Source organism: Somniosus microcephalus, chromosome 22, assembly GCF_052327205.1.
Source record: "Somniosus microcephalus isolate GS21.2 chromosome 22, FLI_Smic_1.0, whole genome shotgun sequence".
Lineage (NCBI taxonomy): Eukaryota > Metazoa > Chordata > Chondrichthyes > Squaliformes > Somniosidae > Somniosus > Somniosus microcephalus.
This window is the reverse complement of record NC_141008.1, coordinates 41,282,085-41,409,068: the sequence shown is the minus strand read 5'-3', so window position 1 is coordinate 41,409,068 and position 126,984 is coordinate 41,282,085. Positions and strand designations below refer to the sequence as shown.

General features: G+C 48.4%; 2 protein-coding genes across 2 annotated transcripts; one reads left to right on the top strand and one right to left on the bottom strand.

The window, feature by feature from the left end:
• The first annotated feature begins 5,331 nt into the window (after positions 1 to 5,331).
• Positions 5,332 to 63,177, top strand: ca4a (carbonic anhydrase 4a). Its single transcript, XM_085964497.1, has 8 exons — positions 5,332 to 5,564; positions 30,085 to 30,120; positions 33,732 to 33,905; positions 48,614 to 48,759; positions 52,539 to 52,631; positions 53,840 to 53,906; positions 55,525 to 55,688; positions 58,463 to 63,177. The coding sequence occupies exons 1-8, from the start codon at positions 5,504 to 5,506 to the stop codon at positions 58,640 to 58,642; spliced, it is 921 nt and encodes a 306-aa protein (XP_085820623.1). The 5' UTR covers positions 5,332 to 5,503; the 3' UTR covers positions 58,643 to 63,177.
• LOC147102203 (protein FMC1 homolog) lies at positions 6,792 to 8,185 on the bottom strand. The gene is made up of 3 exons (XM_085965083.1): positions 8,168 to 8,185; positions 7,061 to 7,120; positions 6,792 to 6,949 (listed from the first exon to the last, which is right to left on the bottom strand). The coding sequence occupies exons 1-3, from the start codon at positions 8,183 to 8,185 to the stop codon at positions 6,806 to 6,808; spliced, it is 222 nt and encodes a 73-aa protein (XP_085821209.1). The 3' UTR covers positions 6,792 to 6,805.
• Positions 63,178 to 126,984: the final 63,807 nt, after the last annotated feature.

The following is a 126,984-nucleotide window of genomic DNA, read 5'->3' as shown; positions in this document are numbered from 1 at the left end:
ACCAGAGAAGTTGGGATTGTTCTCTTTACAGCAAAGAAGGTCAAGGGGAGATTTGATAGAGGTGTTCAAAATCATGAAGGGTTCATGAAGGGTTTTGATAGAATAAATAAGGAGAAACTGCTTCCACTGGCAGAAGGGTCGGTAACCAAAGGGCACAGATTTAAGGTAATAGGCAAAAGAACCAGAGGCGACATGAGGAAGCATCATTTTATGCAGCAAGTTATGATCCGAAATGCACTGCCTGAAAAGGTGGTGGGAACAGATTCAATAGTAACTTTTAAAAGGGCATTGGATAAATACTCGAAGGAGGAATATTTGCAGGGTTATGGGGAAAGAGCAGGGAGCATGAAGCTTTGGCAACATAAGATGTAACTTGTCATGCCAATAAAGCGATTTGAATTGAATTGAATTGAATTGAGTGGGACTAATTGGAGAGCTCTTTCAAAGAGCTGGCACAGGCACGATGGGCCGAATGGCTTCCTTCTATGCTGTACCATTTTATGATTCTATGAATAGTGATGGATGGGATGGCTTTAATTTTAATGGAATGTTTTTAACTTTTGAGTGTTTCGCTCAATTAAGAAAAGACCAGTTAAGATATTTTGACCCCCTCCTTTTATTGTACATTACTGTTATTGACTGTTTTCCACCCATGGAAGCAAAAGTAACAACATTGTTCTTGGAACAGTTCTTTTGTATTCCTTGTTGCAGGTCACAAACCTTTCATGTTTTTGTAATAGGATTCTGACGTTGCCCAAGTTCAAAACTAGGCAGGAGTGGTATAGGATCGTGCCTGTGCTTTAATTGAAAACTTTATAACTCCTAACTTGGCTTAGTCAATGTATCCAATGAGTAGCTGAGCCATACACACCAGGAAGGCATCGTCTGAATTCGCTGATCTGAGGTGGTACAATATTAGTGGACACCCAGTGAGCACAAGATCAGGCTCGACTTAGATTTCCTCCCCCACACCCCAACAACTTTCAAGTAGCCTGTCAACACTCACCATCAAGGCTTACACATGAATAACAGTCACTTAGGTGAGATACCAGAGAGCAATTGGTGCCCCAGCAAGGAGTCAACACCTTCAAGAGGGACGAGAGAAAGAGGTGAGCGGTGATATATTTAAAAGGAAGTTAGATGAATAGCTATTAGTCTTATAATCTTCAATCACAACCTAAGTGTAGACATAGATGATCAATTACTCCAGGAGTCCTGTGTAGCTGGGGCCATTGATATACCATTTGAGTAATGCAACTACTCAGAGTTGACTAATGTTGACTGTAATATTAATTCATATCCTGGCATTTTAACTCAATTACATTCCAGGTTCATGTACTGGGAGAAATCTCCCAGAGCTTTTCCTTCTTGGAAATTCTACCTGGAAATTCCATTCTTCAGGAGATAAAGTAAATTATTTGATTGATGACAATGTGAATTCTGTAAGATCTATTAGCAGAAGTGAGGTTGATGAGCTGAATGGCTTTCTCTCATTTCATACTTCTGTATTTTTTTGTGGTTTGGTTTCAGTGAAACAGTAGAAAAATTCAAGGCCCGTTGCCCCATTGCTGTAGGATATAGGTTTAGAATATTTATGTTTTCAACATCGGAACATTTTCTAGTTCCAAAGGTAAAAATAGTTCAAGTAATTATAGCAGAAAAATATTAAAACATTTCATAGAAATTACTTCCATAAATATGATGTTACCATATAATCTTTCTGAAATTTGCACAGGAGTAACGTTATCATTCAGAACAGATTGTGCTGTGGTTAAAAAAACTGTCAGTGAAAAACACCATTACAATTCACAAATCAATTTAGTTTTCAACTAAAATTAAAATTCACATTTAACTTTTATTGATTTACATTTAATCATTGATCTGGTGTTTGTTACATACATGATAAGTCATGAGATACAATTATATATCCCACTCGTGGCCAAGATGATGGACTGGAAATGTTGCTGTGTGATATTATCATATGAACACTTAACGCACTCATCAAATTCATCCCACTACGATTCTAATAGAGATGTTAACCCATGAATTAAGTCACATCTGTTAATATAAGCAACAGAGGAATTTAACATGAGCACTTTAAGTGTTCATTTGATAATGTCACAAAACGTAATTTCCAGGTTCATAACTCACTGTCACCCGTGCGTTATTAGTTCAGACATTTGTGGGTAAACATTTAACTGTTCTTCTCCTTGGAATCCTGTATCACAAAACTGCGCTCGCAACTGGCAATATTCCACACTTTAAAGCCAAGATAGGAAATCCCGGGCTGGGAGTGCACAATTTTGCACTATGTACTCTGGGCACGATTCAAAAAAAATGATGCAGCGGATTTTCTACCCTTTTGTGGGATATTAATAATTTCACACAGCTCTCCACAGCTATCTCACTTTCCCCATCTATAGATAGAAACTCGCGTGTTGATGGTGCTATTCACACCTGGTGGAACGTAGTTTAGCTGTTCAAACACTAGTAACAAGAAATATTTATGAGTTTTGCATTTTATTTAAAATGTTCTAATTATAACGTATTCAGTGGGTCTGTACGTCCAATATGTGCTGAGTAACAAGTGTTAGAAATTAGGAATACCTAAAAAAGATATGGTTACGCGAATGAAAGTGGGACGTGAATAATACTGTGTTTAAATGATTGTATTAGAGCTCGAGACAAGTAAGGGGTTAATGTATAAGTTGCGTTTAAGTTTCATTTTCCTGGAAAATGAGTATGAGATAGACTTCAGGTTGGGGAGGACAAGACAGGATGAAATAAGAGACTATAGCTTCGGAAGGAAAGGGCCAGATGAGACAAGGGGAAAACAGTCCTCAACATGCTGTAAGGCAATGATTGGCTAGGTATGTGTAATGGCTAAAAAGGACCCCTGACAGGTGGGAGATAACATGAGGGTTGACCCCTTTTCCACTTAAACAAAGAACTCGACATGCTATTCGACACCTTGTTTTAAGGAGAACCTCTTCAGGTTAAATGGTCTTGTCAAGATTCTATCCCAGGTCCACCCATAAAAAAGGGTAAAAAAGAGAGACCTAAAAATCCCCTAGCAGACAGTAAACAGCAAACGACAGAACTCAAGCTATGAATAAACGTCCCACCTTTCCCCCCTCTCCCTCCGCACTTGGCGATAAGTGACAGCTCTATCCAGGTGAAATGTTTGTAACATCAAACCGAGATTATTTTGTATTTGCCAAAGCATATTCAGAGATCATTACCTACAAATCACTTTTAACTTTCTGTCGTTATTTTATTCAAAGGTTTATTTAAAAAAAAAAGTAACAGTGTAATAGGAGGGGGGAGGAGCTCAATTTCGAAACCAACATTGACAGGATCCAACCCGTCAGCATCTCTGACATTGACCTGTAATTGACAGAGGCTTTGAAAGGCGATCCCTGCAACCCTCCACTCGAGCTTCCGAGTGCTGTGTGGGAACACAGTAAGGAAATACTTGGAATGGGAAATTGCAAGGAAAAAAAAGGGTTGCAATTCCCTCCGAAACTAATATCAACAGGGCGGGGGGGGACCCCTCCCGCACTGCGTCCTGCCCCCTGGTTACCACGGCCTGGCCGCAGTGTCTCTCCGCCCCCACCCCCGCCCAGGCCACCTAGCGCATGCGCACTCTCTCCACGGACGGCGCTCTTTTCAAAATAACAACAGAAAATGCTGGAAAAACTCAGCAGGCCAGGCAACATCCGTGGAGAGAAATTAGAGTTGATGTTTCGGGTCGAAACCTTTTTTCAAAACTGGAAAGGAAATAAAATAGATCGAAGGCAGGGCTGCCATAGAACAAAAGAAGTAAAAGAGACATTAAGAGGTATTCAAAACCAGACGAGATGTTAATAGGACAGTGGAGACAAAAGAGATTAGGTGTGAAGTGTACTGGCAGGATGAGAAACAGCTGCCATGTGGGAGAGAGAAAAAAAAAGGAAAGGGGGGGGGAGGAAGGGAAGACCCAAAACAAAGGGGTGGAAAAAAATAAGTAAAAATGTAACCACAGCACGGTGGCATAGTGGTTAGCACTGTTGCCTCACAGCGCCAGGGACCCGGGTTCGAATCCGGTCCTCGGGCGACTGTCTGTGTGGAGTTTGCACATTCTCCCCGTGTTTGCGTGGGTTTCCTCCGGGTGCTCCGGTTTCCTCCCACAGTCCAAAGATGTGCGAGTTAGGTTGATTGGCTATGATAAATTGACCCTTAGTGCTAGGGGGATTAAATACGTGGGGTTACGGGGATAGGGTGGGATATGTGTTGGTGTAGGGATTACGGGGATCGGGTGGGATATGTGTCGGTGCAGGCTCGATGGGCCGAAATGGCCTCTATCTGCACTGTGGGGTTTCTGTGATTCTGTGTAATAGGGGCCGAGGTTATGATCTGAAAATGTTGAACTCGATATTGAGTCCGGAAGGCTGCAAAGTGCCTAATCAGAAGATGAGGTGCTGTTCCTCGAGTTTACGTTGAGCTTCCGTGGAACAATGCAAGAGGCCAAGGATGGTGAGGTCCGAGTGGGAATGGAGCGGTGAATTAAAATGACAGGCGACCGGAAGCTCGGGGTGACCCTTACGGACTGAACGGAGGTGTTCCGCAAAGCGGTCACCCAATCTGCGTTTAGTCTCCCCAATGTAGAGGAGACCGCATCGTGAGCAGCGAATACAGTATACTAGATTGCAAGAAGTACAAGTAAATCACTGTTTCACCTGGAAGGGGTGTTTGGGGCCCTGGACAGCGGGAAGGGGGGGGTATAGGGGCAGGTGTTACATCTCCTGCGCTTGCACGGGAAGGTGCCAGGCGAAGGGGAAGGGCTGTTGGGGGTGATAGAGGAGTGGACTAGGGTGTCTCGGAGGGAGCAGTCCCTATGGAATGCTCTTTTCAAACGCGCGAGCGGCTCCGCACCAGGGGAAAGGAAAAGGCTCGCGCTCCCTCAGCCCACGCCACGCCGGGCTAACTCGCACCATCATTGAATAGTTAAAAGTGGAAGCGAATAGGGCTGGATTATTTTTTTATATTTAAAAAAAAAGTCTTAAATCACTGCTGTGGAAGCGACTCCTCAGAACAGCGCCCAACCTGAGACTGACTGCGCACGCGCGGTCTTTTAAGAGCTGAGACTATTCCAACTCCTCCCCCGGCACACAAAAGGGGAGACCAGTGACGTGTGGGCCCGGAATCCGCAGTCTCCCCTGTGTACTGATGGGAGAAACCAACTGGCGGACCCCCCCTGCCCTGAAACCTTCCCGGGGGCCGCGGACCCCGGGCTGAGCAGCTCCCCCCACGGGGCAGTGCCGCAATCTCCAGGAATGTGGTGAGAGGAGGATCCGGGAGGAGGAGCTCGCCTTGCTGCGGCAGGTCCGACTGTCCCGGGGAGGAATAAAAAGCCCAGCGCCGGAGCCATCGGTCAGTTCAGTGCAAAAAAAATATTTGCTGCCGTGAATTTTGGCCCAAGGAGAACAGAAAGGGGAAGAGATTGAGAGAGATAGAGGGAGAGATGCACTCACTTATTCTCTTGCTCATCAGCCTGTGTTTGCCCTTCCTGTGCTTGGGAAAAGGTAAGTCTCCAATTTATGGTGTTTAATTTTTTTTTTACAATTTCTTTTGTACCGTCCGGCTTGAAGTAAATCTGCACAGTGTCGTTAGATAAAGCCGCCTTGAAGTGTTGCTAATGATCTGTGGCGGGGATCAATAGCACAGAGACCCCCTTTTCTCATTGAGCTGGAAGTACTGCAGCGACCGGGACATCATGAGCGGGGGGGATGAGCGGGGGGACTGAGACCGAATTTACTAAAGCAGCCAAATCTGCTCAGTTAACCGGTAAACGGGGCTGAGATACCAGGGCGTCATCTTCTGCTCTGCTCCATTCTCTCTGTCGGCTTGAACTCCCATTTAATTGCGGGGAGACTAATGGATAACCGGGAGCTGAATGCAAGTGTTCAGATAGCGTCAAAAGGTGCCAGAAACCCCCCAAATCAAAAGGCTTTTTTAAAATCACTGTAATCGGCGCTGGAGATCGGATTGCTGTCCTTTGATATGAGCCCCCAGTTAGAGACATTCTGTGATCGGCACCGTGGCCGTTTCATTCAGTTTGGGTTTTCTTTTTTTTTGTACCATTCCTGGCCACCCTGTAACTGCTGACTTGTCAGTGCGTTCACTCCGTCTCACCTAAATGTGTTTATTGGGGCCAGCTGACTAGTTTTCTCCGATCTGCTCACCAAACTGTTATCTTCAGTGTAAAATCAGGGCTAGCGGGCAGCATCGGTCAAGGCAAGTGTAGAAATTCACAGCACTTGTCATCGAGTGTCTCTCACCCCAGCAAGTCACTTGCCCCAATAATCATAGCAGGTACCATAACATTATATTATACATCATATAATAAACAGGCATAGTAAATGTATTAACAATTTTGAGTAGTTTAGCTAATTATCAGGGAAATTCAGATCCATTTATAAGCATTTAAAAAGTGCGTATCTTTGTGTTTGACACCTCTAACTGTAAAGTACCACAGGTCAATTAGAAAGCCGTTAGTGGGGCTCCTTTGATGGTTTAGCGGTATTGTTAAACGAAAAAGGTTTTTTTTTAATTTGAGTTTTTTATTATTACTTCATGAACCATTGAGAAACTGAGAGCTCCACTGTGCACAAGAAACCACTATTGTCCACTGTTACATATCTATTCTGACAGTGCAGAAAGACAATAACTTGCTCATGTACAGGGTGCATTCCAGCAACTGGGACTACACAGAGCTATGTGTCGATGGACTTCAGCGAGGCTGCTGGAAGTTCACTTCCCCTCCTCACTTTTCCCATCCTTTGCCGCCAGGTTGCTGTGGCAGTTTGAATCCAACTAGCTGCGCCACTTCATGGGGTGAGCGCTCTCCCTTGCCGTGGTGCTCCTGGTGCAGCACTAGGTGCTGCCGGAGAGTCTGCAACAGGCACATGTAGATGGAGTAAAAACAGAAAATGCTGGAAATACTCAGCAGGTCAGGCAGCATCTGCAGGGAGAGGAAACAGAGTTAACGTTTCAGGTCGATGACCCTTAGTCAGAACATGTAGGTGAAGGCCTGGCGATACAGTTCCTGCTGGGCACCGCACAGCTTCTCACTGGTAATCTAGTAATACGTGGTGTAATGCTCCTTACACCTGGAAACATTCTTCTTACACCTCTGTGAAGCACGTTGGGACCTGTATAAATGAAAGTTGCTGTAGTCCTTATAACACTGCGCACCGAGTTTGTTCTGTGTTGACCTCAGTAGGGCGGCAGTTGAGATATTGGCCTCATCATAGAATCATAGAATGGTTACAGCACAGAAGGAAGCCAGTCGGCCTGTCAAGCCCATGCCGGCTCTCTGCAAGAGCACTTCAGCTAGTCCCACTCCCCGCCCTTTCCCCGTAGCCCTGCAATTTTTTCCCCTCAGGTACTTATCCAACTCCCTTTTGAAAGCCATGATTGAATCTGCCTCCACCACCCTTTCAGGCAGTGCATTCCAGATCCTAACCACTCGCTGCATAAAAAAGTTTTCCCTCATGTCGCCTTTGGTTCTTTTACCATTCACCTTAAATCTGTGTCCTCTGGTTCTCGACCCTTCCGCCAATGGGAACAGTTTCTCTCTATCTACTCTATCTAGACTCCTCATGATTTTGAACACCTCTATCAAATCTCCTCTCAATCTTCACTGCTTTAAGGAGAACAATCCCAGCTTCTCTAGTCTATTCATGTAACTAAAGTCCCTCATCCCTGGAATCATTCTCGTAAATCTTTTCTGCACCCTCTCTAAGGCCTTCTTAAAGTGCGGTGCCCAGAATTTGACACTATTCCAGTTGAGGCCGAACCAGTGTTTTATAAAGGTTCATCATAACTTCCTTGCTTTTGTACTCTATGCCTTGATTTATGAAGCCCACGATCCCGTATGCTTTTTTAACTGCTTTCTCAACCTGCCCTGCCACCTTCAATGATTTTGTGCACATATACCCCCAGGTCTCTCTGTTCATGCATCCGCTTTAGGATTGTACCCCTTAGTTTATACAGTAAACTCTCGTTTAAATGGCACCTAATTATCCAGAATTCTCTAATAACTGGCAAAATTCAGGAGTAGGTTCAGGAACCCAAAGGTAAGTTTTACTGTATATTTGTGGCTGTGTAATCGGGGTTCTCGTACCATTTGCCGTGTAACCATGGCTCCTGCATCTCTGGTTGTGTAACCGGGTCCCATGTACCTGTGGCAATGTAACCGGGGCTCCAGCACTTGCGGTCGTGTAACCAAGGCTCCTGCACAAGTGGCCGTGTAACCGCGGCTCCTGTACCTGTGGCCGTGTAACAGGGACTCCTAGATCTGTGTCCGTGTAACCGCGGCTCCTGTACCTGTGGCCGTGTAACAGGGACTCCTAGATCTGTGTCCGTGTAACCGGGGCTCCTGTGGCTGTGTAACCGGGGCTCCAGCACTTGTGGCCGTGTAACCGGGACTCCTGCACTTGTGGCCGTGTAACAGGGACTCCTGTACCTGTGGCCGTGTAACAGGGACTCCTGTACCTGTGGCCGTGTAACAGGGACTCCTGGATCTGTGGCCGTGTAACAGGGCCTCCTGGATCTGTGGCCGTGTAACTGGGGTTCCTGCACCTGTGGCTGTGTAACGGGGCTCTCGTACCTTGGGCCATTATCACTCCATGTCCCTCCTTCTGGTCTGAGGTCGGCCGATATATAAATTGCCTCGGTAGATAACCCTCTCCGTTATCTGGAATTTTTAATCAACCGGCACCATCCCGGTCCCGTCGGTGCCGGATACGAAAGAGTTTACTGTATTGCCTCTCCTCATTCTTCCTACCAAAATGTATCACTTCAAACTTTTCTGCGTTAAATTTCATCTGCCAAATGTCCGTCCATTTCACCAGCCTGTCTATGTCTTCTTGAAGTCTATCACTCTCCTCCTCACTGTTCACTTTACTTCCAAGTTTTGTGCCATCTGCAAATTTTGAAATTGTGCCCTGTACTCCCAAGTCCAAGTTATTAGCATATATTAAGAAAAGCAGTGGTCCTAGCACCGACCCCTGGGGAACACCACTGTATACCTTCCTCCACTCCGAAAAACAACCGTTCACCACTACTCTCTGTTTCCTGTCACTTAGCCAATTCCGTATCCATGCAGCCACTGTCCCTTTCTTATTCCATGAGCTTCAACTTTGCTGGCAAGCCTATTATGTGGCACTTTATCAAACACCTTTTGGAAATCCATGTACACCACATCAGCCGCATTGCCCTCAACAACCCTGTCTTTTACCTCATCAAAAAACTCGATCAAGTTAGTTAAACACAATTTGCCTTTAAGAAGTCTGTGCTGCTTTCCTTAAATAATCCACACTTGTCCAAGTGACTGTTAACTTTGTCCCTGATTATCATTTCTAAAAGCTTCCCCACTACCAAGGTTAAACTGACCGGCCTGTAGTTGCTGGGTTTATCCTTGCAACCTTTTTTGAGCAAGGGTGTAACATTTGCAATTCTCCAGTGCTCTGGCACCACCCCCGATTCTAAGGAGGATTGGAAGATTATGGCTAGTACCTCCATGATTTCCTCCTTAACTTCCCTCAGCATCCTAGGATGCATCCCATCTGGTCCTGGTGACAGGGAAACAATCAGCCATCCAGTGAGTGAATCCTACTATAAAGAGTGTGGATGTCAGGTGGGGTAGCATCAGCATCTGCTGTGATTTTCTCCATACGATAGCAAAATACTGCGGATGCTGGAAATCTGAAATAACAACAGAAAATGCTGGAAATGCTCAGCAGGCCAGGCAGCATCCGTGGAGAGAGAAACAGAGTTAATGTTTCAGGTCTGGGACTGTTCATCAGAACTGGAAAAAGCTGGAGATGTAACAGATATTAAGCAGGTGCAGAGACAGGGGGGGTGGGGGGGGGGGGAGGAATTGAAAGAACATCCTGAGGTGCTGTTCCTTGAGCTTACGTTGAGCTTCATTGGAACAATGTAATAGGCCGAGGACAGAGAAATCAGAGTGGGAGTGAAGCGGTGAATTAAAGTGACAGGCGACCGGAAGCTCAGGGTCACCCTTACGGACTGAACGGAGGTGTTCCGCAAAGCGGTCACCCAATCTACGTTTGGTCTCCCCAATGTAGAGGAGACCACATCGTGAGCAGCGAATACAGTATACTAAATTGCAAGAAGTACAAGTAAATCGCTGTTTCACCTGGAAGGGGTGTTTGGGGCCCTGGACAGTGGGAAGGGAGGAGGTAAAAGGGCATGTGTTGCATCTCTTGCACTTGCACGGGAAGGTGCCAGGTGAAGGAGAAGGGCTGTTAGGGGTGATTGAGGAGTGGACCAGGGTGTCGTGGAGGGAGCGGTCCCTTCAGAATTCTGAAAGGGGAGGTGAGGGGAAGATGTGTTTGGTGGTGGGATCACGTTGGAGGTGACGGAAATGGCGGAGGATGATACGTTGAATGTGGAGGCTGGTGGGGTGAAAGGTGAGGACAAGGGGAACTCTATCGTGGTTCTGGGAAGGAGGGGAAGTGGTGAGAGCAGAAGTGCGGGAAATGGAATGGACACGGTCGAGGGCCGTGTCAACTACAGTAAAGGGGAACCCTCGGTTGAGTAAAAAGGAAGACACGTCGGAAGCACTGGTATGGAAGGTGGCATCGTCAGATTTTCTCCATGGTTGATTAGTCTGCTGGCATTTACATTTCAGGTTCACACATTAAAAATGGCCACTTGAGCAAGGAACCGGAGAGCTGCTGGCTCCTAGGAGCTATATGTGCCTAGAGTCGGTGCCTGCGGGGGAGGTGGGGGTGGAAATTGGAACAAAAAAACCTTCTCAACACCGCAATCACATGGTTCTTCATTACCTAGTACACCATTTCTGAAACCATATTAACATATTACCAGCTCACCATGATAGAATCACATTCAAAACATTTTTTGTACTCTTGTTTTCTCCTCCATCCTCTTCAACCTCCTTAAGATTTATACAAATTTGTGTCTTGAGTGTGAGTCAGTTACCTCCAGTCCTTCAGCAGTGTGTTGCTGAGCCAATCTCTAGGAGGTGTGTACTAACAACCCAAAATGGCTCTCCCTTATTCACCCTTCTTTCCATGGAAAGCATGGTCTCCACTCAATGCCACCCACCTTGAAGATGCTGTTGGCATCAAACCGCTAAATGGAATATGCTAAAGGTGTCAAGTACACAGATGTTTCCCTATGTGACAACAATCATTGCATGTCAAAAGTAATTCATTGTGTGAAGTATTTTGAGATGTTTCAACAGAATAAGGTGCTATACAAATGCAAGTTGAGTACTGTGCATAATTCTGGTCTCCATATTATAAAAACTGTACTATAGAAGCACTGGAGAAAGTCCAAAAAAGATTTACAAGGATGATATCAGAACTGAGAGGGTACAACTATCAAGACAGACTGTACAGTCTTGAGCTCTTTTTCTCTAGAAAAGGGAAGACTGAGAGGTGACCTGATAGAGATCTTTAACATTATGAAGGGGTTTGATAGGGTAGACATAGAGATGTTTCAACTTGTGAGGGAGTCCAAAACTAGGGGCCATAAATATCAAATAAAAACAGAAAATGCTGGAAATACTCAGCAGGTCAGGCAGTATCTGTGGAGAAAGAGAAACAAAGTTAACATTTCAGGTCGATGACTTTTCATTATCGACCTGAAAAGTTAACTCTGTTTCCCTCTCCACAGATGCTGCCTGACCTGCTGAGTATTTCCAGCATTTTCTGTTTCTATTTCAGATTTCCAGCATCCATGGAATTTTGCTTTTCTATTCGGCCATAAATATAAGATAGTCACTAATAAATCCAATAAGTAATTCGGGAAAAACTTCTTTACTCAGTGTGGTGAGAATCTGAAACTTGATACCACATGGAGTGGTTGAGGCGAATAGCAGAGATGCATTTAGGGAGAACTAGATAAATACACGAGAGATGAAGGAATAGAAGGGTATATTGATAGGGTGAGATGAAGTAAATAGAGTGGGAGGAAGCTCATGTGGACCATAAACACTGGCAGAGACCTGTTGAGCTGAATAGCCTGTGTCTGTGCTGTAAATTCTATGTAAGATTTATTATGTTTAAGAGAACACAATTCTTACTATAAATTTCTCTGGAAGCCTTTCTTATTGAGTATGTATTAATAGGGATCATTTTCAGGTAGTGTTTTTAAATTGCTTTCCAGTTTTACATTGGTTTACAGATGGACTTTGAGTTCTTCATTTTAATAAATGTTTGTGCAGTATTTGCAGGGACAGTTTTCCCATCCATTTACGAAGTAGAATACTGGCTCCGCTTTCTCACTTGTCTAAATGTTAATTTTTACTTTTACAGGTCACTTTGACACTTTACAGTTGGTACTTAATACTGGAACCTGGCCAGTGCAAATAAATTCTTTATACCAGTCCCTTAAATTCTTACACTATCTTTGCAAGTTCTTGAAGGTTTTGATATTTATTACCCTATTTATATTGCAGCACTGCAATAATATAAATGAGACAGCCTTACATGCCTCCATAGGCTCCAAGACACACTTCAGGAGGGGGGGGGGGGGTTGTCTGTAGTTAAAAAAGATAAAAGAAAGACTTGCATTTATATAGCGGCTTTCATGACCTTGGGACCTCCCAAAGCACTTTACAACTAATGGTGTACTTTTGAAGTGTACTCACTGTTGTAATGTAGGAAACATGACAGCCAATTTGTGCACAGCAAGGTCTTACAGACAGCAATGAGATAATGACCAGATACAGGAAACTCTCATTTAAACCACACCTAAATATCCAGAATTCTCTATTAACCGGCAAAATTCTCACTCCGAAAACAACACCTCAATAACCAGCAATGTTGCCGAGTCCGAGTTTCCCGCATTGGCTGAGTTAGTCAGTGGGGGTAGCTCTCCAAACAGCCACGACTCGGCTTCTTGGCGCTGTCGGAAGTCGGAACACTTCAATAACAGGAGTCTGACTCTCCGGCGCTGCCGGTAGTCTCTTCTGATCCGCCATTTTACAGGGGTACTGTGTCTCCCACGCTGCTGGTAGTCATTGCATTGCACGACCCTCGACTGGCAGTACTGTACTTAATCAAGCATCTTCCACCATCCATTTAACACAACATTCTGTAGGTGAGTACCCAATCACTGTATACTGCACATTTCTTGATTTTTAAAAATTTTTCTTGGTTAAAAATAGCCTCAGTAGATAACCCTCTCCGTCATCCGGAATTTTTGATCAACCGGCAACACGCCGGCCCCGTCGGTGCCGGATACCAAAGAGTTTCCTGTAATCCATTTTAGTGATGTTGGTTGAGGGATAAATATCGGCCAGGACACTGGGACAAACTCCCCAGTTCTTCAAATAGCATCATGGTATCTTTTACATCCACCTGAGAGGGCAGACAGGGCCTCGGTTTAATGTCTCATCTGAAATACAGCATCTCCTTCAGTACTGGACTGAAGTGTCAGCCTAGTTTATGTGTTCAAGTCGCTGGAGTGCGACTTGAACCCACAACCTTTTGACTCAGATCCGAGAGTGCTGCCAGTGAGCCAAGGCTGACACCGCAAGCTAGAATGAATGCAACTTTTGTGCTGCTCTGTATGCACAGTTATTCTAGGATTGTCAAACCTTTCCTGCAGCATGAGCAGAATAAACAGCATAAGCCACAAAACAGCTCTGTAATATAATAAATGGGCTATATCGGGGACCTTTCACAGTGCATTGGGCACAGGACTAAAGGTCTCTGTGAAATAATCTTTATGCTAAAGCAGGTAACTCATGATCAGGATACATATACAAAGGTCAGTTCTTCAATGCCCATCCCCTGCTCAGACAGTGTAGGTGTAGGGTGTCTGCTCTGTGGAAAGCCAAAGATCAATATCCCATTTATAATGCAAATCTGTCATCAACACAACTGCTTAAGTTGGCAGCAGATTTATGCTGGTGGAAGTCAAAGGCAGCGACTGAGGCAATGGCTTCTTGCAGGGTAGCACAACAATTCAAATGCTTCCATCCTTATTATTTAGGCTATGTTTAGTTTTGACAACACTTCACTGCTTTCTTGGTGGAATATGACAATATACATGGCACTCTGGGAACTGCTCATATACTTTACAAATGCACAGGCACGCACATATTACAGCAGGGCACTCTGCATTACTGTCTTAACAATATGTTTTCCTGTGACCCATTAAATGTGGCAAATGACAAACACCAAGGCCCCGATTTTCTGGAAGCCGTCGGGCGGCTTTTCATGTGGCCGGGGGCCGAAAATCACCGAAAAAGCGGGACACGACCCCCCACCCCCCCCGCCTGATTCCCCGCCCCGTCCGACTTTCGGATCGCCGTTTCTCCACAACCCGATTCAGTCCCGCCCGCCGCTGGCAGGACTGGCCGTTGGAACACTAATTACCACTTATTTCCATGTTTAAGCCGATTTTTCAGGGGCCGTTGCGATTTTGTGGGGTTCCCCACGCTAAACACGCCTGCGGGGAACCCCGCTGATGAAACCTGGCATGAAGCTTGCCGGCTTGCTTGCTGTCAGCTGCAGGTCATTCGGGAAAGCTGCGATTTAAAGGGACAGCATTTGTTTGGTGAAGGACCTTGTTGCTGCAGGCTTGGGGCTACTTCTTCAAGGCTTAGGCACAGCTGTGGAAGGTTGGAGCCTCACACACTTCTCAAATGCGATCTCCTGGGAAGCCCCTCTCGCCACCCTCACTCAGCGCTTCCTCAGCGGAGGCATCTACGAGAAGCATGGGACGCCTTTTTTTCCTTCCCTTCTTGCCATTAGAGGATCTCCAGCAGCAGAGGCGGCAGCAGCAGAACCAGGAACAGCTGGATGAGCACCAGGAGCACCAGGCTGCTGCTCACTCACCTGAAGCTGCACAGGCCAGAAGGGGCCAGCGCTTGGAAGTGGCTTGAGAGCACCTTGCTGCACTTTAGGGGGCCATGGGGGACCCGTTTCTGCACTGGCAGTCCTACTCAGAAGGACTTCCATGAAGTTCTGGTTTCTCTGTTCAATAGATGGCCAACGCTGCTCAAGAGATGTCATTCTCTTATGAGCACTCACCTAGTTTTCCGTACCCTGGCGAGTTATCTCCTCCATGGAGGTTGCCAACCTTTCCATGGTGATGCATTCATGCGCCAATGACTCCACAAAGGCTCCGCTCATGGTCGCTATGGCGCTATGGACTCCTCCATTCGCTCCACACTCACAGCGACCCTCGAGACAAAACCTGCCAGAGACTCCTGCATCTGTGCATGGAGATCCATCACCTCTTCTCTTGCAGATAGACCCAGAGGCAGAGGGTCGACATGCAGCGCAGCTGAGCTGAGCTGGCAGAGTCCTGCGCCCTCCGACGAGGACTCTCCACTGCTGTCCCTGTCTCCAGAATCTACTGAGGCTCACTTGTGAGCTGTGAAGCACCAGGTGACAACACTACTCTATGTCCCGAAGGTCCCCCCGAGGTGTGAGTGTCTGCGCTGGTGCTGGGTGCTCTTACTTCTGCTGACGCTGCGCCCTCAGAGGTTGGAGCTTCCTCTGAGGTGTCTGGCTGCACAGCCTCTTCCTCCTCCACAGTGGGGATGGGGGCTCTGGATAGTCCTGTGGGGGAGTAGAGGAAGGAGTTAAAGATGTGATGCCAAGGTTACATGCACATTCGCGTTGACATCTGCTGACACCTGCATCCATGCAGCATTGGTCTCAGTGGGAGGCCTCTTCCTCCCTGACCTAGGGAAGAGGACCTCCCTGTGGGCCCTAACCCCATCCAATAGTGCCTGCAGTGAAGCTTCGTCGAATTTGGAGGCAGCTCGGGGTCTGGCACTGGCCACAGCTGCTGCAGGCTCCTCTGCCATCCTGTATGGTTCGTTTGGAAGCCTTCAGAGGATGCAGTGCTTGCTATGGACCTTGAAAGCACCACGAATGATGACATCATACTGTGGGGCTTTCTGACTAGAAATGGACAATTAGCAAGGCTGCCCACATGCTGGGAATTAATTGGCCACTTGAGGGAAAATTGCGTGGAGCTGGCTGACATTTTTTTGTGTGTCGGAACCCCACATTTGGGGGAATCCGACCATTTCCCACACAAGCCACAAAATCGGGCCCCAAGATTCTTGCCAGCACAAGTACCTTCATGCTGCATGTTCAGTTAACCTAAGGTGGCTACTGATCTGCCTGGGCAGTTGGGTGAAATGTATCAGATTAAACTGTGGACCAATTATCAGGAAGAAGCCTTACGACTGCAGCAAGGAGGACAGGTAATACATTTAAGATGTATTTACATGAACGCCAGAAGCATAAGAAATACAGTGGCTGAGTAATGGTAAATTGGGAGCTACTTGATATCATAGTAGTAACTGAAACCTGGCTAAGAGTGGGGAATAAGTCTTCAGGACTTTGTTTGCTTCAGGAAGGATAGAAAAGGAAGGGAAGAATACCTTGGGGGCGATTTTGTTAATGGGGGCATGTTGGAGGCGGGACTGCTGCTTTGCGGGTCGATGTCCCACCTCCATCGATTTGTGGCCAACCCACGCTTGTTTTTCCTTGATTTACCTTGTTATACCTGTCCAGTGGGCTTAGCAGGCCAATAGAGGTTAATAATTATGATCTAATTGGGATTACGGAAACATGGTTGCAGGGTGAGCAGGGCTGGGAGCTTAACATACAGGGGTATTCAGTATTTAGGAAGGATCGACAAAAAAGAAAGGGAGGAGGGGTAGCATTGCTAGTAAAAGAGGGGATAAATGCAATTGAAAGGAAGGATATTAACTCAGTTAATACAGAATCTATATGGGTGGAGCTAAGAAATAGCGAGGGGCGAAAAACATTAATAGGAGTGGTATATAGGCCTCCAAATAGTAAAATAGAGGTTAGGGAGGGCATCACAAGGGAAATTAGAGAAGCGTGCAATAAGAGCACAGCTGTCATCATAGGTGACTTTAACTTACATATAGATTGGACTAGCCTAATCAGTAAAAATAATGAGGAGGAGGAATTCCTTGAGTGTTTAAGGGATGGTTATCTGGATCAATATGTCGAGGAACCAACTCGGGAACAGGCTATATTGGACTGGGTACTGTGCAATGAGAAGGGACTAATCAGTAATCTTGTTGTACGGGGACCCTTGGGTCAGAGCGATCATAACATGATCGATTTCTCACTCGAAATGGAGAGCGAAGAAATTGACTCAGAGACTAAGGTCCTGAATTTAAACAAGGGGAATTATGATGCCATGAGACGGGAACTGAGTAGGTCTGATTGGACAACGTTCCTGAGAGGACTGGAGGTAGATAAACAATGGCAAACATTTAAAGATAGAATGACAAAATTGCAAAAATTGTTTATACCAATCTGGCATAAAAGGAAATCTAAAAAGGTGACTCAACCGTGGATAACAGGGGAAATTAGAGACAGCATAAAATCCAAAGATAGGGCGTATAAAATAGCCAAAAAAAGCGCCAGAGCGGAAGATTGGGAACAGTTTAAGATAGAGCAAAGGAGGGCAAAGGGCATGATCAAGAGGGGCAAAATAGCTTACGAAAACAAGCTGGCGGAAAATATAAAAACTAACTCCAAAAGCTTTTATAAATATATCAAAAGGAAAAGACTGGTGAAAACCAAAGTTGGTCCATTGCAGTCAGATACGGGGGAATATATAATGGGAAATAAGGAAATGGCAGATCAACTAAATGCATACTTTGGGTCAGTCTTTACGAAGGAAGACACAAAAAACCTCCCTGGGATATCGGGAAAAATAGGGACATTGGCAAAGGAGGAACTGACGCAAATCAATATCTCTAAGGATATGGTGTTAAGGAAGCTAAAGGGATTGAAGGTGGACAAATCCCCAGGGCCTGATAACATGCATCCTAGGGTACTGAAGGAGGTGGCCCTAGAGATAGCGGATGCACTAAGGATGATTTTTCAGAATTCATTAGACTCGGGAACAGTGCCGATGGATTGGAGGGTAGCTAACGTTACCCCACTATTCAAAAAGGGGGGTAGGGAAAAAGCAGGTAATTACAGACCTGTAAGCCTTACATCAGTTGTGGGCAAAATGCTGGAGTCCATCATTAAGGATGAAATAGCGGAGCACTTAGCAAATGGGGACAGGATAGGACAGAGTCAACATGGATTTACAAAGGGTAAATCGTGCTTGACTAATCTATTGGAATTTTTTGAGGGAGTAACTGGTAGAATAGATGGGGGAGAGCCAGTAGATGTGGTGTACCTGGACTTCCAAAAGGCCTTCGATAAGGTCCCACATAAAAGATTAGCATGGAAAATTGAGGCTCATGGGATAAAGGGGAAAGTTTTGGCGTGGATAGGGAACTGGCTGTCAGATAGAAGACAGAGAGTTGGAATAAACGGCTCATTTTCTGAATGGCAGGCAGTAACAAGTGGGGTACCACAGGGATCTGTCCTGGGCCCCCAGCTGTTCACAATTTACATTAATGACCTGGATCAGGGAGTCGGATGCAGCATTTCCAAATTTGCAGACGACACTAAACTAGGAGGTGGGGTGGGCTCAGAGGAAGAGACCAGGAAGCTCCAGAGCGATTTGGACAGACTGGGCGATTGGGCGGATAAATGGCAGATGCACTATAATGTGGACAAGTGCGAAGTTATCCACCTTGGGTGCAGGAACGGGAGGGCAAATTATTATTTAAATGGCAATAGATTGGGAGAGGGGGAAGTACAGAGAGACCTGGGTGTTCTTGTATACCAGTCACTGAAGGCGAGCATGCAGGTGCAACAGGCGGTCAAGAAGGCAAACGGTATGCTGGCCTTCATAGCAAAAGGGTTAGAATACAGGAACAGGGATACCTTGCTGCAGCTGTACAGGGCACTGGTGAGACCACACCTCGAGTACTGTGTACAGTTTTGGTCGCCTCATCTGAGGAAGGATGTTCTTGCCATGGAGGGGGTGCAGCGGCGATTCACCAGGCTGATACCAGGAATGGCGGGAATGACCTATGAGGAGAGACTATGTAGTTTAGGGATGTACACACTGGAGTTTAGAAGATTGAGAGGGGACCTCATAGAAGTGTATAAAATTCTGACAGGTCTAGACAGACTGGATGCAGAAGGAATGTTTCCCTTGGCGGGTGAAAACAGAACTAGAGGACATAATTTAAGGATAAGGGCTAAACCATTTAGGACAGAGATGAGGGGGAATTTCTTCACTCAGAGAGTGGTGAACCTGTGGAACTCATTGCCACAGAGGGCAGTGTACGCCAGCTCATTAAATATATTTAAGAGGGAATTAGATATATTTCTACGGGCAAAAGGGGTTAAGGGTTACGGAGAGAAGGCGGGGACGGGATACTGAATTAAAGGATCAGCCATGATCTCATTAAATGGCGGAGCAGGCACGAAGGGCCGAATGGCCTACTCCTGCTCCTATCTTCTATGTATCTATGTAATTAAGGGAAAGCCGGTTGCAGAGAATGTCAACGTATGACGTTTCATCCGTCAAATTTTTGACAGATGAATTGTCATCGTTTGACAGCTCTGTGAAGCTGTCAAACACTGACATTCTCTGTAGTTTAATGAGGTCTTGAATTCAAGACTTCATCAAACTTCTTTCTTTTACAGAAATGAGATGGTTGTTGCATCTGAGAATGCAACAGCCATCTGTCACCTGCAACACGGAGGTCCGAGACTCTCCGCATAGTCACCAACTGAAGCCTGCAGGAAGAAACAAAGGTAAGTACACTTTTACTTACACTTCACACTTACCTGAGATACCTCTCCACTCTTGCACCCATCACTTACCTTCACAGCACACCTTTGCACCCCCCCCCGACCCCCGCAGACCCAGTACTCGCCTCGCTGACCTAGCGGGTTTTGGAGCCTTCGTGAAGCCCGCACTTGTGAGGGCAAAAAGGGGATAATCCTATTTTTTGCCCGTTAACTACCTGTTAACAGGCAGTTAATAGGCTTTAATCCCTTCCTGCCACCAAGGACAAATACCAGTAAATCTCTCAATAACACAACTTGGCAATTCTGCTGGTTGTAACTAGTCATCGATATAAATGGTACATAAAATCCAGTGCAGTAACATAGGAACAGGAGTAGGCCATTCAACCTCCTCAGGCCTTGTTTTTTTTTCCTGGCAAGCAACAAAGGAGCTATCTGAAATTTGACAAACCACATGTTTCAGTGTGCTGCAGACAGCAAAGATGAGCTCATATAGATCTATCCCATTACTTCATAGGGAGGGAAGGAAATTCAGGGGAAGAATCGTCCATCGGCCACTTTTATGCATTTCCTACTAGCAAATTCCAGAGGCAAGGAGCAGGACAGCCACCTATCCTTTCAGACAGGAATGGTGTAGGGTCAGGGGAATCCTACGGAAACAATAAAACATTTTTTTTTAGCAGATTTCTTGTGGCATTGCTCCCAGGCAGTCTCGGGACTGGAGCATGGTTGTGGTGTTCAGTTGGTAACCTGACTCGTGGCTTTAAGGCCACTTCTCTAAATAGGTCAAATAGGTAATTATAGCTACTCAGTAACTGCTGAGGTCAATCAGAGGGCACTTATAACTGCTTTTCATAATAAAAAAAAATCATACAAAGCACTGGGTTCATTTCTAGAGGAATAGAATTGAAAAGCAGGGGAGTTATGTTCAACTTTTATAGAACCTTGTTTAGACCACACTTAGAGTACTATAATAGCAAAATACTGTGGATGCTGGAAATCTGAAATAACAACAGAAAATGCTTGAAATATTCAGCAGGCCAGGCAGCATCCGTGGAGAGAGAAACAGAGTTAACGTTTCAGGTCTGAGACCCTTCATCAGAACTGGAAAAAGCTGGAAATGTAACATATTAAGCAGGTGCAAAGACCGGGGGGGGGGGGGGGGTTTAAGGAGGGGAGGAAGGAATTGAAAGAATATACAGGAAACTTTCGATTAACCGGCCCCTAAATAACCGGAACGCTCTAACCACCGGCAAAATTCAGGAGTCGGTTCAGGTAACTTTTTTTACTTTTAGTTACTTTTTTTACTCCATTTGCTGTGCAAGGGTGTAGCTGAAGCTGTTGCTAAGCTACAGAGACGCTTGCAACTTGTGCCGATTGTTTTGAAGCTGTTAGGATTTGTTGCTTTATACGGAGCTCTGAGCTCCGTATCTTTTACTATAGCGTTCGGTTATCCGGAATTGTTGATGAACCGGCACCACGTCGGTCCCGTCCGTGCTGGATACCAGAAAGTTTCCTGTACTGTGAAAATGTTGCAAATGGTAATGGCAAAATCATACTGCATGAAAAATGGGGGCAGGGATTATTATCTGAAATTGTTTAACTCGATATTGAGTCCGGAAGGCTGTAAAGTGCCTAATCGAAAGATGAGGTGCTGTTCCTCGAGCTTACGTTGAGCTTCATTGGAACAATGTAATAGGTCGAGGACAGAGAGATCAGAGTGGGAGTGAAGCGGAGAATTAAAGTGACAGGCGACCGTGTTGAGTCTGTGTGTCCCAGTTATGCTTATGATCAATCACTGGACACAGACAACAAGAATAACTTTTAACAGGTCTTTACTATTCGGAGGTCAGGGCTGAACTGCCCAGCAAATCCCTACACAACACTTATATACCGGTGTGGTCACCACCGGTATTACAGTATACAGCAGCCAAGAGAAAGTAGTACATCTCTTAAGGTAGTTCTCTTAAGGTGGAACAGGTTACATACACCACAATCCTCCCTTTTTAGCTTAACAGTTATATCCCCATTTAACATAACATAATAACATATATATATATACAACTTCATGCAAAACAGTTCAAAGATTGAGGGCTAGATTTTCAGTTGCTTGCGCCAGCAGTTAGCGCCTTAAGAGAAGTGATTTTCGGGCGCTATGCATGTAGCGGCCGGGCGCAGCGCAGTTTGCGCCCCGCCCCAAATTAAGTTGCCCGTTAGCGCCGGCGCAAAGTTTAGCGGCCGCCCGGATGCGCGCGCAGAAAATGACGTCACATCCTCGTGCAACGCCCTTTGGCCGCCCCGAATCCAAACTTCAGTTGGATCGCCCCATTGTGCGGCTGGCGTCCAGAGCGTTTGTAAAATGGAACGCAACACACCCTGGGGAGCGCAAATTAAAGGGCCCTCCTCCTGCTCTATAGAAGGCAGTCTGCATGTGTTGTGTGGAAGGATCCAGTGTGTTGTTGTGAACGGTGTATTAATGTTTCCGGCCACCTCCTCCTCCTCCTCCTCCTCCTCCTCCTCCTCCTCCTCCTCCTCCTTTGAAAAAAACACATGCACCCTTCCCCTTTAAGAGCTCACTGGCACCAGAGTGTCTGCCGTGCGCTGCGCCCGAGCTCGGGTGTTGCGCTCTGCACCGCCGGCTTAGCGCCTAAAGACTGTAGTGGAACGCCTCTTTTAGCGCTCCACCAACCTCTTAGGGCGAAGCCACTGAATTTCCGGCAACGGGGCGCTACTTTGGGGCGGGCGCTAACTTCGGGCGGGCGCTAAGGGTAGCGCCCCAAAACTGTCTATACTGAAAATCTAGGCCTGAGTCTCTGAGGAGGCCTCCTGATTCGAGTTGGATAACGCCTTTCAGGGGTCTCTGATTCTCGTTGCTGGGGTGACTCATCTAGTTGGTCTCTTATGGATTGGACATCATCATCAGGTACATTCACTTCTGAGGCAGATGCTTCAGGTTCACTAACTTCTTCCACGGTTGTCTCTGCCGTAACCATGGGTTCGACCCTTGTTCTCGATTCTACCAGTTGGTCAGCATGACGCCGTATTACATTTTCACCAATATCTACCGTGTACATCAGGGGTCCTTGTCTGGCCCGAATTGTTCCAGATTGCCATTTCTCGTTTTTATAGTCCCTGGCTAACACTGGTTGTCCTATTTCGAAACTCCGAGTGGTCTTGTTATTTATATGCTGGAACTGTTTGTTTTCAACTTCCCTCCGCACATTTGGTTTTAACAAGTCCAACCTGGACCGCAACCTCCTGTTATAGAACATCATGGCAGGACTTTGGTTTGTCACTGCATGAGTGGCGTTTCGATATGCCAGTAGGAATTTGTCCACCTTGTGTTGTAGTGGAATCTGATCTTCGCTCATGGCCTTTACTGCTTTTTTGAACGTTTGTACAAATCTCTCGGCCAACCCGTTTGTAGCCGGATGATATGGGGCAGAGGTATAATGTTTCACCCCATTCTTCTTCATGAATTTCTGGAATTCTTCTGACACGAACTGCGGTCCGTTGTCTGAACATATTTGTTCTGGCAATCCATTTCTTGCAAATATCGTTCTTAGCACCGCGATCGTCTTTTCCGAGGTAGTGGTAGTCATCTTAATCACTTCTGGCCATTTAGAATGTGCGTCCACCGCAATTAAAAACATGGAGTCCATGAATGGACCAGCAAAGTCAATATGTACACGTTGCCATGGGGTTGAAGGCCATTCCCATGGATGCAGCGGTGCAATCGGAGGTGCATTTTGCACTTTTTGGCACCCTGAGCAGCTTTTCGTCAGATCCTCTATCTGTTGGTCGATACCCGGCCACCACACATAAGCCCTAGCAAGGCTTTTCATCTTGACTCCCCCCAGATGACCTTCATGCAGTTCCTTTAGAACTCTCTCTCTTAACTTAGGAGGAATAATCACCCTTGTTCCAGACATCAATGTTCCTTGACAGACGGACAGCTGTTCTCGTCTTGCTGAGAATGCCGGTAACAGTGGATCACCATGTGCTGGCCATCCCTTCACTGTCACTTCGTAGACCCGGGACAGTGTCGGGTCGTTCCTGATTTCTCTTTCAATACTTGCATTGGTGACTGGTAAACATTCGATGATGGTCGAGTGAAATAACTCAACAGGGTCAACCGTCGGTGCCTCCTCCTCTGTAGGTAGTGGCAGGCGCGATAGCCCATCAGCATTACCATGCTGCTTTGTACCTTTGAATTCAATCTGATATTGATGTGCCCCTAGGAAAAGGGACCATCTCTGGAGTCTCTGTGCTGTCATCACCGAAACACCCTTCTTAGGGTTAAAAATGGATACCAACGGCTGGTGGTCTGTCAGAAGCGTAAACTTTTGGCCCTGCAGGTAATGATTAAACTTCTTTACTCCCCACACAAGGCTGAGAGCCTCCCTATCTATCTGAGCATAGTTGCGCTCCGCGGAGGTCAATGATCTGGATGCGAACACGACTGGCCTCTCCAGGCCATTTGGCAACTTGTGTGAGAGTACTGCCCCAATACCATATGGAGAAGCATCACAAGCCAAACGAATAGGCAGCGTTGGGTTGAAGTGAGCCAACACTTCCTCTGAGGTGATCAATGCCTTGCTTTTGCGAAAGGCCCTCTTACAGTCCTCGCTCCACTTCCATGGTACTCCCTTCTGCAAAAGAGCATTCAGCGGGTGCAGCACCATGGATAAATTTGGCAGAAACTTATGGTAATAGTTAATCAACCCTAGGAACGACCTCAACTGGGATACATTATCCGGAGCGGGAGCCTTCACAACAGCTTCGATCTTGTCAGGAGACTTATGAAGCCCCTCCTGGTCAATGACATGACCACAGTACGAGATCCGCTTCTGAAAGAACTCACATTTCTGGCGATTAACTCGAAGTCCATACTCTTTCAATCTGGTGAGCACCAGTTCCAAATTTGCAAGGTGTTCCTCGTCATCATCTCCTGTAATCAGAATATCGTCCAGGTAACATTGTGTGCCTGGAATTCCCTGTAATACCTGCTCCATGGCCCTCTGCCAAATTGCTGGAGCCGATGCCACTCCAAAAACCAGTCTATTATACCGGTACAAGCCTCTATGCGTGTTGATCGTGAGATACTGGCGTGACTCTTCCTCAACTTCCATCTGTAAGTACGCCTGCGCCAGGTCTATCTTGGTGAAGTGTTTCCCGCCAGACAACGAAGCGAAGATATCCTCAATCCGCGGAAGCGGATACTGCACCGTGTGAAGCACCGGATTAACAGTGATCTTGAAATCTCCACAGATGCGAGCCTTCCCCAGTTCCCCTGGCTTGTTGCTCGATGAACGCTTCATGACGGGACCAATGGGCATAGCCCACTCACTCTAGCCTACCTTAGACAGTACTCCTGAACGTTCTAGCCCTTCCAGCTCAGCTTCCACAGCAGGTCGTATTGCATAAGGTACCGGTCTGGCTTTGAAAAATTTCGGGTTTGCATGTTCTTCAACCTTGATGTTTGCCGTAATTCCTCTCAGTGTTCCCAGTCCCTGTTGGAACACCTCTTTAGCATCGTCCAATATTCTGGACAATCGTTTAGGTTTGACATCTTTTTTACCGGAATCTACCGTTAGTGCTTTTAAGGAATGCCAGTCCATATTTATTTTCCTAATCCACTCCCGTCCCAGTAGTGGTGGACCTCCCTCAGGTAGCACATATAAGTCCATTCCTCGGCTTTCTTTGCCCTTGTGGACCACCTTTACCTCTATCTTCCCGATGGGGTATACTCTTTGCCCCATGTATGTTTTCAATACAATCTCCGTATCCCGTAGGGGAATATGTGGGAATAACCTTTTGTAATCTTGCTTATTCATGACCGTCAATGCCGATCCAGTGTCCAATTCCATCTTCACTTGGACTCCTGCTATCTGAAGTGTGACCCAAATTGTTTGGAGGTCTGCTTCCTTACCAACATTGTGTACTCTTAGACTACCCAGTTCATTACTGCTGGAGTCTGAATCTGACTTCTGTTCGTTCGAACTGTTCTCTGTCACCTTGTGTACCTTTCTGTACTTTTCCTGCGGTGACTTTTTGTTGCTGGTCTTCTTTCCTGACCGGCATACTTTAGCCATGTGACCAAGCCTGCCACATTTTCTGCATTCCTGATTTTTGAACCAGCACTGGTTCTGATCGTGCGTTGTCTTTCCACAACGATAACATTTTACTGTACCCAAGGCCATTTGATTGGTGCTGAGTTCCGGTGACCGTAGCTGCATTTCCGCCGTGCCTCTCGCTGCGGCTTCTTGCGATGCTGCAATAGTGACAGCTTTATCAAGCGTAAGATCATTCTCCTCAAGCAGTCGCTTTTGTGTTCCTTTTAACAATCCACACACAAATTTATCTCTCAGCGCATCTGCTAGTCCTGTTCCAAACTGGCAGTACTTCGATAGCTTACGCAGTTCAATTAAAAATTCAGCGTTACTTTCGTCTTTCAGCTGCGTTCTTCTGTAAAATTTAAATCGTTCCGCTATCATCAGCGGCGTGGGGTTTAAATGATTTTTCAGGACAGTAACAATATTCGCGAAAGTCTGATCCGCCGGTTTATTTGGTGATAGAAGGTGCTTCAATAGCCCGTATGTCTTCGCACCCATTGAGCTTAATAAGGTTCGTGCTTTCTCATCATCTGGTACCTTATTTGCTTTACAATAAACCTCCATGCGTTCTACATACGTGGTCCAATCTTTGATATCGCTATCAAAGGTATTAATGTTCCCATGTTTAGGCATCCTTGCAAGTTTTAAAATTTTTCTTTTTCTCAAAATGGCAGCTCCCCGCGCTTGTCTTCTTCCCCCGCCTACTAAAATGGCAGCTTTCCGCACTTGGCGGTCTTTCCCGCGCTCGTCTTCTTCCCCCACCGACTACAATGGCGGATTCCCGCGTTTGCCTTCTACCCCCGCTGGCTGCAATGGCGATTGCCGTGCTGCTGCCGTTCTCGCCTCCCCAGCGGTTCTCAATTCCCCGACGCTGCTTTGCCTCGCAGCCCCGCTTGCAGCCCGGTCCTTTACACCGGTTGCGTTTGAGTTCTCCGCGGCTCTCGTGCCTTAAGCTGCCCCAGTCGCTGCGCCTCTCGGCCTCGATTGCAGCCCGGCCCTTTTTACCGGCCGTGGTCGAGTTCTCCGCCCTTATTCCTCCGTTTTCCCTCCCCTACTCCACAGCCAATGCGGCCGACTTTCTGCTCGTGTCGCTGATCGGCTTACCCACCACCGTGGTAGAAGGGATGATCACTGCCTGTCGCTGATGGAGGGCTTCGTGGTCAGAATTTTTCTTTTTAACCCGGGTTCTCGATGCCTCCCGTGCGATGGTGCTCAGCAGGATGATGAGGGCGGATGCCTCTTCTCGACGCCCGTTCTGAGGACGAAGCTGCCTTGGATGTAAAACTGCCGCAGGGTAAGATCGGACATCGGACTCATCGCCACTGTTGAGTCTGTGTGTCCCAGTTATGCTTATGATCAATCACTGGACACAGACAACAAGAATAACTTTTAACAGGTCTTTACTATTCAGAGGTCAGGGCTGAACTGCCCAGCAAATCCCTACACAACACTTATATACCGGTGTGGTCACCACCGGTATTACAGTATACAGCAGCCAAGAGAAAGTAGTACATCTCTTAAGGTAGTTCTCTTAAGGTGGAACAGGTTACATACACCACAGACCGGAAGCTCAGGGTCACCCTTACGGAACCGGAAGCTCAGGGTACACTTAGAGTACTGTCTGGTCTCCATATTGCAAAGAGGATATAGAACATCTGGAAAAGGTGCAGAAAAGATTTACAAGGTTGATACCAGAACGGTGAGGTTATAACTATCATTAAACAGATTGAATATGCTGGGGCTATTTTCTCTAGAAAAGAGAAGGCTGAGGTGTGACCTAATAGAGGTCTTTAAAATTATGGAAGGGTTTAATAGAGTTGATGTAGAAAATATGTTTCCTTTTGTGGGGGAGTCCAAAATTAGGGGCCACAAATATAAGATAGTCACTAATAAATCCAATAATGAATTCAGGAGAAACCTCTTTACCCAGAGAGTGGTTAGCATGTGGAACTTGCTACCATATGGAGTAGTTGAGGCGAATAACATTGATGCCTTTAAGAGGAGGCTAGATTAGTACATGAAGGAGAAAGGAATAGACGGTTATGCTGATAGGATTAGATGAAGTAGGGTGGGAGAAGGCTCATGTGGAGCAATAAATACCGGCTCAGACCAGTTGGGCCGAATGACCTGTTTATGTGCTGTAAATTCTATGTAATTCTCTGTAAACTGTAGGTCAGTGATCGGCTTTGTTCTTGCCATGGAGGGAGTGCAGCGAAGATTCACCAGACTGATACCTGGGATGGCAGGAATGACGTATGAGGAGAGATTGGGTCGATTGGGCTTATATTTGTTGGAGTTTAGAAGAATAAGAGGGGATCTCATTGAAACTTATAAAATTCTAACAGGACTAGACAGACTAGATGCAGGAAGGATGTTCCCGATGGCGGGGGAGTCCAGAACCAGGGGTCACAGTCTAAGGATAAGGGGTAAGCCATTTAGGACTGAAATGAGGAGGAATTTCTTCACCCAGAGAGTGGTGAACCTGTGGAATTCTCTACCACAAAAGGCAGTTGAGGCCAATTCATTAAATATATTCAAGAAGGAGTTAGATATATTTCTTAAGGCTAAAGGGATCAAGGGATATGGGGAGAAAGCAGGGACAGGGTACTGAATTTGGATGATCAGCCATGATCTCATTAAATGGCGGAGCAGGCTCGATCTTCTATGTTTCTATCTTCTATGTTTGCTTCTCCCCATCTAAAAGAGGTGTCAGCTTAACAAGGCTCTGAAAATATCGCAGGTGGCAGGGTTCCAAGAGGGCCGCACATTAAAGGTGGCACCTATGTGGCTATCCAGTACCTTTCATACCAGCTCCATGGCCTAAAGAACCATAATGGCTTCCATTCTATCAATGTTCAGGTGATGCCAGACCATAGGAACCTCCAGGCATTCAATGCCTTATATCCTGGGAGCACTAAGGCACTTTGATCTTGAGACAGTCCACCATGCCCAGATTACTTGAAGGAACAAGGAGACTGCATAGATGGCTTCTAAGAGACAGAACAATCTTCTAGACACCTTGCTGATGAGCCCCCCACTCCCTCGAGAAACCCCACAACATCAGCTGACTGCAGATACAGTGGAGAACATACCTTGATTAGTTTAATTGTTCTTTGGTCAGGGAACATTGCAGCTTGGAATGTGCTTCTCTGTTTTAACCTGCAGGTCAGAAGTATGCAGCATTTAAAGATTGTTTTGTACCTGTAATAAAGTGACATTCGTGCACAATGATATACGGTTTTAATATATTACTAATGGATCTCCCGTGATGTTGCTCGTGGTAGGTCAGATAGTATTGCCTTTTATAAGAACAGCATAATGCACAATGTATTATTCTGCTGGTAATATGCAGCAATGTCTCTTTTTAAGCAACAAAATCTAAATATCTATGTAACTATGGCCTCAGGTTGTTCAGAGTTTAATTGTTGCTTGGTCAGGGTACTTTAAATTAGCATTGCAGCTCACAAGCTCACAATTTTTAAAAACATTTTTTGCATTGATAACAAAGTGGGAAACCTGCAATATGATGTCTGGGTACATAGCTGTACCATTTTTAATGTATTTTTTGTATTTAGTTAATTCTTTGGGTGCACTCACACTATAATGTTGGTGGGAAGTGGTTTTGCTTTACAAAAATGCTGGAGCCTGAACTGACTCTTGATTGAAGTGAAGTGAAATATTGAAGTGAGTCTCACTCTGCATCACTCCAGGGTTAAGCTAACCTGGACTCTCACATTCTTAGCAGCAGTGCAAAATGAAACTGTTTCGCATCAATACTAGTTACAGTGTAAATGCAGCATTTAGCTCTGTTTTGTATGTATTTTTATACAGAGACAATACTTACAAAGACAAGAGGGTAAAACCGCTGTGGTTTCTTGATCTTTTGGTGGATTATTAGATGATATAAAATATCAGTTAACAAAATGGATCAATATCCTGTTCTTAAAGTATGGCAGAAGAATAAGTCAACAAGAATAATTCTCTATGTACAAGCTTCTGTTGACTACTAGAGCTCAATGTAATGAGCCCAGTAAATTGTACTTAACTTAATTTTCCTGTATAATTATATATTCAAGCCCCACTGCAATTCTGAAGATTTGGTGAGATTTCCAATATACACCCGGGGCGAGGTAGGGTCAGGATAGTTATAAATTAAATGCAAAAAAAATCAAACCAACAAGCTAATAACTGTAGAATCTTTCAGAAATATCAAGGCAATTTAATAACTAAACTAACGGTGTTTTCTTTTTGTCCAGGTAAATGGTGCTACGACATCCAGGACGCCAGCTGTGGTAAGGAGTTAAAGTCACTGTATTTAGTTGTAGTCTGCGTGAAAGGGTAGTGCATCATGTTGACCTAGAACGGTGTATTTTCCATTACAAACATGTTAAGTGTTTGTTCTCTGACACGTCTCACAGTAATTTCCAGATTATTGTTATTCACATTAAAAAAAGGAAAAATATTGTAAAGAAAATGTGGGACAACAACTTCAAGAAAAGTCAGAGAGAGAGAGACAGTCAGGGTTTGAACTGAGTTGTACATGATGCTGCTTTACATTACAGTAATCACTCATCGTGCTGCTATTGTTTATTTCGTGATCTAATTATTTTCAGTATAATAAGCCTATTAAAATTTCATGAATGAGAAAAATAAATAAATCTTTATTCCATTCATAGAATGTCAAGAGGCTTATGTGATAGATTATAATGTGTGTATAGATGAATGTCTTTAAAAATACTGTCTTATTTGACTAGCTCACAAGACTTTATTGCTCACAAGACTTTATTGCTCACAAGACTTTATTACTCACTTATTCTCTTCCCAGATTCTCTTCCCAGATTACTCTATCTAGCTCGGCCTTGCATGTATTTTGCCTTCGCCAGCTCATTTTGTTTTGCTCTGTCACAAGACTCTTATCAACAATAGAGCAAATCAAGTTAACCCAGCACTATGTTTCAGCTCCAGGCTGTGCATTGTTTGTCTTGTTGTTGCTTTTATGGCAATAACAGCTTGCATTTATATAGTGCTTTTAATGTAGGAAAACATCCCTAGATGCTTCACAGGAGCATAATCCGAGAACAACTGACACCGATCCAAAGCAGGGGATATTAGAAAGGGCGACTAAAAGTATTGTCAGAGGTAGGTTTTTAGAAGGGAGAATATGAAGAAATTTAGGGAAAGAATTCCAGAACTTGGTGCCTATACCGCTGAAGGCATGACAACCAATGGTGGGGTGAAGGGAGTGGGGGGTGTTTTTTTTTATTCATGGGCTCTGGGTGTCGCTGGCAAGGCCAGCATTTATTGCCCATCCCTAATTGTCCTCAAGAAGGTGATGGTGAGCCACCTTCTTGAACCGCTGCAGTCCGTGCGGTGAAGGTACTCCCACAGTGCTGTTAGGGAAGGAGTTCCAGGATTTTGACCCAGCGACGATGAAGGATCAGCGATATACTCCCAAGTCAGGATGGTGTGTGACTTGGAGGGGAACTTGGAGGTGGTGGTGTTCCCAATGCGCCTGCTGCCCTTGTCCTTCTAGGTGGTAGAGGTCGCGGGTTTGAGAGGTGCTGCCGAAGGATCCTTGGCGAGTTGCTGCAGTGCATCTTGTAGATGGTACACACTGCAGCCACGGTATGCCGGTGGTGGAGGGAGTGAATGTTTAAGGTGGTGGATGGGGTGCCAATCAAGCAGGCTGCTTTGTCCTGGATGGTGTCGAGCTTCTTGAGTGTTGTTGGAGCTGCACTCATCCAGGCAAGTGGAGGGTATTTCATCACACTACTGACTGTGCCTTGTAGATGGTGGAAAGGCTTTGGGGAGTCAGGAGTTAAGACACTCGCTGTAGAATAGCTAACCTGCACTTGTTGCCACAGTATTTATGTGGCTGGCCCAGTTAAGTTTCTGGTCAATGGTGACCCCCCAGGATGTTGATGGTGGGGGATTCGGCGATGGTAATGCCGTTGAATATCAAGGGGCGGTGGTTAGACTGTCGCTTGTTGGAGATAGTCATTGCCTGGCACTTCTGTGGCGCGAATGTTACCTGCCACTTATCAGCGCAAGCCTGAACGTCGTCCAGGTCTTGTTGCATGCGGGCATCGACTGCTTCATTATCTGGAGTTGCGAATGGCACTGAACACTGTGCAGTCATCAGCGGACATCACCATTTCTGGGTACTGGAGCAGCATCTCATTGGGCTGCAGAGTTAAAGAAGGGGGTTCAGCCTGCGATGTGGCGACCAGGCATCTCAACACAACAAAGGAGGAAAACAGTAGGGGGCAATCTGCAGACTGCTCTAATGCATCTTTCAGTGCCCAGTTTCAAAGTGGAAGTGAGAGATGTAGGAGCAGGCGACTCATTTGACCATGAATGGAGCACATGGGGCAACAAAAAGAGATTGAGAAGAAAATATAAAGATACCGTTTCAATTTTAAAACATTTTTATCAAGTACAGTAATACTGAAAACAATTGGGTCACTGGGTAAACAATATAAGCTGCTATCATTGTGATGTAAAATGTGCATCATATACAATAAGAGCGTTCAGTACAAACTCTTAACTGCCCCCTCAGTTTGGCTTATCTTGCAGTCATTGCCCTTTTTCCCCCCAAATTTTCCCTGTTTTGATGTGTATAATAATAGCCTGGAAATTACTGTGAGCAACCCTAGTGTACAAACATTTTACATGTCAGTATTAAATTCCTCTCTCTGCTGGTTAAATGGAGGCATTTATCCATTTAAAATCAACATGTTAACGCCTCCATTAATCTAGTTGAAAGAGGAATTTGATGCAAAGATGTTAAAAGGTTGTACATCACAGTCATTTCCAGGTTCAAGATCTTGTGAGCTGATGGCAGTAGACTCCACCTCCAGCAAGCTGTCATGTTAAAGCTCCTGATATACAATTGTCATCCATTATAATGTACTTTTGCACATTTTCGCCTATTTTTGTAAAGTCAAAACTATTTCTCCTAATTGGAAATTAAATCCTCCAGCACTGTAACTACTGGGATGGTCAGTCTTTTGTTTTTGAACAATAGAAATGTAAATAAGAAGGAGTCCATTTTGTCCCATCACATCTGTAACAATTGCCAGTTCCATTGCTAGCTCCTCACCAGTGCTACCTACTCGAATCCCATTTTCCTGTTCTTTTCTCGTACCCTTTAATATTTTTCTTCAAATATTTACCTAACTTCTTCTTAAATGTTGTGATTGACTTGGCTTCAATAACCAGTGGTGGTAATGCGTGTTACATTCTAATAATACGACTTAACACTTTATTTGCAAACATTGCTTCTAATCATCCCCTTTATGCGCTTGGTATTAATCCTAAATTTGTTACCGATTCACTGACCAGTATAAATCATTTTTCTCTCTTTACCCAACCCTCTCAAACCCGTAATAAACTTTGTTTTATTAAATTCAATATGTTTTTTGGACTATGGAAAAGTAACCATTAAATGTCCCAAAACACTTCACAGAAATTAATTATTTTTTTCGAAGTGCAATCACTGTTGTTTTGTAGGCGAATGCAACAGCCAACTTGTGCACAGCAAAGTCTCACAAACAGCAATGAGATAAATGACCAACTAATCAGTTTTGCTTGAGGGATAAATGTTGACCCGGACTCCATGCTCTTTTTCAAATATTGCTATTTGATCTTTTACATCCACCTGAACAGGCATATGGGCCTTGGTTTAATATCTCATCAAAAGACAACACCTCTGACTTTGCAGCAGTCCCTCTGTGCTGAGGTGTCAGCCTAGGTTAGGAGGTCAAATCTTGTAGTAGGGCTTGAACCTACAACCTCTTGATGTAGAGGTGATCGTGCCACCTCTGAGCCATGCTAATATTTAACACTGTTACATAGAAATACACTTTGTGCACTGCTAACTGACTTGTATCATCCTTTCTAGGACCCAGCCACTGGGAAAATGATTATCAAAGTTGTGGGTTGAAGAAGCAGTCGCCCATCAACATTGTAACCAAGAAAGCTCAGAGTGATGTTAATTTGACTCCCATTACATTTGAGGGCTATGATGATCCTGACACAGATGATGAATGGACTATAACAAACAATGGCCACTCTGGTAAGTTCTGGAAATTCAGTCCATCAACAGAAAGCATTTACTCTGTCACAGTAAAGGTGGAGGTAGTAGAGAAATTGGTTAGGATAAAAATAGATAAAGAGGAGGTACTTAAACGTTTGGCATCAATAAAGTAGAAAGGCACCCAGTCCGGATGGGATGCATCCTAGGTTGCTGAAGGAAGTAAGGGTGGAAATTGCAGAGGCTCTAGCCACAATCTTCCAATCCTCCTTAGATATGGAAGTAGTGCCAGAGAACTGGAAGATTGCAAATGTTACACCCTTGTTTAAAAAAAGGAGCGATGGGGAAACCCAGCAATTGCAGCCCAATCAGCCTAACATCGGTGGTGGGGAAACTTTTAGAGACATTCATAGAATGGTTATAGCACGGAAGAAGGACATTCGGCCCGTCGAGCCCGTGCCGACTCTCAGCTAGTTCCACTCCCCCGCCCTCTCCCCATAGCCCTACAAATTTTTTTCTTTCAAATACTTATCCAACTCCCTTTTGAAAGCCGTGATTGAGTCCGCCTCCACCATCCTTTCAGGCAGTGCATTCCAGATCTTAACCACTCGCTGTGTAAAAAGTGTTTTCTCACGTTGCCTTTGGTTCTTTTGCCAATCACCTTTAAATCTCTGTCTTCTGGTTCTTGACCCTTCTGCCAATGGAAACAGTTTCCCTCTATCTACTCTGCCCAGACCCCTCATGATTTTGAATACCTCTATCAAATCTCCTCTTAATCTTCTCTGCTCCAAGGAGAACAACCCCAGCTTCTCCAGTCTATCAACGTAACTGAAGTCCCTCATTCCTGGAATCATTCTCGTAAATCTTTTCTGCACCCTCTCTAAGGCCTTCACATCCTTCCTAAAATGTGGTGCCCAGATTTGGACACAGTACTCCAGTTGGGGCCGAACCAGTGTTTTATACAGGTTCATCATCATTTCCACACTTTTGTACTCTATACCTCTATTTATGAAGCCCAGGATCCCGTAAGCCTTTTTAACTGCTTTCTTAACCTGCCCTCCCACCTTCAACGATTTGTGCACACATACCCCCAGGTCTCTCTGTTTGTGCACCCCCTTTAGGATTGTACCATTTAGTTTATATGTCCTCACCCCATTCTTTCTACCAAAGTGTGTCACTTCACCGCATTACCCTCATCAACCCTCTCTGTTACCTCATCAAAAAACTCGATCAAGTTGGTTAAACACGATTTGCCTTTAACAAATCCGTGCTGGCTTTCCTTAATTAATCCACACTTGTCCAAAGAGTTTAACCTCACTACCGAGGTTAAATTGACTGACCTGTATTTGCTGGGTTTATCTTTGCACCCATTTTTGAATAATGGTGTAACATTTGTAATTCTCCAGTCCTCTGGCACTTGTTCACCCCCCCCCCCGTATCTATGGAGGATTGGAATATTATGGCCAGTACCTCTGCAATTTCAGCCCTCAATTCCCTCAGCATCCTAGGATGCATCCCATCTGCTCCTGGTAATTTATCTACTTTAAGTACAACCAGCCTTTCTAATACCTCTTTATCAATTTGCCTCCTATCAAGTGTCTCCACTACCTCCTTCTTCACCATGTCTATGGCAGCATCCTCTTCCTTGGTGAAGACAGATGCAAAGTACTTGTTTAGTACCTCCGTCATACCCTCTGCCTCCATGCATAGGTCTCCTTTTTGGTCCCTAATCGGCCAAAACCTGGGACAAAATTAATTAGCACTTGAAAAAATATGGGCTAATAAATGAAAGCCAGCAAGCATTTGCTAAAGGCAAATCGTGTTTGACTAACTTGATTGAGTTCTTTGATGAAGTAGAGAGTGGACAAGGGTAGTGCGATTGATGTTGTGCATATAGACCTTCAAAAGGCATTTAATAAAGTACCACATAATAGACTGGTTAGCAAAATTGAAGCCCATGGGATTAAAAGGGATCCGAAATTGGCTAAGGGACAGAAAGCAGACAGTAGTAGTGAATGGTTGTTTTTCAGACTGGTGAGAAGTGCGCAGTGGTGTCCCCCAAGGGTCGGTGTTGGGACTACTGTTCTTTATGATATACATTAATGACCTGGATTTTGGGTATACAGGGCATAATTTCAAAGTTTGCAGATGATGTGAAACTCAGAAATGTAGTAAACAATGAAAAGGCTACAGGAAACTCTTTTTTATCCGGCACCGACGGGACCGGCGTGGTGCCAGTTTATCAAAAAGTCCGGATTACAGAGAGGTATAGTAAAAGGTATGAGAGCTCCGTACACAGCAACAAATCCAGGCTTCCCTGTTGCTTAGCAACATGTGCAGGAACCTCGGCCATAGACCAAGCGTCCCTGTTGCTTAGCAACATGTGCAGGAACCCCAACTGCACAGCCACAGATCCAGGAACGGCCACTAATATGAAGTAAAACTTACCTGAACCTACTCCTGAATTTTGCCGGTTAACCGAGATTTCCGGTTATTTAGGTGCTGGTAAATCGAGAGTTTCCTGTAGTAACAGACTTCAGGAGCACATAGACTGGTGAAATGAGCAGACTATAAACTTGCAGGGATTGCTCTACAGAGAGTCGGCATGGACTCGATGGGCCGAATGGCCTCCTGTGCCATAATGACTCTATGACATGGCAGATGAAATTTAGTGCAGAGAAGTGGCATAGTGGTTAGCACTGTTGCCTCACAGCGCCAGAGACCCGGGTTCGAATCCGGCCTCGGGTGACTGTCTGTGTGGAGTTTGCACATTCTCCCCGTGTTTGCGTGGGTTTTCTCCGGGTGCTCCGGTTTCCTCCCACAGTCCAAAGATGTGCGGGTTAGGTTGATTGGCTATGATAAATTGACCCTTAGTGTTAGGGGGATTAAATATGTGGGGTTACAAGGATAGGGTGGGATATGTGTTGGTGTAGGGGTTACGGGGATCGGGTGGGATATGTGTCGGTGCAGGCTCGATGGGCCGAAATGGCCTCTATCTGCACTGTGGGGTTTCTGTGAAGTGTGAAGTGATTCATTTTGGTAGGAAGACTGAGGAGAGGCAATATAAACTAAATGGCACAATTTTAAAGGGGGTGCAGGAACCTGGGGGTGTATGTACACAAGTCTTTGAAGGTGGCAGGACAAGTTGAGAAGGCTGTTGAAAAAGCATATGGGATCCTTTTTATTAATCGAGGCGATAAGTACAAAAGCAAGGAAGTTATGCCAAACCTTTATAAAACACTGGTTAGGCCCCAGCTGGAGTATTGTGGCCTTTTCTGGGAACCATATTTTAGGAAGAATGTCAAGGCCATAGAGAGTGCAGAGGAGATTTACTAGAATGGTACCAGGGATGAAATATGTCAGTTATGTGGAGAGACTGGAGAAGCTGAGGTTGTTCCCCTTAGAGCAGAGAAGGTTAAGGAGAGATTTGATAGAGGTATTCAAAATCTTGAAAGGTTTTGATAGAGTAAATCAGAAGAAACTGTTTCCAGTGGTAATAGGGTCGGTAACCAGAGGACACAGATTTAAGGTAAATGGCAAAAGAACAAGAGGCGACATGAGGAAACATTTTTTTACGCAGTGAGTTGTTATGATCTGGAATGCACTGCCCGAAAGGGTGGTGGAAGCAGATTCAATAATAACTTTCAAAAGGGAATTGGATCAATACTTGGAAAGGAAAAAATGCTAGTTTATGGGGAAAGAGCAGGGAGTGGGGCTAATTGGATAGCTCTTCCAAAGAGCCGGCACAGGCACAAAGGGCTGAATGGCCTCCTTCTGTGTTGTATCATTCTGTGATTCTTCCACCTGATCTAATGGACCACTGATAATACCGCTTTTGCATCAGTGCAAAGTGGTTTCAGAACACGTTGGTAGAAAATTGGTAAAATGAGTCAGTGATGTCAGTGATCAGAGTGCCAACCATACTAAAAGTAAGGTGCAAGACCGTGAGCAAGTGGCTGCTGCGCACCAGTTAACTTTCATAAAGCTGCAGGATGTAGCCAAGATTACAGGTTGTTCATTGATCTGGCGGGGAAAATTTTAAAGGTAACTAAAAAAAAAAAAAAATGTTTTAATGCCTCTCCCCCCAACATTAAAATGGAACCAGTGTTCAGAAGCTGGTGGGGAGAGCTCTGTGTGCACATACAACTGTATATGCACTGACTGTTGTCATTAGGCGAGAATGCAAGCCAAGAGTTTGGGTCTGCTAACTCTCATGTCAAAATTTATGCAGTACAGCACCCTTTAGAGGTAATGGAGCGGAGCTTTGCTCCACTTTGGTAAAATCTGTTGTCACTTCAGGTTAATTCTATCAAGTAAAATTATAGAGATAAATTTTGCAAGACCCCATGCTCCCACTGGGGTCTTGCTTGCAGCTATATGGAGACGCAGGGCTGAATTTTGCCGGCACTCAGTGCGGGTTTGGAGGCGTGTCCGCTGTCAAAATAGCAAAGATTGATAGCGGGTAGGAAACCTGCAGTCAACCCGCCTCCACGCGAGTCTCCCAGGTGTCGGGTCTGTCAGCGCGGAACTGATCCGGCACCAAGCGGCGGGGTAGACAATTTAGATCATTAAAAGGCTTGTTAACAGCCAATTTAATGCTATTTTGACGTGCTCCCCCACAGGTTACCCGCTACTCGGGGAACACGCCAGCTCACCCTGGTATGAGCTGAGTCTGCTTTGATTTATCTGATAACCTGACAGCTGCAGAAGTGGTATAAAGGTTACCATGTTGCAGCTGTTCCACTTCAGAGATCAGAAACTGTTGGTTACTGCATTTGTAAGACATCTAGATATTTCTTTAGCATGCTAGTGTTTAGAGCCAACTCTATCCTCTCTCACCAGTGACAGATCGCTTCTGACATCTCAACTGCAGCTGCCATCTATTCCAGCAACATCGGTGCCCTTGAAAAAATCTCACCTTGGTCCTCTGAATCCCTCCACGATCAGCCCCAACACCAACATCACCAGGCACACAAACATCACCAAAAACATCCAGTCCTGCCCCCAACTGCATCCGGCCCACAGACGTAATTTTACGTTGATTGACCTTGTTAAGCCCGCCCTGCGGGCTTGCCAGCCAATTAAGAGGAAGCCGGTCAGATGACGTAATTTGATGACGCGTCATCTGCCGGTTTTCTTAAAGGGACCACGCACAATTTTTTTTTTGACAGCTGATTTCTCAGTGTTTGACAGCATTGAGGTGGTGCAAACACTGACAATCACTGTACAAAGGTGACCTCTTGCACCCAGGCTCTCCAATGACTCCCTCCATAGGTTAGAATAGATGGCAGCTGCAGGTGAGGTTACAGAAGCGATCTGTCACTGGTGAGAGAGGTTCTTCCAATGGGGTGGCACTGGACATGGATTTCAAAACTTGTTACCTAAAGAAATGTGTAAATGCATTAAAATGAATTTCCCAACATTTTCTTACCTCTGAGACTTACCAGTGCACCATTGGATCCTTCACACCACTTCTGCAGCTGTCATCAATCCAGAAACATTACAGCAGACTCACAACACGCCACACTTACCTAGCGTGGTGTCCGGACGTCGGGAAACCCAAGGCCGAAGCGGCAAAATTAAAAAATATCAACTACCTGTTAATAGGTAGGTAATTGGCTTTAATCCTCTTCCCACCACTAGGTGTCGGGTCCCTGCGCAAATCAGGGTCCCAACACTTGGGAAAATTGTTTGGAGGTGGGTTGACGGCGGGGTTGCAACCTGCCGTCAATCAAAACGATTTTACCCTTTGACCTGCCCTCTGAACGCTGGCAAAATCACGGCCAATGTAGATAGAGAGGGATGGGAGGAGGTGCAAGGTAAGTTGGTGTGAATAAGGATGTGCAGGAGTAGGGTAGGGAAGGCAGAGTGATGGGGATGTGATGAGTGGCACGGCAGGGTGAGTTTGCGTGTGGCTTTGCAGTAACGTTTCGTGATCTACTGAGATTATTGAAAGGTTTGCGCCACTGCAGCCAGGCACTCCTGACGACATCCCTGCTTGTGTCCTCCTCTGCAATGTGCAACCAGACTGTGTTGATCTCCTTGGGAGGTCTCTTCCGCCCATGGGAAGGGAAGAGAATCTCCCTGCATGCTGTGACTCACTCCGTAAGCATTTGGAGGGAATCATGTGTGAGCCTGGGTGCAGACGTGCACCTTTGTGCAGTGATTGTCAGTGTTTGCAGCACTTCAATGCTGTAGAACACTGATAGCACAACTGTCAAAATCAATGTGGCCACGGTCCCTTTAAGGAAACTGGCTGATGACGCATCATCAAATGACATCATCAGACCCGCTTCCTGTTAATTGGTCAGGAACCCCACAGGATAGGCTTAACAAGGCCAATCTACGGAAAATCATTTTCAGAGAGCGGCTGCAGACGGAAGCGGGACCGGAACCCGCCATCAAGCTCTCCTGCTGCCATCCCGCCTCTGCAGGGAAAATCCTGCCCGCAGAGTCTTGCGGAATTTTCATTATACATTAACAACAAAAGATCAGAGGAAGCTAAGACTGGAAAGCTTGGCAGTCCACTTCTTGCCCAGTCGACCCTGGTGTACTATAATTTTTTTTTACATAGAATATACCGCACAGAAACAGGCTATTTGGCACAACGGGTCTGTGCCGGTGTTTATGCTCCACACGAGCCTCCTCTCCCCCTTCATCTAACCCTATCATCATAGCATCTAGTCATTTTCCCTCATGTGTTTATCTAGTTTCCTTAAATGTATCTTTGCTATTTGCCTCAACTACTCCATGTGGTACCAAGTTCCACATTCTAACCACACTCTGGTTAAAGAAGTTTCTCCTGAATTCTTTATTGGATTTAATAGTGACTATCTTATAATTATGGCACCTAGTTTTGGACTCCATCACAAGTGGAAACATCTTCTCTACATAAGAATATAAGAAATAGGAACAGGAGTAGGCCATTCGGCCCTTCGAGCCTGCTCCACCATTCAATGAGATCATGGCTGATCTTCTGCCTCAACTCCATTCACCGGCCCTATCGCCATATCCCTTGATGCCCTTACTAGTCAGAAATCTATCGACTTCTGTTTTGAATATACCCAATGACTGAGCCTCCACAGCCCTCTGGGGTAGAGAATTCCAAAGCTTCACCACCCTCTGTGTGAAGGAATTTCTTCTCATCTCAGTCCTGAATGGCCTACCCTCTATCCTGAGGCTGTGATCCCTGGTTCTAGACTCCCCAGCCAAGGGGAAACATTCTCCTAGCATCCACCCTATCGAGCCCTGTAATAATTTTGTATGCTTCAATGAGATCCCCTCTCATTCTTCTGAATTCAAGAGAATACAGGCCTAGTTTACTCAATCTCTTCTCATACGACAGTCCCGCCATCCCAGGAATCAATCTCGTGAACCTTTGTTGCACGTCCTCTGTGGCAAGCATACCCTTCTTTAGGTATTGAGACTAAAATTGTACACAGTACTCCAGGTGTGGTCTCACCAAGGCCCTATATAATTGGAGTAAGACTTATTTACTCCTGTACTCAAATCCTCTTGTAATGAAGGCCAGCATACCATTTGCCTTCCTAATGGCTTGCTGCACCTGCACATCCACTTTCAGTGACTCTTGTACAAGGACATCCAGGTCCCTTTGAGCATCTGCATTCCCCAATCTTTCACCATTTCGGAAATACTCTGCCTTTCTGTTTTTTCTACCAAAGTGGCGCGAGTTGGGTAGGATTGATTGGGGAATGTCACTCAAAGGGTTGACGGTGGATAGGCAATGGCAAACATTCAAAGACCGAATGGATGAACTACAGAATTTGTTCATCCCTGTTTGGCATAAAAATAAAACAAAAAAGGTGACTCAACCGTGGCTAACAAGGGAAATTAGAGATAGCATAAGATCCAAGGAGAGGACATATAAATTGGCCAGAAAAAGCAATAATCCTGAGGATTGGGAGCAGTTTAGGATTCAACAAAGGAGGACAAAGGGATTAATTAAGAAGGGGAAAATAGAATATGAGAGTAAGCTTGCAGGGAACATAAAAACTGACTGTAAAAGCTTTTATAGATATGTGAAGAGAAAAAGATTGGTGAAGTCAAGCGTAGGTCCCTTGCAGTCAAATCAGGGGAATTTATAATGGGGAACAAAGAAATGGCAGACCAACTAAATACATATTTTGGTTCTGTCTTCACAAAGGAGGACACAAATAACCTCCCAGAGATGCCGGGGAACATAGGGTCTGATGAAAGGGTGGAACTGAAAGAAATCAGTATTTGTAGGGAAATGGTGTTAGGAAAATTGATGGGACTGAAGGCTGATAAATCCCCAGGGCTGGATAATCTACATCCTAGGGTACTTAAGGAAGTGGCCCTAGAAATAGTAGATGCATTGCTGGTCATCTTCCAGAACTCGATAGACTCTGGAACAGTACCCATGGATTGGAGGGTAGCTAATGTTACCCCACTATTCAAAAAAGGTGGTAGAGAAAAAGTGGGGACATCGGTAGTGGGGAAATGCTAGAGTCCATTATAAAAGATGTAATAGCAGAGCACTTGGAAAGCAGTAACAGGATCGGACAAAGTCAACATGGATTTACAAAAGGTAAATCGTGCTTGACTAATCTACTGGAACTTTTTGAGGATGTAACTGGTAAAATAGATAAGGGAGAACCAGTGGATGTGGTGTATTTGGACTTTCAGAAGGCTTTCGATAAGGTCCCGTATAAGAGATTAGCGTGCAAAATTAAGGCACATGGGATTGGGGGCAAGGTATTGACTTGGATAGAGAACTGGTTGGCAGATAGAAAGCAAAGAGTTGGAATAAACGGGTCGTTTTCCGAGTGGCAGGCAGTGACTAGTGGGGTACTGCAAGGATCGGTCCTAGGACCCCAGCTGTTCACAATATATATTAATGATCTGGACGAGGGAATTGGATGTAATATCTCCAAATTTGCAGATGACACAAAGCTGGGTGGGAGGGTATGCTGTGAGGAGGATGTCCTGAAACTCCAGTACGATTTGGACAGGTTGGGTGATTGGGCAGAAACATGGCAAATGCAGTATAATGTGGATAAATGTGAGGTTATCCACTTTGGTGGCAAAAACAGGAAGGCAGATTATTATTTGAATGGCAATAGACTGGGAGAAGGGGAAGTGCAAAGAGACCTGGGTGTTCTTGTGCACCAGTCGCTGAAGGTAAGCATGCAGGTGCAGCAGGCGGTTAAGAAGGCAAATGGTATGCTGGCCTTCGTAGCAAGAGGGTTCGAGTACAGGAACAAGGATGTCTTGCTGCAGTTGTACAGGGCCTTTGTGAGACCGCACCTTGAGTATTGTGTGCAGTTTTGGTCGCCTTATCTGAGGAAGGATGTTCTTGCCATGGAAGGAGTGAAGCGAAGATTCACCAGACTGATACCTGTGATGGCAGGAATGACGTATGAGGAGAGATTGTGTCGATTGGGCTTATACTCACTGGAGTTTAGAAGATTGAGAGGGGATCTCATCGAAACCTATAAAATTCTGTCAGGCCTGGACAGACTAGATGCAGGAAGGATGTTCCCAATGGCGGGGGAGTCCAGAACCAGGGGTCATAGTCTAAGGATAAGGGGTAAGCCATTTAGGACTGAGATGAGGAGGAATTTCTTCACCCAGAGAGTGGTGAACCTGTGGAATTCTCTACCACAGAAGGCGGTGGAGGCCATGTGGTAAACCACGTTCACTATCGTATCACTGTTAGTAGTTAGCACTGTTCACCACTGTTCGTTATAACTGTATCACTGACCACTATTGTATCACGGTACGAGGTCGCCTCTTGCCACACTGCTATACCTGGGATGACCACTGCCGACTCCGCCTTGGCTCCACCCACCAGGCCAGGTATAAAGGTGAGCGACTGGCTGGTATTCCTCCTGCTTGGATCGGATCACCCACGAGAGTGGGCTCTGTTATTTAGTCAATAAAAACCTTTAGTCACCTTCGTAACTCTTCGCCTTTTATTGGAGGAATTGATAGGTATATCAATTTTATTGACTAAATTTAATGATGTCCGACAACGAGTCACAACCGGCGGAGGAGCCACCAGCGCAGCTCCCAGGAGCACAGCCACACCAGCCAGCTTGGCTGCGAGCCCTCAGACCGCCGTACCTGGACCTGAACCCACGAGCAGCAAACTCAGCCGCAGACTTTAAACACTGGCTGGTCTGCTTCGAATCATACCTGAGAGAATCCAGCGTCCCTCAGGCATCCAAACTAAGTGTCCTGCAGGCACAACTGAGCCCGAGAGTATACACTCTCATCGAGGACATGACTACCTACGAGACCGCCATCAACCTGCTGAAACAGAAGTACCGGACCCCGGTAAACTACATGTACGCTAGGCACCTCCTAAGATCACGGCCGCAACAGCCAGGAGAATCAGTAGCCGAATTCTCACAGGCGCTATATGCACTCGCCAGGAACTGTGACTTTAAATCGGTGTCGGCAGCCGAAAATACTGAAGATAATATCCGCGACGCATTCCTGAAAGGCCTACGGTCCGAGTACTCACGGCAAAGACTGCTGGAAGCTAAAGACCTCAGCATGGAAAAAGCTGAAGCCCTCGCTATCTCCCTGGAAGTGGCCCACCAAGATCAGGAAGCATTCACCAGGTACTGCTCGCGACCCTGGGACTCGGGCCCGACCCCTACCACAGCACCCTTCCCAGCGCCGCCCCCGGGACCTACCTCTGCGTCGGCGTCCCGGACCCGACCGGCCCCGCCACCCCCGGCACCGGCCCCGACATCGGGCATCCGCGATCGGGCCGCCGGCTGTTTTTTTTGTGGCCAGGAGAAGCACCCGAGGTCGCGCTGCCCAGCCAAGAACTCCATATGTAAAACCTGCCTGAAGAAAGGCCACTTCTCCAAGGCCTGCAGGAGCGGATCCTCAGAGGCCAGCAGTGCCGCATGCGAACTATGGGGGCGGCCATCTTCGTTTAGGGCAACTGAGGCCAGCATCCCCACACATGAGTCATGGGGGCGGCCATCTTTGTTTAGGGCAACTGAGGCCAGCATCCCCACACATGAGTCATGGGGGCGGCCATCTTTGATTAAGGCAACCGACCCCAATAGTGCCTCATGGGGCCCTACCTTGTGGGAGACGCCATTTTACTCACCACGCCCGACCGCCTCGCCCGCAGATGACAACGACTCGCTCAGCTACACACTAGCTTCCGTCACCCTGGACCAAGCCCGCCCGCACCATCTGTCCAAGTCAATGATGGACATCAAAGTGAACGGCCACGCCACGACCTGCCTGTTCGACAGCGTTAGCACGGAGAGCTTCATCCACCCAGACACGGTGAGCCACTACTCCCTCTCTGTCCTACCAACGCGCAGTCGAATCTCGATGGCATCGAGGTCCCACGCCACGGACATCAGCGGCTACTGTGTCGTGACCCTGTCGGTTAAGGGCACGGAGTATAAAAACTTTAAACTCCTCGTCCTCCCCCATCTCTGCGCTGCCGTCCTACTAGGGCTGGACTTCCAATCCCACCTCCAAAGTGTAACCCTAGCATACGGTGGACCCCTCCCCCCACTCACAGTCAACAACCAGCAAACGTTAAACCGCCCACCGCGTAACACCTGCAGCCTCTCCACCCTCAAGGTCCCGCCACCCTCTCTGTTTGCTAACCTTACCCCTGACTGCAAACCCGTCGCTACCAAGAGCAGGCGGTATAGCGCCGGGGACAGAGCCTTCATTAGCTCTGAGGTGCGGCGCCTCCTGAAAGAGGGCATTATCGAGGGGAGCAGCAGCCCCTGGCGTGCCCAGGTCGTAGTCGTAAAGACCGGCGATAAAAACTGCCTGGTCATCGACTACAGCCAGACCATAAACAGATATACCCAGCTGGACGCATACCCCCTCCCCCGCATATCTGACATGGTCAATCAGATTGCACAGTATAAAGTATTCTCGACCATCGACCTGAAGTCGGCCTACCACCAACTCCCTATCCACCCTGAGGACCGCCAGTATACCGCCTTCGAGGCGAATGGGCGCCTATACCACTTCCTTAGGGTCCCCTTCGGTGTCACTAATGGGGTCTCGGTCTTCCAAAGGGAGATGGACCAGATGGTTGACCAGAACGAACTGCAGGCTACATTCCCCTACCTAGATAACGTCACTATCTGCGGCCGCGACCGGCAGGAACATGACGCGAATCTGGAGAAATTCCTCCGTACGGCCCAACGGCTGAACCTCACCTACAATAAGGAGAAATGCGTGTTTAACACCACGCGCCTTGCCATCCTCGGCTGCGTAGTGGAGAACGGAATCATCGGCCCCGACCCAGAAAGAATGCGCCCCCTCATGGAGCTACCCCTCCCCCACTGCCCTAAAGCACTTAGGAGAACCCTGGGGCTTTTCGCCTACTATGCCCAATGGGTACCCAATTACGCGGACAAAGCCAGACCCCTCCTGAAAGCCACTTCCTTCCCCCTCACGGAGGAGGCGTGCGCGGCCTTCTCCCTCATTAAGGGAGACATAGCCAAGGCCACGATGCACGCAGTGGACGAGTCCATCCCCTTTCAGGTGGAGAGCGACGCATCCGACTTCGCCTTAGCCGCCACCCTAAACCAGGAGGGGAGGCCAGTGGCCTTCTTCTCAAGGACCCTACAGGGCCCCGAGATCCGACATTCGTCGGTCGAGAAAGAGGCCCAGGCGATCGTGGAGGCAGTACGGCGCTGGAGGCACTACCTGGCAGGCAAACGATTTACCCTCCTCACCGACCAGCGTTCGGTGGCTTTCATGTTTAATAACAAGCTGAAGGGCAAAATCAAGAATGACAAGATTTTGAGATGGAGAATCGAGCTCTCCACCTACGATTATGAGATCTTGTACCGGCCAGGCAAGCTGAACGAATCCCCTGATGCCCTTTCACGAATGACATGCGCCAGCGCGCATATCGATAGGCTTCAGACCCTCCACGACCAGCTCTGCCACCCCGGAGTCACCAGACTCTACCATTTCATTAAGGCCCGCAACCTGACCTACTCCATCGAGGAGGTCAGGACCATGACCAGGAACTGCCAGACCTGTGCGGAGTGCAAACCGCACTTCTATAGGCCGGACCGAGCAAGCCTGATCAAGGCCACCCGCCCCTTCGAGCGCCTGAGCATCGACTTTAAGGGGCCCCTCCCGTCCTCTGACCGTAATGTGTACTTCCTCAACATCGTTGATGAGTACTCCCGTTTCCCCTTTGCCTTCCCCTGCCCCGACATGACCAGTAGCACGGTCATTAAGTGCCTGAATGCCCTCTTCGCCTTGTTCGGGTTCCCGAACTATATACACAGCGACCGGGGCTCCTCCTTCATGAGCGAGGAACTCCGGCAATTCCTCCTAGAGAGAGGTATTGCAGCAAGCAGGACCACCAGCTACAACCCCAGAGGTAACGGTCAGGTGGAAAGAGAGAACGCGACGGTATGGAAGGCCGTCCTCTTAGCCTTAAAGTCTAAGGGCCTCCCAACCTCCCGCTGGCAAGAAGTCCTCCCGACAGCGCTGCACTCCATCCGGTCATTACTTTGCACGGCCACTAACACCACCCCCCATGAACGAATGTTTGTTTTCCCCAGGAAGTCGACTACGGGAACCACTCTACCAACCTGGCTGACCGCCCCGGGGCCGGTCTGGCTGCGGAAACACGTGAGGACCCATAAAACGGACCCCCTGGTCGAGAGGGTGAACCTCCTGCACGCCAACCCCCAGTACGCCTACGTGGCGTACCCAGACGGGCGGGAGGACACTGTCTCCCTACGAGACCTCGCACCCTCAGCCGATCCGGAAACACCGCCACCACCCCCCCCAACCTCAGTCCAGGTAGACGGCATGCCGGAACCCCACGAGCCCTCGCCGACCACGCAAACACCAGCATCAACACCGGATAAGGCACCAGCACCGGATAAGGCAACACCACCGCTGCGGCGATCGGAGAGGCTTACGAAGCCTCCGGACAGACTGACCTACCAGAATTGGTAGTACACTTCACCCCGCCGGACTTAATTCTAAACAAGGGGTGAATGTGGTAAACCACGTTCACTATCGTATCACTGTTAGTAGTTAGCACTGTTCACCACTGTTCGTTATAACTGTATCACTGACCACTATTGTATCACGGTACGAGGTCGCCTCTTGCCACACTGCTATACCTGGGATGACCACTGCCGACTCCGCCTTGGCTCCACCCACCAGGCCAGGTATAAAGGTGAGCGACTGGCTGGTATTCCTCCTGCTTGGATCGGATCACCCACGAGAGTGGGCTCTGTTATTTAGTCAATAAAAACCTTTAGTCACCTTCGTAACTCTTCGCCTTTTATTGGAGGAATTGATAGGTATATCAGGCCAGTTCATTAAATATATTCAAGAAGGAGTTAGATATATTTCTTAAGGCTAAAGGGATCAAGGGATATGGGGAGAAAGCAGGGACAGGGTACTGAATTTGGATGATCAGCCATGATCTCATTGAATGGCGCAGCAGGCTCGAGGGGCCGAGTGGCCTACTCCTGCTCCTATCTTCTATGTTTCTATGTATAAAAATATTGGCGATGGGGAAAATAAGGCTGTTTGACTGGGCGGGGCGGTTAGAGGCGAGAGGCCATGTGACGAACCCTCCAGGAATATGTCCAACCAGAGTTGGCAACTCTATCACGGAGTGGAACTGAAAAACATAGACATTTTTAGCAAAGGTATAGGCTAGTCAGTTCTAACTTACATTGACTTACTTTACATTTTTTGCTACTGTTGTTTCTTGTTTTTAGTCCAGGTGGCATTAAAAGGAAACATCGCCATTCAGGATGGAAATCTTCCAAATAGATACAAGGCAGTTCAGTTCCACTATCATTGGGGAACAGAGTCTGATCCTGGGTCAGAGCATACAATAGATGGGGAACAGTACCCCATGGAGGTAAGACGAGTATACCCTCAATTTATCTGAATGTTCAGAAAATAAAATCTGATTATAATCCAGTTTAAAAGAGCTAGAATATATGCTTTATTTTCTTTTACTTTGAAAATTAATTCCCCCCCCCCTCTTTTCCCCCATCTCTCCTGAAGGTTGGTGATCATACTGGGGGTAAAATGACTTGTTGCTGGAGCTGGAATCATTATTACAGGCTTTGGTTTGACAGTATCTTTTGCTGCCTGGAATATTTCCAGAGAGCAGCTATAGCGGACACCTGATGTCACTCTGTTGTTACCCCGAATATCTGTTTCCCATTCAGATCATTAGGTTGGAAAGTCATTGAAATTGTTTGCATCTTCAAAGCTGTGCTTGAGACAGCGCCTTATTTTGTTTCTATGCTGCAAGCGAACTTCATGTTAACTGAGCCAAATTAGTTCAAGCGAGAGAATTGGTGCTGGGCAGTACAAAATCCTTCCCTACTTCATGCAGATACACATTATTTAAAGGATAAAGGTGTACCAGTGGATGTGGTGTATTTGGATTTTCAGAAGGCCTTTGATAAAGTCCCACATAAGAGGTTAGTGTGCAAAATTAAAACACATGGGTTTGGGGGTAATATACTGGCATAGATTGAAAATTGGTTAACAGACAGGAAACAGAGTAGGAATAAATGGGTCTTTTTTGGGGTGGCAGGTGGTGACTAGTGGGATACCGCAGGGATCAGTGCTTGGGCCCCAGCTATTCACAATATATATCAATGATTTGGATAAGGGAACCAAATGTAATATTTCCAAGTTTGCTGTCGACACAAAACTAGGTGGGATTGTGAGTTGGGAGGAGGATGCAAAGAGGCTTCAAGGCGATTTAGACAAGTTGAGTGAGTGGGCAAATACATGGCAGATGCAGTAGAACATAGATAAATGTGAAGTTATCCACTTCGGTAGGAAAAACAGAAAGGCAGAGTATTACTTAAATGGTGATAGATTGGGAAATGTTGATGTACAAAGGAACCTGGGTGTCCTTGTACACCAGTCACTGAAAGCAAACATGCAGGTGCAGCAAGCAGTTAGGAAGGCAAATGGTAGGTTGGCCTTCATTGCAAGAGGATTTGAGTACAGGAGCAAGGATGTCTTACTACAGTTGTACAGGGCCTTGGTGAGCCCATACCTAGAGTACTGTGTGCAGTTTTGGTCTCCTTACCTAAGAAAGGATATACTTGCCATAGAGGGACTGCAGCGAAGGTTCATCAGACTGATTCTTGGGATGGCAGGACTGTCGTATGAGGAGAGATTGGGTCGACTAGGCCTGTATTCACTAGAGTTTAGAAGAATGAGAGGGGATCTCATTGAAATGTATAAAATTCTGACAGGGCTAGAGAGACTGGATGCAGGGAGGATGTTTCCCCTGGCTGGGGTGTCTAGAACGAGGGGTCACAGTCTCAGGATACGGGGTAGAACATTTAGGACTGAGATGAGGAGAAATTTCTTCACTCAGGGTGGTGAACCTGTGGAATTCTCTACCACAGAGGGCTGTGGAGGCCAAGTCACTGAATATATTTAAGAAGGAGATAGATAGATTTCTAGGCGCAAAAGGCATCAAGGGGTATGGGGAAGAGAGTGGGAATATGGTATTGAGATAGAGGATCAGCCATGATCATATTGAATGGCGGAGCAGGCTCGAAGGACCGAATGGCCTACTCCTGCTCCTATTTTTCTATGTTTCTATCGAAGGAGTGGCCTCCTCTCCCATACCTAGGAGGGTTGTCCTCTCTGTAGATTGCTTCCTGCACACCATAATCCATCCTGGATCATTTTTGCAGCCCAACAGATCCCCAAATATTAACATTAGATCACAGCAACAATGGTCCCACCAGACAGTTGTTATATGATTATACTAGCTGGAGTGCCCGGTGGTGCCGAGGCTTTTTCGAGGGCATGTTGTTGTTGGAAGAGAGAGAGAGAGAGCGACTGGGGGGACGAGAGAGAGCGACTGGGGGGAAGAGAGAGAGCGACTGGGGGGAAGAGAGAGAGCGACTGGGGGGAAGAGAGAGAGCGAGTGGGGGGAAGAGAGAGAGCGAGTGGGGGGAAGAGAGAGCGACTGGGGGAAGAGAAAGAGCGACTGGGGGGGAAGAGAGAGAGCGACTGGGGGGAAGAGAGAGAGCGACTGGGGGGAAGAGAGAGAGCGACTGGGGGGAAGAGGGGGGGAAAGAGGGGTGGGGGGAAGGGGGGGAAGAGGAGGGGGAGGGGAGGGGGGGGAGGGGGGGAAGGAAGGGGGAGAGTCCCCGAGCCCCCCCGATCTCTGCCCCCCCCCGATCTCCCGAGCCCCGCCCCCCCCGGATCTTCGGAGCCCCGCCCCCCCCATCTCCCGAGCCCCCCCCCGATCTCCCGAGCCCCGCCCCCTCGATCTCTGGAGCCCCGCCCCCGATCTCCGGAGCCCCGCCCCCGAGCCCCGCCCCCCCAGGGCTCGCCCCCCCGAGCCCCGCTCTCCCGAGGTCCCGCCCCGCGATCTCCCGATGTCCCGCCCCGCGATCTCCCGATGTCCCGCCCCCCGATCTCCCACCTCCCGATGTCGCAAGCCCCGCCCCCCCCGATATCCCGAGCCCCGAGCACCGGCGTCCCGGTCTCCGGAGCGCCGCCCTCCCGAGCTGGCTTCAAGACCGCCGATTGCGGCTGTGAGAGACAGCCGGCGGGCCCGGTTGCCGGGGTAACCCTTCTCGCTCTCCAAGCCGATTGCGGCTGTGAGAGACGGCCGGCGGGCCCGGTTGTCGGGGTAACCCTTGCCGCTCTCTAAGCCCCGCCCAAGATCCGCACTCCCGAGAGCCCTGCCCCCCCGCCCGAGCCGAGCGGGGAACAGAGAGAGACGCCGCGTCTCAGCTGCTCCTGCTGCGCGCACACCCTGTATGTCCCGTGACCCTCGTGGCTGACGCCGTTGCCCCGGGTAACGTGACAGCGCCGGGGGGGGGGGAGCTTAGCAGAAGCCGTGGGACAATTACCTAGCTCGGGCGTGGCTGGGCAGGAGAGGCCCAGGCTTTGAGCCTAGGTTCTCAGGCCTTACAAAAACGGGGAAAGGTAGGAAAAAGAATGTTCAGGTAAGAGAAAAAATTTACAAATGATTGAAGTCTTTTTTTAAACAATTTAATAAAAGCAATTTTTTTTTGCTGGAAATGTATATTTGAAAAGAAAGACGCAGAAAGCAGGAAAAAGAATGGAAGCAAGATGGCGGCTACTCACCTCGGTTCAGAACGATAAGGCCCGCCCACACACGCACCGATTGGTCGACCGTCAGGTCACCAAAGCGTAGGATTGGTCAATCGTCCCGTCACTCGACCGTAGGAGGGCCCGGCCGCACGCGCCAGCAACCCGGCGTACGATTGGTCGACCTCGAGGTCACTCTGTCGCTAATGAGCGGATAATGAGATGCTAATGAGCGGAATGTTGAAGGTTTTTCGGATACCGCGGGCGCGATTTTCGTCCGGCTGAAACGTAAATACGCTTACCAGGGTTTCGGAAAGGTAAGCTTTCTTTCGACGTAACGCACGCGTAGGTACGCTCTGTAACTTTCGAGTGCATAGCCGGACAGACGCACACCCGAGGACAGACAGACAGACAGACAGACAGAAGGACAGACAGAACGATTCCTTTATATATATATAGATTCTGGGGCTGTACTATGAATTCACATACATGGTAATTTAGATGCCATCTTGCTGTAAGCTTATATAACTATAATTCTTATGCAGCATTCTGTGTGATTTGTAATCATCATGAATCTGTCTTCTGCAGTTGCATATAGTCCACATGAATGAAAAATACAGTTCCATAGACGATGCTTTAAAAGATCCGGATGGTCTGGCTGTGCTGGGATTCATGTTTGTTGTGAGTAATGCTCCTCGGTATTTACACTACCACTGGCGGGGATCACTTCAGCCAGTTGTGACAGAGGACAACAGCTGAAATATTTTCACAATGCCAGTACTGTGAAATTACATTTAACATTTGAAAAATAGACTCGGAGACATCACAGAAGATGTCTGATCGTTTCATAGAAGAACAACTGTATTAACATTTGGTTTTAGTTGTATTCCATCTATTATTTATCAAATATGGTATTCTGCAAACTTTCATGAAATTTCTGTATGGCCTAGCTACCAGCCTTACTGATAATGGAGCTGTTAGTATGCACCACCCATTTCCTGAAGCCTCTGGTGCACAATGAGAGGATGCTCCAAAGGGCACTAGCCTCTCGAATATTTATCTCAAGTGGCTATTCTTCATGTCTGTGCCTAGACATTAGAGGCTAGATTTTCTACTCATTGGGGAGAATTTTAACATGAGTGAGTGCATGGGATTGGGTGCGGGTGAGGGGTAAAATCGGGCAAAGTTTTGAGCGCGTCGGGGACCCGCCTCCAACCCACCCACTTCCAGGTTTAACGGAGGCGGGACAAGGGGCGGGCAGCCAACCCACTCCCAGGAGGCAGGTTGGCAATTTAAATATTTTAATGAGGCTGGCAGCCTCTGATTTAACCTGCTTTGCAAGTATTACAGTGGGCAGCTGGGTTTCCCAGGCCTCTGGAAACCCGGCAGCTGATGTGAGGTGAGGATAGCTTCAAGAGAGGGAGAAGGTAAGTGCCTTCATAGCACTGCTTGTGGGCCAGGAGAAGCAGGAGTGCTCCCCCCACCCCTCCCCAACCTGGCTCCTGAAGCTCCCCCCCGCCACATACAAAGGCCCCGTGTATCGGACACCCACCCCTCCCGGGGTCGGGGTTTGGACACCTCCCCCTCCCCCAGGGTCGGGGATCGAACACCAACGCAACCCTGACTTCACCCGTGTTTGAATGTTGCGGCAGGAGTTGCTGGCTACTGATCAGGAGCAGGAACCCTGATTGACATTTTCCCCTCATCTAGCTCAGGAGCACTGAAGCCAATTGTAATATTTCAATTGTTGCCCTGGCTGAGATCAGACTGGGGATTGAACCTGGACCTACTGAGCCAATCAAGTTTCCTATTTTTGATTATAGATAAACACTACCTGATTAACCATTCTGCACTGTTGATCAACTTGGCTTTTATTTATCTCTTCATAGGAATCAGGTGAAAAGAATTCAAAAACCGAACGCCTGATTGATGCTCTGAGCACAGTTCCACGTCCAGGTAAATATTAATAACAGTAAAAAAAAAACCTTCTGTAGAGCAGAGGTGGGAGTGGGGTGAGGGGGAGGAATTTTGGCTGGGAAACACACTGGCGTTTTAGCGGATAGCGTGCGTCTTTTTTTTTCCAAGCACGTTCCCCGCCCGAAACCCAACCTGATAGATAGGCTTGGCTCCCTGTCAGGCGGGGAATGCTCTGGAGGAGGCCACAGGCCAGGAGCAGGTAGGGATGGTGGGGTCTGATCACTGGGTGGGGCCAATGGCGGGCAGGGAAGAAGGTTAGCTTAGTGGGCCGGAAAGAAGCACTCCTGCTCCTCTTGGCCCACGAAGCAGTCCTTACCTCCCTTTAGCTGCCGGGATTCCCAAGGCTCGGGGAAACCCGGCCGGTCAGGGTTAAACCTGGAAGATAGGTTAAATATGTGGCATGTGCCTCATTATAATACTTATAAATGGGAGCCCCCAATCTCGTCTCTGTTAAACCGGAAGTGGGCGGTTTGGAGATGGGTTGGGGTCGGGATTGAGATTTTAAAACTTAACATCTCACCCGACCCAAACCCACCCGTTTTTTGAGTTAAAATTAGCCCTACAGAGTTTACATTATATAGCATCTCATAAAACCCTTAGTGGCCTTGAATGTATGCCATACGGAGACTAACATAGAACACTCCACATGGATGAAGGAAGGATGTCCCTGATGGCCGGGGAGTCCAGAACCAGGGGTCACAGTCTAAGGATAAGGGGTAAGCCATTTAGGACAGAGATGAGGAGGAATTTCTTCACCCAGAGAGTGGTGAACCTGTGGAATTCTCTACCACAGAAGGCAGTAGAGGCCAATTCATTAAATATATTCAAGAAGGAGTTAGATATATTTCTTAAGGCTAAAGGGATCAAGGGATATGGGGAGAAGGCAGGGACAGGGTACTGAATTTGGATGATCAGCCATGATCTCATTAAATGGCGGAGCAGGCTCGAGGAGCCAAATGGCCTACTCCTGCTCCTATCTTCTATGTTTCTATGGTCATAATAAATTCCTTAGTCCCCCTGTTTTAAAGGAATTGTTAACCCATTTAAAGTAAGCTGGCTAATAGCTTTGTTAAAGTAGCAGTGTGTACCATCTACAAGATGCACTGCAGTAACTCGCCAAGGCTTCTTCGACAGCACCTCCCAAACCCGCAACCTCTACCACCTAGAACGACGAGGGCAGCAGGCACATGGGAACAAGTTCCCCTCCAAGTCACACACCATCCTGACTTGGAAATATATTGCCGTTCCTTCATCATTGCTGGGTCAAAATCCTGGAACTCCCTACCTAACAGCACTGTAGGAGTACCTTCACCATATGGACTGCAGCGGTTTAAGAAGGCAACTCACCGCCAGCTTCTCGAGGGCAATTAGGAGTGGGCAATAAATGCTGGCCTTGCCAGCGACGCCACATCCCGTGAATAAATGTTAAAAAAAAAAGAAGGAATTTAACATGATCTTGTTTTGCATTCATGCACTAATCTTCGCACAATGTAATTTCAAGGCTGTAGTTAGCAAAATGTGTTTTATTATCAGTTCATTTCTTCAGATAATGTTAAAGTTCTTTGTACTTTCCCCACTAAATTGCTATTTTTTTTAGGTAACGTTAGTCCGTTGAAACCTTTCCCACTGAAGGACATTATTCTAGACCAGGAAAGGCTTAAAAAATACTACCGCTATCACGGCTCATTAACTACTCCTGGGTGTTCTGAGGCAGTAATCTGGACAGTATTTGAAGAACCCATTCTTCTCAGCAAGAGGCAGGTAAGGCTTGTGTGCTGAGCACCTGGGTAAACAATGCTACCATACCAATGATAGGACTTAATTTAGAAAAAGCTCCACTGGTCTTTTTCTGGCTCTCGTCTATCTAGTTAAAGGAAAAGAAGGGGGCAATTTTTGTGCTGTGGGTCAGTGACCAGTTTAAGACTGCTCAAAACCATTACACTTATGTTCCTAAGCAGAGAAGGAAGCCTCCAGTGATTTGAGCACAAAATCTATGCTGACATTTCAGTGCAGTACTGAGGGAGTGCTGCATTGTCGGAGGTGCCGTCTTTCATTACATGTTAAACTGAGGCCCCGTCTGCCCTCTCGGGTGGATGTAACCGATCCCATGGCACTATTTTGAAGAAGAGCAGGGAGTTATCCCTGGAGTCCTGGCCAATATTTATCCCTCAACCAACATCACTAAAACAGATTATCTGGTCATTATCACATTGCTGCTTGTAGGACCTTCCTGTGTGTAAATTGGCTGCCGTGTTTCCTACAGTACAATAGTGACCACACTTCAAAAGTACTTCATTCGCTTTGGGAGGTCCTGAGGTTGTGAAAAGCGCTATATAAATGCAAGTCTTTTTTTCTATCTCATCAGCCTGAGAAGGATTCAAACCCAAATCCCATTGGTAAAATAACCGTGTTATAACCCGCTGTGCCACCCATTCCGTTGGTGCACATAATATTGTTGGTGGAGTCACGTGGAGATCTAGTCAGCTCCACTCGCTAGCTGGAAGAATGGGCTAACCAGCAGGATGTTGTGCTGGGTGCCACAAATGAGGTATATTATTACTTTACACAGGCCGCGAGAGGATGTTGAAGGTATTAATTGGAAGCCTGGGGCACCTGGCCCAATTGTTGATTCAAATTGGTCCTAATGGATGCCTCCTTCAGCCTTAACAACTTCCTTTGGGATCACTGTGATCTCGGAGGGTGGTAGGGCTGGAGGAGGATGCAGAGATAGGGAGGGGTGAGGCCGTGGAGGGATTTGAACGCAAGGTTGAGAATTTTTAAATCGCAGCGTTGCTGGACAGGGACCCAGTGTAAACATAGAAACATAGAAGATAGGAGCAGGAGTAGGCCATTCGGCCCTTCGAGCCTGCTCCGCCATTCAACGAGATCATGGCTGATCATCCAAACCCTAGCACCTGGTCCCTACACCGACAGCCATCCCACCCAAGCCCTATCCCCGTAACCCCACGTATTTAATCCCCCCTAACACTAAGGGCCAATTTTATTTTTTATTTTTTATCATGGCCAATCAACCTAACCTGCACATCTTTGGACTGTGGGAGGAAACCGGAGCACCCGGAGGAAACCCACGCAAACACAGGGAGAATGTGCAAACTCCACACAGACAGTCACCCGAGGCCAGATTTGAACCCGGGTCCCTGGCGCTGTGAGGCAACAGTGCTAACCACTATGCCACTATGTCAGCGAGCACAGGGGTGATGGGCGAACGGGACTTGATGCGAGTTACGATACGGGCAGCAGAGCTTTGGATGAGCTGAAGTTTACGGAGGGTGGAAGATGGGAGGCCGTCCAGGAGAGCATTGGAATAGTCGAGTCTGGAGGTAACAATGACTATTAATAAGCTTTGCAGCACACGAATCCATCCTGAAATGGATGACAAATCTTCATTGAGTTGTGTTTGGAATCTGTAATCCACTAGAATTACTTACACTCCCTGCACATAACAGCAAATTCATTTGTTAAATTTATGATACAGAAGATCAGTGGACGGGTAGCAGAATCTTTGTCATCCTTAACTTTGAATGCTGTACAGATTTCATGTTTAGTCCAGAACATGTCGTGCCAATTTTGCAGCTCTGTAGACTTGCTTGAGTTAATGTTTGAACATCTCTGCTGGTATATTGATGTGAGGATGTGTGGTGCAATAATATTTTGTTCAACCATAATTAATAATGTATCAATGAAAGAAAAATTGTTAAGTTGATAATACACCTTTCATATTTTTAATGCCTATTTAGTCACGCAAATGGATTTTACAGTGTAATTTTATAACATATCTAAGAGCCACAGCTGCCCAACATTTGAAATCTGGTATGTTTTATTTGTGGAGTGATTCATATAGTGGTGTGCTGCATCTCCGGGCAGGATGGAAAACTGACTTCACCTGTCTTGACCTGCCACAGTGTGTGGTCCTATTGGGTTCTCATGCGGAAGCTACTGGTGCTGGTTATGGAGAAGCCAGCAGCGCTCAGTTTTTAGAAAAAGCAGTTCCATCGAGGGGAATAGTCACATGAACAAGTAATTGGGATAAAAGTACAAATCATTAAACCAGCATGTAATTTAATTAATCTGAACAATCATTCACCGGAACTTTCAACTTCAGTGGGGATGTGTACATCAGAATGGTTGCCCACTATACACTCCGTCCAATTTTCTTTGCCATTGAAGTGTATAATGGCCATTCAATCCAATATTACCCAATTTACACCATTGCTGAAAGTTGAAATTACCCCCAATGGTAGCTAATCTCTCTGTTTCTATAGGCTGCTAAGTTGGATCTTGTATCTGCTGTTTTGGATTGGGTGCAGGTCTTCCTTTCAGGTTGTAATGTCCATTTCCTATCCATATTTTATTGTCTTCACACTGGGAGTTTTCGATTAAGCCATGTAACAATACGTTATTTGTTGTGTTCTTTATGTTTATGGAAAAAATTCTCCAAAAATAATTATATCTGGATTTTTTTTTTTAAATTGCCATCTGGAAACTTAACATGGGGTTTATCTTTATTGTTTCAGCTCAACGCATTTTCTAAAACTCTCTTCTACGATGACTCAAAACACATGGCTTTAAACTTCAGGCCTGTTCAAAAAGGAAATGGTCGTATAGTCTATGTTTCAGATTCAGCTGTCAGACCTTTTGATGCTGCAGTGCTGTCAGTGCTACTTGCAGTCTGGTCATCTATATTATTCAACTGAGCAACCTGAAGATCATAACATTATCGCATGCAGAGCGCATTTTCTCCTCCTGTCCAATGGATTTAAAGGGAAACTCCAGTAATATAAATATCTCGATCTGTACTGATTAACAGTAACCAACATTTCGCTTCTTGTTAGAGAAGTCCTGAAGTGAAAAGGGAATAAGAAAAAACCTGTCCTGTCGTCACTTTAATCTATCAGCACAGTTAGCAGATAGGTGGTACTCATGCACTAGCTTGCTATTTTTGGTGTATGTGTACAGTGGTACAGCAGAGGCAGTTTAATCAGGAAATCTCATTAGAACATGTTTTGCTTCATTCAACTGATTGTCCTTCATAATAGAAGTCCATTTTTCACACATGCCATACATACTGGAAAGCACTTTAATACATCAGAATATATTAAAACATTGCAAATGAAAGGAAAACAAAGCACTTGAACTTACAACTACACTCTGTCAAAACTAAAACAAAAGAGCGAGTGACCCTGTTCTGTTTCTGAAACAGCAACCAACTGTATACAATCTCTTTATCTCAAGTAGCTTTCCCAGTGGGTCTATGTAACTGGCACCATTTCTAGCAATAAACAAAGATAATAGGGGAGATTTTAACTGCCAGTAGGTTTTTTTTTAGATTCCTGCCCATCCGTGGCAGAAGGAGGTCACGGCGATTTTAACTGTTGGCCTGCGGAAATTACTTGGATAAGTAAGGGCTTGGCGAGGGTGCAGAGGAGATTTACTAGAATGATACCGGAGATGAGAAACTTCAGTTATGTGGAGAAAAAAGAGTCGCTGGGATGGTTCTCCTTAGAGCAGAGAAGGTTAAGGGGAGATGTAATAGAGGCGTTCAAAATTAACCGACCCCAGTATATCAGCTGCGGTGTCAGGATGGAATGGGCTGCACTCAGATTCAGTCTCGCCCCATCTGGTATTTCAAACATTGGTAGCTTTATTTTGACATGCTAGGAATTAGTTTAAATTAAAATCTATTCGATTTGCTTTTCTGAAGTTTCCCTTTAAAATAGAATTGATTCACTGCACTTAACGTTTCATTAGGCTTTATGCATTTTATATTTATTGTATTGATATTAACATAGACATATTGAGGCATCAGATAAATACTTGTTTTTATACAATTGTACAAAAAAGGAATCCAGTTAGGTCTGAACAAATCCATGCTGAACAAACTGGGATTGCTTGCATTTGCTTCACTTGATAATGCACTAGAAACTAATGCCTGAGAACTATTATTAACTAAAAAAAGTCAATTATTAAAAATGTATGCAGCACAATTTTTAGCCAACTTCATCTCTAAATAGATTCCTTCAACAATTGCTTTGAAAAATCATGTCAGCTGGTGAATTGTGCAGAGCTCCAAAGTGGCGCAAATGTGTAAGCAAGTCATCCCATGAAAAGCTTGATTATTGTTTCCTCAAGCATGCTGAAGTACTTGAAATCACAGTGCAGTATTAGCAACAATAAACAGGTTAACTCTTTCATTAAAATAGCAAAGAAATTTCATATAAACATGTAAATGTGGTCATTACTAATATACAGCACAATTTCAGTCCTTAGTGACAACATTTATTTTAACTTATAATCAAATATCTAAAGGAGATGCTTAGGGAGTAATTTAAGAATAGTTATACAGTTCCATAAGAACAAATTTCAATTTTACACAGTCTTCAGGGGTTATACAGGCAGTCCATGTAATGTTATGCTGTAGAACACAGGTTAAATAATGCAAATGTTTTCAGTAACTGTAGAGTTCAGGATGGTGATCAGCTACACACATTAGACCTGCAGTGTTTACTGAACCGTGTCATGTTTCATACAAGCACTTCACAGGTTATCAGTTCTAAAGGCAAGAATATTAGAGGATCATCAATCTGCTTCTGAATTGCATACTTGCTGATAAAATTCTCCTTCTCCTCCATACCAAATGGCACAAGAGACAACCCATTCCTTCCACCGCTTTACATCCAGCAGATCATCCTCTGGGTTGTTTCAAAATGTGTCAAAATCCCTTTTTATATGGCCAGATCGTTAGCTTGACACCCAACTCCCTGCGATGAGGGAGGGGAAAAGTCGCCACTCCACTCCCATCAGATGAGAGTTACATCCCCCCCCCCCCATGTCAATGGAATCTTGGCTTTTATTGCAAGGGGGATGGAGTATAAAAGCAGGGAAGTCTTGCTTCAGTTATACAGGGTACTGGTGAGGCCACACCTGGAATATTGCGTACAGTTTTGGTTTCCATATTTAAGAAAAGATATACTTGCTCTCGAGGCGGTTCAGAGAAGGTTCACTCGGTTGATTCCGGAGATGAGGGGGTTGACTTATGAGGAAAGGTTGAGTAGGTTGGGCCTCTACTCATTGGAATTCAGAAGAATGAGAGGCGATCTTATCGAAACATATAAGATTGTGAGGGGGCTTGATCGGGTGGATACGGTGAGGATGTTTCCACTGATGGGTGAGACTAGAACTAGGGGGCATAATCTTAGAATAAGGGGCTGCCGTTTCAAAACTGAGATGAGGAGAAACTTCTTCACTCAGAGGGTAGTAAATCTATGGAATTTGCTACCTCAGAGAGCTGTGGAAGCTGCGACATTAAATAAATTTAAAACGGAGATAGACAGTTACCTAGCAGACAAGGGAATTGGGGGTTACGGGGAGCGGGCAGGGAAGTGGACGTGAGTCTAGGTTCGGATCAGCCATGATCCTGTTGAATGGCGGAGCAGGCCCGAGGGGCCGTATGGCCTACTCCTGCTCCTACTTCTTATGTTCTTATGTTCTACCATTGCACTCATTACCCTCACTAGTATATATTAAGGAGGAAAGGGCGCTATAAAAATGGCGGACAATGTCTACCGTAAATCTGAGCGGATTTGAGTGAGCCAATAGAAGTGGAATAGTTCTTTTATACTTTTAAAAATTAATTTTTTAGTGCAGTAATACATGAGATAATTCAAAGATATTGGATATGTGTCTGAAACAGAGAATATTTGTCCCCTTCATAAAGCAGCACAAATTGAACATTTTCACATTCAGTGTAGGTTTCCTTTTGTAGTAATGTACTGCAATTTCCCAGTGTCAACTGATGCCTGTTTATTTTTTTGTTCAAAGGGTCAATTTTAAGTTATATTTGTTTTAGCCTAGAACAATGCCATTATTTTTCTTTTACCAATTACGCTGTCCTAAGGAAGAGCTCATTAATATTCCAATGGTTTGAGCCAGTCAATGCTAGTACAGTTACTGGACTTTTCACTCGTGTTTCTTCGGGCTGAGTTTGAAATTTCAGACAGGTCATCAGGGAAAGGCATTGAGCAAGGTTGTGGTTGTGGCAATCTCCCAGAGGAAGGGTAAATGGTTAAGCAGGTCAAGCTGAGATACTCACTGATACCTCATAGCAGTCAGATACAATGACACTGGTAAGCGGTCTGAGAATAGGGACCCCGTCGCCATCTGCAGGAAATGGTGAACAAAGAGACCTAAGAGATGGCAGAAAATAACTTGTAAAATAGGAGGGAGAAGGATACTGTTCTAATGTAAACAGATCAATAACTTAGTTAACTTTCCATTGAGGTTATTCAATACTGTCCTCAGTAACATAAACTCAGCAACTTTGAAGTTTGAACAAAATCAGAAATCAAAAAATCTCAGGTTGCCACAGTGGCTATGACGGTTTAGTAATGTATGTGTGTATATCTTTTGTTTAGGCAGAAAGCTGTTTTCCCTTCTATATATACACAGATTGAGAAACATGGGACTAAATATTAATTTAGAAAACCGCTGTAGCACTGAGCAGTTGGTAATCCTCTGTCCCTGTGAAATGTAAATGATGATATGGTAGATGGAGAAAGAAATATTTGTTCCTAGGCCACGCAGTGCTATAATTTGGGTGTGTGACCTCGGGCAGTCTCGAGTGGAGAAGAGCAATAGGAACAAAAAAATTATAGGGTGACATAACCTCAAAAATAAATCCATTCGGAGCTTTAGCGTGCTTGATGGTGGTGAAGAACATCCTAGCCGTGATCAGTACAAGTGAATTAGCAACAAAGCAAAAGGCAGGAGATATGCCTCTACTGAGACCATTGAACAAAGGCTCCTTTGAAGAGATGTTGCCTCTTTCCAGTTTACTTGCATTTGACCAAGTTATTTTTGTTATAATACATTGTATTAGCAATGTAAAGTTCAACGAAAATGTTGTTGCCTGTATCTTTTTATGTTGTTTGTTAATGAGAAGACATGGCAAATTCAAACCATTGTATTCTGTTCAAACTGTATGCAGTAAGGAAATCCTGTAATATTTCTGTACATTTTGAATTGTAATTAATGCAAACGTGTAAATAAAGTTCACTGAAATTTGTAATTTTCTTAACAGTATGAATGTATCTTGGCAGTACTGTGAGAACTGGATGATTGTTATTGATTTGTAAATTGAAAAATATTTTGTATAATGTAAAACTTTTCAAACCAGATATTTTTCCAGGTTGTTTTGTGACTTTTTTTAATCAATAAAGAAGAGTGCAATCTATCCAATTCCTTCAGTCTTTCTTTAAATAACAGAGGATGGACTATATGACAGGACTCCTTGGCTAGTTAGAGCAACTCTCATCATTTTGAAATGTATATTGATGAGTAACCTAAGTCCTGACATTACTTTTCATTAAAAGTTGAACAGAAGTCTATGCTTCGTCCCAAATAGACAGCTACTAAAGAAAGTGTGGGAATCACGTTTTATGAAAATGCAATCTCATTCGTGGCTGTTTCAGATGAGACTGTGTGAGTTGGAGCAGTAAGAGATGCAAGACAACAACAAATTGTATTTATATAGCACATTTAACATAGTCAAACGCCCCAAGACGCTTCACAGGAGCGTTATAAAACAAAATTTAACACCGAGCCACATAAGGAGATATTAACGGCGAGATGACCAAAAGCTTGGCCAAAGAGGTAGGTTTTAAGGGGCGTCTTAAAGGAGGAAAGAGAGGCGGAGAGGTTTAGGGAGGAAATTCCAGAGCTTAGGGCCTTGGCAGCAGAAGGCATGGCCGCCAATGGTGGGGTGATTAAAATCGGGGATGCTCAAGAGCCAAAATTAGAGGAGCGCAGACATCTCGGAGGGTTGCAGGGCTGGAGGAGATTAGAGAGGGGGAGGGGTGAGGTCATGGGGGGATTTTGAAAAAAAAGAATTTTAAGACTGGGTGAGTTAGAGCAGTAAGGGGATGTGAGACTGGGTGAGTTAGAGCAGTAAGGGGATGTGATACTGCGTGAGTGAGAGCAGTAAGGGGATGTGAGGTTGGGTGAGTTAGAGCAGTAAGGGGATGTGAGACTGGGTGAGTTAGAGCAGTAAGAGGTGTGAGACTGGGTGAGTTAGAGCAGTAAGGGGATGTGAGACTGGGTGAGTTAGAGCGGTAAGGGGATGTGAGGTTGGGTGAGTTAGAGCAGTAAGAGGTGTGAGACTGGGTGAGTTAGAGCAGTAAGGGGATGTGAGACTGGGTGAGTTAGAGCAGTAAGGGGATGTGAGGTTGGGTGAGTTAGAGCAGTAAGAGGTGTGAGACTGGGTGAGTTAGAGCAGTAAGGGGATGTGAGACTGGGTGAGTTAGAGCAGTAAGGGGATGTGAGGTTGGGTGAGTTAGAGCAGTAAGAGGTGTGAGACTGGGTGAGTTAGAGCAGTAAGGGGATGTGAGACTGGGTGAGTTAGAGCAGTAAGGGGATGTGAGACTGGGTGAGTTAGAGCAGTAAGGGGATGTGAGACTGGGTGAGTTAGAGCAGTAATGGGATGTGAGACTGGGTGAGTTAGAGCAGTAAGGGAATGTGAGACTGGGTGAGTTAGAGCAGTAAGGGGATGTGAGACTGGGTGAGTTAGAGCAGTAAGGTGATGTGAGACTGGGTGAGTTAGAGCAGTAAGGGGATGTGAGACTGGGTGAGTTAGAGCCGTAAGGGGATGTGAGACGGTGAGTTAGAGCAGTAAGGGGATGTGAGACGGTGAGTTAGAGCAGTAAGGGGATGTGAGACTGGGTGAGTTAGAGCAGTAAGGGGATGTGAGACTGGGTGATGTAGAGCTGTAAGGGGATGTGAGGCTGGGTGAGTTAGAGCAGTGAGGGGATGTGAGACTGGGTGAGTTAGAGCAGTAAGGGGATGTGAGACTGGGTGAGTTAGAGCAGTAAGGGGATGTGAGACTGGGTGAGTTAGAGCAGTAAGTGGATGTGAGACTGGGTGAGTTAGAGCAGTAAGGGGATGTGAGACTGGGTGAGTTAGAGCAGTAAGGGGATGTGAGGTTGGGTGAGTTAGAGCAGTAAGGGGATGTGAGGTTGGGTGAGTTAGAGCAGTAAGGGGATGTGAGACTGGGTGAGTTAGAGCAGTAAGGGGATGTGAGACTGGGTGAGTTAGAGCAGTAAGGGGATGTGAGGTTGGGTGAGTTAGAGCAGTAAGGGGATGTGAAGTTGGGTGAGTTAGAGCAGTAAGGGGATGTGAGACTGGGTGAGTTAGAGCAGTAAGGGGATGTGAGACTGGGTGAGTTAGAGCAGTAAGGGGATGTGAGACTGGGTGAGTTAGAGCAGTAAGGGGATGTGAGACTGGGTGAGTTAGAGCAGTAAGGGGATGTGAGGTTGGGTGAGTTAGAGCAGTAAGGGGATGTGAGACTGGGTGAGTTAGAGCAGTAAGGGGATGTGAGACTGGGTGAGTTAGAGCAGTAAGGGGATGTGATGCTGGGTGAGTTAGAGCAGTAAGGGGATGTGAGACTGGGTGAGTGAGAGCAGTAAGGGGATGTGAGACTGGGTGAGTTAGAGCAGTAAGGGGATGTGAGACTGGGTGAGTTAGAGCAGGAAGGGGAGGTGAGACTGGGTGAGTTAGAGCAGTAAGAGGATGTGAGACTGGGTGAGTTAGAGCAGTAAGGGGATGTGAGACTGGGTGAGTTAGAGCAGTAAGAGGATGTGAGACTGGGTGAGTTAGAGCAGTAAGGGGATGTGAGACAGTGAGTTAGAGCAGTAATGGGATGTGAGACTGGGTGAGTTAGAGCAGTAAGTGGATGTGAGACTGGGTGAGTTAGAGCAGTAAGGGGATGTGAGACTGGGTGAGTTAGAGCAGTAAGTGGATGTGAGACTGGGTGAGTTAGAGCAGTAAGGGGATGTGAGACTCGGTGAGTTAGAACAGTAAGGGGATGTGAGGCTGGGTGAGTTAGAGCAGTAAGTGGATGTGAGACTGGGTGAGTTAGAGCAGTAAGAGGATGTGAGACTGGGTGAGTTAGAGCAGTAAGGGGATGTGAGACTGGGTGAGTTAGAGCAGTAAGAGGATGTGAGACTGGGTGAGTTAGAGCAGTAAGGGGATGTGAGACAGTGAGTTAGAGCAGTAATGGGATGTGAGACTGGGTGAGTTAGAGCAGTAAGTGGATGTGAGACTGGGTGAGTTAGAGCAGTAAGGGGATGTGAGACTGGGTGAGTTAGAGCAGTAAGTGGATGTGAGACTGGGTGAGTTAGAGCAGTAAGGGGATGTGAGACTCGGTGAGTTAGAACAGTAAGGGGATGTGAGGCTGGGTGAGTTAGAGCAGTAAGTGGATGTGAGACTGGGTGAGTTAGAGCAGTAAGAGGATGTGAGACTGGGTGAGTTAGAGCAGTAAGGGGATGTGAGACTGGGTGAGTTAGAGCAGTAAGGGGATGTGAGACTGGGTGAGTTAGAGCAGCAAGGGGATGTGAGGCTGGGTGAGTGAGAGCAGTAAGGGGATGTGAGACTGGGTGAGTTAGAGCAGTAAGGGGATGTGAGACTGGGTGAGTTAGAGCAGTAAGGGGATGTGAGGCTGGGTGAGTTAGAGCAGTACGGGGATGTGAGACTGGGTGAGTTAGAGCAGTAAGTGGATGTGAGACGGTGAGTTAGAGCAGTAAGGGGATATGAGATGGTGAGTTAGAGCAGTAAGGGGATGTGAGGCTGGGTGAGTTAGAGCAGTAAGGGGATATGAGACGGTGAGTTAGAGCAGTAAGGGGATGTGAGACTGGGTGAGTTAGAGCAGGAAGGGGATGTGAGACGGTGAGTAAGAGCAGTAAGGCGATGTGAGACTGGGTGAGTTAGAGCAGTAAGGGGATGTGAGGCTGGATCAGTTAGAGCAGTAAGGGGCTGTGAGACTGGGTGAGTTAGAGCAGTAAGGGGATGTGAGACTGGGTGAGTTAGAGCAGTTAGAGGATGTGAGACTGGGTGAGTTAGAGCAGTACGGGGATGTGAGACTGGGTGAGTTAGAGCAGTAAGGGGATGTGATGCTGGATGAGTTAGAGCAGTAAGGGGATGTGAGACTGGGTGAGTTAGAGCAGTAAGGGGATGTGAGACTGGGTGAGTTAGAGCAGTAAGGGGATGTGAGACTGGGTGAGTTAGAGCAGTAAGGGGATGTGAGACTGGGTGAGATAGAGCAGTCAGGGGATGTGAGGCTGGGTGAGTTAGAGCAGTAAGGGGATGTGAGACTGGGTGAGTTAGAGCAGTAAGGGGATGTGAGACTGGGTGAGTTAGAGCAGAAGGGGATGTGAGACCGTGAGTTAGAGCAGTAAGGGGATGTGAGACTGGGTGATTTAGAGCAGTAAGGGGATGTGAGACTGGGTGAGTTAGAGCAGTAAGGGGATGTGAGACTGGGTGAGTTAGAGCAGTAAGGGGATGTGAGGCTGGGTGAGTTAGAGCAGTCAGGGGATGTGAGCCTGGGTGAGTTAGAGCAGTAAGGGGATGTGAGACTGGGTGAGTTAGAGCAGTAAGGGGATGTGAGACTGGGTGAGTTAGAGCAGTAAGGGGATGTGAGACTGGGTGAGTTAGAGCAGTAAGGGGATGTGAGACAGTGAGTTAGAGCAGCAAGGGGATGTGAGACTGGGTGAGTTAGAGCAGTAAGGGGATGTGAGACGGTGAGTTAGAGCAGTAAGGGGATGTGAGGCTGCGTGAGTTAGAGCAGTAAGGAGATGTGAGGCTGGGTGAGTTAGAGCAGTAAGGGGATGTGAGACTGGGTGAGTTAGAGCAGTAAGGGGATGTGAGGCTGGGTGAGTGAGAGCAGAAAGGGGATGTGAGACTGGGTGAGTTAGAGCAGTAAGGGGATGTGAGACTGGGTGAGTTAGAGCAGTAAGGGGATGTGAGGCTGGGTGAGTTAGAGCAGTAAGGGGATGTGAGACTGGGTGAGTTAGAGCAGTAAGTGGATGTGAGACGGTGAGTTAGAGCAGTAAGGGGATATGAGATGGTGAGTCAGAGCAGTAAGGGGATGTGAGGCTGGGTGAGTTAGAGCAGTAAGGGGATATGAGACGGTGAGTTAGAGCAGTAAGGGGATGTGAGACTGGGTGAGTTAGAGCAGTAAGGGGATGTGAGACGGTGAGTAAGAGCAGTAAGGCGATGTGAGACTGGGTGAGTTAGAGCAGTAAGGGGATGTGAGGCTGGATGAGTTAGAGCAGTAAGGGGCTGTGAGACTGGTTGAGTTAGAGCAGTAAGGGGATGTGAGACTGGGTGAGTTAGAGCAGTTAGAGGATGTGAGACTGGGTGAGTTAGAGCAGTAAGGGGATGTGAGACTGGGTGAGTTAGAGCAGTAAGGGGATGTGAGGTTGGGTGAGTTAGAGCAGTAAGGGGATGTGAGGTTGGGTGAGTTAGAGCAGTAAGGGGATGTGAGACTGGGTGAGTTAGAGCAGTAAGGGGATGTGAGACTGGGTGAGTTAGAGCAGTAAGGGGATGTGAGGTTGGGTGAGTTAGAGCAGTAAGGGGATGTGAAGTTGGGTGAGTTAGAGCAGTAAGGGGATGTGAGACTGGGTGAGTTAGAGCAGTAAGGGGATGTGAGACTGGGTGAGTTAGAGCAGTAAGGGGATGTGAGACTGGGTGAGTTAGAGCAGTAAGGGGATGTGAGACTGGGTGAGTTAGAGCAGTAAGGGGATGTGAGGTTGGGTGAGTTAGAGCAGTAAGGGGATGTGAGACTGGGTGAGTTAGAGCAGTAAGGGGATGTGAGACTGGGTGAGTTAGAGCAGTAAGGGGATGTGATGCTGGGTGAGTTAGAGCAGTAAGGGGATGTGAGACTGGGTGAGTGAGAGCAGTAAGGGGATGTGAGACTGGGTGAGTTAGAGCAGTAAGGGGATGTGAGACTGGGTGAGTTAGAGCAGGAAGGGGAGGTGAGACTGGGTGAGTTAGAGCAGTAAGAGGATGTGAGACTGGGTGAGTTAGAGCAGTAAGGGGATGTGAGACTGGGTGAGTTAGAGCAGTAAGAGGATGTGAGACTGGGTGAGTTAGAGCAGTAAGGGGATGTGAGACAGTGAGTTAGAGCAGTAATGGGATGTGAGACTGGGTGAGTTAGAGCAGTAAGTGGATGTGAGACTGGGTGAGTTAGAGCAGTAAGGGGATGTGAGACTGGGTGAGTTAGAGCAGTAAGTGGATGTGAGACTGGGTGAGTTAGAGCAGTAAGGGGATGTGAGACTCGGTGAGTTAGAACAGTAAGGGGATGTGAGGCTGGGTGAGTTAGAGCAGTAAGTGGATGTGAGACTGGGTGAGTTAGAGCAGTAAGAGGATGTGAGACTGGGTGAGTTAGAGCAGTAAGGGGATGTGAGACTGGGTGAGTTAGAGCAGTAAGAGGATGTGAGACTGGGTGAGTTAGAGCAGTAAGGGGATGTGAGACAGTGAGTTAGAGCAGTAATGGGATGTGAGACTGGGTGAGTTAGAGCAGTAAGTGGATGTGAGACTGGGTGAGTTAGAGCAGTAAGGGGATGTGAGACTGGGTGAGTTAGAGCAGTAAGTGGATGTGAGACTGGGTGAGTTAGAGCAGTAAGGGGATGTGAGACTCGGTGAGTTAGAACAGTAAGGGGATGTGAGGCTGGGTGAGTTAGAGCAGTAAGTGGATGTGAGACTGGGTGAGTTAGAGCAGTAAGAGGATGTGAGACTGGGTGAGTTAGAGCAGTAAGGGGATGTGAGACTGGGTGAGTTAGAGCAGTAAGGGGATGTGAGACTGGGTGAGTTAGAGCAGCAAGGGGATGTGAGGCTGGGTGAGTGAGAGCAGTAAGGGGATGTGAGACTGGGTGAGTTAGAGCAGTAAGGGGATGTGAGACTGGGTGAGTTAGAGCAGTAAGGGGATGTGAGGCTGGGTGAGTTAGAGCAGTACGGGGATGTGAGACTGGGTGAGTTAGAGCAGTAAGTGGATGTGAGACGGTGAGTTAGAGCAGTAAGGGGATATGAGATGGTGAGTTAGAGCAGTAAGGGGATGTGAGGCTGGGTGAGTTAGAGCAGTAAGGGGATATGAGACGGTGAGTTAGAGCAGTAAGGGGATGTGAGACTGGGTGAGTTAGAGCAGGAAGGGGATGTGAGACGGTGAGTAAGAGCAGTAAGGCGATGTGAGACTGGGTGAGTTAGAGCAGTAAGGGGATGTGAGGCTGGATCAGTTAGAGCAGTAAGGGGCTGTGAGACTGGGTGAGTTAGAGCAGTAAGGGGATGTGAGACTGGGTGAGTTAGAGCAGTTAGAGGATGTGAGACTGGGTGAGTTAGAGCAGTACGGGGATGTGAGACTGGGTGAGTTAGAGCAGTAAGGGGATGTGATGCTGGATGAGTTAGAGCAGTAAGGGGATGTGAGACTGGGTGAGTTAGAGCAGTAAGGGGATGTGAGACTGGGTGAGTTAGAGCAGTAAGGGGATGTGAGACTGGGTGAGTTAGAGCAGTAAGGGGATGTGAGACTGGGTGAGATAGAGCAGTAAGGGGATGTGAGGCTGGGTGAGTTAGAGCAGTAAGGGGATGTGAGACTGGGTGAGTTAGAGCAGTAAGGGGATGTGAGACTGGGTGAGTTAGAGCAGAAGGGGATGTGAGACCGTGAGTTAGAGCAGTAAGGGGATGTGAGACTGGGTGATTTAGAGCAGTAAGGGGATGTGAGACTGGGTGAGTTAGAGCAGTAAGGGGATGTGAGACTGGGTGAGTTAGAGCAGTAAGGGGATGTGAGGCTGGGTGAGTTAGAGCAGTCAGGGGATGTGAGCCTGGGTGAGTTAGAGCAGTAAGGGGATGTGAGACTGGGTGAGTTAGAGCAGTAAGGGGATGTGAGACTGGGTGAGTTAGAGCAGTAAGGGGATGTGAGACTGGGTGAGTTAGAGCAGTAAGGGGATGTGAGACAGTGAGTTAGAGCAGCAAGGGGATGTGAGACTGGGTGAGTTAGAGCAGTAAGGGGATGTGAGACGGTGAGTTAGAGCAGTAAGGGGATGTGAGGCTGCGTGAGTTAGAGCAGTAAGGAGATGTGAGGCTGGGTGAGTTAGAGCAGTAAGGGGATGTGAGACTGGGTGAGTTAGAGCAGTAAGGGGATGTGAGGCTGGGTGAGTGAGAGCAGAAAGGGGATGTGAGACTGGGTGAGTTAGAGCAGTAAGGGGATGTGAGACTGGGTGAGTTAGAGCAGTAAGGGGATGTGAGGCTGGGTGAGTTAGAGCAGTAAGGGGATGTGAGACTGGGTGAGTTAGAGCAGTAAGTGGATGTGAGACGGTGAGTTAGAGCAGTAAGGGGATATGAGATGGTGAGTCAGAGCAGTAAGGGGATGTGAGGCTGGGTGAGTTAGAGCAGTAAGGGGATATGAGACGGTGAGTTAGAGCAGTAAGGGGATGTGAGACTGGGTGAGTTAGAGCAGTAAGGGGATGTGAGACGGTGAGTAAGAGCAGTAAGGCGATGTGAGACTGGGTGAGTTAGAGCAGTAAGGGGATGTGAGGCTGGATGAGTTAGAGCAGTAAGGGGCTGTGAGACTGGTTGAGTTAGAGCAGTAAGGGGATGTGAGACTGGGTGAGTTAGAGCAGTTAGAGGATGTGAGACTGGGTGAGTTAGAGCAGTAAGGGGATGTGAGACTGGGTGAGTTAGAGCAGTAAGGGGATGTGAGGCTGGATGAGTTAGAGCAGTAAGGGGATGTGAGACTGGGTGAGTTGGAGCAGTAAGGGGATGTGAGACTGGGTGAGTTAGAGCAGTAAGGGGATGTGAGACTGGGTGAGTTAGAGCAGTAAGGGGATGTGAGACTGGGTGAGATAGAGCAGTAAGGGGATGTGAGGCTGGGTGAGTTAGAGCAGTAAGGGGATGTGAGACTGGGTGAGTTAGAGCAGTAAGGGGATGTGAGACTGGGTGAATTAGAGCAGAAGGGGATGTGAGACTGCGTGAGTTAGAGCAGTAAGGGGATGTGAGACTGGGTGATTTAGAGCAGTAAGGGGATGTGAGACTGGGTGAGTTAGAGCAGTAAGGGGATGTGAGACTGGGTGAGTTAGAGCAGTAAGGGGATGTGAGGCTGGGTGAGTTAGAGCAGTCAGGGGATGTGAGACTGGGTGAGTTAGAGCAGTAAGAGGATGTGAGACTGGGTGAGTTAGAGCAGTAAGGGGATGTGAGACTGGGTGAGTTAGAGCAGTAAGGGGATGTGAGACTGGGTGAGTTAGAGCAGTAAGGGGATGTGAGGCTGGGTGAGTGAGAGCAGTAAGGGGATGTGAGACGGTGAGTTAGAGCAGTAAGGGGATGTGAGACTGGGTGAGTTAGAGCAGTAAGGGGATGTGAGGCTGGGTGAGTTAGAGCAGTAAGGGGATGTGAGACTGGGTGAGTTAGAGCAGTAAGTGGATGTGAGACGGTGAGTTAGAGCAGTAAGGGGATATGAGATGGTGAGTTAGAGCAGTAAGGGGATGTGAGGCTGGGTGAGTTAGAGCAGTAAGGGGATATGAGACGGTGAGTTAGAGCAGTAAGGGGCTGTGAGACTGGGTGAGTTAGAGCAGTAAGGGGATGTGAGACTGGGTGAGTTAGAGCAGTTAGAGGATGTGAGACTGGGTGAGTTAGAGCAGTAAGGGGATGTGAGACTGGGTGAGTTAGAGCAGTAAGGGGATGTGATGCTGGATGAGTTAGAGCAGTAAGGGGATGTGAGACTGGGTGAGTTAGAGCAGTAAGGGGATGTGAGACTGGGTGAGTTAGAGCAGTAAGGGGATGTGAGACTGGGTGAGTTAGAGCAGTAAGGGGATGTGAGACTGGGTGAGATAGAGCAGTAAGGGGATGTGAGGCTGGGTGAGTTAGAGCAGTAAGGGGATGTGAGACTGGGTGAGTTAGAGCAGTAAGGGGATGTGAGACTGGGTGAGTTAGAGCAGAAGGGGATGTGAGACCGTGAGTTAGAGCAGTAAGGGGATGTGAGACTGGGTGATTTAGAGCAGTAAGGGGATGTGAGACTGGGTGAGTTAGAGCAGTAAGGGGATGTGAGACTGGGTGAGTTAGAGCAGTAAGGGGATGTGAGGCTGGGTGAGTTAGAGCAGTCAGGGGATGTGAGCCTGGGTGAGTTAGAGCAGTTAGGGGATGTGAGACTGGGTGAGTTAGAGCAGCAAGGGGATGTGAGACTGGGTGAGTTAGAGCAGTAAGGGGATGTGAGACTGGGTGAGTTAGAGCAGTAAGGGGATGTGAGACAGTGAGTTAGAGCAGCAAGGGGATGTGAGACTGGGTGAGTTAGAGCAGTAAGGGGATGTGAGACTGGGTGAGTTAGAGCAGTAAGGGGATGTGATGCTGGATGAGTTAGAGCAGTAAGGGGATGTGAGACTGGGTGAGTTAGAGCAGTAAGGGGATGTGAGACTGGGTGAGTTAGAGCAGTAAGGGGATGTGAGACTGGGTGAGTTAGAGCAGTAAGGGGATGTGAGACTGGGTGAGATAGAGCAGTAAGGGGATGTGAGGCTGGGTGAGTTAGAGCAGTAAGGGGATGTGAGACTGGGTGAGTTAGAGCAGTAAGGGGATGTGAGACTGGGTGAGTTAGAGCAGAAGGGGATGTGAGACCGTGAGTTAGAGCAGTAAGGGGATGTGAGACTGGGTGATTTAGAGCAGTAAGGGGATGTGAGACTGGGTGAGTTAGAGCAGTAAGGGGATGTGAGACTGGGTGAGTTAGAGCAGTAAGGGGATGTGAGGCTGGGTGAGTTAGAGCAGTCAGGGGATGTGAGCCTGGGTGAGTTAGAGCAGTTAGGGGATGTGAGACTGGGTGAGTTAGAGCAGCAAGGGGATGTGAGACTGGGTGAGTTAGAGCAGTAAGGGGATGTGAGACTGGGTGAGTTAGAGCAGTAAGGGGATGTGAGACAGTGAGTTAGAGCAGCAAGGGGATGTGAGACTGGGTGAGTTAGAGCAGTAAGGGGATGTGAGACGGTGAGTTAGAGCAGTAAGGGGATGTGAGGCTGCGTGAGTTAGAGCAGTAAGGAGATGTGAGGCTGGGTGAGTTAGAGCAGTAAGGGGATGTGAGACTGGGTGAGTTAGAGCAGTAAGGGGATGTGAGGCTGGGTGAGTGAGAGCAGAAAGGGGATGTGAGACTGGGTGAGTTAGAGCAGTAAGGGGATGTGAGACTGGGTGAGTTAGAGCAGAAGGGGATGTGAGACCGTGAGTTAGAGCAGTAAGGGGATGTGAGACTGGGTGATTTAGAGCAGTAAGGGGATGTGAGACTGGGTGAGTTAGAGCAGTAAGGGGATGTGAGACTGGGTGAGTTAGAGCAGTAAGGGGATGTGAGGCTGGGTGAGTTAGAGCAGTAAGGGGATGTGAGACTGGGTGAGTTAGAGCAGAAGGGGATGTGAGACCGTGAGTTAGAGCAGTAAGGGGATGTGAGACTGGGTGATTTAGAGCAGTAAGGGGATGTGAGACTGGGTGAGTTAGAGCAGTAAGGGGATGTGAGACTGGGTGAGTTAGAGCAGTAAGGGGATGTGAGGCTGGGTGAGTTAGAGCAGTCAGGGGATGTGAGCCTGGGTGAGTTAGAGCAGTTAGGGGATGTGAGACTGGGTGAGTTAGAGCAGCAAGGGGATGTGAGACTGGGTGAGTTAGAGCAGTAAGGGGATGTGAGACTGGGTGAGTTAGAGCAGTAAGGGGATGTGAGACAGTGAGTTAGAGCAGCAAGGGGATGTGAGACTGGGTGAGTTAGAGCAGTAAGGGGATGTGAGACGGTGAGTTAGAGCAGTAAGGGGATGTGAGGCTGCGTGAGTTAGAGCAGTAAGGAGATGTGAGGCTGGGTGAGTTAGAGCAGTAAGGGGATGTGAGACTGGGTGAGATAGAGCAGTAAGGGGATGTGAGGCTGGGTGAGTTAGAGCAGTAAGGGGATGTGAGACTGGGTGAGTTAGAGCAGTAAGGGGATGTGAGACTGGGTGAGTTAGAGCAGAAGGGGATGTGAGACTGCGTGAGTTAGAGCAGTAAGGGGATGTGAGACTGGGTGATTTAGAGCAGTAAGGGGATGTGAGACTGGGTGAGTTAGAGCAGTAAGGGGATGTGAGACTGGGTGAGTTAGAGCAGTAAGGGGATGTGAGGCTGGGTGAGTTAGAGCAGTCAGGGGATGTGAGACTGGGTGAGTTAGAGCAGTAAGGGGATGTGAGACTGGGTGAGTTAGAGCAGTAAGGGGATGTGAGACTGGGTGAGTTAGAGCAGTAAGGGGATGTGAGACTGGGTGAGTTAGAGCAGTAAGGGGATGTGAGGCTGGGTGAGTTAGAGCAGTAAGGGGATGTGAGACGGTGAGTTAGAGCAGTAAGTGGATGTGAGACTGGGTGAGTTAGAGCAGTAAGGGGATGAGAGACGGTGAGTTAGAGCAGTAAGGATGTGAGACTGGGTGAGTTAGAGCAGTAAGGGGATGTGAGACTGGGTGAGTTTGAGCAGTAAGGGGATGTGAGACTGGGTGAGTTAGAGCAGTAAGGGGATGTGAGACTGGGTGAGATAGAGCAGTAAGGGGATGTGAGACTGGGTGAGTTTGAGCAGTAAGGGGATGTGAGACTGGGTGAGTTAGAGCAGTAAGGGGATGTGAGACTGGGTGAGTTAAAGCAGTAAGGGGATGTGAGACTGGGTGAGTTAGAGCAGTAAGGGGATGTGAGGCTCGGTGAGTTAGAGCAGTAAGGGGATGTTAGACTGGGTGAGTTAGAGCAGTAAGGGGATGTGAGACGGTGAGTTAGAGCAGTAAGGGGATGTGAGACTGGGTGAGTTAGAGCAGTAAGGGGATGTGAGGCTTGATGAGTTAGAGCAGTAAGGGGATGTGAGACTGGGTGAGTTGGAGCAGTAAGGGGATGTGAGACTGGGTGAGTTAGAGCAGTAAGGGGATGTGAGACTGGGTGAGTTGGAGCAGTAAGGGGATGTGATGCTGGGTGAGTTAGAGCAGTAAGGGGATGTGAGACTGGGTGAGTTAGAGCAGTAAGGGGATGTGAGACTGGGTGAGTTAGAGCAGTAAGGGGATGTGAGACTGGGTGAGTTAGAGAAGTAAGGGGATGTGAGACTGGGTGAGTTAGAGCAGTAAGGGGATGTGAGACTGGGTGAGTTAGAGCAGTAAGGGGATGTGAGGCTGGGTGAGTTACAGCAGTAAGGGGATGTGAGACTGGGTGAGTTGAAGCAGTAAGGGGATGTGAGACTGGGTGAGTTAGAGCAGTAAGGGGATGTGAGGTTGGGTGAGTTAGAGCAGTAAGGGGATGTGAGACGGTGAGTTAGAGCAGTAAGTGGATGTGAGACTGGGTGAGTTAGAGCAGAAAGGGGATGAGAGACGGTGAGTTAGAGCAGTAAGAGGATGTGAGACTGGGTGAGTTAGAGCAGTAAGGGGATGTGAGACTGGGTGAGTTAGAGCAGTAAGGGGATGTGAGACTGGGTGAGTTAGAGCAGTAACGGGATGTGAGACTGGGTGAGTTAGAGCAGTAAGGGGATGTGAGACTGGGTGAGTTAGAGCAGTAATGGGATGTGAGACTGGGTGAGTTAGAGCAGTAAGGGGATGTGAGACTGGGTGAGTTAGAGCAATAATGTGATGTGAGACTGGGTGAGTTAGAGCAGTAAGGGGATGTGAGACTAGGTGAGTTAGAGCAGTAAGGGGATGTGAGACTGGGTGAGTTAGAGCAGTAAGAGGATGTGAGAGTGGGTGAGTTAGAGCAGTAAGTGGATGTGAGACGGTGAGTTAGAGCAGTATGGGGATGTGAGACGGTGAGTTAGAGCAGTAAGGGGATGTGAGACGGTGAGTTAGAGCAGTAAGGGGATGTGAGGCTGGGTGAGTTAGAGCAGTAAGGAGATGTGAGAGTGGGTGAGTTAGAGCAGTAAGGGGATGTGAGACTGGGTGAGTTAGAGCAGTAAGGGGATGTGAGACTTGGTGAGTTCGAGCAGTAAGGGGATGTGAGACTGGGTGAGTTAGAGCAGTAAGGCGATGTGAGAATGGGTGAGTTAAAGCAGTAAGGGGATGTGAGACTGGGTGAGTTAGAGCAGTAAGAGGATGTGAGACTGGGTGAGTAAGAGCAGTAAGGGGATGTGAGACGGTGAGTTAGAGCAGTAAGGGGATGTGAGGCTGGGTGAGTTAGAGCAGTAAGGGGATGTGAGACTGGGTGAGTTAGAGCAGTAAGGGGAGGTGAGAATGGGTGAGTTAGAGCAGTAAGGGGATGTGAGACTGGGTGAGTTGGAGCAGTAAGGGGATGTGAGACTGGGTGAGTTAGAGCAGTAAGGGGATGTGAGACGGTGAGTTAGAGCAGTAAGGGGATGTGAGACTGGGTGAGTTAGAGCAGTAAGCGGATGTGAGACGGTGAGTTAGAGCAGTAAGGGGATATGAGATGGTGAGTTAGAGCAGTAATGGATGTGAGGCTGGGTGAGTTAGAGCAGTAAGGGGATGTGAGGCTGGGTGAGTTAGAGCAGTAAGGGGATGTGAGACGGTGAGTTAGAGCAGTAAGGGGATGTGAGACTGGGTGAGTTAGAGCAGTAAGGGGATGTGAGGCTGGATGAGTTAGAGCAGTAAGGGGATGTGAGACTGGGTGAGTTAGAGCAGTAAGGGGATGTGAGACTGGGTGAGTTCGAGCAGTTAGAGGATGTGAGACTAGGTGAGTTAGAGCAGTAAGGGGATGTGAGACTGGGTGAGTTAGAGCAGTAAGGGGATGTGAGGCTGGATGAGTTAGAGCAGTAAGGGGATGCGAGACTGGGTGAGTTAGAGCAGTAAGGGGATGTGAGACTGGGTGAGTTAGAGCAGTCAGGGGATGTGAGACTGGGTGAGATAGAGCAGTAAGGGGATGTGAGGCTGGGTGAGTTAGAGCAGTAAGGCGATGTGAGACTGGGTGAGTTAGAGCAGTAAGGGGATGTGAGGCTGGGTGAGTTAGAGCAGTAAAGGGATGTGAGACTGGGTGAGTTAGAGCAGTAAGGGGATGTGAGACTGGGTGAGTTAGAGCAGTAAGGGGATGTGAGACTGGGTGAGTTAGAGCAGTAAGGGGATGTGAGACTGGGTGAGTTAGAGCAGGAAGGGGATGTGAGACTGGGTGAGTTAGAGCAGTAACGGGATGTGAGACTGGGTGAGTTAGAGCAGTAAGGGGATGTGAGACTGGGTGAGTTAGAGCAGTAATGGGATTTGAGACTGGGTGAGTTAGAGCAGTAAGGGGATGTGAGACTGGGTGAGTTAGAGCAATAAGGTGATGTGAGACTGGGTGAGTTAGAGCAGTAAGGGCATGTGAGACTAGGTGAGTTAGAGCAGTCAGGGGATGTGAGACTGGGTGAGTTAGAGCAGTAAGAGGATGTGAGACTGGGTGAGTTAAAGCAGTAAGGGGATGTGAGACGGTGAGTTAGAGCAGTAAGGGGATGTGAGACGGTGAGTTAGAGCAGTAAGGGGATGTGAGGCTGGGTGAGTTAGAGCAGTAAGGAGATGTGAGAGTGGGTGAGTTAGAGCGGTAAGGGGATGTGAGACTGGGTGAGTGAGAGCAGTAAGGGGATGTGAGACTGGGTGAGTTCGAGCAGTAAGGCGATGTGAGACTGGGTGAGTAAGAGCCGTAAGGGGATGTGAGACAGTGAGTTAGAGCAGTAAGGGGATGTGAGACTGGGTGAGTTAGAGCAGTAAGGGGATGTGAGGCTGGATGAGTTAGAGCAGTAAGGGGATGTGAGACTGGGTGAGTTACAGCAGTAAGGGGATGTGAGACTGGGTGAGTTAGAGCAGTAAGGGGATGTGAGACTGGGTGAGTTCGAGCTGTAAGGGGATGTGAGACTGGGTGAGATAGAGCAGTAAGGGGATGTGAGGCTGGGTGAGTTAGAGCAGTAAGGGGATGTGAAACTGGGGGAGTTAGAGCAGTAAGGGGATGTGAGACTGGGTGAGTTAGAGCAGAAGGGGATGTGAGACTGCGTGAGTTAGAGCAGTAAGGGGATGTGAGACTGGGTGAGTTAGAGCAGTAAGGGGATGTGAGACTGGGTGAGTTAGAGCAGTAAGGCGATGTGAGACTGGGTGAGTTAGAGCAGTAAGGGGATGTGAGGCTAGGTGAGTTAGAGCAGTAAGGGGATGTGAGACTGGGTGAGTTAGAGCAGTAAGGGGATGTGAGACTGGGTGAGTTAGAGCAGTAAGGGGATGTGAGACTGGGTGAGTTAGAGCAGTAAGGGGATGTGAGACTGGGTGAGTTAGAGCAGTAAGAGGATGTGAGACTGGGTGAGTTAGAGCAGTAACGGGATGTGAGACTGGGTGAGTTAGAGCAGTAAGGGGATCTGAGATTGGGTGAGTTAGAGCAGTAATGGGATGTGAGACTGGGGGAGTTAGAGCAGTAAGTGGATGTGAGACTGGGTGAGTTAGAGCAATAAGGTGATGTGAGAGTGGGTGAGTTAGAGCAGTAAGGGGATGTGAGACTAGGTGAGTTAGAGCAGTAAGGGGATGTGAGACTGGGTGAGTTAGAGCAGTGAGAGGATGTGAGACTGGGTGAGTTAGAGCAGTAAGAGGATGTGAGACGGTGAGTTAGAGCAGTAAAGGGATGTGAGATGGTGAGTTAGAGCAGTAAGGGGATGTGAGACGGTGAGTCAGATCAGTAAGGGGATGTGAGGCTGGGTGAGTTAGAGCAGTAAGGGGATGTGAGACTGGGTGAGTTAGAGCAGTAAGGTGATGTGAGACTGGGTGAGTTAGAGCAGTAAGGGGATGTGAGACTGGGTGAGTTAGAGCAGTAAGAGGATGTGAGACTGGGTGAGTTAGAGCAGTAAGGGGATGTGAGACTGGGTGAGTTACAGCAGTAAGGGGATGTGAGACTGGGTGAGTTAGAGCAGTAAGGGGATGTGAGGCTGGGTGAGTTAGAGCAGTAAGGGGATGTTAGACTGGGTGAGTTAGAGCAGTAAGGGGATGTGAGGCTGGGTGAGTTACAGCAGTAAGGGGATGTGAGACTGGGTGAGTTAAAGCAGTAAGGGGATGTGAGACTGGGTGAGTTAGAGCAGTAAGGGGATGTGAGACTGGGTGAGTTAGAGCAGTAAGGGGATGTGAGACTGGGTGAGTTAAAGCAGTAAGGGGATGAGAGACGGTGAGTTAGAGCAGTAAGGGGATGTGAGACTGGGAGAGTTAGAGCAGTAAGGGGATGTGAGACTGGGTGAGTTAGAGCAGTAAGGGGATGTGAGACTGGGTGAGTTAGAGCAGTAAGGGGATGTGAGACTGGGTGAGTTAGAGCAGTAAGAGGATGTGAGACTGGGTGAGTTAGAGCAGTAAGGGGATGTGAGACTGGGAGAGTTAGAGCAGTAAGGGGATGTGAGACTGGGTGAGTTAGAGCAGTAACGGGATGTGAGACTGGGTGAGTTAGAGCAGCAAGGGGATGTGAGACTGGGTGAGTTAGAGCAGTAATGGGATGTGAGAGTGGGTGAGTTAAAGCAGTAAGGGGATGTGAGAGTGGGTGAGTTAGAGCAATAAGGTGATGTGAGACTGGGTGAGTTAGAGCAGTAAGGGGATGTGAGACGGTGAGTTAGAGCAGTAAGGGGATGTGAGACTGGGTGAGTTAGAGCAGTAAGCGGATGTGAGACGGTCAGTTAGAGCAGTAAGGGGATATCAGATGGTGAGTCAGAGCAGTAATGGATGTGAGGCTGGGTGAGTTAGAGCAGTAAGGGGATGTGAGGCTGGGTGAGTTAGAGCAGTAAGGGGATGTGAGACTGGGTGAGTTAGAGCAGCAAGGGGATGTGAGACTGGGTGAGTTAGAGCAGTAAGGGGATGTGAGACTGGGTGAGTTAGAGCAGTAAGGGGATGTGAGACAGTGAGTTAGAGCAGCAAGGGGATGTGAGACTGGGTGAGTTAGAGCAGTAAGGGGATGTGAGACGGTGAGTTAGAGCAGTAAGGGGATGTGAGGCTGCGTGAGTTAGAGCAGTAAGGAGATGTGAGGCTGGGTGAGTTAGAGCAGTAAGGGGATGTGAGACTGGGTGAGTTAGAGCAGTAAGGGGATGTGAGGCTGGGTGAGTGAGAGCAGAAAGGGGATGTGAGACTGGGTGAGTTAGAGCAGTAAGGGGATGTGAGACTGGGTGAGTTAGAGCAGAAGGGGATGTGAGACCGTGAGTTAGAGCAGTAAGGGGATGTGAGACTGGGTGATTTAGAGCAGTAAGGGGATGTGAGACTGGGTGAGTTAGAGCAGTAAGGGGATGTGAGACTGGGTGAGTTAGAGCAGTAAGGGGATGTGAGGCTGGGTGAGTTAGAGCAGTAAGGGGATGTGAGACTGGGTGAGTTAGAGCAGAAGGGGATGTGAGACCGTGAGTTAGAGCAGTAAGGGGATGTGAGACTGGGTGATTTAGAGCAGTAAGGGGATGTGAGACTGGGTGAGTTAGAGCAGTAAGGGGATGTGAGACTGGGTGAGTTAGAGCAGTAAGGGGATGTGAGGCTGGGTGAGTTAGAGCAGTCAGGGGATGTGAGCCTGGGTGAGTTAGAGCAGTTAGGGGATGTGAGACTGGGTGAGTTAGAGCAGCAAGGGGATGTGAGACTGGGTGAGTTAGAGCAGTAAGGGGATGTGAGACTGGGTGAGTTAGAGCAGTAAGGGGATGTGAGACAGTGAGTTAGAGCAGCAAGGGGATGTGAGACTGGGTGAGTTAGAGCAGTAAGGGGATGTGAGACGGTGAGTTAGAGCAGTAAGGGGATGTGAGGCTGCGTGAGTTAGAGCAGTAAGGAGATGTGAGGCTGGGTGAGTTAGAGCAGTAAGGGGATGTGAGACTGGGTGAGATAGAGCAGTAAGGGGATGTGAGGCTGGGTGAGTTAGAGCAGTAAGGGGATGTGAGACTGGGTGAGTTAGAGCAGTAAGGGGATGTGAGACTGGGTGAGTTAGAGCAGAAGGGGATGTGAGACTGCGTGAGTTAGAGCAGTAAGGGGATGTGAGACTGGGTGATTTAGAGCAGTAAGGGGATGTGAGACTGGGTGAGTTAGAGCAGTAAGGGGATGTGAGACTGGGTGAGTTAGAGCAGTAAGGGGATGTGAGGCTGGGTGAGTTAGAGCAGTCAGGGGATGTGAGACTGGGTGAGTTAGAGCAGTAAGGGGATGTGAGACTGGGTGAGTTAGAGCAGTAAGGGGATGTGAGACTGGGTGAGTTAGAGCAGTAAGGGGATGTGAGACTGGGTGAGTTAGAGCAGTAAGGGGATGTGAGGCTGGGTGAGTTAGAGCAGTAAGGGGATGTGAGACGGTGAGTTAGAGCAGTAAGTGGATGTGAGACTGGGTGAGTTAGAGCAGTAAGGGGATGAGAGACGGTGAGTTAGAGCAGTAAGGATGTGAGACTGGGTGAGTTAGAGCAGTAAGGGGATGTGAGACTGGGTGAGTTTGAGCAGTAAGGGGATGTGAGACTGGGTGAGTTAGAGCAGTAAGGGGATGTGAGACTGGGTGAGATAGAGCAGTAAGGGGATGTGAGACTGGGTGAGTTTGAGCAGTAAGGGGATGTGAGACTGGGTGAGTTAGAGCAGTAAGGGGATGTGAGACTGGGTGAGTTAAAGCAGTAAGGGGATGTGAGACTGGGTGAGTTAGAGCAGTAAGGGGATGTGAGGCTCGGTGAGTTAGAGCAGTAAGGGGATGTTAGACTGGGTGAGTTAGAGCAGTAAGGGGATGTGAGACGGTGAGTTAGAGCAGTAAGGGGATGTGAGACTGGGTGAGTTAGAGCAGTAAGGGGATGTGAGGCTTGATGAGTTAGAGCAGTAAGGGGATGTGAGACTGGGTGAGTTGGAGCAGTAAGGGGATGTGAGACTGGGTGAGTTAGAGCAGTAAGGGGATGTGAGACTGGGTGAGTTGGAGCAGTAAGGGGATGTGATGCTGGGTGAGTTAGAGCAGTAAGGGGATGTGAGACTGGGTGAGTTAGAGCAGTAAGGGGATGTGAGACTGGGTGAGTTAGAGCAGTAAGGGGATGTGAGACTGGGTGAGTTAGAGAAGTAAGGGGATGTGAGACTGGGTGAGTTAGAGCAGTAAGGGGATGTGAGACTGGGTGAGTTAGAGCAGTAAGGGGATGTGAGGCTGGGTGAGTTACAGCAGTAAGGGGATGTGAGACTGGGTGAGTTGAAGCAGTAAGGGGATGTGAGACTGGGTGAGTTAGAGCAGTAAGGGGATGTGAGGTTGGGTGAGTTAGAGCAGTAAGGGGATGTGAGACGGTGAGTTAGAGCAGTAAGTGGATGTGAGACTGGGTGAGTTAGAGCAGAAAGGGGATGAGAGACGGTGAGTTAGAGCAGTAAGAGGATGTGAGACTGGGTGAGTTAGAGCAGTAAGGGGATGTGAGACTGGGTGAGTTAGAGCAGTAAGGGGATGTGAGACTGGGTGAGTTAGAGCAGTAACGGGATGTGAGACTGGGTGAGTTAGAGCAGTAAGGGGATGTGAGACTGGGTGAGTTAGAGCAGTAATGGGATGTGAGACTGGGTGAGTTAGAGCAGTAAGGGGATGTGAGACTGGGTGAGTTAGAGCAATAATGTGATGTGAGACTGGGTGAGTTAGAGCAGTAAGGGGATGTGAGACTAGGTGAGTTAGAGCAGTAAGGGGATGTGAGACTGGGTGAGTTAGAGCAGTAAGAGGATGTGAGAGTGGGTGAGTTAGAGCAGTAAGTGGATGTGAGACGGTGAGTTAGAGCAGTATGGGGATGTGAGACGGTGAGTTAGAGCAGTAAGGGGATGTGAGACGGTGAGTTAGAGCAGTAAGGGGATGTGAGGCTGGGTGAGTTAGAGCAGTAAGGAGATGTGAGAGTGGGTGAGTTAGAGCAGTAAGGGGATGTGAGACTGGGTGAGTTAGAGCAGTAAGGGGATGTGAGACTTGGTGAGTTCGAGCAGTAAGGGGATGTGAGACTGGGTGAGTTAGAGCAGTAAGGCGATGTGAGAATGGGTGAGTTAAAGCAGTAAGGGGATGTGAGACTGGGTGAGTTAGAGCAGTAAGAGGATGTGAGACTGGGTGAGTAAGAGCAGTAAGGGGATGTGAGACGGTGAGTTAGAGCAGTAAGGGGATGTGAGACTGGGTGAGTTAGAGCAGTAAGGGGAGGTGAGAATGGGTGAGTTAGAGCAGTAAGGGGATGTGAGACTGGGTGAGTTGGAGCAGTAAGGGGATGTGAGACTGGGTGAGTTAGAGCAGTAAGGGGATGTGAGACGGTGAGTTAGAGCAGTAAGGGGATGTGAGACTGGGTGAGTTAGAGCAGTAAGCGGATGTGAGACGGTGAGTTAGAGCAGTAAGGGGATATGAGATGGTGAGTTAGAGCAGTAATGGATGTGAGGCTGGGTGAGTTAGAGCAGTAAGGGGATGTGAGGCTGGGTGAGTTAGAGCAGTAAGGGGATGTGAGACGGTGAGTTAGAGCAGTAAGGGGATGTGAGACTGGGTGAGTTAGAGCAGTAAGGGGATGTGAGGCTGGATGAGTTAGAGCAGTAAGGGGATGTGAGACTGGGTGAGTTAGAGCAGTAAGGGGATGTGAGACTGGGTGAGTTCGAGCAGTTAGAGGATGTGAGACTAGGTGAGTTAGAGCAGTAAGGGGATGTGAGACTGGGTGAGTTAGAGCAGTAAGGGGATGTGAGGCTGGATGAGTTAGAGCAGTAAGGGGATGCGAGACTGGGTGAGTTAGAGCAGTAAGGGGATGTGAGACTGGGTGAGTTAGAGCAGTCAGGGGATGTGAGACTGGGTGAGATAGAGCAGTAAGGGGATGTGAGGCTGGGTGAGTTAGAGCAGTAAGGCGATGTGAGACTGGGTGAGTTAGAGCAGTAAGGGGATGTGAGGCTGGGTGAGTTAGAGCAGTAAAGGGATGTGAGACTGGGTGAGTTAGAGCAGTAAGGGGATGTGAGACTGGGTGAGTTAGAGCAGTAAGGGGATGTGAGACTGGGTGAGTTAGAGCAGTAAGGGGATGTGAGACTGGGTGAGTTAGAGCAGGAAGGGGATGTGAGACTGGGTGAGTTAGAGCAGTAACGGGATGTGAGACTGGGTGAGTTAGAGCAGTAAGGGGATGTGAGACTGGGTGAGTTAGAGCAGTAATGGGATTTGAGACTGGGTGAGTTAGAGCAGTAAGGGGATGTGAGACTGGGTGAGTTAGAGCAATAAGGTGATGTGAGACTGGGTGAGTTAGAGCAGTAAGGGCATGTGAGACTAGGTGAGTTAGAGCAGTCAGGGGATGTGAGACTGGGTGAGTTAGAGCAGTAAGAGGATGTGAGACTGGGTGAGTTAAAGCAGTAAGGGGATGTGAGACGGTGAGTTAGAGCAGTAAGGGGATGTGAGACGGTGAGTTAGAGCAGTAAGGGGATGTGAGGCTGGGTGAGTTAGAGCAGTAAGGAGATGTGAGAGTGGGTGAGTTAGAGCGGTAAGGGGATGTGAGACTGGGTGAGTGAGAGCAGTAAGGGGATGTGAGACTGGGTGAGTTCGAGCAGTAAGGCGATGTGAGACTGGGTGAGTAAGAGCCGTAAGGGGATGTGAGACAGTGAGTTAGAGCAGTAAGGGGATGTGAGACTGGGTGAGTTAGAGCAGTAAGGGGATGTGAGGCTGGATGAGTTAGAGCAGTAAGGGGATGTGAGACTGGGTGAGTTACAGCAGTAAGGGGATGTGAGACTGGGTGAGTTAGAGCAGTAAGGGGATGTGAGACTGGGTGAGTTCGAGCTGTAAGGGGATGTGAGACTGGGTGAGATAGAGCAGTAAGGGGATGTGAGGCTGGGTGAGTTAGAGCAGTAAGGGGATGTGAAACTGGGGGAGTTAGAGCAGTAAGGGGATGTGAGACTGGGTGAGTTAGAGCAGAAGGGGATGTGAGACTGCGTGAGTTAGAGCAGTAAGGGGATGTGAGACTGGGTGAGTTAGAGCAGTAAGGGGATGTGAGACTGGGTGAGTTAGAGCAGTAAGGCGATGTGAGACTGGGTGAGTTAGAGCAGTAAGGGGATGTGAGGCTAGGTGAGTTAGAGCAGTAAGGGGATGTGAGACTGGGTGAGTTAGAGCAGTAAGGGGATGTGAGACTGGGTGAGTTAGAGCAGTAAGGGGATGTGAGACTGGGTGAGTTAGAGCAGTAAGGGGATGTGAGACTGGGTGAGTTAGAGCAGTAAGAGGATGTGAGACTGGGTGAGTTAGAGCAGTAACGGGATGTGAGACTGGGTGAGTTAGAGCAGTAAGGGGATCTGAGATTGGGTGAGTTAGAGCAGTAATGGGATGTGAGACTGGGGGAGTTAGAGCAGTAAGTGGATGTGAGACTGGGTGAGTTAGAGCAATAAGGTGATGTGAGAGTGGGTGAGTTAGAGCAGTAAGGGGATGTGAGACTAGGTGAGTTAGAGCAGTAAGGGGATGTGAGACTGGGTGAGTTAGAGCAGTGAGAGGATGTGAGACTGGGTGAGTTAGAGCAGTAAGAGGATGTGAGACGGTGAGTTAGAGCAGTAAAGGGATGTGAGATGGTGAGTTAGAGCAGTAAGGGGATGTGAGACGGTGAGTCAGATCAGTAAGGGGATGTGAGGCTGGGTGAGTTAGAGCAGTAAGGGGATGTGAGACTGGGTGAGTTAGAGCAGTAAGGTGATGTGAGACTGGGTGAGTTAGAGCAGTAAGGGGATGTGAGACTGGGTGAGTTAGAGCAGTAAGAGGATGTGAGACTGGGTGAGTTAGAGCAGTAAGGGGATGTGAGACTGGGTGAGTTACAGCAGTAAGGGGATGTGAGACTGGGTGAGTTAGAGCAGTAAGGGGATGTGAGGCTGGGTGAGTTAGAGCAGTAAGGGGATGTTAGACTGGGTGAGTTAGAGCAGTAAGGGGATGTGAGGCTGGGTGAGTTACAGCAGTAAGGGGATGTGAGACTGGGTGAGTTAAAGCAGTAAGGGGATGTGAGACTGGGTGAGTTAGAGCAGTAAGGGGATGTGAGACTGGGTGAGTTAGAGCAGTAAGGGGATGTGAGACTGGGTGAGTTAAAGCAGTAAGGGGATGAGAGACGGTGAGTTAGAGCAGTAAGGGGATGTGAGACTGGGAGAGTTAGAGCAGTAAGGGGATGTGAGACTGGGTGAGTTAGAGCAGTAAGGGGATGTGAGACTGGGTGAGTTAGAGCAGTAAGAGGATGTGAGACTGGGTGAGTTAGAGCAGTAAGGGGATGTGAGACTGGGAGAGTTAGAGCAGTAAGGGGATGTGAGACTGGGTGAGTTAGAGCAGTAACGGGATGTGAGACTGGGTGAGTTAGAGCAGCAAGGGGATGTGAGACTGGGTGAGTTAGAGCAGTAATGGGATGTGAGAGTGGGTGAGTTAAAGCAGTAAGGGGATGTGAGAGTGGGTGAGTTAGAGCAATAAGGTGATGTGAGACTGGGTGAGTTAGAGCAGTAAGGGGATGTGAGACGGTGAGTTAGAGCAGTAAGGGGATGTGAGACTGGGTGAGTTAGAGCAGTAAGCGGATGTGAGACGGTCAGTTAGAGCAGTAAGGGGATATCAGATGGTGAGTCAGAGCAGTAATGGATGTGAGGCTGGGTGAGTTAGAGCAGTAAGGGGATGTGAGGCTGGGTGAGTTAGAGCAGTAAGGGGATGTGAGATGGTGAGTTAGAGCAGTAAGGGGATGTGAGACTGGGTGAGTTGGAGCAGTAAGGGGATGTGAGGCTGGATGAGTTAGAGCAGTAAGGGGATGTGAGACTGGGTGAGTTAGAGCAGTAAGGGGATGTGAGACTGGGTGAGTTAGAGCAGTTAGAGGATGTGAGACTGGGTGAGTTAGAGCAGAAAGGGGATGTGAGACTGGGTGAGATAGAGCAGTAAGGGGATGTGAGGCTGGATGAGTTAGAGCAGTAAGGGGATGTGAGACTGGGTGAGTTAGAGCAGTAAGGGGATGTGAGACTGGGTGAGTTAGAGCAGTAAGGGGATGTGAGACTGGGTGAGTTAGAGCAGTAAGGGGATCTGAGACTGGGTGAGTTAGAGCAGTAAGGGGATGTGAGACTGGGTGAGTTAGAGAAGTAAGGGGATGTGAGACTGGGTGAGTTAGAGCAGTAAGGGGGTGTGAGACTGGGTGAGTTAGAGAAGTAAGGGGATGTGAGACTGGGTGAGTTAGAGCAGCAAGGGGATGTGAGACTGGGTGAGTTAGAGCAGTAAGGGGATGTGAGGCTGGGTGAGTTACAGCAGTTAGGGGATGTGAGACTGGGTGAGTTAAAGCAGTAAGGGGATGTGAGACTGGGTGAGTTAGAGCAGTAAGGGGATGTGAGACTGGGTGAGTTAGAGCAGTAAGGGGATGTGAGGTTGGGTGAGTTAGAGCAGTAAGGGGATGTGAGACGGTGAGTTAGAGCAGTAAGTGGATGTGAGACTGGGTGAGTTAGAGCAGAAAGGGGATGAGAGACGGTGAGTTAGAGCAGTAAGAGGATGTGAGACTGGGTGAGTTAGAGCAGTAAGGGGATGTGAGACTGGGTGAGTTAGAGCAGTAAGGGGATGTGAGACTGGGTGAGTGAGAGCAGTAACGGGATGTGAGACTGGGTGAGTTAGAGCAGTAAGGGGATGTGATACTGGGTGAGTTAGAGCAGTAATGGGATGTGAGACTGGGTGAGTTAGAGCAGTAAGGGGATGTGAGGCTGGCTGAGTTAGAGCAGTAAGGGGATGTGAGACTGGGTGAGTTAGAGCAGTAAGGGGATGTGAGACTGGGTGAGTTAGAGCAGTCAGGGGATGTGAGACTGGGTGAGTTAGAGCAGTAAGGGGATGTGAGACTGGGTGAGTTACAGCAGTAACGGGATGTGAGACTGGGTGAGTTAGAGCAGTAAGGGGATGTGAGACTGGGTGAGTTAGAGTAGTAATGGGATGTGAGACTGGGTGAGTTAGAGCAGTAAGGGGATGTGAGACTGGGTGAGTTGGAGCAATAAGGTGATGTGAGACTGGGTGAGTTAGAGCAGTAAGGGGATGTGAGACTGGGTAAGTTAGAGCAGTAAGGGGATGTGAGGCTGGGTGAGTTAGAGCAGTGAGAGGATGTGAGACTGGGTGAGTTAGAGCAGTAAGAGGATGTGAGACGGTGAGTTAGAGCAGTAAAGGGATGTGAGATGGTGAGTTAGAGCAGTAAGGGGATGTGAGACGGTGAGTCAGAGCAGTAAGGGGATGTGAGGCTGGGTGAGTTAGAGCAGTAAGGGGATGTGAGACTGGGTGAGTTAGAGCAGTAAGGTGATGTGAGACTGGGTGAGTTAGAGCAGTAAGGGGATGTGAGACTGGGTGAGTTAGAGCAGTAAGAGGATGTGAGACTGGGTGAGTTAGAGCAGTAAGGGGATGTGAGACTGGGTGAGTTACAGCAGTAAGGGGATGCGAGACTGGGTGAGTTAGAGCAGTAAGGGGATGTGAGGCTGGGTGAGTTAGAGCAGTAAGGGGATGTTAGACTGGGTGAGTTAGAGCAGTAAGGGGATGTGAGGCTGGGTGAGTTACAGCAGTAAGGGGATGTGAGACTGGGTGAGTTAAAGCAGTAAGGGGATGTGAGACTGGGTGAGTTAGAGCAGTAAGGGGATGTGAGACTGGATGAGTTAGAGCAGTAAGGGTATGTGAGACAGGGTGAGTTAAAGCAGTAAGGGGATGAGAGACGGTGAGTTAGAGCAGTAAGAGGATGTGAGACTGGGTGAGTTAGAGCAGTAAGGGGATGTGAGACTGGGAGAGTTAGAGCAGTAAGGGGATGTGAGACTGGGTGAGTTAGAGCAGTAACGGGATGTGAGACTGGGTGAGTTAGAGCAGCAAGGGGATGTGAGACTGGGTGAGTTAGAGCAGTAATGGGATGTGAGAGTGGGTGAGTTAGAGCAGTAAGGGGATGTGAGAGTGGGTGAGTTAGAGCAATAAGGTGATGTGAGACTGGGTGAGTTAGAGCAGTAAGGGGATGTGAGACGGTGAGTTAGAGCAGTAAGGGGATGTGAGACTGGGTGAGTTTGAGCAGTAAGCGGATGTGAGACGGTGAGTTAGAGCAGTAAGGGGATATCAGATGGTGAGTTAGAGCAGTAATGGATGTGAGGCTGGGTGAGTTAGAGCAGTAAGGGGATGTGAGGCTGGGTGAGTTAGAGCAGTAAGGGGATGTGAGACGGTGAGTTAGAGCAGTAAGGGGATGTGAGACTGGGTGAGTTGGAGCAGTAAGGGGATGTGAGACTGGATGAGTTAGAGCAGTAAGGGGATGTGAGACTGGGTGAGTTAGAGCAGTAAGGGGATGTGAGACTGGGTGAGTTAGAGCAGTTAGAGGATGTGAGACTGGGTGAGTTAGAGCAGAAAGGGGTTGTGAGACTGGGTGAGATAGAGCAGTAAGGGGATGTGAGGCTGGATGAGTTAGAGCAGTAAGGGGATGTGAGACTGGGTGAGTTAGAGCAGTAAGGGGATGTGAGACTGGGTGAGTTAGAGCAGTGAGGGGATGTGAGACTGGGTGAGTTAGAGCAGAAAGGGGATGTGAGACTGGGTGAGATAGAGCAGTAAGGGGATGTGAGGCTGGATGAGTTAGAGCAGTAAGGGGATGTGAGACTGGGTGAGTTAGAGCAGTAAGGGGATGTGAGACTGGGTGAGTTAGAGCAGTAAGGGGATGTGAGACTGGGTGAGTTAGAGCAGTAAGGGGATCTGAGACTGGGTGAGTTAGAGCAGTAAGGGGATGTGAGACTGGGTGAGTTAGAGCAGTAAGGGGATGTGAGACTGGGTGATTTAGAGCAGTAAGGGGGTGTGAGACTGGGTGAGTGAGAGAAGTAAGGGGATGTGAGACTGGGTGAGTTAGAGCAGTAAGGGGATGTGAGACTGGGTGAGTTAGAGCAGCAAGGGGATGTGAGACTGGGTGAGTTAGAGCAGTAAGGGGATGTGAGGCTGGGTGAGTTACAGCAGTAAGGGGATGTGAGACTGGGTGAGTTAAAGCAGTAATGGGATGTGAGACTGGGTGAGTTAGAGCAGTAAGGGGATGTGAGACTGGGTGAGTTAGAGCAGTAAGGGGATGTGAGGTTGGGTGAGTTAGAGCAGTAAGGGATGTGAGACGGTGAGTTAGAGCAGTAAGTGGATGTGAGACTGGGTGAGTTAGAGCAGAAAGGGGATGAGAGACGGTGAGTTAGAGCAGTAAGAGGATGTGAGACTGGGTGTGTTAGAGCAGTAAGGGGATGTGAGACTGGGTGAGTTAGAGCAGTAAGGGGATGTGAGACTGGGTGAGTTAGAGCAGTAACGGGATGTGAGACTGGGTGAGTTAGAGCAGGAAGGGGATGTGATACTGGGTGAGTTAGAGCAGTAATGGGATGTGAGACTGGGTGAGTTAGAGCAGTAAGGGGATGTGAGGCTGGGTGAGTTAGAGCAGTAAGGGGATGTGAGACTGGGTGAGTTAGAGCAGTAAGGGGATGTGAGACTGGGTGAGTTAGAGCAGTCAGGGGATGTGAGACTGGGTGAGTTAGAGCAGTAAGGGGATGTGAGACTGGGTGAGTTAGAGCAGTAACGGGATGTGAGACTGGGTGAGTTAGAGCAGTAAGGGGATGTGAGACTGGGTGAGTTAGAGTAGTAATGGGATGTGAGACTGGGTGAGTTAGAGCAGTAAGGGGATGTGAGACTGGGTGAGTTGGAGCAATAAGGTGATGTGAGACTGGGTGAGTTAGAGCAGTAAGGGGATGTGAGACTGGGTGAGTTAGAGCAGTAAGGGGATGTGAGGCTGGGTGAGTTAGAGCAGTAAAGGGATGTGAGACTGGGTGAGTTAGAGCAGTAAGGGGATGTGAGGTTGGGTGAGTTAGAGCAGTAAAGGGATGTGAGACTGGGTGAGTTGGAGCAGTAAGGGGATGTGAGATTGGGTGAGTTAGAGAAGTAAGGGGATGTGAGACTGGGTGAGTTAGAGCAGTAAGGGGATGTGAGACGAGGTGAGTTAGAGCAGTAAGGGGATGTGAGACTGGGTGAGTTAAAGCAGTAAGGGGATGTGAGACGGTGTGAGTTAGAGCAGTAAGGGGATGTGAGACTGGGTGAGTTAGAGCAGTAAGGGGATGTGAGACTGGGTGAGTTAGAGCAGTAAGGGGATGTGAGGCTGGGTGAGTTAGAGCAGTAAGGGGATGTGAGACTGGGTGAGTTAGAGCAGTAAGGAGATGTGAGACTGGCTGAGTTAGAGCAGTAAGAGGATCTGAGACTGGGTGAGTTAGAGCAGTAAAGGGGTGTGAGACTGGGTGAGTAAGAGCAGTAAGGGGATGTGAGACTGGGTGAGTTAGAGCAGTAAGGGGATGTGAGACGGTGAGCTATAGCAGTAAGGGGATGTGAGACTGGGTGAGTTAGAGCAGCAAGGGGATGTGAGACTGGGTGAGTTAGAGCAGTAAGGGGATGTGAGACTGGGTGAGTTAGAGCAGTAAGGGGATGTGAGACTGGGTGAGTTAGAGCAGTAAGCGGATGTGAGACGGTGAGTTAGAGCAGTAAGGCAAATGAGATGGTGAGTTAGAGCAGTAATGGATGTGAGGCTGGGTGAGTTAGAGCAGTAAGGGGATGTGAGACTGGGTAAGTTAGAGCAGTTAGGGGATATGAGACGGTGAGTTAGAGCAGTAAGGGGATGTGAGGCTGGGTGAGTTAGAGCAGTAAGGGTATATGAGATGGTGAGTTAGAGCAGTAATGGATGTGAGGCTGGGTGAGTTAGAGCAGTAAGGGGATGTGAGACTGGGTGAGTTAGAGCAGTAAGTGGATGTGAGACTGGGTGAGTTAGAGCAGTAAGGGGATGTGAGATGGTGAGTTAGAGCAGTAATGGATGTGAGGCTGGGTGAGTTAGAGCAGTAAGGGGATGTGAGACGGTGAGTTACAGCAGTAAGGGGATGTGAGACTGGGTGAGTTAGAGCAGTAAGGGGATGTGAGGCTGGGTGAGTTAGAGCAGTAAGGGGATGTGAGACTGGGTGAGTTAGAGCAGTAAGGGGATGTGAGAGTGGGTGAGTTAGAGCAGTAAGGGGATGTGAGGCTGGGTGAGTTAGAGCAGTAAGGGGATGTGAGACTGGGTGAGTTAGAGCAGTAAGGGGATGTGAGACTGGGTGAGTTAGAGCAGTAAGGGGATGTGAGACTGGGTGAGTTAGAGCAGTAAGGGGATCTGAGACTGGGTGAGTTAGAGCAGTAAGGGGATGTGAGACTGGGTGAGTTAGAGCAGTAAGGGGATGTGAGACTGGGTGAGTTAGAGCAGTAAGGGGGTGTGAGACTGGGTGAGTTAGAGAAGTAAGGGGATGTGAGACTGGGTGAGTTAGAGCAGTAAGGGGATGTGAGACTGGGTGAGTTAGAGCAGCAAGGGGATGTGAGACTGGGTGAGTTAGAGCAGTAAGGGGATGTGAGGCTGGGTGAGTTACAGCAGTAAGGGGATGTGAGACTGGGTGAGTTAAAGCAGTAAGGGGATGTGAGACTGGGTGAGTTAGAGCAGTAAGGGGATGTGAGACTGGGTGAGTTAGAGCAGTAAGGGGATGTGAGGTTGGGTGAGTTAGAGCAGTAAGAGGATGTGAGACGGTGAGTTAGAGCAGTAAGTGGATGTGAGACTGGGTGAGTTAGAGCAGAAAGGGGATGAGAGACGGTGAGTTAGAGCAGTAAGAGGATGTGAGACTGGGTGAGTTAGAGCAGTAAGGGGATGTGAGACTGGGTGAGTTAGAGCAGTAAGGGGATGTGAGACTGGGTGAGTTAGAGCAGTAACGGGATGTGAGACTGGGTGAGTTAGAGCAGTAAGGGGATGTGATACTGGGTGAGTTAGAGCAGTAATGGGATGTGAGACTGGGTGAGTTAGAGCAGTAAGGGGATGTGAGGCTGGGTGAGTTAGAGCAGTAAGGGGATGTGAGACTGGGTGAGTTAGAGCAGTAAGGGGATGTGAGACTGGGTGAGTTAGAGCAGTCAGGGGATGTGAGACTGGGTGAGTTAGAGCAGTAAGGGGATCTGAGACTGGGTGAGTTAGAGCAGTAAGTGGATGTGAGATTGGGTGAGTTAGAGCAGTAAGGGGGTGTGAGACTGGGTGAGTTAGAGAAGTAAGGGGATGTGAGACTGGGTGAGTTAGAGCAGTAAGGGGATGTGAGACTGGGTGAGTTAGAGCAGCAAGGGGATGTGAGACTGGGTGAGTTAGAGCAGTAAGGGGATGTGAGGCTGGGTGAGTTACAGCAGTAAGGGGATGTGAGACTGGGTGAGTTAAAGCAGTGAGGGGATGTGAGACTGGGTGAGTTAGAGCAGTAAGGGGATGTGAGACTGGGTGAGTTAGAGCAGTAAGGGGATGTGAGGTTGGGTGAGTTAGAGCAGCAAGGGGATGTGAGACGGTGAGTTAGAGCAGTAAGTGGATGTGAGACTGGGTGAGTTAGAGCAGAAAGGGGATGAGAGACGGTGAGTTAGAGCAGAAAGAGGATGTGAGACTGGGTGAGTTAGAGCAGTAAGGGGATGTGAGACTGGGTGAGTTAGAGCAGTAATGGGATGTGAGAGTGGGTGAGTTAGAGCAGTAAGGGGATGTGAGAGTGGGTGAGTTAGAGCAATAAGGTGATGTGAGACTGGGTGAGTTAGAGCAGTAAGGGGATGTGAGACGGTGAGTTAGAGCAGTAAGGGGATGTGAGACTGGGTGAGTTCGAGCAGTAAGCGGATGTGAGACGGTGAGTTAGAGCAGTAAGGGGATATCAGATGGTGAGTTAGAGCAGTAATGGATGTGAGGCTGGGTGAGTTAGAGCAGTAAGGGGATGTGAGGCTGGGTGAGTTAGAGCAGTAAGGGGATGTGAGACGGTGAGTTAGAGCAGTAAGGGGATGTGAGACTGGGTGAGTTGGAGCAGTAAGGGGATGTGAGACTGGATGAGTTAGAGCAGTAAGGGGATGTGAGACTGGGTGAGTTAGAGCAGTAAGGGGATGTGAGACTGGGTGAGTTAGAGCAGTTAGAGGATGTGAGACTGGGTGAGTTAGAGCAGAAACGGGATGTGAGACTGGGTGAGATAGAGCAGTAAGGGGATGTGAGGCTGGATGAGTTAGAGCAGTAAGGGGATGTGAGACTGGGTGAGTTAGAGCAGTAAGGGGATGTGAGACTGGGTGAGTTAGAGCAGTAAGGGGATGTGAGACTGGGTGAGTTAGAGCAGTAAGGGGATCTGAGACTGGGTGAGTTAGAGCAGTAAGGGGATGTGAGACTGGGTGAGTTAGAGCAGTAAGGGGATGTGAGACTGGGTGATTTAGAGCAGTAAGGGGCTGTGAGACTGGGTGAGTGAGAGAAGTAAGGGGATGTGAGACTGGGTGAGTTAGAGCAGTAAGGGGATGTGAGACTGGGTGAGTTAGAGCAGCAAGGGGATGTGAGACTGGGTGAGTTAGAGCAGTAAGGGGATGTGAGGCTGGGTGAGTTACAGCAGTAAGGGGATGTGAGACTGGGTGAGTTAAAGCAGTAATGGGATGTGAGACTGGGTGAGTTAGAGCAGTAAGGGGATGTGAGACTGGGTGAGTTAGAGCAGTAAGGGGATGTGAGGTTGGGTGAGTTAGAGCAGTAAGGGGATGTGAGACGGTGAGTTAGAGCAGTAAGTGGATGTGAGACTGGGTGAGTTAGAGCAGAAAGGGGATGAGAGACGGTGAGTTAGAGCAGTAAGAGGATGTGAGACTGGGTGAGTTAGAGCAGTAAGGGGATGTGAGACTGGGTGAGTTAGAGCAGTAAGGGGATGTGAGACTGGGTGAGTTAGAGCAGTAACGGGATGTGAGACTGGGTGAGTTAGAGCAGGAAGGGGATGTGATACTGGGTGAGTTAGAGCAGTAATGGGATGTGAGACTGGGTGAGTTAGAGCAGTAAGGGGATGTGAGGCTGGGTGAGTTAGAGCAGTAAGGGGATGTGAGACTGGGTGAGTTAGAGCAGTAAGGGGATGTGAGACTGGGTGAGTTAGAGCAGTCAGGGGATGTGAGACTGGGTGAGTTAGAGCAGTAAGGGGATGTGAGACTGGGTGAGTTAGAGCAGTAACGGGATGTGAGACTGGGTGAGTTAGAGCAGTAAGGGGATGTGAGACTGGGTGAGTTAGAGCAGTAATGGGATGTGAGACTGGGTGAGTTAGAGCAGTAAGGGGATGTGAGACTGGGTGAGTTGGAGCAATAAGGTGATGTGAGACTGGGTGAGTTAGAGCAGTAAGGGGATGTGAGACTGGGTGAGTTAGAGCAGTAAGGGGATGTGAGGCTGGGTGAGTTAGAGCAGTAAAGGGATGTGAGACTGGGTGAGTTAGAGCAGTAAGGGGATGTGAGGTTGGGTGAGTTAGAGCAGTAAAGGGATGTGAGACTGGGTGAGTTGGCGCAGTAAGGGGATGTGAGATTGGGTGAGTTAGAGAAGTAAGGGGATGTGAGACTGGGTGAGTTAGAGCAGTAAGGGGATGTGAGACGAGGTGAGTTAGAGCAGTAAGGGGATGTGAGACTGGGTGAGTTAAAGCAGTAAGGGGATGTGAGACTGTGTGAGTTAGAGCAGTAAGGGGATGTGAGACTGGGTGAGTTAGAGCAGTAAGGGGATGTGAGACTGGGTGAGTTAGAGCAGTAAGGGGATGTGAGGCTGGGTGAGTTAGAGCAGTAAGGGGATGTGAGACTGGGTGAGTTAGAGCAGTAAGGAGATGTGAGACTGGCTGAGTTAGAGCAGTAAGAGGATCTGAGACTGGGTGAGTTAGAGCAGTAAAGGGGTGTGAGACTGGGTGAGTAAGAGCAGTAAGGAGATGTGAGACTGGGTGAGTTAGAGCAGTAAGGGGATGTGAGACGGTGAGCTATAGCAGTAAGGGGATGTGAGACTGGGTGAGTTAGAGCAGCAAGGGGATGTGAGACTGGGTGAGTTAGAGCAGTAAGGGGATGTGAGACTGGGTGAGTTAGAGCAGTAAGGGGATGTGAGACTGGGTGAGTTAGAGCAGTAAGCGGATGTGAGACGGTGAGTTAGAGCAGTAAGGGAAATGAGATGGTGAGTTAGAGCAGTAATGGATGTGAGGCTGGGTGAGTTAGAGCAGTAAGGGGATGTGAGACTGGGTAAGTTAGAGCAGTTAGGGGATATGAGACGGTGAGTTAGAGCAGTAAGGGGATGTGAGGCTGGGTGAGTTAGAGCAGTAAGGGTATATGAGATGGTGAGTTAGAGCAGTAATGGATGTGAGGCTGGGTGAGTTAGAGCAGTAAGGGGATGTGAGACTGGGTGAGTTAGAGCAGTAAGTGGATGTGAGACTGGGTGAGTTAGAGCAGTAAGGGGATGTGAGATGGTGAGTTAGAGCAGTAATGGATGTGAGGCTGGGTGAGTTAGAGCAGTAAGGGGATGTGAGACGGTGAGTTACAGCAGTAAGGGGATGTGAGACTGGGTGAGTTAGAGCAGTAAGGGGATGTGAGGCTGGGTGAGTTAGAGCAGTAAGGGGATGTGAGACTGGGTGAGTTAGAGCAGTAAGGGGATGTGAGAGTGGGTGAGTTAGAGCAGTAAGGGGATGTGAGGCTGGGTGAGTTAGAGCAGTAAGGGGATGTGAGACTGGGTGAGTTAGAGCAGTAAGGGGATGTGAGACTGGGTGAGTTAGAGCAGTAAGGGGATGTGAGACTGGGTGAGTTAGAGCAGTAAGGGGATCTGAGACTGGGTGAGTTAGAGCAGTAAGGGGATGTGAGACTGGGTGAGTTAGAGCAGTAAGGGGATGTGAGACTGGGTGAGTTAGAGCAGTAAGGGGGTGTGAGACTGGGTGAGTTAGAGAAGTAAGGGGATGTGAGACTGGGTGAGTTAGAGCAGTAAGGGGATGTGAGACTGGGTGAGTTAGAGCAGCAAGGGGATGTGAGACTGGGTGAGTTAGAGCAGTAAGGGGATGTGAGGCTGGGTGAGTTACAGCAGTAAGGGGATGTGAGACTGGGTGAGTTAAAGCAGTAAGGGGATGTGAGACTGGGTGAGTTAGAGCAGTAAGGGGATGTGAGACTGGGTGAGTTAGAGCAGAAAGGGGATGTGAGGTTGGGTGAGTTAGAGCAGTAAGGGGATGTGAGACGGTGAGTTAGAGCAGTAAGTGGATGTGAGACTGGGTGAGTTAGAGCAGAAAGGGGATGTGAGACGGTGAGTTAGAGCAGTAAGAGGATGTGAGACTGGGTGAGTTAGAGCAGTAAGGGGATGTGAGACTGGGTGAGTTAGAGCAGTAAGGGGATGTGAGACTGGGTGAGTTAGAGCAGTAACGGGATGTGAGACTGGGTGAGTTAGAGCAGTAAGGGGATGTGATACTGGGTGAGTTAGAGCAGTAATGGGATGTGAGACTGGGTGAGTTAGAGCAGTAAGGGGATGTGAGGCTGGGTGAGTTAGAGCAGTAAGGGGATGTGAGACTGGGTGAGTTAGAGCAGTAAGGGGATGTGAGACTGGGTGAGTTAGAGCAGTCAGGGGATGTGAGACTGGGTGAGTTAGAGCAGTAAGGGGATCTGAGACTGGGTGAGTTAGAGCAGTAAGGGGATGTGAGATTGGGTGAGTTAGAGCAGTAAGGGGGTGTGAGACTGGGTGAGTTAGAGAAGTAAGGGGATGTGAGACTGGGTGAGTTAGAGCAGTAAGGGGATGTGAGACTGGGTGAGTTAGAGCAGCAAGGGGATGTGAGACTGGGTGAGTTAGAGCAGTAAGGGGATGTGAGGCTGGGTGAGTTACAGCAGTAAGGGGATGTGAGACTGGGTGAGTTAAAGCAGTAAGGGGATGTGAGACTGGGTGAGTTAGAGCAGTAAGGGGATGTGAGACTGGGTGAGTTAGAGCAGTAAGGGGATGTGAGGTTGGGTGAGTTAGAGCAGTAAGGGGATGTGAGACGGTGAGATAGAGCAGTAAGTGGATGTGAGACTGGGTGAGTTAGAGCAGAAAGGGGATGAGAGACGGTGAGTTAGAGCAGAAAGAGGATGTGAGACTGGGTGAGTTAGAGCAGTAAGGGGATGTGAGACTGGGTGAGTTAGAGCAGTAAGGGGATGTGAGACTGGGTGAGTTAGAGCAGTAACGGGATGTGAGACTGGGTGAGTTAGAGCAGTAAGGGGATGTGATACTGGGTGAGTTAGAGCAGTAATGGGATGTGAGACTGGGTGAGTTAGAGCAGTAAGGGGATGTGAGGCTGGCTGAGTTAGAGCAGTAAGGGGATGTGAGGCTGGGTGAGTTAGAGCAGTAAAGGGATGTGAGACTGGGTGAGTTAGAGCAGTAAGGGGATGTGAGGCTGGGTGAGTTAGAGCAGTAAGGGGATGTGAGACTGGGTGAGTTGGAGCAATAAGGTGATGTGAGACTGGGTGAGTTAGAGCAGTAAGGGGATGTGAGACTGGGTGAGTTAGAGCAGTAAGGGGATGTGAGGCTGGGTGAGTTAGAGCAGTAAGGGGATGTTAGACTGGGTGAGTTAGAGCAGTAAGGGGATGTGAGGCTGGGTGAGTTACAGCAGTAAGGGGATGTGAGACTGGGTGAGTTAAAGCAGTAAGGGGATGTGAGACTGGGTGAGTTAGAGCAGTAAGGGGATGTGAGACTGGGTGAGTTAGAGCAGTAAGGGGATGTGAGACTGGGTGAGTTAAAGCAGTAAGGGGATGAGAGATGGTGAGTTAGAGCAGTAAGGGGATGTGAGACTGGGAGAGTTAGAGCAGTAAGGGGATGTGAGACTGGGTGAGTTAGAGCAGTAAGGGGATGTGAGACTGGGTGAGTTAGAGCAGTAAGAGGATGTGAGACTGGGTGAGTTAGAGCAGTAAGGGGATGTGAGACTGGGAGAGTTAGAGCAGTAAGGGGATGTGAGACTGGGTGAGTTAGAGCAGTAACGGGATGTGAGACTGGGTGAGTTAGAGTAGCAAGGGGATGTGAGACTGGGTGAGTTAGAGCAGTAATGGGATGTGAGAGTGGGTGAGTTAAAGCAGTAAGGGGATGTGAGAGTGGGTGAGTTAGAGCAATAAGGTGATGTGAGACTGGGTGAGTTAGAGCAGCAAGGGGATGTGAGACTGGGTGAGTTAGAGCAGTAAGGGGATGTGAGGCTGGGTGAGTTACAGCAGTAAGGGGATGTGAGACTGGGTGAGTTAAAGCAGTAAGGGGATGTGAGACTGGGTGAGTTAGAGCAGTAAGGGGATGTGAGACTGGGTGAGTTAGAGCAGAAAGGGGATGTGAGGTTGGGTGAGTTAGAGCAGTAAGGGGATGTGAGACGGTGAGTTAGAGCAGTAAGTGGATGTGAGACTGGGTGAGTTAGAGCAGAAAGGGGATGTGAGACGGTGAGTTAGAGCAGTAAGAGGATGTGAGACTGGGTGAGTTAGAGCAGTAAGGGGATGTGAGACTGGGTGAGTTAGAGCAGTAAGGGGATGTGAGACTGGGTGAGTTAGAGCAGTAACGGGATGTGAGACTGGGTGAGTTAGAGCAGTAAGGGGATGTGATACTGGGTGAGTTAGAGCAGTAATGGGATGTGAGACTGGGTGAGTTAGAGCAGTAAGGGGATGTGAGGCTGGGTGAGTTAGAGCAGTAAGGGGATGTGAGACTGGGTGAGTTAGAGCAGTAAGGGGATGTGAGACTGGGTGAGTTAGAGCAGTCAGGGGATGTGAGACTGGGTGAGTTAGAGCAGTAAGGGGATCTGAGACTGGGTGAGTTAGAGCAGTAAGGGGATGTGAGATTGGGTGAGTTAGAGCAGTAAGGGGGTGTGAGACTGGGTGAGTTAGAGAAGTAAGGGGATGTGAGACTGGGTGAGTTAGAGCAGTAAGGGGATGTGAGACTGGGTGAGTTAGAGCAGCAAGGGGATGTGAGACTGGGTGAGTTAGAGCAGTAAGGGGATGTGAGGCTGGGTGAGTTACAGCAGTAAGGGGATGTGAGACTGGGTGAGTTAAAGCAGTAAGGGGATGTGAGACTGGGTGAGTTAGAGCAGTAAGGGGATGTGAGACTGGGTGAGTTAGAGCAGTAAGGGGATGTGAGGTTGGGTGAGTTAGAGCAGTAAGGGGATGTGAGACGGTGAGATAGAGCAGTAAGTGGATGTGAGACTGGGTGAGTTAGAGCAGAAAGGGGATGAGAGACGGTGAGTTAGAGCAGAAAGAGGATGTGAGACTGGGTGAGTTAGAGCAGTAAGGGGATGTGAGACTGGGTGAGTTAGAGCAGTAAGGGGATGTGAGACTGGGTGAGTTAGAGCAGTAACGGGATGTGAGACTGGGTGAGTTAGAGCAGTAAGGGGATGTGATACTGGGTGAGTTAGAGCAGTAATGGGATGTGAGACTGGGTGAGTTAGAGCAGTAAGGGGATGTGAGGCTGGCTGAGTTAGAGCAGTAAGGGGATGTGAGGCTGGGTGAGTTAGAGCAGTAAAGGGATGTGAGACTGGGTGAGTTAGAGCAGTAAGGGGATGTGAGGCTGGGTGAGTTAGAGCAGTAAGGGGATGTGAGACTGGGTGAGTTGGAGCAATAAGGTGATGTGAGACTGGGTGAGTTAGAGCAGTAAGGGGATGTGAGACTGGGTGAGTTAGAGCAGTAAGGGGATGTGAGGCTGGGTGAGTTAGAGCAGTAAGGGGATGTTAGACTGGGTGAGTTAGAGCAGTAAGGGGATGTGAGGCTGGGTGAGTTACAGCAGTAAGGGGATGTGAGACTGGGTGAGTTAAAGCAGTAAGGGGATGTGAGACTGGGTGAGTTAGAGCAGTAAGGGGATGTGAGACTGGGTGAGTTAGAGCAGTAAGGGGATGTGAGACTGGGTGAGTTAAAGCAGTAAGGGGATGAGAGATGGTGAGTTAGAGCAGTAAGGGGATGTGAGACTGGGAGAGTTAGAGCAGTAAGGGGATGTGAGACTGGGTGAGTTAGAGCAGTAAGGGGATGTGAGACTGGGTGAGTTAGAGCAGTAAGAGGATGTGAGACTGGGTGAGTTAGAGCAGTAAGGGGATGTGAGACTGGGAGAGTTAGAGCAGTAAGGGGATGTGAGACTGGGTGAGTTAGAGCAGTAACGGGATGTGAGACTGGGTGAGTTAGAGTAGCAAGGGGATGTGAGACTGGGTGAGTTAGAGCAGTAATGGGATGTGAGAGTGGGTGAGTTAAAGCAGTAAGGGGATGTGAGAGTGGGTGAGTTAGAGCAATAAGGTGATGTGAGACTGGGTGAGTTAGAGCAGTAAGGGGATGTGAGACGGTGAGTTAGAGCAGAAAGGGGATGTGAGACTGGGTTTGTTAGAGCAGTAAGCGGATGTGAGACGGTGAGTTAGAGCAGTAAGGGGATATCAGATGGTGATTTAGAGCAGTAATGGATGTGAGGCTGGGTGAGTTAGAGCAGTAAGGGGATGTGAGGCTGGGTGAGTTAGAGCAGTAAGGGGATGTGAGGCTGGATGAGTTAGAGCAGTAAGGGGATGTGAGACTGGGTGAGTTAGAGCAGTAAGGGGCTGTGAGACTGGGTGAGTTAGAGCAGTTAGAGGATGTGAGACTGGGTGAGTTAGAGCAGAAAGGGGATGTGAGACTGGGTGAGATAGAGCAGTAAGGGGATGTGAGGCTGGATGAGTTAGAGCAGTAAGGGGATGTGAGACTGGGTGAGTTAGAGCAGTAAGGGGATGTGAGACTGGGTGAGTTAGAGCAGTAAGGGGATGTGAGACTGGGTGAGTTAGAGCAGTAAGGGGATCTGAGACTGGGTGAGTTAGAGCAGTAAGGGGATGTGAGACTGGGTGAGTTAGAGAAGTAAGGGGATGTGAGACTGGGTGAGTTAGAGCAGTAAGGGGGTGTGAGACTGGGTGAGTTAGGGAAGTAAGGGGATGTGAGACTGGGTGAGTTAGAGCAGTAAGGGGATGTGAGACTGGGTGAGTTAGAGCAGCAAGGGGATGTGAGAGTGGGTGAGTTAGAGCAGTAAGGGGATGTGAGGCTGGGTGAGTTACAGCAGTTAGGCGATGTGAGACTGGGTGAGTTAAAGCAGTAAGGGGATGTGAGACTGGGTGAGTTAGAGCAGTAAGGGGATGTGAGACTGGGTGAGTTAGAGCAGTAAGGGGATGTGAGGTTGGGTGAGTTAGAGCAGTAAGGGGATGTGAGACGGTGAGTTAGAGCAGTAAGTGGATGTGAGACTGGGTGAGTTAGAGCAGAAAGGGGATGAGAGACGGTGAGTTAGAGCAGTAAGAGGATGTGAGACTGGGTGAGTTAGAGCAGTAAGGGGATGTGAGACTGGGTGAGTTAGAGCAGTAAGGGGATGTGAGACTGGGTGAGTGAGAGCAGTAACGGGATGCGAGACTGGGTGAGTTAGAGCAGTAAGGGGATGTGATACTGGGTGAGTTAGAGCAGTAATGGGATGTGAGACTGGGTGAGTTAGAGCAGTAAGGGGATGTGAGGCTGGCTGAGTTAGAGCAGTAAGGGGATGTGAGACTGGGTGAGTTAGAGCAGTAAGGGGATGTGAGACTGGGTGAGTTAGAGCAGTCAGGGGATGTGAGACTGGGTGAGTTAGAGCAGTAAGGGGATCTGAGACTGGGTGAGTTAGAGCAGTAAGGGGATGTGAGATTGGGTGAGTTAGAGCAGTAAGGGGGTGTGAGACTGGGTGAGTTAGAGAAGTAAGGGGATGTGAGACTGGGTGAGTTAGAGCAGTAAGGGGATGTGAGACTGGGTGAGTTAGAGCAGCAAGGGGATGTGAGACTGGGTGAGTTAGAGCAGTAAGGGGATGTGAGGCTGGGTGAGTTACAGCAGTAAGGGGATGTGAGACTGGGTGAGTTAAAGCAGTAAGGGGATGTGAGACTGGGTGAGTTAGAGCAGTAAGGGGATGTGAGACTGGGTGAGTTAGAGCAGTAAGGGGATGTGAGGTTGGGTGAGTTAGAGCAGTAAGGGGATGTGAGACGGTGAGTTAGAGCAGTAAGTGGATGTGAGACTGGGTGAGTTAGAGCAGAAAGGGGATGAGAGACGGTGAGTTAGAGCAGAAAGAGGATGTGAGACTGGGTGAGTTAGAGCAGTAAGGGGATGTGAGACTGGGTGAGTTAGAGCAGTAAGGGGATGTGAGACTGGGTGAGTTAGAGCAGTAACGGGATGTGAGACTGGGTGAGTTAGAGCAGTAAGGGGATGTGATACTGGGTGAGTTAGAGCAGTAATGGGATGTGAGACTGGGTGAGTTAGAGCAGTAAGGGGATGTGAGGCTGGCTGAGTTAGAGCAGTAAGGGGATGTGAGGCTGGGTGAGTTAGAGCAGTAAAGGGATGTGAGACTGGGTGAGTTAGAGCAGTAAGGGGATGTGAGGCTGGGTGAGTTAGAGCAGTAAGGGGATGTGAGACTGGGTGAGTTGGAGCAATAAGGTGATGTGAGACTGGGTGAGTTAGAGCAGTAAGGGGATGTGAGACCTGGTGAGTTAGAGCAGTAAGGGGATGTGAGGCTGGGTGAGTTAGAGCAGTAAGGGGATGTTAGACTGGGTGAGTTAGAGCAGTAAGGGGATGTGAGGCTGGGTGAGTTACAGCAGTAAGGGGATGTGAGACTGGGTGAGTTAAAGCAGTAAGGGGATGTGAGACTGGGTGAGTTAGAGCAGTAAGGGGATGTGAGACTGGGTGAGTTAGAGCAGTCAGGGGATGTGAGACTGGGTGAGTTAGAGCAGTAAGGGGATGTGAGACTGGGTGAGTTAGAGCAGTAACGGGATGTGAGACTGGGTGAGTTAGAGCAGTAAGGGGATGTGAGACTGGGTGAGTTAGAGTAGTAATGGGATGTGAGACTGGGTGAGTTAGAGCAGTAAGGGGATGTGAGACTGGGTGAGTTGGAGCAATAAGGTGATGTGAGACTGGGTGAGTTAGAGCAGTAAGGGGATGTGAGACTGGGTGAGTTAGAGCAGTAAGGGGATGTGAGGCTGGGTGAGTTAGAGCAGTAAAGGGATGTGAGACTGGGTGAGTTAGAGCAGTAAGGGGATGTGAGGTTGGGTGAGTTAGAGCAGTAAAGGGATGTGAGACTGGGTGAGTTGGAGCAGTAAGGGGATGTGAGATTGGGTGAGTTAGAGAAGTAAGGGGATGTGAGACTGGGTGAGTTAGAGCAGTAAGGGGATGTGAGACTAGGTGAGTTAGAGCAGTAAGGGGATGTGAGACTGGGTGAGTTAAAGCAGTAAGGGGATGTGAGACTGTGTGAGTTAGAGCAGTAAGGGGATGTGAGACTGGGTGAGTTAGAGCAGTAAGGGGATGTGAGACTGGGTGAGTTAGAGCAGTAAGGGGATGTGAGGCTGGGTGAGTTAGAGCAGTAAGGGGATGTGAGACTGGGTGAGTTAGAGTAGTAAGGAGATGTGAGACTGGCTGAGTTAGAGCAGTAAGAGGATCTGAGACTGGGTGAGTTAGAGCAGTAAAGGGGTGTGAGACTGGGTGAGTAAGAGCAGTAAGGGGATGTGAGACTGGGTGAGTTAGAGCAGTAAGGGGATGTGAGACGGTGAGCTATAGCAGTAAGGGGATGTGAGACTGGGTGAGTTAGAGCAGCAAGGGGATGTGAGACTGGGTGAGTTAGAGCAATAAGGGGATGTGAGAATGGGTGAGTTAGAGCAGTAAGGGGATGTGAGACTGGGTGAGTTAGAGCAGCAAGGGGATGTGAGACGGTGAGTTAGAGCAGTAAGGGAAATGAGATGGTGAGTTAGAGCAGTAATGGATGTGAGGCTGGGTGAGTTAGAGCAGTAAGGGGATGTGAGACTGGGTAAGTTAGAGCAGTTAGGGGATATGAGACGGTGAGTTAGAGCAGTAAGGGGATGTGAGGCTGGGTGAGTTAGAGCAGTAAGGGTATATGAGATGGTGAGTTAGAGCAGTAATGGATGTGAGGCTGGGTGAGTTAGAGCAGTAAGGGGATGTGAGACTGGGTGAGTTAGAGCAGTAAGTGGATGTGAGACTGGGTGAGTTAGAGCAGTAAGGGGATGTGAGATTGTGAGTTAGAGCAGTAATGGATGTGAGGCTGGGTGAGTTAGAGCAGTAAGGGGATGTGAGACGGTGAGTTACAGCAGTAAGGGTATGTGAGACTGGGTGAGTTAGAGCAGTAAGGGGATGTGAGGCTGGGTGAGTTGGAGCAGTAAGGGGATGTGAGACTGGGTGAGTTAGAGCAGTAAGGGGATGTGAGACTGGGTGAGTTAGAGCAGTAAGGGGATGTGAGACTGGGTGAGTTAGAGCAGTAAGGGGATCTGAGACTGGGTGAGTTAGAGCAGTAAGGGGATGTGAGACTGGGTGAGTTAGAGCAGTAAGGGGATGTGAGACTGGGTGAGTTAGAGCAGTAAGGGGGTGTGAGACTGGGTGAGTTAGAGAAGTAAGGGGATGTGAGACTGGGTGAGTTAGAGCAGTAAGGGGATGTGAGACTGGGTGAGTTAGAGCAGCAAGGGGATGTGAGACTGGGTGAGTTAGAGCAGTAAGGGGATGTGAGGCTGGGTGAGTTACAGCAGTAAGGGGATGTGAGACTGGGTGAGTTAAAGCAGTAAGGGGATGTGAGACTGGGTGAGTTAGAGCAGTAAGGGGATGTGAGACTGGGTGAGTTAGAGCAGTAAGGGGATGTGTGGTTGGGTGAGTTAGAGCAGTAAGGGGATGTGAGACGGTGAGTTAGAGCAGTAAGTGGATGTGAGACTGGGTGAGTTAGAGCAGAAAGGGGATGAGAGACGGTGAGTTAGAGCAGTAAGAGGATGTGAGACTGGGTGAGTTAGAGCAGTAAGGGGATGTGAGACTGGGTGAGTTAGAGCAGTAGGGGGATGTGAGACTGGGTGAGTTAGAGCAGTAACGGGATGTGAGACTGGGTGAGTTAGAGCAGTAAGGGGATGTGATACTGGGTGAGTTAGAGCAGTAATGGGATGTGAGACTGGGTGAGTTAGAGCAGTAAGGGGATGTGAGGCTGGGTGAGTTAGAGCAGTAAGGGGATGTGAGACTGGGTGAGTTAGAGCAGTAAGGGGATGTGAGACTGGGTGAGTTAGAGCAGTCAGGGGATGTGAGACTGGGTGAGTTAGAGCAGTAAGGGGATCTGAGACTGGGTGAGTTAGAGCAGTAAGGGGATGTGAGATTGGGTGAGTTAGAGCAGTAAGGGGGTGTGAGACTGGGTGAGTTAGAGAAGTAAGGGGATGTGAGACTGGGTGAGTTAGAGCAGTAAGGGGATGTGAGACTGGGTGAGTTAGAGCAGCAAGGGGATGTGAGACTGGGTGAGTTAGAGCAGTAAGGGGATGTGAGGCTGGGTGAGTTACAGCAGTAAGGGGATGTGAGACTGGGTGAGTTAAAGCAGTAAGGGGATGTGAGACTGGGTGAGTTAGAGCAGTAAGGGGATGTGAGACTGGGTGAGTTAGAGCAGTAAGGGGATGTGAGGTTGGGTGAGTTAGAGCAGTAAGGGGATGTGAGACGGTGAGTTAGAGCAGTAAGTGGATGTGAGACTGGGTGAGTTAGAGCAGAAAGGGGATGAGAGACGGTGAGTTAGAGCAGAAAGAGGATGTGAGACTGGGTGAGTTAGAGCAGTAAGGGGATGTGAGACTGGGTGAGTTAGAGCAGTAAGGGGATGTGAGACTGGGTGAGTTAGAGCAGTAAGGGGATGTGAGACTGGGTGAGTTAGAGCAGTAAGGGGATGTGAGACTGGGTGAGTTAGAGCAGTAAGCGGATGTGAGACGGTGAGTTAGAGCAGTAAGGGAAATGAGATGGTGAGTTAGAGCAGTAATGGATGTGAGGCTGGGTGAGTTAGAGCAGTAAGGGGATGTGAGACTGGGTAAGTTAGAGCAGTTAGGGGATATGAGACGGTGAGTTAGAGCAGTAAGGGGATGTGAGGCTGGGTGAGTTAGAGCAGTAAGGGTATATGAGATGGTGAGTTAGAGCAGTAATGGATGTGAGGCTGGGTGAGTTAGAGCAGTAAGGGGATGTGAGACTGGGTGAGTTAGAGCAGTAAGTGGATGTGAGACTGGGTGAGTTAGAGCAGTAAGGGGATGTGAGATGGTGAGTTAGAGCAGTAATGGATGTGAGGCTGGGTGAGTTAGAGCAGTAAGGGGATGTGAGACGGTGAGTTACAGCAGTAAGGGTATGTGAGACTGGGTGAGTTAGAGCAGTAAGGGGATGTGAGGCTGGGTGAGTTAGAGCAGTAAGGGGATGTGAGACTGGGTGAGTTAGAGCAGTAAGGGAATGTGAGACTGGGTGAGTTAGAGCAGTAAGGGGATGTGAGACTGGGTGAGTTAGAGCAGTAAGGGGATCTGAGACTGGGTGAGTTAGAGCAGTAAGGGGATGTGAGACTGGGTGAGTTAGAGCAGTAAGGGGATGTGAGACTGGGTGAGTTAGAGCAGTAAGGGGGTGTGAGACTGGGTGAGTTAGAGAAGTAAGGGGATGTGAGACTGGGTGAGTTAGAGCAGTAAGGGGATGTGAGACTGGGTGAGTTAGAGCAGCAAGGGGATGTGAGACTGGGTGAGTTAGAGCAGTAAGGGGATGTGAGGCTGGGTGAGTTACAGCAGTAAGGGGATGTGAGACTGGGTGAGTTAAAGCAGTAAGGGGTTGTGAGACTGGGTGAGTTAGAGCAGTAAGGGGATGTGAGACTGGGTGAGTTAGAGCAGTAAGGGGATGTGAGGTTGGGTGAGTTAGAGCGGTAAGGGGATGTGAGACGGTGAGTTAGAGCAGTAAGTGGATGTGAGACTGGGTGAGTTAGAGCAGAAAGGGGATGAGAGACGGTGAGTTAGAGCAGTAAGAGGATGTGAGACTGGGTGAGTTAGAGCAGTAAGGGGATGTGAGACTGGGTGAGTTAGAGCAGTAAGGGGATGTGAGACTGGGTGAGTTAGAGCAGTAACGGGATGTGAGACTGGGTGAGTTAGAGCAGTAAGGGGATGTGATACTGGGTGAGTTAGAGCAGTAATGGGATGTGAGACTGGGTGAGTTAGAGCAGTAAGGGGATGTGAGGCTGGGTGAGTTAGAGCAGTAAGGGGATGTGAGACTGGGTGAGTTAGAGCAGTAAGGGGATGTGAGACTGGGTGAGTTAGAGCAGTCAGGGGATGTGAGACTGGGTGAGTTAGAGCAGTAAGGGGATCTGAGACTGGGTGAGTTAGAGCAGTCAGGGGATGTGAGATTGGGTGAGTTAGAGCAGTAAGGGGGTGTGAGACTGGGTGAGTTAGAGAAGTAAGGGGATGTGAGACTGGGTGAGTTAGAGCAGTAAGGGGATGTGAGACTGGGTGAGTTAGAGCAGCAAGGGGATGTGAGACTGGGTGAGTTGGAGCAGTAAGGGGATGTGAGGCTGGGTGAGTTACAGCAGTAAGGGGATGTGAGACTGGGTGAGTTAAAGCAGTAAGGGGATGTGAGACTGGGTGAGTTAGAGCAGTAAGGGGATGTGAGACTGGGTGAGTTAGAGCAGTAAGGGGATGTGAGGTTGGGTGAGTTAGAGCAGTAAGGGGATGTGAGACGGTGAGTTAGAGCAGTAAGTGGATGTGAGACTGGGTGAGTTAGAGCAGAAAGGGGATGAGAGACGGTGAGTTAGAGCAGAAAGAGGATGTGAGACTGGGTGAGTTAGAGCAGTAAGGGGATGTGAGACTGGGTGAGTTAGAGCAGTAAGGGGATGTGAGACTGGGTGAGTTAGAGCAGTAACGGGATGTGAGACTGGGTGAGTTAGAGCAGTAAGGGGATGTGATACTGGGTGAGTTAGAGCAGTAATGGGATGTGAGACTGGGTGAGTTAGAGCAGTAAGGGGATGTGAGGCTGGGTGAGTTAGAGCAGTAAGGGGATGTGAGGCTGGGTGAGTTAGAGCAGTAAAGGGATGTGAGACTGGGTGAGTTAGAGCAGTAAGGGGATGTGAGGCTGGGTGAGTTAGAGCAGTAAGGGGATGTGAGACTGGGTGAGTTGGAGCAATAAGGTGATGTGAGACTGGGTGAGTTAGAGCAGTAAGGGGATGTGAGACTGGGTGAGTTAGAGCAGTAAGGGGATGTGAGGCTGGGTGAGTTAGAGCAGTAAAGGGATGTGAGACTGGGTGAGTTAGAGCAGTAAGGGGATGTGAGGCTGGGTGAGTTAGAGCAGTAAAGGGATGTGAGACTGGGTGAGTTAGAGCAGTAAGTAGATGTGACACTGGGTGAGTTAGAGCAGTAAGGGGATGTGAGGTTGGGTGAGTTAGAGCAGTAAAGGGATGTGAGACTGGGTGAGTTGGAGCAGTAAGGGGATGTGAGATTGGGTAAGTTAGAGAAGTAAGGGGATGTGAGACTGGGTGAGTTAGAGCAGTCAGGGGATGTGAGACTAGGTGAGTTAGAGCAGTAAGGGGATGTGAGACTGGGTGAGTTAAAGCAGTAAGGGGATGTGAGACTGTGTGAGTTAGAGCAGTAAGGGGATGTGAGACTGGGTGAGTTAGAGCAGTTAGGGGATGTGAGACTGGGTGAGTTAGAGCAGTAAGGGGATGTGAGGCTGGGTGAGTTAGAGCAGTAAGGGGATGTGAGACTGGGTGAGTTAGAGCAGTAAGGAGATGTGAGACTGGCTGAGTTAGAGCAGTAAGAGGATCTGAGACTGGGTGAGTTAGAGCAGTAAAGGGGTGTGAGACTGGGTGAGTAAGAGCAGTAAGGGGATGTGAGACTGGGTGAGTTAGAGCAGTAAGGGGATGTGAGACGGTGAGCTATAGCAGTAAGGGGATGTGAGACTGGGTGAGTTAGAGCAGCAAGGGGATGTGAGACTGGGTGAGTTAGAGCAGTAAGGGGATGTGAGACTGGGTGAGTTAGAGCAGTAAGGGGATGTGAGACTGGGTGAGTTAGAGCAGTAAGCGGATGTGAGACGGTGAGTTAGAGCAGTAAGGGAAATGAGATGGTGAGTTAGAGCAGTAATGGATGTGAGGCTGGGTGAGTTAGAGCAGTAAGGGGATGTGAGACTGGGTAAGTTAGAGCAGTTAGGGGATATGAGACGGTGAGTTAGAGCAGTAAGGGGATGTGAGGCTGGGTGAGTTAGAGCAGTAAGGGTATATGAGATGGTGAGTTAGAGCAGTAATGGATGTGAGGCTGGGTGAGTTAGAGCAGTAAGGGGATGTGAGACTGGGTGAGTTAGAGCAGTAAGTGGATGTGAGACTGGGTGAGTTAGAGCAGTAAGGGGATGTGAGACGGTGAGTTAGAGCAGTAATGGATGTGAGGCTGGGTGAGTTAGAGCAGTAAGGGGATGTGAGACGGTGAGTTACAGCAGTAAGGGGATGTGAGACTGGGTGAGTTAGTGCAGTAAGGGGATGTGAGGCTGGGTGAGTTAGAGCAGTAAGGGGATGTGAGACTGGGTGAGTTAGAGCAGTAAGGGGATGTGAGAGTGGGTGAGTTAGAGCAGTAAGGGGATGTGAGGCTGGGTGAGTTAGAGCAGTAAGGGGATGTGAGACTGGGTGAGTTAGAGCAGTAAGGGGATGTGAGACGGTGAGCTAGAGCAGTAAGGGGATGTGAGACGGTGAGTTAGAGCAGTAAGGGGATGTGAGACTGGGTGAGTTAGAGCAGTAAGAGGATCTGAGACTGGGTGAGTTAGAGCAGTAAGGGGATGTGAGACTGGGTGAGTTAGAGCAGTAAGGGGATGTGAGACTGGGTGAGTTAGACCAGTAACGGGATGTGAGACTGGGTGAGTTAGAGCAGTAAGGGGATGTGAGACTGGGTGAGTTAGAGCAGCAAGGGGATCTGAGACTGGGTGAGTTAGAGCAGTCAGAGGATGTGAGACTGGGTGATTTAGAGCAGTAAGGGGATGTGAGACTGGGTGAGTTAGAGCAGTAAGGGGATGTGAGACTGGGTGAGTTAGAGCAGTTAGAGGATGTGAGACTGGGTGAGTTAGAGCAGAAAGGGGATGTGAGACTGGGTGAGATAGAGCAGTAAGGGGATGTGAGGCTGGATGAGTTAGAGCAGTAAGGGGATGTGAGACTGGGTGAGTTAGAGCAGTAAGGGGATGTGAGACTGGGTGAGGTGGAGCAGTAAGGGGATGTGAGACTGGGTGAGTTAGAGCAGAAAGGGGATGTGAGACTGGGTGAGATAGAGCAGTAAGGGGATGTGAGGCTGGATGAGTTAGAGCAGTAAGGGGATGTGAGACTGGGTGAGTTAGAGCAGTAAGGGGATGTGAGACTGGGTGAGTTAGAGCAGTAAGGGGATGTGAGACTGGGTGAGTTAGAGCAGTAAGGGGATCTGAGACTGGGTGAGTTAGAGCAGTAAGGGGATGTGAGACTGGGTGAGTTAGAGCAGTAAGGGGATGTGAGACTGGGTGAGTTAGAGCAGTAAGGGGGTGTGAGACTGGGTGAGTTAGAGAAGTAAGGGGATGTGAGACTGGGTGAGTTAGAGCAGTAAGGGGATGTGAGACTGGGTGAGTTAGAGCAGCAAGGGGATGTGAGACTGGGTGAGTTAGAGCAGTAAGGGGATGTGAGGCTGGGTGAGTTACAGCAGTAAGGGGATGTGAGACTGGGTGAGTTAAAGCAGTAAGGGGATGTGAGACTGGGTGAGTTAGAGCAGTAAGGGGATGTGAGACTGGGTGAGTTAGAGCAGTAAGGGGATGTGAGGTTGGGTGAGTTAGAGCAGTAAGGGGATGTGAGACGGTGAGTTAGAGCAGTAAGTGGATGTGAGACTGGGTGAGTTAGAGCAGAAAGGGGATGAGAGACGGTGAGTTAGAGCAGTAAGAGGATGTGAGACTGGGTGAGTTAGAGCAGTAAGGGGATGTGAGACTGGGTGAGTTAGAGCAGTAAGGGGATGTGAGACTGGGTGAGTTAGAGCAGTAACGGGATGTGAGACTGGGTGAGTTAGAGCAGTAAGGGGATGTGATACTGGGTGAGTTAGAGCAGTGATGGGATGTGAGACTGGGTGAGTTAGAGCAGTAAGGGGATGTGAGGCTGGGTGAGTTAGAGCAGTAAGGGGATGTGAGACTGGGTGAGTTAGAGCAGTAAGGGGATGTGAGACTGGGTGAGTTAGAGCAGTCAGGGGATGTGAGACTGGGTGAGTTAGAGCAGTAAGGGGATGTGAGACTGGGTGAGTTAGAGCAGTAAGGGGATGTGAGACGGTGAGCTATAGCAGTAAGGGGATGTGAGACTGGGTGAGTTAGAGCAGCAAGGGGATGTGAGACTGGGTGAGTTAGAGCAGTAAGGGGATGTGAGACTGGGTGAGTTAGAGCAGTAAGGGGATGTGAGACTGGGTGAGTTAGAGCAGTAAGCGGATGTGAGACGGTGAGTTAGAGCAGTAAGGGAAATGAGATGGTGAGTTAGAGCAGTAATGGATGTGAGGCTGGGTGAGTTAGAGCAGTAAGGGGATGTGAGACTGGGTAAGTTAGAGCAGTTAGGGGATATGAGACGGTGAGTTAGAGCAGTAAGGGAATGTGAGGCTGGGTGAGTTAGAGCAGTAAGGGTATATGAGATGGTGAGTTAGAGCAGTAATGGATGTGAGGCTGGGTGAGTTAGAGCAGTAAGGGGATGTGAGACTGGGTGAGTTAGAGCAGTAAGTGGATGTGAGACTGGGTGAGTTAAAGCAGTAAGGGGATGTGAGACGGTGAGTTAGAGCAGTAATGGATGTGAGGCTGGGTGAGTTAGAGCAGTAAGGGGATGTGAGACGGTGAGTTACAGCAGTAAGGGGATGTGAGACTGGGTGAGTTAGAGCAGTAAGGGGATGTGAGGCTGGGTGAGTTAGAGCAGTAAGGGGATGTGAGACTGGGTGAGTTAGAGCAGTAAGGGGATGTGAGAGTGGGTGAGTTAGAGCAGTAAGGGGATGTGAGGCTGGGTGAGTTAGAGCAGTAAGGGGATGTGAGACTGGGTGAGTTAGAGCAGTAAGGGGATGTGAGACGGTGAGCTAGAGCAGTAAGGGGATGTGAGACGGTGAGTTAGAGCAGTAAGGGGATGTGAGACTGGGTGAGTTAGAGCAGTAAGAGGATCTGAGACTGGGTGAGTTAGAGCAGTAAGGGGATGTGAGACTGGGTGAGTTAGAGCAGTAAGGGGATGTGAGACTGGGTGAGTTAGACCAGTAAGGGGATGTGAGACTGGGTGAGTTAGAGCAGTAAGGGGATGTGAGACTGGGTGAGTTAGAGCAGCAAGGGGATCTGAGACTGGGTGAGTTAGAGCAGTAAGAGGATGTGAGACTGGGTGAGTTAGAGCAGTAAGGGGATGTGAGACTGGGTGAGTTCGAGCAGTAAGGGGATGTGAGACTGGGTGAGTTAGAGCAGTTAGAGGATGTGAGACTGGGTGAGTTAGAGCAGAAAGGGGATGTGAGACTGGGTGAGATAGAGCAGTAAGGGGATGTGAGGCTGGATGAGTTAGAGCAGTAAGGGGATGTGAGACTGGGTGAGTTAGAGCAGTAAGGGGATGTGAGACTGGGTGAGTTAGAGCAGAAAGGGGATGTGAGACTGGGTGAGTTAGAGCAGTAAGGGGATGTGAGACTGGGTGAGTTAGAGCAGAAAGGGGATGTGAGACTGGGTGAGATAGAGCAGTAAGGGGATGTGAGGCTGGATGAGTTAGAGCAGTAAGGGGATGTGAGACTGGGTGAGTTAGAGCAGTAAGGGGATGTGAGACTGGGTGAGTTAGAGCAGTAAGGGGATGTGAGACTGGGTGAGTTAGAGCAGTAAGGGGATCTGAGACTGGGTGAGTTAGTGCAGTAAGGGGATGTGAGACTGGGTGAGTTAGAGCAGTAAGGGGATGTGAGACTGGGTGAGTTAGAGCAGTAAGGGGGTGTGAGACTGGGTGAGTTAGAGAAGTAAGGGGATGTGAGACTGGGTGAGTTAGAGCAGTAAGGGGATGTGAGACTGGGTGAGTTAGAGCAGCAAGGGGATGTGAGACTGGGTGAGTTAGAGCAGTAAGGGGATGTGAGGCTGGGTGAGTTACAGCAGTAAGTGGATGTGAGACTGGGTGAGTTAAAGCAGTAAGGGGATGTGAGACTGGGTGAGTTAGAGCAGTAAGGGGATGTGAGACTGGGTGAGTTAGAGCAGTAAGGGGATGTGAGGTTGGGTGAGTTAGAGCAGTAAGGGGATGTGAGACGGTGAGTTAGAGCAGTAAGTGGATGTGAGACTGGGTGAGTTAGAGCAGAAAGGGGATGAGAGACGGTGAGTTAGAGCAGTAAGAGGATGTGAGACTGGGTGAGTTGGAGCAGTAAGGGGATGTGAGACTGGGTGAGTTAGAGCAGTAAGGGGATGTGAGACTGGGTGAGTTAGAGCAGTAACGGGATGTGAGACTGGGTGAGTTAGAGCAGTAAGGGGATGTGATACTGGGTGAGTTAGAGCAGTAATGGGATGTGAGACTGGGTGAGTTAGAGCAGTAAGGGGATGTGAGACTGGGTGAGTTAGAGCAGTAAGGGGATGTGAGACTGGGTGAGTTAGAGCAGTCAGGGGATGTGAGACTGGGTGAGTTAGAGCAGTAAGGGGATGTGAGACTGGGTGAGTTAGAGCAGTAACGGGATGTGAGACTGGGTGAGTTAGAGCAGTAAGGGGATGTGAGACTGGGTGAGTTAGAGTAGTAATGGGATGTGAGACTGGGTGAGTTAGAGCAGTAAGGGGATGTGAGACTGGGTGAGTTGGAGCAATAAGGTGATGTGAGACTGGGTGAGTTAGAGCAGTAAGGGGATGTGAGACTGGGTGAGTTAGAGCAGTAAGGGGATGTGAGGCTGGGTGAGTTGGAGCAGTAAAGGGATGTGAGACTGGGTGAGTTAGAGCAGTAAGGGGATGTGAGGTTGGGTGAGTTAGAGCAGTAAAGGGATGTGAGACTGGGTGAGTTGGAGCAGTAAGGGGATGTGAGATTGGGTGAGTTAGAGAAGTAAGGGGATGTGAGACTGGGTGAGTTAGAGCAGTAAGGGGATGTGAGACTAGGTGAGTTAGAGCAGTAAGGGGATGTGAGACTGGGTGAGTTAAAGCAGTAAGGGGATGTGAGACTGTGTGAGTTAGAGCAGTAAGGGGATGTGAGACTGGGTGAGTTAGAGCAGTAAGGGGATGTGAGACTGGGTGAGTTAGAGCAGTAAGGGGATGTGAGACTGGGTGAGTTAGAGCAGTAAGGGGATGTGAGACTGGGTGAGTTAGAGCAGTAAGGGGATGTGAGACTGGGTGAGTTAGAGCAGTAAGGGGATGTGAGACTGGGTGAGTTAGAGCAGTAAGGGGATGTGATACTGGGTGAGTTAGAGCAGTAAGGGGATGTGAGGCTGGATGAGTTAGAGCAGTAAGGGGATGTGAGACTGGGTGAGTTAGAGCAGTAAGGGGATGTGAGACTGGGTGAGTTAGAGCAGTAAGGGGATGTGAGACTGGGTGAGTTAGAGCAGTAAGGGGATCTGAGACTGGGTGAGTTAGTGCAGTAAGGGGATGTGAGACTGGGTGAGTTAGAGCAGTAAGGGGATGTGAGACTGGGTGAGTTAGAGCAGTAAGGGGGTGTGAGACTGGGTGAGTTAGAGAAGTAAGGGGATGTGAGACTGGGTGAGTTAGAGCAGTAAGGGGATGTGAGACTGGGTGAGTTAGAGCAGCAAGGGGATGTGAGACTGGGTGAGTTAGAGCAGTAAGGGGATGTGAGGCTGGGTGAGTTACAGCAGTAAGTGGATGTGAGACTGGGTGAGTTAAAGCAGTAAGGGGATGTGAGACTGGGTGAGTTAGAGCAGTAAGGGGATGTGAGACTGGGTGAGTTAGAGCAGTAAGGAGATGTGAGGTTGGGTGAGTTAGAGCAGTAAGGGGATGTGAGACGGTGAGTTAGAGCAGTAAGTGGATGTGAGACTGGGTGAGTTAGAGCAGAAAGGGGATGAGAGACGGTGAGTTAGAGCAGTAAGAGGATGTGAGACTGGGTGAGTTGGAGCAGTAAGGGGATGTGAGACTGGGTGAGTTAGAGCAGTAAGGGGATGTGAGACTGGGTGAGTTAGAGCAGTAACGGGATGTGAGACTGGGTGAGTTAGAGCAGTAAGGGGATGTGATACTGGGTGAGTTAGAGCAGTAATGGGATGTGAGACTGGGTGAGTTAGAGCAGTAAGGGGATGTGAGACTGGGTGAGTTAGAGCAGTCAGGGGATGTGAGACTGGGTGAGTTAGAGCAGTAAGGGGATGTGAGACTGGGTGAGTTAGAGCAGTAACGGGATGTGAGACTGGGTGAGTTAGAGCAGTAAGGGGATGTGAGACTGGGTGAGTTAGAGTAGTAATGGGATGTGAGACTGGGTGAGTTAGAGCAGTAAGGGGATGTGAGACTGGGTGAGTTGGAGCAATAAGGTGATGTGAGACTGGGTGAGTTAGAGCAGTAAGGGGATGTGAGACTGGGTGAGTTAGAGCAGTAAGGGGATGTGAGGCTGGGTGAGTTGGAGCAGTAAAGGGATGTGAGACTGGGTGAGTTAGAGCAGTAAGGGGATGTGAGGTTGGGTGAGTTAGAGCAGTAAAGGGATGTGAGACTGGGTGAGTTGGAGCAGTAAGGGGATGTGAGATTGGGTGAGTTAGAGAAGTAAGGGGATGTGAGACTGGGTGAGTTAGAGCAGTAAGGGGATGTGAGACTAGGTGAGTTAGAGCAGTAAGGGGATGTGAGACTGGGTGAGTTAAAGCAGTAAGGGGATGTGAGACTGTGTGAGTTAGAGCAGTAAGGGGATGTGAGACTGGGTGAGTTAGAGCAGTAAGGGGATGTGAGACTGGGTGAGTTAGAGCAGTAAGGGGATGTGAGGCTGGGTGAGTTACAGCAGTAAGGGGATGTGAGACTGGGTGAGTTAAAGCAGTAAGGGGATGTGAGACTGGGTGAGTTAGAGCAGTAAGGGGATGTGAGACTGGGTGAGTTAGAGCAGTAAGGGGATGTGAGGTTGGGTGAGTTAGAGCAGTAAGGGGATGTGAGACGGTGAGTTAGAGCAGTAAGTGGATGTGAGACTGGGTGAGTTAGAGCAGAAAGGGGATGAGAGACGGTGAGTTAGAGCAGTAAGAGGATGTGAGACTGGGTGAGTTAGAGCAGTAAGGGGATGTGAGACTGGGTGAGTTAGAGCAGTAAGGGGATGTGAGACTGGGTGAGTTAGAGCAGTAACGGGATGTGAGACTGGGTGAGTTAGAGCAGTAAGGGGATGTGATACTGGGTGAGTTAGAGCAGTAATGGGATGTGAGACTGGGTGAGTTAGAGCAGTAAGGGGATGTGAGGCTGGGTGAGTTAGAGCAGTAAGGGGATGTGAGACTGGGTGAGTTAGAGCAGTAAGGGGATGTGAGACTGGGTGAGTTAGAGCAGTCAGGGGATGTGAGACTGGGTGAGTTAGAGCAGTAAGGGGATGTGAGACTGGGTGAGTTAGAGCAGTAAGGGGATGTGAGACGGTGAGCTATAGCAGTAAGGGGATGTGAGACTGGGTGAGTTAGAGCAGCAAGGGGATGTGAGACTGGGTGAGTTAGAGCAGTAAGGGGATGTGAGACTGGGTGAGTTAGAGCAGTAAGGGGATGTGAGACTGGGTGAGTTAGAGCAGTAAGCGGATGTGAGACGGTGAGTTAGAGCAGTAAGGGAAATGAGATGGTGAGTTAGAGCAGTAATGGATGTGAGGCTGGGTGAGTTAGAGCAGTAAGGGGATGTGAGACTGGGTAAGTTAGAGCAGTTAGGGGATATGAGACGGTGAGTTAGAGCAGTAAGGGGATGTGAGGCTGGGTGAGTTAGAGCAGTAAGGGTATATGAGATGGTGAGTTAGAGCAGTAATGGATGTGAGGCTGGGTGAGTTAGAGCAGTAAGGGGATGTGAGACTGGGTGAGTTAGAGCAGTAAGTGGATGTGAGACTGGGTGAGTTAGAGCAGTAAGGGGATGTGAGACGGTGAGTTAGAGCAGTAATGGATGTGAGGCTGGGTGAGTTAGAGCAGTAAGGGGATGTGAGACGGTGAGTTACAGCAGTAAGGGGATGTGAGACTGGGTGAGTTAGAGCAGTAAGGGGATGTGAGGCTGGGTGAGTTAGAGCAGTAAGGGGATGTGAGACTGGGTGAGTTAGAGCAGTAAGGGGATGTGAGAGTGGGTGAGTTAGAGCAGTAAGGGGATGTGAGGCTGGGTGAGTTAGAGCAGTAAGGGGATGTGAGACTGGGTGAGTTAGAGCAGTAAGGGGATGTGAGACGGTGAGCTAGAGCAGTAAGGGGATGTGAGACGGTGAGTTAGAGCAGTAAGGGGATGTGAGACTGGGTGAGTTAGAGCAGTAAGGGGATGTGAGACTGGGTGAGTTAGAGCAGCAAGGGGATCTGAGACTGGGTGAGTTAGAGCAGTAAGAGGATGTGAGACTGGGTGAGTTAGAGCAGTAAGGGGATGTGAGACTGGGTGAGTTCGAGCAGTAAGGGGATGTGAGACTGGGTGAGTTAGAGCAGTTAGAGGATGTGAGACTGGGTGAGTTAGAGCAGAAAGGGGATGTGAGACTGGGTGAGATAGAGCAGTAAGGGGATGTGAGACTGGGTGAGTTAGAGCAGTAAGGGGATGTGAGACTGGGTGAGTTAGAGCAGTAAGGGGATGTGAGACTGGGTGAGTTAGAGCAGAAAGGGGATGTGAGACTGGGTGAGATAGAGCAGTAAGGGGATGTGAGGCTGGATGAGTTAGAGCAGTAAGGGGATGTGAGACTGGGTGAGTTAGAGCAGTAAGGGGATGTGAGACTGGGTGAGTTAGAGCAGTAAGGGGATGTGAGACTGGGTGAGTTAGAGCAGTAAGGGGATGTGAGACTGGGTGAGTTAGAGCAGTCAGGGGATGTGAGACTGGGTGAGTTAGAGCAGTAAGGGGATGTGAGACTGGGTGAGTTAGAGCAGTAACGGGATGTGAGACTGGGTGAGTTAGAGCAGTAAGGGGATGTGAGACTGGGTGAGTTAGAGTAGTAATGGGATGTGAGACTGGGTGAGTTAGAGCAGTAAGGGGATGTGAGACTGGGTGAGTTGGAGCAATAAGGTGATGTGAGACTGGGTGAGTTAGAGCAGTAAGGGGATGTGAGACTGGGTGAGTTAGAGCAGTAAGGGGATGTGAGGCTGGGTGAGTTGGAGCAGTAAAGGGATGTGAGACTGGGTGAGTTAGAGCAGTAAGGGGATGTGAGGTTGGGTGAGTTAGAGCAGTAAAGGGATGTGAGACTGGGTGAGTTGGAGCAGTAAGGGGATGTGAGATTGGGTGAGTTAGAGAAGTAAGGGGATGTGAGACTGGGTGAGTTAGAGCAGTAAGGGGATGTGAGACTAGGTGAGTTAGAGCAGTAAGGGGATGTGAGACTGGGTGAGTTAAAGCAGTAAGGGGATGTGAGACTGTGTGAGTTAGAGCAGTAAGGGGATGTGAGACTGGGTGAGTTAGAGCAGTAAGGGGATGTGAGACTGGGTGAGTTAGAGCAGTAAGGGGATGTGAGGCTGGGTGAGTTAGAGCAGTAAGGGGATGTGAGACTGGGTGAGTTAGAGCAGTAAGGAGATGTGAGACTGGCTGAGTTAGAGCAGTAAGAGGATCTGAGACTGGGTGTGTTAGAGCAGTAAAGGGGTGTGAGACTGGGTGAGTAAGAGCAGTAAGGGGATGTGAGACTGGGTGAGTTAGAGCAGTAAGGGGATGTGAGGCTGGGTGAGTTAATGCAGTCAGGGGATGTGAGACTGGGTGAGTTAGAGCAGTAAGGGGATGTGAGACTGGGTGAGTTGGAGCAGTGAGGGGATGTGAGACTGGGTGAGTTAGAGCAGTAAGGGGATGTGAGACTGGGTGAGTTAGAGCAGTAAGGGGATGTGAGACTGGGTGAGTTAGAGCAGTAAGGGGATGCGAGACTGGGTGAGTTAGAGCAGTAAGGGGATGCGAGACTGGATGAGTTAGAGCAGTAAGGGGATGCGAGACTGGGCGAGTTAGAGCAGTAAGGGGATGTGAGACTGGGTGAGTTAGAGCAGTAAGGGGATGTGAGGCTGGGTGAGTTAATGCAGTCAGGGGATGTGAGACTGGGTGAGTTAGAGCAGTAAGGGGATGTGAGACTGGGTGAGTTGGAGCAGTGAGGGGATGTGAGACTGGGTGAGTTAGAGCAGTAAGGGGATGTGAGACTGGGTGAGTTAGAGCAGTAAGGGGATGTGAGACTGGGTGAGTTAGAGCAGTAAGGGGATGCGAGACTGGGTGAGTTAGAGCAGTAAGGGGATGCGAGACTGGATGAGTTAGAGCAGTAAGGGGATGCGAGACTGGGCGAGTTAGAGCAGTAAGGGGATGTGAGACTGGGTGAGTTAGAGCAGTAAGGGGATGTGAGACTGGGTGAGTTAAAGCAGTAAGGGGATGTGAGACTGGGTGAGTTAGAGCAGTAAGGGGATGTGAGACTGGGTGAGTTAGAGCAGTAAGGGGATGTGAGACTGGGTGAGTTAGAGCAGTAAGGGGATGTGAGACTGGGTGAGTTAGAGCAGTAAGGGGATGTGAGACTGGGTGAGTTAGAGCAGTAAGGGGATGTGAGACTGGGTGAGTTAGAGCAGTAAGGGGATGTGAGACTGGGTGAGTTAGAGCAGTGAAGGGATGTGAGACTGGGTGAGTTAGAGCAGTTAGAGGATGTGAGACTGGGTGAGTTAGAGCAGTAAGGGGATGTGAGACTGGGTGAGTTAGAGCAGTTAGAGGATGTGAGGGAAGGCACAAATATTACCATAAAATAGCAGCACAGGATGAAGGAAAGAAACAGTTGTAAAAGGTATATGTGCAAAAAATATTCAAACAAAAATGTTAGCAAGGACACTAAATTCTAGATTAATGAGCAGAAGTTTCAGGGTAGTCATCTGTGGATTACTCCCAGTGCCACGCAGTGGAGCAGAAAGGGAGAGAAAGATTAGGATTGTCAATACGTGGCTGGAAGGATGATGCAGATGGGAGCGTTTCAGATTCCTGGGGCACTGCGACTACTTTTAGGGAAACAGAAGGCTGCACAGATGGGATGACCTTCACCTAAACCGGAGAGGCACCTGCACCCTTGTGGAAAGGGTAAATAGGTTAGTGGGGAAAGGTTTAAACTAGTTAGGGGCATCGGAGGGGAAAATCCACATTAAATCAAAAAGTGATAGGAAAAGAGCAGCAGGACATGTGTGCTGGGTGGGGACATTTACCCAGATAAGAGCTCCGTGCACAAATGCACGTACTATAAGAAATTAAACAACCGAGTTAGACGCATTTATTGCCCATCCCTAGTTGCCCTTGAGATGGTGGTGGTGAGCTGCCTTCTTGAACCGCTGCAGTCCATGTGGTGAAGGTACTCCCACAGTGCTGTTAGGGAGGGAGTTCCAGGATTTTGACCCAGTGACGATGAAGGATCGGTGATATACTTGTAAGTCAGGATGGCGTGTGACTTGGAGGAGGTGGTGTTCCCATGCGCCTGCTGCCCTCGTCCTTCTAGGTGGAAGAGGTTGCGAGCTTGGGAGGTGCTGCCGAAGAAGCCTTGGTGAGTTGCTGCAGTGCATCCTGTAGATGGTACACACTGCAGCCACGGTACGCCGGTGGTGGAGGGGGTGAATGTTTAAGGTGGTGGATGGGGTGCCAACTGTGGTGTATGTAACCTGTTCCACCTTAAGAGAACTTAAGCCTGGTCCACCTTAAGAAAGGTACTACTTTCTTTGGCTGCTGTATACATAATACCGGTGGTGACCACACTGGTATATAAGCACAGTGTAATAATATTGTATTCAGTATAGTCCGACCTCCAACCAGTAAAGACCTGTTGAATTTACTCTTGTGGTCTGTGTAGTAATTCTCACTGTAACACACAGACTTAACAGTGGCGACGAGTCCGATTCTTACCCTGCTGCAGTAATTTCCACGGCGACTTCGTCCACAGACAGGATGTCGAAGAGAGGTTTCCACCCTCATCACCTACGGGAAGACACGTCGAGCGGCAGGCATCGAGCAACCAGAGTGCAGAAGACATCCTGACCTCGAAGCCTCCATCAGCGACTGTCAGCTTCTTCTACTACCTCGTGGTGGGTAAGCCGGGCAGCGACGCGACAGAAAGTCAACCACGTTGGCTGTACAGACGGGGCTGGGAAGACGGAGGAATAAGGGCGGTGAGGTCGATCGCGACCAGAGATAAGGGCCGGGCCGCTTTCGAGTGAGAGGCGCAGCACGGGACATCGATCGCGACTGGAGATAAGGGCCGCATTCGGGCTAAAGGCGCAGCGTCTGGGGAAACTGAAGGCGCGAGAGCCGCGGTGAAGCAGAGACAGCGTCGGGGGACGGGTGAAGACCGCCAAGCGCGGGAAAACCGCCATTTTGTGGGCGGAGGACGACGGCAAGAGCGGGAAGCCGCCATCTTAGATAACATTAAAAATCCGATAAATTGCTACGATGCCTAAACATGGGAACATTAATGCCTTCGACAGTGATATAGAAGACTGGGCTATGTATGTAGAACGCATACAAAACTATTGTAAGGCAAATAAAATTCCTGAGACAGATAAAGCACTAACATTACTAAACTTAATGGGTGCGAAGACATACGGGCAATTGAAACACCTGTTATCACCAGATGAACCGGCGGATAAGACGTTCGAACAGATTGTTACTGTCCTAAAAAATCATCTTAGCCCCACGCCGCTGATGCTAGCGGAACGATTTAAATTTTACGATAGAAGACAGCTGCAAAATGAAAGCAATGCTGAATATTTGATGGAATTACGTAAGCTAGCAAAATATTGTCAGTTTGGAACGGGACTGACAGAGGCACTTCGAGATAGATTTGTGTGTGGTTTATTTAAACAGGATACACAAAGGCGACTGCTCGAGGAGAATGAGCTGTCTCTCGAGAAGGCGGTCACTATGGCAGCAGCACACGAGGCCGCAGCGAGAGGCACGGCAGTAATGCAGCTACGGCCACCGGAACTCGGTACAAACAAATTGGGTTTGAGTTCTGTCAAATGTTATCGTTGTGGAAAGACAACGCACGATCAGAACCAGTGTTGGTTTAGAAACCAAGAATGCAGAACGTGTGGCAGGCTTGGCCACATAGCTAAAGTATGCCGGTCAGGAAAGAAGACCAGCAATAAAAAGTCACCGCAAGGAAAATATGCAAAGGTACACAAGGTGACAAAGAACAGTTTGACTGAACAGAAGTCAGATTCAGACGCTAGCAGTAATGAACTGGATAGCTTAAGAATACACAACGTTGGTAAGGATACAGACCTCCAGACAATTTGGGTCACTCTTAAGATAGCAGGAGTCCAAGTAAAAATGGAATTGGACACTGGATCGGCATTGACGGTGATGAATAAGAAAGATTACAGAAGGTTATTTCAACATATTCCCTTACAGGATACGGAGATTATATTGAAAACGTACACGGGGCAAAGAGTGTACCCCATCGGAAAAATAGAGGTAGAAGTGGTCCACAAGGGCGAAGGAAGCCAAGTAATGGACTTATATGTGCTACCTGAAGGAGGTCCACCACTACTAGGACGGGAGTGGATTAGGAAAATGAATATGGACTGGCACTCCTTGAAAGCACTAACGGTAGATTCCGGGGAAACAGCTGTCAAACCTAAACGATTGTCCAGAATATTGGATGAGGCTAAAGAGGTGTTCCAGCCGGGACTGGGAACACTGAGAGGAATTACGGCAAACATCAAGATTGATGAACATGCACAACCAAAATTTTTTAAAGCCAGACCGGTACCCTATGCAATACGACCTGCGGTTGAAGCGGAGCTGGAAGCACTAGAACGTTCAGGGGTACTGTCTAAAGTAGATTGGAGTGAGTGGGCTATGCCCATTGTTCCCGTTATGAAACGTCCTGCGAACAATAAGCCAGGAGATCCAGGGAAGGTTTGCATCTGTGGAGATTTCAAGATCACCGTTAATCCGGTGCTTCATACGGTGCAGTATCCGCTTCCACGGATTGAGGATATTTTCGCTTCACTGTCTGGCGGGAAACACTTCACCAAGATAGACCTGGCGCAGGCGTACTTGCAGATGGAGGTTGAAGAAGAGCCACGCCAATACCTCACGATCAACACGCATCGAGGGTTGTACCGGTACAATAGGCTGGTTTTTGGTGTGGCATCGGCTCCAGCAATTTGGCAGAGGGCCATGGAGCAGGTATTACAGGGAATTCCAGGCACACAATGTTACCTGGACGACATTCTGATCACAGGTGATGGTGATGAACAGCATCTCGCTAACTTGGAACTGGTGCTCAACAGACTGAAAGAGTATGGACTTAGAGTAAATCGGCAGAAATGTGAGTTCTTCCAGAAGCGGATCTCGTACTGTGGTCATGTCATTGACCGGGAGGGGCTTCATAAGTCTCCTGACAAGATAGCGGCAGTTGTAAATGTTGTGTATGTAATATGTGTGCTACTTTGAACCTATGGACAGGACTGCACTACTTGTAGGGCATAGTGATACGCAGTACCACTCCTGGCCATAGGGGTATAAATAGTACTGTGGGTACTGATCTCCCCTCAGTTCCCGCCTGTGGGCATGAAGTAAAGACCTACGTATAGTCCCTACCTCCAACCAGTAAAGACCTGTTTGAGTTATATGTTTAAGTCTTTGTGTTAATTGTTCAATACAATACACATACTTAACACTGGCGACGAGTCAGGTTCTTACCCTGCGGCAGCTGAAGAGAGGTTTCAAACATCACCACCCCACTAGAAGCGACAGGCTTTAGGACTCTGAAGCCTCCATCAGCGACTGAGCACTGGAGTGCAGCAGCCATCCTGACAGCTTCCAGTGACTGACAGAAGTCTTTCTGCAGTTTCCTTGTTCAACCTAGGTGGTGGGGTAAGCCGTGCAGCGTTGGCTGCAAAGACAGGGCTGGGGAAGTTGGAGAAGATAAGGGCGATCGCAATCCCTGATAAGAGCCGCGGTGAAACGCGCGAGCGGGTAAGCCAGAGCCCGGGAGGGAGCGAGCAAGAGCCGCGCGAGCGGGTGAGCCAGAGGCCGGGAGCCGCTTCAAGTGCGAGGCGCAGCGTGGGCCAGCGATCGGGACCAAAGATAAGGGCCGCACTCGGACTGAAAGGCGCGGCGGCTGCAGAAGCTCAAGGTGCGAGAGCCGCGGTGCACAGCGCGGGCTATCGATCGCGGCGAAGATAAGGGCCGCACTCGGGGGCTGAAGGGAGACGGCGTCGGGGGACGGGTGAAGACCGCCAAGCGCGGGAAAACCGCCATTTTGTGGGCGGAGGACGACGGCAAGAGCGGGAAGCCGCCATCTTTGATAACAAGTAAACAAAATAAAATCTGAGAAATTGCAAATCTACAATGCCTAAACACGGGAATATTAGCACCTTTGATAGTGACCTCGAAGATTGGGCCATATATGTTGAAAGAGTAAAAAATTATTGTAAGGCCAATAAAATTTGTGACCAAGATAAAGCTCTAACATTATTAAATTTAATGGGTGCGAAGACATACGGGCAATTGAAACACCTGTTATCACCAGATGAACCGGCGGATAAGACGTTCGATGAGATTGTTACTGTCCTGAAAGATCATCTAAACCCCACGCCGCTGATGCTAGCGGAACGATTTAAATTTTACGACAGAAGGCAGCTACAGCATGAAAGCAATGCTGAATATTTGCTGGAATTGCGTAAATTTGCGAAATATTGCCAGTTTGGAACGGGACTGACAGATGCACTACGAGACAAATTTGTGTGTGGTTTATTTAAACAGGATACACAAAAGCGACTGCTCAAGGAGAATGAGCTGACGCTTGAGAAGGCGGTCACTATGGCAACAGCACACGAAGCCGCAGCGAGAGGCACGGCAGTAATGCAGCTACGGTCACCGGAGCTCAGTGCACACAAATTGGGTGTGAGTTCTGGCAAATGTTATCGTTGTGGAAAGACAACGCATGATCAGAACCAGTGTTGGTTTAAAAACCAAGAATGTAGAATGTGTGGTAGGCTTGGACATATAGCTAGAGTATGCAGGTCAGGGAAGAAGACCAGCAACAAGAAGTCACCGCAAGGAAAATACGCAAAGGTACACAAGGTGACCGAACAGGAGTCCGATTCAGACGCTAGCAGTAATGAACTGGCTAGCTTAAGCTGTAATGAACTGGTTAGCTTAAGCTGTAATGAACTGGCTAGCTTAAGAGTACTCAACGCTGGTAAGGGTGCAGACCTCCAGACAATTTGGGTCACTCTTCAGATAGAAGGAGTCCAAGTAAAACTGGAATTGGACACTGGATCGGCATTGACGGTCATAAATAAGAAAGATTATGGAAAGTTATTCCAACATATTCCCCTACAGGATACGGGGATTATATTGAAAACATACACGGGGCAAAGAGTGTACCCCATCGGGAAAATAGAGGTTGCAGTGGTCCACAAGGGCAAAGACAGTCAAATAATGGACTTATATGTGATATCTGAAGGAGGTTCTCCACTACTAGGACGGGAGTGGATTAGGAAAATGAATATGGACTGGCATTTCCTACAAACAATAACGAGCGAGAACTCGGTGAAGATAGTCGGCCCAGACTCTGGAACGGATGATGGTAAGCCCAACTCAGGTGCAAAAGACAAAGTTTCAGCACAGAATTCCACTGAGCAACAACAACATAGTTTAACTGTGGATTCTGAGTCTGGCAAGTCTACTGATGTGCCCATTTCTGAGGGACACCGGGCTCGAACTCAACTCCATTTCAAACTACAACAGCAATTAGAACAAATGCTTCGCCGTTTTGAGCAAGAGTTGAATGCAACGAAAGAGTTCTTTGATATAGAGTTGGAGAATCTGGAAAGACAACAGAAGCAGCTGATGGAGAAAATGGAGCAGGAGCACACAAAACGTCTGATGTCAGAGGAGTTAACGGTCAGCCAACTC

What these genes read in the sequence shown, in the direction of transcription:
- ca4a (XM_085964497.1), top strand. Translation starts at nt 5,504, where the DNA reads ATGCACTCACTTATTCTCTTGCTCATCAGCCTGTGTTTGCCCTTCCTG. An exon ending in TGCTGGGATTCATGTTTGTT is followed by an intron (nt 52,632 to 53,839) that starts GTGAGTAATGCT and finishes ATCTCTTCATAG; the next exon opens with GAATCAGGTGAAAAGAATTC. An exon ending in TTCTTCTCAGCAAGAGGCAG is followed by an intron (nt 55,689 to 58,462) that starts GTAAGGCTTGTG and finishes TTATTGTTTCAG; the next exon opens with CTCAACGCATTTTCTAAAAC.
- LOC147102203 (XM_085965083.1), bottom strand. An exon ending in ATCGCCAGGCCTTCACCTAC is followed by an intron (nt 6,950 to 7,060) that starts ATGTTCTGACTA and finishes TACTCCATCTAC; the next exon opens with ATGTGCCTGTTGCAGACTCT.